Below are 124,261 nucleotides of genomic sequence, written 5' to 3' on the forward strand. Positions count from 1 at the left end.
ATGTACGTTTGCAAGCTTGAAGAAAACATTGGAATATATGAGGAAAGTAACTGTCCTTTGTATTTCTCGCCACAAAAAGAACAAACAGAACAGAAATGCTGACTGGTGTTGAAGCATGCTTGTACATAGTAGAGATGAGCGGGCTCGGATATCTGAAATCCGAGCCCACCCGAACGTTGTCGATCCGAGACAGATCCGGGCATTGCCGCCAATTGCAAAACTGAAACCGAGGCTCTGAGTCATAATCCCGCTGTCGGATCTCGCGATACTCGTATTCTATAAATTCCCGGTTAGGTTAGGTGCCAAGCCAAGCCCTTAAATCCGAACCAAACCCTTTCGTCAGGTGTTTTGCGAAACAAATCCGAGCCCAATACCTCAAGCAAATCGGAATCCAAAACACGAGACACCAAAAGTGGCCGGTGCACATCCCTAGTACATAGACACATGTAGGTGCTGGCCTAGTTTTACAAGCTATAAGGCATCGTTTTGAAATTAAAACAATATCGTACATGTTTAGCCGCATTTGTGGAAGCTTATTTACATGTTGCAGTTTGGCAGCAGATCAGGATATCTCAAAGATGACCTGTAATAAAGTCTGTACGTTCTAGTTGCTCCATTGACAGTTATTCATAGGAGCTGTATAGGGGAGTGCTGGTAAATTTTAGGCCAGGGACAAGACTCAATGCAGCAGCCTATGCAGGTGGCCCAGCCCAAGGTAGGGACAGACACCCGCCTGCACCTGGGGATGTATCCAAGTACTGTTAGGGGCCAGATAGGAGGTAAATATATTTATCTAAGACTAGAAACCCCTTTAGGCCATAGAAAAGCATGCACTGCAACTCTGCGATGTGTTCCTGCTCAAACAGGACTTTACCCAGATATCATGTGGCAGAGACACTAGGTACAAGGCAGCCACCGTGTTCCACAGAGAATAAATGGGAAATACAGCAAGCGATGGCCTGTGCTCCATCCAGCATTCACTGTGCATTATCCAGGGTCCTTGTAATCACCATAAAGACCTATGGCCCCTTTTTAGAGTTCTGTTTTACTTGCAACACAGCCGTTTGAAGGGCACCACAGAGTGAATGCATGTACTTTACTTTTTCACCAACACAAGCTTGATTTTTACTTTAACACAGCGGCTCCCAGTGAAACGTCTTCATTCAGTTACCACTGCATTCACTATGCGGTTATACTGACACCTACTGGCTGTGAATAATCCACACATCTTGCCCATAAAACAAGTTTGGAGTGCATTTAATTGAAATAAAAGGCATGATTGAGATCATGACACTTAAAAATGTGATGCATCAAGTTGGCTACACCCACTCACACACCAACGCACATGTCTGTATTTGTCTAGAACCAATAATTATTATCATTTATTTGTTAGGCGCCACAAGATTTCTGCAGCACCGTACAAACAGTAGACTATACAGGGCGAAACAGTACAGAATAAACAAAAAATACCAATACTTCAGAAACTCCAGGCATGCTAATACAGTAAAGACGGAGAAGAAGAACAGGTATGGAGACGAGCTTACATCCTAAGGGAGGGCAAACAAAAATCAGGCACAAATGGAGCCAGTTGAGGCATGGGGGAGAGAAGAGGGGGGCCAGGAGGAGAGAGGGAAGAACGAGTGGAGGAGATGAAGGGGTTAAGTGGATGGTTGGTAGGCTTTGAGGAAGAGGTGAGTTTTGAGTGCACATTTGAAGGAGCACAGAGTAGGAGAGAGACGGGTGAAACGAGGGAGGTTGTTCCAGTGAAGGGGGGGCTGCACGGCAAAAGTCTTAGATTCTGGAGTGGGAAGAGGTGATAAGAGTGGAGGAGAGGCGGCGATCATTCGCCGAGCGCAGGGAGCAGGCAGGAGTGTGAACGGAGAGGAGGTTAGAGATATAAGGAGCAATAGAGTGGGAGAGAGCCTTGTAAGTGGTGGTAAGGAGTTTGAAAAGGATTCTGTAGGGGAGGGGGAGCCAGTGTAAGGCAAGACAGAGGGGAGGCGGAGGAGGAGCGGCGTGAAAGGAAAATGAGTCTTGCGGCCGCATTGAGTATAGAGCGTAGGGGGAGAGATGGGAGTGGGGGAGGCCAGTAAGAAGGAGTTTGCAATAATTGAGGCGGGAGATGAGTGCGTGGATGATAGTTTTGATGGCATCCTGAGATAAAGGGATGGATGCGGGCGATGTTGCGTAGTTGGAAGCGACAGGCTTGGGCAAGGAAATGAATGTGGGGGGCAAAAGAGAGAGGAGTTGAGGGTGACACCCAGGCAGCAGAGTTGAGTGACAGAGATGGTGGTGTTGTTGACGATAATAGAGAGGTCATGGTGGGATGGGAGTATGGGCGGAGGAAAGACAATGAGTTCAGTTTTAGAGATATTGATTTTGAGAAAGCGTGAGGACATCCAGGAGGAGATGGCAGAGAGGCAGTCAGATACCAGAGAGAGGAGGTTGAAAGAAAGATCAGGAGAAGAGATGTAGAGTTGAATGTGGTCAGCATAAAGGTGATACTGAAGACCGAAGGAGGAGATGAGAGCACCAAGGGAGGAAGTATAGAGCGAAAAAAGTAGAGGGTCGAGAACAGAGCCCTGAGGGACTCCTACAGGGAGAGGGGAGGGGGTAGAGGAAGAACCAGACGTGGATACAGAGAAGGAGCAGTTAGCGAGGTATGAGGTGAACCAAGCGTGGACAGATCCAGAGAGGCCAAGAGAGAGTTTGCAGCAGGAGGAGTTGGTCCACGGTATTTGATGGCCGCGGAGAGGTCAAGGAGAATGAGGAGTGAGAAGTGACCCTTGGATTTTCTGATAGATCATTAGCAACCTTGGCAAGGGCAGTTTCGGTGGAGTGGAGGGGGCGGTAGACGGATTGGAGAGGGTCAAGGAGGGAGTTGTCAGAGAGGTGTCTGGTGAGGCGGCTGCAGAAAATCCGCTCAAGTAATTTGGAGGCATAGGGGAGAAGTGAGATAGGGCGATAGTTAGCAAGAGAGGTGGGGGTCGAGATTGGGTTTTTTGAGGATAGGAGAGATAAGAGCTTGTTTAAAAGAGGAGGGGACTACGCCAGAGGAGAGTGATCGGTTGAAAAGGTGTGCGAGGTAAGAGCAGGCAGTGGGAGAGAGCCCGAAGGAGGTGGGAGGGGATGGGATCGTGAGGACAGGTAGAGGGTGGAGAGGAAAGAATAAGGGAGCGAACCAATTAAATTATGCTAAATTATGTTTGGTAATATTTATTATTCTGGTTTAAAATCATGAGTAAGTATATGGGTTCTACTTGACTTAAGCCTTGTACTCACTACAGAAAATTTCTCCCGATGCTCTATCTTTAACGAATTTACCAACGACTGAAAGTCACGATCTGCATGCTGATTCATGTGTACACATTATACATGTTTTACAAGATTTACCTTCAGATCTGTGCTCTTCATCTGTCACAACCATCGGCCGAAAAGATTGTGACTCTGTACACTATGGACACTGCTGGTCTGCAGAATTTGCCCAACATCGTTCATAGATTCTTAGTTAGTTTGTGTACACACAAATGTGATATCAGACCGATCATCATTTATTTATATATCGCCAACATATTCCGTAGCACTTTACAATTGGGGACAAACATAGTAAACCAATAAACAAACTGGGTAAAACAGACAAAGAGGTGAGAAGGCCCTGCTCGCAAGCTTACAATCTATTGGACAATGGGAGTTTGACACGAGGTTAAGTCTACATTTGCAGTCGGCCCAGCCAGACTGCAAAGGTAAAAGTGACTTATAAGCTAAATGATCCTGTCACACAACAATGGTGATCAAGGGGTAGTTGTATAACAGGCAGTAATAGGGTAATGTGTGAGGTCAAGAGGGTGGTTGAGGAATATTATAAGCTTGTCTGAAGAGGGGAGTTTTAGAGAACGCTTGAAAGCTTGTAGACTAGAGGAGTTATTGTGCCAGGGAGAGAATTCCATAGAGTAGGTGCAACCGTTTATTGTGCGATTGGCACAATAATCAGGTGAGAAACCTGTAGTGTGGACCCAGCTCGACTCCCCTCCTGTTTGAAGGATTCAATTCTCTTGAGCACAAGTCAGGAGAGGGTGTCGCTGAACTGAATCCTTTAACACTTCCCCCCAGCCGCTGTCTGTGGTATAATCAGAGTGAGTGTCAGAGAGGTACACCAGTATAATTAACAAATACCTTTTTAAATTAGGAGGAAATAACTAAGCTACATGACAGGGACACGTCCCGGCCACAACCTCCAAAATGTGGCCAATTGGTTGGCAGGAGCCCAAAAATACTTTCCTTTTATATATTTTTAGTGTAACTTTTCCACAATTATGCCATATAATTATTGTTAATATAAAATATGTTCAGGAAACTTTCATCTATACTTTTACTATATGATTTTCCTTGGTAATTCATGGTTATATGTTTAAGCATTACATGGTTGTGCTGTATTCAAACATAGACAAAGTGATGTAACAGTGGGTTTTGCAGTTGTTGTCCATGGAAGCCAAGTATGTGACCAGTGGGATGTTTTTGGGGGTGGGGGTGGGGGTGGGGGGGGGGGGGGAGATTCAATTGACAGCGTTACTCTCGAGAATAACGCGGCCCACGCACTATTACTGTACTAACGGTAATAGTGCGTGGACTGTGTCTCACAAGTAACGCTGTCAATTGAATTTCCTTAGCATTTGTTCGCACTGGTATCACCCTTTTTATTGTAAACACATGTGTTTAAATATATAAGTATACACCACGTGGAGCCTATTGAAGATACATCTGCATATATTCAAGCTCATCATCAACAATCCATGCGATTGATATGCACAGTAGTTAATTTAGGAATCCACTAGATCCCACATGAGCAACACACCAGTGTACACAAAACCTGACAGTTACTGACGCATAAGATGACGTTTGTGCAAAAATCGCCCTCCCCCTTCTATAACGGTCTTTTAGGGTGTTTTCAGCATTAGGAAAAAGGGTACAACACCCACCCTTACATCTTCAAATGAAAGCAGTTTCTTGTTCAGGACAACGCAAAGCTGCTGACCACATGGAGGGTGGAGAGCATTTCCCCATACATCCGGTGAACATTAGATACAGTCTACTAGTGTATCCAACTAACAAAACTAGCATAGGTATTTCAATTTGTATAAAAAAATGGGTGGTATTGTATTTAAATATGAAAAAAATAAATATATATATATATATATATTTTAAAAAAGTTGCTCACATAAGGTATATACATATCCGTTAAATTACCCAGCAGAAGGTATCTGACAGTGTAAGCATTCCTACACACTGGAAAACATCCATAGGATACAGACAGGGTTTAATATAAAGCGTAAACAGAAGGAACAGACAGGCTCTACACCTGGCCGTAAGTGATGCTGGGCCGTCCAACAGCCCGACTTCAGAATATGCCAGAACTATTACCAACAGTTCCCGGCCACTTGATCACCACTGTACAGCATTCAATAGAACACTGAGCATAAACAGAATGTAGTGTCTCCACATCCGGAACCCCAGTGATCATGGCGAACAAGATTAGCTCAAGAATTGTCTTTCATATATATTTATATTTTATGGGTTGTTACAGCGCGAACAGATATGTTGGTTTGAAAAAGAAACAAAAAGGTGGTGTAGTAAATGTATTTCACTGTCCCCTAACATCTCTATTGACCAATCGTAATATAGGGTGGGGAGGGGGGGGGGGTATAGAGGGACCACAACTTGCATTAGGGTTAAGAAAGTGTTTACAGATGCTCCCATAAAAAAAAGAAAAGAAAGCCCAGTAACAAAAATGACATTACCTTTCATACCCCATCAAATTATTCTTGTTTTACCAGAACAGCACAAATGCTAAACTGTGCCACAAAGCTACAGATTACCCTCTGGGCTAGAGAATGTGATTGTAAAACAGCAGGGACGAATTTCAGAGGACATTTTGAAAAACATCTTTATTAAATATCTTTGAAGGTATCGCGATCTTCTTGGTACTTAAGCGACACGTGCGCACTATCTACATAAAGACAGGGGTGTTGGAGAAGTGTCATATCAGGCTAGGAGTCTAATGGTGTCCCGAGGACTCTGAAAAAGAAGAAAGGGACGAGTGAGCAAATCACTGGATCAATAACCTCTTCTTCCCTGTCAAACTCTCTCCCTCTCTGCGAAAATATTTATATCCTGACTTAACTTAAGTACTCCCACCAACCACTTTACTCAGTATCTAAGCGTTTGGTTGAGCGTATACATGTAATTTTATAGAAGTGTGTGAGAGAATTAATGGATGGAAACCTACCATTCCAAAACGATATAATCAGTTTTTTTAATTTCTGATTTTTTAATTTAAGGGACATTGAGTGCTGCAGTTATTTCAGTTTCCATCTGCACAGTCTATTTGGTGAGCAACCACATGTTCCAATAAATCAATATATAAATAATTTATATCCACCTATTTAACACCAAAGGTCCATTGTTCTTCCTTTAGCTGCTATTTCACTAGGAACTGGTGAACAGTTAGACCAGGCCTGTCCAACCTGTGGCCCCCCAGGTGTTGTGAAACTACAAGTCCCAGCATGCCCTTCCAGCTATCAACTGGTTGCCTACCGGCAAAGCATGCTGGGGCTTGTAGTTTCACAACACCTGGAGGGCCGCAGGTTGGACAGGCCTGAGTTAGACCATCGTTCTCCTTTAACGTTTCCTATCCTCCCTTTTAATATCCACTAGGAAACGAGCCATATAGAATTAAAAGTGGACCGGTCACCTCTCTGTCTAACTTATATTCATGAACTATGGGTTCCTAGAGCATGGATAGGCTACAGGCACAGGAATAGTAAGAAATACAGCCAAGAAAATGACAGCCTCTAGGTTACTACATTGCATGGCCTCAATGCAAAGGATTTGTTATAGCAATATATGTATATATTTGCCCATATGGAGGATAGTTTCACAGCTGTCACCTGAGCGGTTAAAAATGGCACCTGTCACATAATCATGAAATTACATTACCAATGCATCAGCCCAGCCAGAATTAAAACATTTTAGAATCTACTACAATGCTCCACTTTCTCTAAAATTGCTTTTGAGAGCCTGTGATTTCTATAACATCCTACACATGTTGCTTTAAAAATGTGAGGTTCATACAATACTTACTGCTGTCTTTTACAGCCTTCTTGCCTGTAAAGAAAACAAAAATGCAAAACTATTAGCATCTACTAATGGACTACAGTTTTTATCTACAGAATGTGTGGCTTCCACATGACAGATACTGAGGCTTGTGTCTTATTGGCAATTTAAAAAGCTACTGTAGTCACAACACAGCAGTGCTTGAGAAACACAGTTTCCCCGTTACATAAGTGCTAGAAAGCAAGTGTGACAACACGAGGGTGGAAGTATTTAATCACAGCTCAAAGCTTGTTGCAGTGAGAGTCAGAACTATCCACGGTTTTTCATGGAAAGAGCTGCATATATAAGTAATCACATTAGTTGTCAGAATCATGTCATATAATATAGTCCATGAAATCTCAAGCAAGCTGAACACAAAAAAACCAGAAGAAAAAAAACAAAAAAAAAACAAAACAAAAGCTGTAACCAGAATACCGACCACTGGACTCGACAGTGCTGACACACAGGACCCAGCATTTTGTCAAGTATTGAAAATGAGATATAACATCAACTTACCTCCATATGATAATTTATAGTACATGTAACCTGTCAGGGCGAAACCAACCCAAACTTCTTGATAAGCGTGGGCGTAGTATGGTTTTGCCAAGGACCACACTGCAGCTAAACCTTTTCCTGACATCTGAAAAACAAATCAAACACTGTTTTACATTGAAAAATAAGTTTCCATCAAGTCCGAAGATAAAACAATATAAATCCTATAAAATTGTATAGTGACATTCACACATTTGGGCAAAATTAAATACATTTCCTCAAACATTCAAGAGTTACTTAAGCTGTAGGCACTGGTGACATCAGTGTATGATGCTACTTAAAGATACAATAAGTGAGGGTCTGTAAGTATTCCTTTTTTTGATCAATGTATGCGTTATCCGCGCATTGCTCATTCTTGTGGAATATGTTGGTAATTTACAAATAACTACGGCTGTGACTTTTGTTCAAATGTAAGAAGAGAAATGATAACAAGGGTGAACTAGCAGTATACGTGAAAGCTTGAAAAGTCTTCCTAAACTTAGGTGGCATTAGGAAGCAGTCGGGTGGGGGCAGTTGTGTAATACTTTGCAATAATAATGAAAATGTTAGAGGTTATTGTCAACAACCTGCCAGGACTGGTCTAACACACACACACACACACTGCTAACTGTAGTGCTCACATGGGGTTATATTTACTAAACTGCGAGTTTGAAAAAAACGGAGATGTTGCCTATAGCAACCAATCAGATTCTGTCTGTCATTTTGTAGAATGTACTAAATAAATGACAGCTAGAATCTGATTGGTTGCTATAGGCAACATCTCCACTTTTCCAAATCCGCAGTTTAGTAAATATACCCCATAGTGTGTTATACTGGAGAAACAATGGTTTATTCTATTACAATAGGTTATTTTTGGGCTCCAAGAGCCAGGTGGCAAGTAATAACAGCCAGGTGGTGCACCCAGGAAATAGGTGCTGGGGACAACACTGGAAACTATTCTGGCACATTTCTAAGCACACTTGGAGCAATGCACTAAAGAGCTTCATGCACACAATGTCCCTTTCACGTGATTAATTGATGAGTTGAATATTGCTGAACTGAGCAGTAAATGGGGGGGGGGGAAAGAGAGAAGAAAAGTTTAGAGTAATGATAGGAGTGTCTGTATAGTGGAAGAAGGTTGGAGTTTGTAAAATTGTAAATGTCATATCAGTGCGGTTCTTCAGCTTATTCCGCACGGGCCGGCAAATCAAGATGTAGCCGTACAAATTCAAGGCGTTTTGTGTTGCGCATCAAATGCTTTGTAATATAGGTCCTATGTTTTTCTAGTGTCAGAAATAGAGTAACTGACAAGCAGTTTATTAATTGGTGGTTAAGCAACTATGATAAGTCAGAACAAGGCACCTGACTTCCATCAGGCATTTGTACTCCTCAAAACTATCAAGGATCAACATAAATTACATTTTTTAGGTTTAGTTTTCAATTATGATATACACACCATATTTGGATACCCCCCCCCCCAATATGTCTCACACCCCTCATACAACAGGGACACATACAGGTAGCAGATAGCAGTTTGCAACAATTTACAGAGCAGGTAAGAAATTCATTTAATCTAATTCAATGGAGACGTGGAATTGGCATGGATAGATTCCAACTCTGTAAACTGGAGCTGCTGCCTTCTCACATGTGGCACCTAACTGATGGGCACAGAACAAAGGGGAGATGTCTAAAAGCAAATTGCCTTTTTAATGGCCACCACTTACTCCAGCCAGCATGATCTTCTGAAGCCAGAATAGTGAAATGTACAATACAATAAGAAACATGGTAGTTTATATCTGAAGAGCTCTGGTGTTCTAGAATTAACATTCAAGTTACACCAGCCTTAAACTACCACTAAACGATAGGACTAGTTTTTTTAAATGCTGATTCTGTAATGTCTGTCAGGCCCATATGAAAAGCCACTGGTAGTTTCATAGCAGTGAACATAGTGGCAAATTCACAGCCATATGCCAGAGCAGATTTCTTCCAACAATCATCACTCCAGTAGCAGTTGCAGCTGCACAATTTGTGGCAGTTCAGAACTTACAAGGCTCAATCTGCTTTCACACACTCTATTAAATAACATTGTAGTTCTGCAAAGGTAAAAAAGCTTTGGGACACCTTCATTAAATACAACTGATCCAAGGATGTGGACATAAAAAAATAAAAATGGACATGGCTGAAGACTGACCAGAGGTACTAAATAACCAATTGCCCCTCCAAGGCCATGTCAGTGTCACACAGCAGTGTGTGTGTGTGTGTGTGTGTGTGTGTGTGTGTGTGTGTGTGTGTATATATATATATATATATATATATATATATATATATATATATATATATATATATATATATATATATATATATATATATACACATACAAGAGGCTGCATTAGTAGAGGTTTGCAAACATGTGGGTAAATACAATAATCAGCACTGTCTCCCCAGGCTCTGTACCCTGCACCCACCTTGAGATCCGGGCACCGAGTCTGCAGATCCAGAAGGTCACTCCCCGCACTGGGCCCTGATCAGGAAGCGAAACCAGCGATAATCCGGGGCCAGAGCGGTGCTCACCGAGCAGCGCTCAGTGTTTCTTACATCGCCACCTGCTGTTGGAGGAGCGCATCTATTCATAGACATCTATATACATACATTCAGGTTATTGTGATAATATGTCCACATAAAACAGAGGGGAGTAAGCTGTGGCTTTCCTCTCCAGTGGAACTACAAGTGCCAGCGTGGCTTTGGCAGCATCTGTAATTCACAACACAGGTTGAGATCACAGGTTGCCATAAAAAGAAGTTAGGTTTGAGAGTATTTTATAGATATTGGGTATTCAATGCTTTCTGATAAGACTTAGCCCTTTGTTTCATTTGCTATAGAGGAATAAGGGTTGAGTGTTATTAAACTGTAACAAATAACTGATCACTAATCTGTGGTGAGATATATTAAATGTTGGGGCCCGAATTCAGAGAATGTGAATAACTGGACCTGGCCAATAGGCGGAAAAACTAATTTTGGAGGGGTCAACCTTGAGTTTAGAGATGTGAGCTGTTTGTACACAGTAACACTTTTTGGAATACACACTCGGTCAGTGGTTAAACACAATGCTTTTCTTTCAAATGATTGAATGACACGTGTTTATTCTTTTATTTTTTAGCTATAGCTGAGAAAAGTGACATCACTATGTACAGAACTAAGGCACAATTCGAGGATGCACTTATTGCTCCTACTCAGGGCTGCAGAGAGGAATCCCCTTAGGGCAGGACCAGCACTATCATTAGGCGAACCTATTTGGTTTCCTAGGGCTCCAATATTTAGTGGGCACCAAAAATACTGAATGAGGTGCATAATGTGACTCACCCAGTGTTTAAATGCCCTTCATGCCAGCTCCTGTGCGGACATGAAGGAGAATATACTTGGCAACTTTGGAGACCACCCCTCCGGGAGATCTCCAAAGCTTGCTGTGTCTTGGGGGCATGGTCACACTAATAGCGTCATTAGGGCAGACCAGGATGATATGATTAGCCCCACCCCCACCCACTTCGCCAAAGAAGTGGGCAGGATTCGGGAGGCTGCCCTGCTCTCCCGGGAGTCCAGGAGAGCTCCCACAAATTCAGGAGTCTCCCGGACATTTCGGGAGAGTAGGCAACTATGAGGAGGCGCGGTCAATTGCGTTATTTTGGCCCCGCCCCCACAACTAAAATGCCATTTTGTCACGGGGAGCGGGACCAAAATGACGCGATTAACAGCAAATCAGGTTATTTTGCCCAGGGAATTGCGGGATGAAGTAGACTTGCCTGCTCTCCCGGGAGTCCAGGAGACTGACCCGGATTTCTGGTGTCTCCCGGACATTCCGGGAGAGTTGGCAAGTATGGGTAGAATTCTACTTTAACATAATTCAATACATGTAAAATAATGAGTTTTAAAAGGTATTCAATCCAACATTAAACTAAATATATATACTTAAAACTGGTTTTAAATCTGACAAAGTAATCGCTACAGAAAATAGGAAGCATAAATAAATGTTGCACTGTGTTAAAATAACTATGAGACTGTTGGGGCAGATTCAATTAGCTACAAGGTCCCAAAGGAACCTTGCTGATGTGTTCCTGCACACAATACCAGGTATTGCAGTACAGTAAACATTGCACATTATGTGAGGTTCTTATGGGACCTTGCAACTAATTGACTCCGCCCCTTAGATACAATTTATCAAATTACATCATAATAAAAAAAGACACTGCTTACTCCCCTGGTCATATGGTGGGAATTCCAATAAAATAAAGGATTACAGCGAAGTGTATAGTGGAACATATTATTGGAGACAGCAGAGTAATGGAGCAAGAGCACACCCTGGTGGTATAATAAGTTATCACAAGACACCATATGAAGTTACACTTCATCTTCAAACATCCTAAGCACTTACATAGCATTTTATGGCAACATAAACAAGCATATAATTGTACAATAGCGCATGGTAGGATGTTATATATGGTAGCACAAGTAGGGGAGGGCTGGCAAATTTTAGCCCGGGGGGCAAGCACCTAGCACTGGCCCATAAGTGGCAGCCCATATATATATATATATATATATACATATATATATATATATATATATATATATATATCTCTCTCTATATATATATAGATATATACATATATATATATTTTATTTTTTTTCATTTATATTAATGATTTATTCATTTAGATATTTATATATACATTCATATATTTATTTATTTATTTTTACTTACTTCATGGGAGCCTCCTAGTGAGACTGAGGCTCCCACGTAAATCATTGATTGGTGCTGCCCCAATCATATCTAAAGGGCTGTACTAGGGGGAGGGGGGAAGAGGCAGGGCACAGGATGTCATTCTGACACCCTGGCCCTCAGTGATTTGCTGCTACAGGGCTCCCATAGGCTATGGGAGGAGCCCTGTAGTACTGTTCTTAATCAATAAATGTAAAAGATAAGGAACGCAAAAATGTGATAGGTGCAAATCAGATGTAAAATTATACTACTACTGAAACATAGAATCGGACATAACTGTACATACAGTGAAATGTTTATAGCCTTTTGCTGAAAACCTTTCCGCGGCTCGCAGGAATCCTATACAGAGGGGTCTCGCCCTATGGCTAACTATCTGCTCTTACCCTATTTTCCGGAACTGCAGTAGATCTAGGGCGATGCTTCTCCAAATTTGTTCTTGCTGTAATCCGCTAATACGCACTTTTTCTGTGCATCCGCAGCTTCTCTCAGTCAGGATGTTTTTAATCGAGTTTGTTACTGTATATGCGGTGCCGGTCCGCATATACAGAACAGTACCCAGCGCACAGGCGGCCGCATTAGATGACGCTCGACGCGGCCGCATCGAGTGTCATGTGTCACTTGATGCGGCCACATCACGACACTTGATGCAGCTGTGACGCGGCCACATCGAGTGTCATGTGATGCAACTGCCTGTGCGCTGGGTACTGTTCTGTATATGCGGACCGGCACCGCATATACAGAATTGATCATCAGGCAGGGTGGCGGCCCAAATAGGTACGAAACCGAGCGGCCCGGGGGGCAGACCGCCCCTGAGCACAAGCAAATATATTCATGAAAACAAGTCAAAACAGCAGAATATATTACATCAAGGGCTAGATTTACTAAACTGCGGGTTTGAAAAAGTGGAGATGTTGCCTATAGCAACCAATCATATTCAAGTTATCATTTAGTTAGTACATTCTACAAAATGACAGCTAGAATCTGATTGGTTGTTATAGGCAACATCTCCACTTTTTCAAACCCGCAGTTTAGTAAATATACCTCTACGTCTCTCCTCCACTCTCATCACATCCTCCCATTCTCGGTTACAGGATTTTTTACGGGCTGTACCTACTTAGTGGAATTCCCTCCCTCGCACAGTAAAACTTTCCTCTAGTCTTCAAACCTTCAAGTGTTCACTGAAAACCCACCTCTTCAGACAAGGTTATGATATTCCTCAACCATCATCTTAATTTCCCTATATTACCCTATTACCACCCTCTACACAGCTAACACAAGACAACAACCTTCTGACCAACATTGCAACACACACAGCCCACTCAGTACTTTTACCTTTGCAGTCTGGCTGGTCCATTGTGCAATATGATGTAGCACATGCCCTTGTGTTTCTAACTCCCATTGTCTTATAGATTGTGTGCTTTCGAGCAGGGTTCTCTTACCTCTCTGTCTGTATGTATTACCCAGTATTGTCTTATTAATGTTTGTTCCCAATTGTAAAGCGCTACGGAATTTGCTGGCGCTATATAAATAAATGTTGATGATGATGATATACCCCCAAGTCTTTATATGGCATGATCACAGACAATTGTAGTTATATAGCATAAAAGATAAGGGATTTTATCAATAATCCACTTAACAACAAATACAGACAAGTTCCAGGATTTCTAGTTTAGATCCAGTTGCTGTGAGTCCCGGGTTTTTATTTAAATTTTTCCCTTGCCTAACCCACATTTAGGTCAGGACATGTGTGACAGTGAATGCCGCCATGGCAGTGCTGACTGGAATGAATGAACACACAGAGTCTTGATCCTGGAGTACATACTTCCATCCACTTTTGCCCCACTGCTGACATTTTTCCTTGGCGTTCCATGCTAATATGTCTGCCTGTTTATCCCTATAAAATGCCCCAGAAATGCATATTCTCCAGGAGATGAGGAGGCAATTATTAAAAGAAGATATGAGTGTGACTCGATGACACTATTTGCATCATGAAGTGGTGGGACAATGTAGTTGCATTATCACACCCCTGCAAAATGAGTGTTAATTGAAGTGGACAGTGCTTGATGCTGCAATATGCTTCATCGCACTACGTTGTGCTCACCTTGCAAGCAATTAAGCGCCCTGGTGGCAAATAAGTGCTGATGTTGCACCAAATCGCAATTGCATTAAAATTTATGTCATACTTGCCAACCTTTGAATAGTGAATTCCGGAAGATCACGGGCAGTGGGCGTGGTTGGAGGGTTAAGGGCGCAGTCAATCGCATCATTTTGACCCCACCCTGAGACAAAATTACATTTTTTGTAGCAGGGGCGGGGTCAAAATGACACGATTGATGGCGAATCGCGTAATTTTGGCGAGTAAATTGCAGTATGCGGTTTGCTTGCCTGCTCTCCCGGTAGTCTGGGAGTCTTACCCAGATTTCGGGAGTCTCCCGGACATTCCGGGAGAGTTGGCAAGTATATGTACTGCAACAAAATGGGTAGCATTCTAATTTAAGGAATCTGCTTTAAGGCAGACTTGCCAACTCTCCCGAAATATCCGGGAGACTCCCGCATTTTGCGAGAGTCTCCCGGGCTCCCGGGCGAGTGTGGCAATCCCCCGCATCTGGATAATTCTGCCCACTTCCTAGTGAAGTGGGCAGAATTAAGTCCCAAACGCCGCGATTCCCGGTGAATCGCGGTGTTTGGCCCCGCCCCCGCTGTCAAATGACGCATTTTGCGTCATCACGTCATGGGGGCAGGTCCAAAATGACGCCACTTGGAGCCCCGCCCCCTGTTACGCCCACCTCCTCTGCAGGCTCCCGGATTTCACCAACAGAAAGTTGGTAAGTATGCTTTAAGGGCCGGTAGGACTCGAATAAGCAGCCTATTAGGAACATTGTAAAAGAAAAAAAAGCAGGTAACCCATTGACCCAGCTCAAGGTAGCCCACTATGGGACTGGCAGAGGGGGCAGATACCTCCCTTCCTGCCAATAGCTCAACATGCCTATGCTCTTAATTTGCTGTTTTACCACTTTCATAAATCTCCTTGTCTCTTCTGACACTGTAGGTGGAATATGAGCATCTATATCAGGCCTGTCCAACCTGCGGCCCTCCAGGTGTTGTGAAACTACAAGCCCCAGCATGCTTTGCTGGTAGACAACCAGTTGATAGCTGTAAGGGCATGCTGGGACTTGTAGTTTCACAACACCTGGAGGGCCGCAGGTTGGACAGGCCTGATCTATATTGTTGCATAATGGAGGACTATATGCCATACAGCGCAGGAACATAGATTAAAATTGTATTTTTTATTGTATGTCAGCACTATGATCCCTGTCAAATGACAATTATCAGGCATTTGTCACCTATAATATGTGTTCCCCATTGGTTACTACGAGAGGTAAGTGTGTCTGACACAGCCACAGTGAGTAACCTGATAGTGATTGTCCACAGCACAGGGGAAGTCCTTAGCACCTGGTTTCCATAGTAACCCCGGGGAATTGGCGCCAGGTCCCGCGTCACGTGACAGCCAGGCAGCGGGTCACGTGTCTGGCCGGCTCCGAGCGGGAGGGACGCGGTGCCGCCATGCTGAAGAAACTGACCGTGGAACAGATCGCCGACTGGTTTACCATCGGGAAGGAGGTGGCCGATGTCAAGCTACTGGGCACCTGGTCTGACCCCAAACCTCGGGGGTCTGCAGATCATGGAGGACAGGAGACGTCCAAGCGGTACGTACTGTGTTCTGGATACTCCCAACATTATCCAGATACTGAGGATAACATTAATATTCAGTGTCCACGGGGCTGGGATACCCTGTAGCACTGGAATAATGTCTCATGGGATATACTGCTGCTTACTTACCTAAAAGTAATATTATAGGGTGTGGTATAAATTAAGTTCATTTATCATCTGTTTAAATAGATAAGAATTAAATCTAGTTGGGAACTAGGATCCGAACTGATTTGGTTTTTGGTGCAAATGCGCTTTATAATCTGCTAAATGTGTCTCCAGGACCATGTTCCCTCTCTGATCTTTGGAACCACCCTAGTAAAAATGGTGTGTGCCACGTCCGCGGAGCCATCTGAGAACGCGCACGGGGGTGTCGAATCTAAATCGGATTGTTCACCTGTAAGTGTCTGTTTATCAGTTTATGAGCTCATCAGCTGGAGAGGATTAAATACACTGCATGGTTTTTATGTACAATTAGCTCTGCTTTATTAGTTACAAGTCCATATCTATATAGCACAAAATCACGCGTTACAGAAAACCGCCCCAAAAGGTTTTAACCAATCGTGCTTCCTGTTACACAGATCTTGCTACATATTCACACAGGAATACTCCCCAGGGGGGAGTTGGTTTATCTCCTGTTTTGCCATTTTCAAGGTCATGGGCATAGTTTCTTGCAAACAATGAATAACTCAGACAAACTAGCTGTATGTAATCTGTCTTTAAGCTATAAGAGAACAAAATGGCTATAAGGCAACAAGATGGCATCAGCTTAGCAAAATCACATTTCTCAGTGGAAAGGGTATAATGTCTCTACAAAGGCCAACTTCATACTGCCATAGGCACTAATATAAATTTTTTTTTTTTTCTTCCAGTGATACCACTTGTTTTAGCCTTAAGCTAGCCATGGTGGTATGGAGACAAAATAAATATTTCTGTTTGTGTTTCAGTTCATTTATCAGTGTGGGCCTAGAAATGTGCTTTTATGCATTTGTTCAAATGTACTGTGCAAAATGAGTCCTGTTAAGGGTATAGGATAAAGTTTGGTTCCTGGCACCTCTGTCAATTAGGACATAACCTAAAAAATATATAGCTATTTTGCAGGGAGAAAAATTATGTGGGCCCACCTATAATAAAGGAACCTTTGACTAAATGCACTTTGTGCATCCGTGCCTAATCCCCACTGGCAAAGAGCACAAAAGTTTGTTTTCATTTTGCAACTACATGCACTTGCTCATTTTTTGTACAAAAATGGGTGCTATTTCATAAGGGGCTTACTTTATGTTGTATCAGGGAGCAGGCAGTGCATGTTTTTTATTGGGGTTAGGCCAGTGGATTCCAAACTTTTTCAGTTCAAGGCACCCTTAGGGTCGCCAAAGTTTTTTCAAGGCACCCCTAAGCCAAAATAATTACCAAGTAGTCCCCCGACTTGCTTACCACTGGCCCTGGCCGAGGCACCCCTGTGAGATCTCCAGGGCACCCCAGGGAGCCTAGGCGCACAGTTTGGGAACCACTGGGGTAGGCTCTTATTTTTTCATCAAGACACACTAGTGTGTTTTACATGTGGCCAGCGGTGAAGCTAGAGGCAGCATCATCTGCTGCCACAGCTATGTATTGTGCGGCAGTACAGTTACTGCGTTAGACAGTGTCATGCCCAATAGCACACTGGCCATTCGCCTATCGCAGTGATGGGAGGTCTCCACACTCTGGTGAATAGCTACAACTATCCACCAATTGGAGTGCAAGTTACTCTGGAGTTTGATTTTTACACTAGGGAGGGGCTCTGTATTATGATGCCGCTAGTGAGCAGGTCGTCACTTATTTATATAGCGCCACCAATTCTGCAGCACTGTAAAGAGAATATTTGTCATTCACATCAGTCCCTGCACATAAACTATGGTTAGTTTGGTCAGTAGCCAATTAACCTACCAGTATGTTTTTGGAGTGTGGGAAGAAACCAGAGATTCCAGAGGAAACCCATGCAGACAGGGGGAGAACATAAAAACTCCACACAGATAAGGCACTGATCCGGAATCAATCTTTTGATCCCTCTGCTGTGAGACAGAAGTGCTAACCACTAAGCCACCGTGCTGCTTCGTGGTCTGTGGTCATCTCTCTCTCTGTGTTAGGGAATTTAGACTGTAAGCTCCAATGGCGCAGGGACTGATGTGAATGACAAATATTCTCTTATAAAAAAATTTATGATGATAACGCCTGCTCCCTAGTGGCATTCTAATACAGATCCCCTCCCTATTATCCATTTGTGTAAAAATCAGACTCCAGATTTGTGGGGTGACCCAATTAATTTGCTTGTGACAGCATCCTGCACTCCGATTGGTGAATAGTCAGTGTGCAATTGGGCATAACACTGTCTAATCCAGTAACTGCACGGCCAATGATGGTGACCTGGGATCTGATTTTGTAGTATTACAAAGATTAAGAGGAGGGACTCTATATTAGGGTTATTTCACATCAAATCAACACTTTATAATTGAGCTTTTATTTAAGCTGCATATTAAAGCAGCAGTCAGTTTTTTTTCCTCCCATTAAATTGCAAATAAAGTATTGTGAACATGCACTTACTGTACTCAGCCTACACTTACATGCTCCCAGTGGTGGTTTCAGGGGGAGGGGGGCAATCGACCCCCAGCAACACAAGCCTACCTTTAAATTGTGTCCCAGACGGCAATCAAATCGGGGAAGGGGCGTGGACAAAAATAGTCTAGGTCAGCCCCTGTTTTGCATCTGCAGGCATACGGAGTTGCCAAACAGCAATATAAACATATGTGTACGCTTTATATGTGCAAAACAGAAATGCATTTCATGCGAAAATATATATGCCTACCTCCAAATATATATGCTCCCCAAGATCTGCATCTTAAAGCAGCAATCCCACATAGTTTTTTTTTGTTGTTTTTTTTTCTTAAAAATAGCAAGTACACTTAAACATGAAATCTCCTGCTTCTCAGTTGACCTACAAATCATTTTTAACTTTTAAAATCTCTCTGGATGTTACAAAATATGGCTGCTAGTTACACACATGGGGTCACGGCTTTCAGCAGGTCATGTGAAGCTAGAGGGGGGGGGGGATTTCACATTATACTAAGCAGACACAGCTGAGAGGCATCATCATGTGACTTGTTGCCATGGTAGTTGATGACAGTGCGCAGAACTCTAAAACCTTAGTTTGTTTCTTCAGGCTGCTACTAAGGCTAAACAGTACATTCTTATAGCTTGATTTCTGTTTTTTTTTTTTGTTTTTTTTTAAATAACTTTTTTTTTTCATGGGTTAGTTGTTTTAATATTCTTTCTTAATTTTGTTGTTGTTTTAAAACTGACAGATTAGCTTTAAGAGACATTTCCAATTTTGTTTCTATGTTTATGTACAAAGTGTAGTACATAGTCACTATTTAACCTTCAATACTGCATCAATTGTTGAGCTCTTATACATAGATGAAATACCCCTTAAAAAGGAGTAATTGACTCCCAAGAATAACATGCAATGCAACCATTGCAGCCCACAAAATTGCTGCCTCCACTTTGTGTAGGCGGCTGACATATAAGTGGAACAAGATAGTTGTTTTCAAGGAACTCAATAGCAAACTATTATGTATAGTGTATATATAGTTTTTTTTTATTTTATCTTGCAGAAATCTGTATTATGCAATGCTTTTTCTAAAAATATGTTAATTTATAAACTTATCTAAAAACAAAGAATCTATTTTTGGGTAAAGTGGTCATGAAACCTGCAGATGTCAGTGTTGTTCTGCACACTGTGAGCTTTACCTACATAGTAATAGTAGGAATAATGCATAGAGATTATAACAACTCAAAGCTTCAATATTATTTCAAAATTACACACTAATGTGTATGAAACAGCTTATTTTAGGTGCATGTTTAACTTTTCCTTTGATTCTTTACCTGTAAGGTATGGTAACTATATAATGTACTGCGTCTAAGATTTAAGGGACTACATGGAGTGACCTATTTCAGGGATTGTAAAAATTAAATTGTTGCGTTTCCCAATGTAACTGTTCATTGGTCGGCGACCCTCTTGAACATTCATATTTACCAGTGCAGAGAAATGTTACACATAGTGAAACCATGAGAACACAATATATTTTATTGACCAGAACAAGTTCTGCTATAAGAGGAATCACTTTATGGACAATCCGTTTTTATCAACTGTGGTCTAATGATTAGGGAGAAAGTCCTGCAGTGTTTTCTGGCATGTCTGCGTAACCATTCACAGACTATCGCAAACAAATGCAATTTCTGGTGAATGGAATTTTTAGAACATTTTATAGGAAGATGTTATAAAATATCTGACATAAAGCTATGATGTTGGGGTACACACCTGGCTCCTCTAAGTCTACGCCGAGCGGAGACTTTCTGATGGGAGATTATATACCATTATCTAGTAACGTTTTACTTTCTTTATGTTAAAATAATGTAGGAGGGGCCTAAATGCTGAAATCTTTGTAATTAAGTTCCTAGGTGAGAACTGTCCTGTGCACTAAAATTCAGAAATGTGGTTGGGTTAGATAGATGTTAAGAACAGCTTAAAGAACAGGATGTGTTTGGTCTCCAAAGATTGATGCTCTTAACAGGATCGTTCAAATGTTGATCAATTTAGCTGGTAATTTGTCGTAGTAATATAACCACATCTGACAAGGTATGTTGTGGTCTCCCGACCACCTGGTGTCCTTTATAATCCAGCATTGGGATATTTCAGACTTAGCCCCACGTATGTGTGTGGTATAATTTGATGGATACAACCATTAGGGGTTTAGGCAAGGTGACCACATTGGGCACCTTTTAGGACTAATTCTAAAGCCAGAAGTCTCATTTAGTAAATGCTAAAAGCTGCATTTCTCTGCCTTGAAAAACGTAGCATTCGCTCGCTCTTATGTGCCACCACTATTTGATGCTTTTTTTCTTTTATCTTTTGTTGCGTACAAAAAGCCAGAAATACCAATACTATGTACAGAACACTGGTTCGACTTACTAGTTACAAAAAATAATTTCTCTATAGGACCATACAATGTATATAATCTATCTTGCATAAAAATAGCTACAATACCTGACTAAAAATATGATTGCTTTAAGGTATTTGTTTTTCTTTCCTATATTTATAAAATATGCATAGACGTCTTAGATGCATATGACACTGTTTTATCAAAAATCTACACTAATGTGGTTCTTCTTATTTGGAAGCAATGGGTCAAGTAACCCCTGTGATTTTGTGTAATGTAGGAGAAACCTCACTCTAACTTGATGGGTAGTAGTATGGCAGATTCCAAATTCGGTGTGAGAACGTTGGAAACAAACTCTGAGTGTTCCTGTCGACGTAACTGGAGACCGTTGGGATTTCTTCCTTGTGCGAGTTTGTGTCGCCGGGCACGGTAAAGTTGACAGGACAGTTTGCATTCCACATGTCCAACAGCGTCACCTGTTGGTGCTCCCTTTCTATGGAGCTCAGGAAATCCTTCAGGACCTGCTTGAATATATAGACAATTTCCCAAGGTAGAACATCATTTTCTGCCAAAACCTCTCGGAACCTGTCATCAGAAAGAAAATGCTTTGTTTTAGGAATTTTTATTTTAGGAAATGTTATTTAATATATATATATATATATATATATATATATATATATATATATATATATATATAATATATATATCCCAGAAACAGGGAGGACAAAACAGACAGGAAAGAGGTAAATGGATAGAGGGAGGGAAAGAAAATGGGGGGAGAAAGTAGACTGTATCCTGGAAAATGATTGACAGCCATTTACACGTTGGTCACTTTCACCCTCAGCAGACAAGTATCGTGTGGCTCAAAACTTACAGTGCTGAGCAAATGAATAGGTTCTTATAACAGGATATCTACCTATGACCCCTACAGTAACATTTTGTCTGGGAATTCCCTGGATAAAGGCTTGTACATCAGCAGGGAATCAGCCAATGGTCGCATTGCCACTGATAGATTAACTTTTTTTTTTTGTGCAATATCTTTTTTTTCATTGGAGAAGGGTAAACGAATGGAAGGGCATCATGTTATACAAAGTCATACAGTTAAAAGTACAAGTAAAGTACGAACACATATAAAGTTCTAATGACAGCCATATCAAGCAAGCTTTGCTAGTAAAAAAAATAAACAGATAGTAGCCGAGAAAGTCAGACAAAAAAAAGTCCCTTTCTCATTCATACGATGAGCATCTTTGTTAGGTATAAACATGGCAAAAACACAACTTAGGAAAGGAAGAAGGGGTTGGTAAAAGGGGGAGATAAGAGATCTCGGTCTCTGGGATGGTGTAACTTCTGACAGCTTTCTTTCTTATCCAGAATCCTTTGCATTTCTAACTGTTGCTCTTTGAATCCCAGGACTGATTCCAGCTATAACTGAGCAGGCCTGGTATTTATAAATATCTGTGCCAGCCTACCAAAGGCAAAGCGGGCAGCGAGAAATCAATGCACCCTCTTGAAAGTCATTAAAATAATCCATTTTGTATACGAATGTGCTCAAGAGCATAAATACATTTTTTTTTTCCCCCTGTACTTCCCAGTCATTTACTTATATTATGGTTATACATTTTGACACAAAGCTGCCCTGAAAACTGATAACAAGTGCAGAGTGCACGCTAACATCAAATGGCAAAAAAAAAATAAAGCTCTCTGCCTGGTTACATAAGTACTATGGCTTGAAAGGTAAAGCAGTGAGTATAATAATAGTTGCCGTTAGGCAAGCCAATACATGAGTCATCTGGACATGGAAAATCTCTTTCAGCCTCGTTGCAGTTTGATTTACACAAGTAATGTCTATAGGAATGAACCAACTGGACTTTGGGGTGGAAAATGCTTTTTAATTTGTGTTCTTTCTATAGGCAAGGGCTAAACACTCCAGCTTTGTACATGCATTTACTGGATGAACACAATGATGGAAAGATTTCAAAGTTGCAAGGTTACTCTTAGGAAATGATGCGTTGTACAGATTTTGTTTTGTTACAGCTAGTTATAATCTTTGCGTACCTGCTGAGAACGGTCCCGGTGTGACACGGCTGAATCTGGGAGCACAGGACCTCCAGCTGCTTCTGTTCTGTAACGGGAATGCTAGGCTTCAAGCTGTAGTCATTCCTCAGCCAGTTATAATCCACTCCTGTCTTCTGGACCTTCTGCTCATTCTCAATCTCGTGCAGTAGCCTTTCACGTTCGCCCAGGTGCCACTGCAGTTCCCTCAACAAAGTCTTGGTAACCACTTCGGAGCTGGAGTATTGCGTGGACTTGTCCGATTCATTTCTTGACCATTTCATCCAACCAAAGAATGGCATTTTTTTTACTGCGTGAGCTGAAATTGAATTTTTTTTGGGGGGGAAAAATATTTTCAGTGCATAACAATTTTTACAATACAAAGCAACATGATTGTATAGTATGTAAAACTTTAAGTGATAAGTGTTTTTTTTTATTTAAAAAATAAACTGAAAATAAAGGTTAGTGTCTGATTTACCTGCTAATAATTTATTTTGACTGTTGAATATATTTGTGTATTCTGTTGTTCCGATATGACAAGGTTCTTCGTACAAGTCTTGAAAGAATGCCTGTAAAAATATATTGCATTGATTTTTCATCCGAGTCCAATGGATATCTTCTCCTTCACACTATCACTGCCTTCCTGGCGCCATGCAATGATGGAAGTAATATTGGAAGCCCTATAAAGGCATCTGACAAGATTGTGGCTGGCTGTGTACTAACTGCATCTGCTAATGTGGCTGCACTTAAAGTTCAGCATGGCACGTGATATTGGTGTGTCATGTTTTTCGTCACTGAAGGTAACCTAAAATGGAGCCTATCCATAACCCCTCCCCCCAAAAAATACTTGTGCAAACTACTGTTAATTTTAAAATGAAATGACTTTTATGTTTGCAATAGATGAGTTATGTGTCCCACATTTGCATTTCATTTCAGGCTGCTGTTGTATGGATGAGATGTGGCTGCAAAATTTGACAAGTCTGATGCCTAAACACAGTGCAGGAAATGCATCTCATATTGGAGTGACATGACCTACATCTCAGCGTGTAAATGATGACACAAAGACGTTATTTTGAGACATGCATTTAAACAAAACCAGAGTTGTGGGAAAAAAAAATAACATACCATTAAAATGTTGGAAATCGATCCAATGGTTCCTCTTTGTCCCATTTAGGATTGCATGTAGACATAGGCACTCGTTCATGTTCTGCCGATAATCTGTGCACTAAAGGTTGTTGAAGCATTTTCCCCCCTCCCTTTTTTTTTTTCTTTTTCCCTTCCGTTTCAGTTATCTAGTCTCTCTTTATTAGTCTGAACCCCAGGCATGAGGAGACAGCTCTTCTTGCTTCCTTCTGAGATTACTGGTTTTTACAGCTCGAAATTCTCAGCATTGTTGCCTGGCTTTTTTGTTTTGTGTCCCCCGTCCCCCTCCGAGATGCCAAATTGTTGGCTAACAGAGGCTGCGTTAATGTGCCCTAGATGTCATACAACATAACACATGACGGGCATAGCCCGTTATTAAAGCAGATATTATACACTGGAAAAATTCAGATGTCAACATTAATAATGCTCAGCTGGAAGCTTTTCACATTGCATTGTATATGGTACCGTGAAAGTCTGAGGGAGCCGGGCGCTTAATGACAGAACTGTCTTTGTAAATTTTAAGACAAATTCAAAGCATGACTTCTTGCCACCTATTTTTCGTTTCTTTTGTCTTTCTTATAGAATGGTAAATCCTACAGACTGTGTAAAGGGGGGGGGGGGGTTGTAATATTTATTGCAAAATTTTGATATGTAGAATTTCTATAAGAGAAGACAGCACAATCTTACTGAATTTACATACAGCAGTAAAAACGTTGTGTTGTTTCCAGTAGACTGTCCATTCTTCAGATCTTGTCTTGCAAACATAAAGCTTTGTTTTCTTATGTGATCAGATGAGTTAGAATGTTTTTATTGTCTAGTCAACCAATGGATTTACAATGAGTAATGAATGGGTCATTAACATATGTTTTGTAATTGGAAATAACAATTCCGAACATGTGGGGTAAAAAGGCATCCACTATCTGCTCCTAAGTGGCAATGTGCAGTCTAGCATGGTATTTCATAGTGGATTTGAATAATTGCTTTAATCATTGCAAGGATACTTCTGTTTTGTGGAAGAGATGAACTTATAGCAAAGCTTATAGCTAAAATGCCTAATAACCTCTGTTCCACATCTATAAGTGCAAGCATTTATTTTCGCTTCATGATTTGTTATTTAAACATCTAAAGTAGATGGCTGTAGGCCTTCTGTGGATCCTCTGTGGCTCCTTTGTCATGATGGCAGCCAATGGGCTTTCTATTTGATATTTAGCCAACTTGTGGAGCCCTGCTTGTAGTTAACGACTCTTCATGGTCAGGTTAGTGTTGTCCAGAGACCGATGTTTGTTGATGAGTGATGGAGTGGGGTCGATTTGCCAGGAGTGTGTAGACTGTTGGGTGTGATAATCTATACATGCCTAGTGCACTAGGAGAACTGCAGTAATGCTGCACATCAAACATGATCATTAATAAGGGGTTTACGTGGTCAGTAAATATAGAGAAGGCAGTGTCCAGAAGACACTATTGCACAATAGCTCCCAAACTTTTATATTATAGCCAGATCTGTTCCAGCTGGAGGTAAATGCAGATGAAGGTTTACACCTGCTACCGGAGCGGAGCTGGATTCAAAGCTGTAGTTTGCATGTACCCAAGCGTTCTATTTCACAGCAGTTGTGGATCCAAGATTTGCCCTGTGCAATGACTGTTCAATCTAAATGATTCTTTTTAAATTGGTCACAAAACATGAATGGGCAAAAAGTAGAATTTCAACTTAAATGTTTTGTAAACATATTTTGTTTTTGTTAAATTGATATAATGCGTGTGTATGTATGTTAGGGAATTTAGACTGTAAGCTCCAATGGGGCAGGGACTGATGTGAGTGAGTTCTCTGTACAGCGCTGCGGAATTAGTGGCGCTATATAAATAACTGATGACGATAATGCACAGTGCTTTTGTTCCTTTATTCTGGGGGCAGTTGGGCTGGTAATGTTCACCGGCCACTCCAGGGATCCCAATGGTACTAATTACTCACAGCACGTTGGGATGAGTCTCTGTGCTTATCTGCATGGAGCTAGTAACCTCAGGAGGTGAGAGATTGCTACTTCACATACAGACCCAATATCCTCTCACACTCCTGATTAATTTAATAGATGAAGCTAATCCAACCATATTCAGTTGACAGTGGTGGTATTGTAGTGGGAGAGGCTGTACTTTTATGGGTAGGGAGAGTACTGCTGATGAAAACTTAGAATCTTATGGGATAAAGACACAGCTGGGCCAAGAGGAACGACTGTGGCTCAGAGGAGATAGGGACAGTTGAGGGCACATTTGTGTGGGTAGTATAGGTGGGACTAGGGTAAGATCTAATAAAGACATGGGATGTTAGAGAGCTTTTAAATATTTTAAAGCTGTGGGAGAGTCTGATTGGGCATGGTAGGGATTTCATAAGTGAGCAGCAGCTCAGGAGAAGCCTTGTAGGTGGGACTGAGATGGTTCCGAAGGATGAGGTGCTGGGAAGAGGTTGCACTAAGAGAGTGGTAGGGAGAGTATTTTTAATATGTACGAAGAGTGGTTGCTGGTGAGGGTACTTTAAAATGGATTCTGGATGATATAGGGAACCGTTTGAGGGATTTGTTTGGTAGTTGATAATCCCATGAAATGCGTACACCCAATATAGCATAAATGTTTGCACCAAGTTATTTCATCATTCTCTACCCGCCACAATTTTAGTCTCCTCCCCCTTAAATAAGTGCATCTATGTAGATCACATCAGTGTACCGTCTAGACATACATGTTACAGTATTATTTTAAATCCACTGAATAACACAAATGAATACATAACTCAATAAAGTTGCTCTGCAGTGCCTTTCATTGTGTGGTTTCCATTACACTGTTTAGTTTGTCACTTCCTTTTGGATGAAAACTGTTCACCTAATATTGGATTATCCATCCATTTGATTATCTATATTTGATCGTATTTGACTGTCACCTGCACACACATTGAATCTTTACCATCCAATCCTTTTTACTTTTTTGTTTAAATTCATTTCCTTGCGTTTTTAGAGTCTGGTCTATAATTTATTGATCCATTTCTGTAGATCAGGGATTAAGGTAACTCTCTTCATGTGTTCTCATTTTCTGTGTCATTGTTGCACACTGAGCAATTGTTGACTCTACATTCACTGACCACTTTGTTAGACACACCTCCTCTTTAATGCAAATACCTAATCAGCAAATCACGTGGCAATTTGATGCATAAAGGCATGCAGACACGGCCAAGAGGTTGTTATTCAAACCAAACACCAGAATGGCAAAGAAATGGGATGTAAGTGACTTTGACCGTTTAATAATTAAGTATTTCAGATACTGCTGATCTCCAGAGATTTTCATGCACAACAGTTTCTAGAATTTACAGAGAATGGTGCGCAAAACAAAAAGCAGCAGTTTTGTAGCGAAAACGCCTTGTTAACGAGTGATCAGGCGAATGGCCAGACTGGTCCAAGCTGACAGGAAGGTGACGGTAACTCAAATAACCATGTGTCGCAACAGTGATATACAGAAGAGCACAGTATGTCGGGCCTTGAAGTGGATGGGCTACAGCAGTAGAAGACTCCACCAGGTTCAGCTAAGAACAGGAAACTGGCTACTGTGAGCACAGGCTCGCTAAATCTGTACAGTTGAAAATGTAAATACCATTGCCTGGTCAGAATTTGATGTAAACATAGTTAATCCATGGAGTCATCCTGCCTGGTGTCCACAGTGCAGACTGGTGGGGGTGTAATGTTGTGGGGAATGTTTCCTTGGCACGTTCGGCCACTTAATACCAATTGAGCAATTGTTAAATGCCACAGACTACCTGAGTATTGTTGATGAGCATGTGCATTCCTTCAAGACCACAGTCTTCCCATCTTCTAATGGCGTATTATCCTGCTGGAAGCAGTCATGTCACAAAGCATTCTTTCATCTCAAGCTGGTTCTACAAACGGGGCAATGAGTTCAGTGTACCCCAATGGGCTCCACAGTCGCCAGATCTCAGTCCAATTAGGATGTGGTTTAACAAGAGATTCACAGCTGCTGGGTGTGTATGAGCACATTCCCAAAAAGATGTGACAGGAGTTAGTAAAGTAGCTCTGCTTGTGTATTGGCTTGTTCACATTGACACTTATTTATTTTAGCATTATTAGCGGCATCTCTCAAATGTTGTTAAAGTACATCTGAAACATTTCACTATAGACCTTATTAGGGACTTAGAAAAATATGGCAACACAATCGCATGCATTTTTATTTTTTTTTAAATCTCTTATACTGGTTTAAAATCTCAAAATGCTAATTTAGACCAGGCATAATTTGTCTAGATCCTAAAGTGTGGTGTTATTGTGGGGTGTCACGTACCTTTTTGTTAACATGTTTTCTCTTCTACAATTGGTAATGTAGATCTCACTATGTGCGTAAGGGCTCAGCGGAATATTCAGTGTCACAGTTGCTCTTTATCAATAAGTGTAATTAAACAAAATGCCTGGAAGCGATTCACTGACACTTTGACATGCACCGACTAGACAGTTTATTTCCACAGTAGAATGTAATCATCCCATGATGAAAAGGGAGAAAATCGTTAAATGACTTGCTCATCAGTTCAATTGGTTTGGTTTGTCCATTTAGTTATTTATAATTCTAACTGAATGTTTCATAAATCTCTGGTCTTCTCTGTGCATCTACCCCGTGTAACATGGGTTTTTTTTTGTTTTTTTTTTTTGTTTTTTTTTTTTGTTTTTTTTTTGTTTTACATTTTCAGGCAGCAATATCAAAACTCGTATGTTGAGGAGTTCAGGCATCTGGAAGAAGAGGAGCTACAGGTGTACAGTAAAAATGTAGTTAAAGAACCAGGTATTTAGAAGTGTTCTTAACTGTCTTTACATCACCAGTATTGAGAATTTTTCTAACAACTGTCTTTATGTAATTTCATAATATATTTCCAGAACTTTTTTTTTTTTTAAAAACTCCTTTCTGGAGACCTCACTTACATGCTCACATCTTGCTAGCCATTGCTTACGGGCAAGACATGGGTCCTTTGGCACATGTAGCAATTTCTTACAGGGGAAATTGCTTTGAAAAATTAGTATATCGTTTTCAGGTGGTCCCATATTACCCTCTATCTTTTTAAGGACACATGAATATTTTGTACCATTATAATATAGCACTTTGAGCAGCACAATGGTTAGCATTGCTGCCTCACAGCACTTGGGTCATGGGTTTAATTAAGACCAGATCCCTATCTGTGGAGTTCGTATGTTCCCCCTGTGGTTGCGAGGGTTTCCTTTGTGTTCTCAATTTCCTCCCACATTCCGCAAACATTCTAGTAGGTTAATTGGCTTCTGGGCAATGGCCCCTAATGTTTGTAGTATATAACTTGGACTGTAAGCTCCAACGGAGCAGAAACTGATGTGAAAGATCACATGTTGTCTGTACAGTACTGTGCAATGTGGTTGGCACTATATAAATTAAAATAAATACATTGTACTGAACAGGCATTGCCTTTCTCCTACACCACATATGACCACTGTTGTCATACGCTGCAATAAGCCTTCATTGCATCCAGCAAACTGCCACCATAGTACTGTGTATAACTTGCTCTCTGAACACCTTTATTAGATATTGCCCATAGAACATGGGTGTTTAGCTGTGTTCCAAGTCAAGGAATGTGATGCTGCTGAATGACGCTCCATTTCCTAATTTATTCAATGGGAAGGACAGAGACGTATATCGCCATACCTATTACAAAGGAGATTATAAGAAACATATCTAGAGATTAACGACCTATAAATAAAATAAAAAGTAGACGGCAAGATATATGGATCTCTTACCTATGGCGCACGACGACCAGTGTATTGCTGTTTTTAATGTTTTAGTGAACTAATCCTTTTAATGTAACAAAATGTATTGCAGTTCCCACCTTTATTTTTACTTATGTAAATGTCATGAGTAATATGTTGGATGTGTATAGAACATACCTTTCTGCTGAACATTGTCAAGTCATGTGGAAAAACATCATGACATGTTGGAGTTTGCCAGAAGGAATGGTAGATTTATCCTGTACATCATGCCCTTTTGCCACAATGTGTGTTTGTTCATGCATAACGTATCTTCACTATTGTTATATTGAATTGGATGGATGTTTTTCAAAGTAACTGGTGGGTGCATATTTACCAGACATTTACTCAAAATGTAAAATATGCAGCATGTCCTTTGGAGCATACTCCTCATGGTAAACCCCAAATCTAAAGGTCTCTTGTCTCCCGAGTACATAGATGGATTAAATGTTTCTGAACTCCATAAAATGCTATCACTGGAAACAAACTGATGTGAACATTCAGTTTCCAAATAAACTGAACCCTTTAGGGGGATACACTGAGCACTAAGTCACACTAATGCTTGGTAAAATTTCATCATCATCATCAACATTTATTTATATAGCGCCAGCAAATTCCGTAGCGCTTTACAATTGGGAACAAACATGAATAAGACAATACTGGGTAATACATACAGACAGAGAGGTAAGAGAACCCTGCTCGCAAGCTTACAATCTATAGGATAATGGGAGTTTGAAACACAAGGGCATGTGCTACATCATATTGCACAATGGACCAGCTAGAATGCAAAGGTAAAAGTATTGAGTTGGCTGTGTGTATAGCAATGTTGGTCAGAGGGTTGTTGTCTTGTGTTAGCTGTGTAGAGGGTGGTAATAGGGTAATCTAGGGAGATTAAGATGGTGGTTGAGGAATATTATAAACTTGTCTGAAGAGGTGGGTTTTCAGAGAACGCTTGAAGACTAGAGGAAAGTATTATTGTGCGAGGGAGGGAATTCCTCAAAATGGGTACAGCCCAAAAAAGTCCTGTAACCGAGAATGGGAGGATGTGATGAGAGTGGAAGAGAGACGCAGATCTTGTGCGGAACAGAGGTGTCGAGTTGGGAGATAGTTTGAGACCAGTGAGGAAATGTATGTCGGTGCAATTTTGTTGACGGCTTTGTATGTTAGTAGAAGAATTTTATATTGGATTCGTTGAAATACAGGCAGCCAATGTAGAGACTGACAGAGTGGCTCAGCAGAGGAAGAATGGTTTGCAAGGAAAATCAATCTAGCCGCTGCGTGCAAAATAGATTGTAGGGGTTCAAGTCTGATTTTACACTGGTCACCATGACCTGTCCAAGGTGACTTCTAGTAATTTACAGTAAGGGTGACTTATTCCCAGTTATACACATGGAGCAAATGAACACTGTTGAACCACAGCTGCTCTAGTCGAAACCTTCTGTCGTCACTTGCTGCAGAGTCATCTAGCTGCATTGCCCTGGCAGCCATGTCCGTGATGCAGTCCTCAACCTGCTTCCTTCCAAAGTTATGTAAGAGGGAATCCTCCAGTGGGAATATGTCTACATATATTCCCACACATATTATCTGCCCCCCACATTGCAGATATAATTCAGATGACCTCACCTGCTGGTTCCTTGCTAACAGTTCAGCCTCCTGTTGCTGGTGACATAAGGTTTATGTATCTCAGCACTGCTGACTGTTGGCCCTTGTGCCGCTAGTAGGGATGGAGGAAGTCATGTGAGGACCAGTCTTTTAAATATTTTGTTTTGTAATCTTTTAAAGGGAAACTGGTCAATAAATACAATTTTTATTATTGTATATAATCATATCTAAATATATTAAAAGTTTATTACTAAATATAATGCAATTCACTCTTTTCAGACTCTTCTAGGACTATGGCACACAACTTTTTGTCTCTGTCTCCAAGTGCCTGTCTGCCATTATCTGGGACTCCACAAGGGGCAGTTCTATGTACAATTTATTGTATATGTGGCAATCAAGGAATGTTAGAAAGTGATTCTCGGTCCTAAATGTTTTGCGAACCTCCGATATAGAGAGAGAGATATTTGTAGTTAATTACATTGTTACTATGTTTATTTCAACACAAAATAGTTAATCAACTTTTATTTTTTCCCCCCTCTTAAATTCTTTATCAGATCATTTTCGCAAGGAGGATCTGGAACGAATGCCTGCACCAGAACCAGATTTCAAGTACCCATTATTACCAATATTAAAGAGCAGAGAAGAGGTAAGTGACTTTTCATGCAGTGTAGGGGGGAGAAATTAACTGTACATAAGCATGTACAGTGCTAGGGCTGGTCCAGAATTTCAGTTGCCCCACCCCCAGCTGTCCTGTATTTATTCCAGTGCTTTGAGTCAATGCTCTGCATTCTGCACTCAGAGAATGCAGTCGGGAGGAACCTGCCACAGCCACCAGCAGAGATGCGGCACCAGCGACACACTGCGCCATATTAGAAGGTTACTGATTTTTAAAGGAACCCCATGATGTTTGGTAAACTGATAGCAGTAGGACAAGTAGTATTGCTAAAAATGATGATTCGCACAAGTACATTAACATAACTCATCTGATACAATGGGGCCGATTCAATTCTGCAGCGAATAACACTGTGTTAACAGTATTGCCGTTGTTACGATAAAACTGTGCATAATTACCCTTAATATGTTAGTTTCAACGTTGGTTAAGATTACCGTGTTAACGGTAATACTGTTAACACCGTGTTATTCGTGGCCCCAATGTGTGTAGCCAGTTTTCCTGAATCCCATGCTAATCTATCCATGATGCGCAACAAGCTTGCAGAGCAGATAATTCAAGGAAATAAAAGCTTAACAAATCCTTTGATCTCAGGCATGAAAATGTTCAACTGCACACACAAGTGTATTCTGTGCTACTTCACTACATGGGCGGCCATCTTTCATATATATAAAAAAAATGTTTGTCAATGGTAAAGATTGGTAATGCAACGCTTGGGAGGAATGGGCGTGTTGGCACTGAAACCTAGTCCTTTCCAAATGTTTTAGGTGTGACTTTTTTGTAAACTTGATAGTGAACACTTCTCTGCTGGATTAGGTTCATGTGTCTCATGTTTGCCTGGGAATTATATAGTCAGGTAAACTAAAACGTTGTTTATGCAGTATTTAAAAATTGTTTCTTTTGTGTTAACAGTTGATTACTTTAATTGAGAACAATTCAGTTGTGATTATACATGGCGCAACGGGCAGCGGCAAAAGCACACAACTGCCGCAGTACATCCTGGACTACCACATGCAGCGTTCCGCGTATTGTAACATTGTGGTGACACAGCCTAGGAAAATCGCTGCCTGCAGCATCGCCACATGGATAAGTAAGGAGAGGAAGTGGCCACTGACCGGTTTAGTGGGCTATCAGGTAGGACATTTTTGTTTGAGAGAGTTTTTTGGCAAGGTTTTAATATTAAGTCATGCTGTTAATGGGACATGAATCTCAAAATGTGTTCTATTTGCTGAAGTCACTAGTTTTTAAAGGTCCCATCTCAGTCTGAGTTTTTGAGAAGCGGTGGAGGCTTTCAAAATTGGATATGAAAATAAAACATGGACATTAATGTTTCTAAAATCTTGTCTCTTGCTTAAAGGTGGGTCTGGAGAAAAAAGCAACAACTGACACTCATTTGATTTACGTGACAACAGGAGTTCTTTTGCAGAAAATAGTAGGCGCTAAGAGCTTAGCGGAGTTCACACACATTTTTATTGATGAGGTAAGTACTTTATTTATTTTATAAACACTTCTGGAGGTAGTACAGTTTAGTGGATGCCATTGTGGATCTCCTTGGTGTATATTTCCGGACACTATCCCCTCCTCCCCTCTGTCTCTTTATTTTGTGCGTAGTGTTATTTACTAGTTCAAAACCGTTTGGTGGTAAAGAAGTACAGGTATTGTCCTAATAAAACTTTGCTTTTCTAGGTCGGTGGTAATGTCTTTGTTGTCTCTGTGTGTACTTGGAACACAAGAAAGCAAAGAGCAAATTTCACGCTAGTCATTCTAACACTTCCACAGAACCCCTATACTGCTGGTAGAGTGTTCTCTTCAACCCATATTCTACCATTTTTTTAAATGTACACAGTAAATAGAAGGGGGTCTGTCTGCTAATGCTAGCCTTTTAAATGTTACATTGCATGGCTTTCCAAAGTTATTAAAAACAATAATTTTTCCTAAATAAAATTAACCCACTGTAATTCAATTATGTTTTTAGTATTAACTACAATCTCTCTACAAGTTTCTCCTGCCGTATGAGTCGCCTCTCAGATTACAGTGCAATTTATCTTCTCTAGGGTACTGCTTTCAGAGCATTACTCTAATGCTGGGTACACACTGCAGATTCTTTCATCCAATTATCGCCCCGATCACACGATAAACAACCGTTTGCTAAGATATCGCATTAGTGTGTATGCTATCACGATCATGTTTTATCGTACCATTGCACATTGTATCGTGTTTGGTTTTATAATTTATTTTTATAAATGTGAAATATTGTGTGGAAGTGTATATGCACTCACAAACAGCAGTTTAGGCAGATCTTTATGGAGTGTGCAGAGTCATTTCAGCAGATGGTAATGACAGATGAAGAGCACAGATCTGAAGGTAAATCGTGTAGGTGCGTGCCCATAAATCCGTATGCTCATTGGGACTTTCAATCGTTAATGAAATCTCATCTGCAGTAATTTTCTGTAATGTGTAGTCGGCTTAACTTTACATACTTTGGACTCTGATATTTGTGATCAAATACCCAGTTTGGCTCCTTTGACATTTTAAACTGCTTGTTACATTTCACTGTTTTTGCAAGCTCCATTTCAAAATGCTGTCAATTTCACAGACAAACTGACTGAAGTCTGATACTGGTTGTTTTATACACAGAGTTGCAGGTGAATAATTCTGCACTTAAATGAGCTTTGGTAAACTCTGTTGTGGATCGAATTCGCTCATATTTGTATTTGGTATAATGGCAAGTTGTTTGTTTTTTTCTTTTTTCTACTGAATACATGGAACAGCCATGGGCACCCAGCTTTGGCCACGTGGAAGGAAGGCAACATATGGAGCCAAAACCCATTAACGAGAAGTCTCTTATATTTTTTTAGTTTAATTATATAGAAAATAAATATAACATTTCTTGCAGTCCATAAATTTGTTGATGTGCTCCCTTTACAAAACGGTCACCAACACTTCCCCGTCATACATTTGGCCTCATCACAAGATGCATCACTGCATGTCCTTTCTGCCCCTGACCTGTGCCTTTCCTCGGCTCTGACAACTGTACCTCTCCCACTTGCCTCCAAGACTTCTCCAGCGCTGCCCCCACCCCCCACACTAGAACTACCTGACTTGCCAAATCAAACTCTCCACCAAAATTCCAATATTTCAAGATCTTTCTTAAAACCCACCCCTCAGCTACTGCTTACCCTGCTCCTTTTACTTGAAGGTCTGTATCTACGCTTTTCCTTGGTTTTTGGCCTGGAAAAATTAAATAAGTTTCTTGAGATCCCTATGCCTCATCCATCCACTTCAAGGGTTCAGAGAGTGGAGGATTTGGTCCTAGCGGTCTGTCAAGCCTTGGACTTATAGGGCTTGGACTAAAGCATCTGAACCCAGACTATTGAAGCCGCAGAAGAAGAGAGTGATCTCCTTCTCTCCTTCCGCTGAAATGACCAATCTTGTTGAGTCGGCATGAAAACGACTGGACAGAAAATTTGTGATACAGTTCCGGGTTCCTAGCCTCTCCGTTTACAGGTGGATGAGATGGCCCGGTGGGAACAAGTGCCTAGGGTGGATACATCAGTAGCATGTTTGCCTTGACATACCACTCTCCTTTTACCTGGCTTAGCTGCAATTAAGGAAGGCACCTACCATAAGGTGGAGAGCTTTTTGAAGTCAATTTACATGGAGGCAGGCACTTGGCTTAGGCCTATGCTATCTTTCGCTTGGGTGGCTAGAGCAACAGAAAGCTGATAACATCAGCTCAAGGATATGTTTGGCTATGAGAGGTAAGATCACCTTCCTCCCCAATAATTCTCCTAAACCGCAAGGACCTCTGTTTGGATCCTTTGGCCAGTCATTTGGAGGTGACTATTCTGTCTGTGGGCAGCCTTTTAGCAGTAATCCCCTTTTGTCTAGAGGTCACTCTTGGTGGAGAAGGTCTTCCTATTCCACATGGCGTCTAGAGCCTAAAAACCTGCAGCCGCTGGAGTGGAGGATGGCTGCTGCTTTTCCTTTACCAATGGGCGGCTTCCTCTCAAGATCAGTTAATCACGGGGATCAAGCAGCAGGGTTATATGATGGGCCTTTTGGCTCGGCCCCATCACTGTTTCTACACCACCACAGCTCCACATGACGAAGTGAAAAGATCGGTTATACCCTAGTGAATTGTTTCCCTTCTTTCCGCTGCTATCTACCAGGTACTGGCAGGGCCGAGGTTTCTGTTTAAACTGCTTTCTCTGGTTCCCAATCCTGATTGCTCCTTTCACCCCATTTTCAACCTGAAGACCCTAAATATGCTGGTTTCGAATGGAGTCCTTGAAGTCAGTGATCAACGAGTTCCTGGCTTCCATTATTATCTGCAATGCTCATAACCACGTCCCTATCTGCGAGGAGCATCAGTCCCTGCTCAGATTTGCAGTGATGACTTCCATTTTCAATTCAGGGCACTTCCGTTCAGCCTTTCTACCGCGACACGGATCTTTATAAAGATCATGGCGGTAATGGCAGCACGGTTGGGCTCCTTGGATGTATGCATTGTTCCCTATCTGGACGATTTTCTCATAAAAGCGGACTGTGATCACAGCCTTCAGCTCCATCTCTCTCTGACCGTCAAAGTGCAGGAATAGCACGCTGGATCTTGAACTTCCAGAAGTCCCAGTTGGTTCCTTGTCAGCGGATGGTGTTTTTCAGCCTCATCTTGGAGACCAGAGCGCTGAAGTTCTTTCTTCTAGACAGCGGGGTGTGCGCTCTTAAGCCCGTGGTGAGAGGGAGGGATCATGGACATGAGTCGCCCTTCAATCTGTGTGAAACTGATTGGGAAGATAGTCTTCCTCCACAGGGTTCTGCACATCCAACCTCCTTACTTGCCAACCATGGCACCTAAACTTGGTTCTTGAGGTCCTTCAGTCTTCTCCCTTTGAACCTTTTGGAGGCCGTTGAACGTTGAAATCTTTCCTGATTTGGAAAATGATGTTTCTCCTCAGCATTGCTAAGGAGTCTCTGAACTTTCTTGCCATTCACCTTAACTAGTTTTCCATGATTTGGCCCATAGCGTTTTGCATGCTACAGGTTAATAGTTTTCCTTTGAATTGCTTTGCTGAGCCCTGTAAGGCAAGTGTAGCACCTTGTCTAATATGGCACTTCCCACACTGCCCTGTCATTGCTGCATTGTAAGGAGAAATTTAAGATCAAGTGTAGTATTCTTATGGGGTGTGGGAGAGCAAGTGATCCTAAGCAGACTGTTTATCCATTTGGGCAGAAGCCAGCAGCAATGTGCTTTCATGGTGGCTTCTCATCGTGCGGTGAACCTGTATTCACTTGTTTTGACTTTTTTTTTCATATTCTATTAAGAGGCTTAGACCTCTTGGCATATGGCACTTTTTAAATGTATTTAATTTATTTTACGATGTGTACACCTTTTTTTTATTTTATTTTATTATTCCCCCCCCCCCCCCCCCCCTTCCTTTAGAGACTCCACTTTTAGGTGAGTTGAAGATAGTCCAAGGAAAGGCACTCCATCCATGTCTTGATATCCTAAATTTTGTTTTCTTTTGAGGTAAATAGTACACTGCTTGGGGGGGAGCTCCTAATTATTTGTTTGTTGTGGATTTTGGGCTACACACCTAAAGAACATTCTGTTTTATAAAAAAAATTAGACTGCTGTTTTGATCTTTGTTCTGGGGTATTTATTGTGGTGAGTTTTGATTTCCGGGTTGGATTGATACATAGACAAGTTTTGGGAGTACAGTTTGATTTCTGGATTGGACATATCTAATACACTTTGAACTGGGACAAGTCCATTTTGTTGACCGTATCACATTCAGCCTGATATTAACACATTCATCCAAGTATCCCCCATTTCTGATAAAAGTTCTGAGAGGCTATCGACAACTAACACTTCTCTGTTCATACCTATTGGGGACAATGAGGGCAGTTTATATCCTCAAAATACTACAGCTGCCTATTTAAAATTATAAATATATTAAATTATATTTAAAGTATAAGGAATTTGCATGCTCTCTCTTCAGTTAATGTGTACTTTTGCCTCACAAAACCAGACACTAAAAATAATCCGTGCTTAGAGTGAAAGGAAAGCCATTATTTAACATATTTCAAAGGCTGTGTTACATGAAATAACTGAAATGTTTATATTTGGCTAAATGTCCACTTTGCGTGCTCTTTTCTCTGCTGCAGGTTGCCTAGTTAGCAGTAAGGTGCTTTTTTAAGCAGACTGTGACTGATTTGCTCTTACAAGAAAATAATATCCTAGTTTAAAATGTATGCTCTTCGCTCTCATATTGCAGTTTGTGATCTTCACCCCTGTGTGATTTGGAATTATCCTTTTCTATAATTTTAAAATCCTGAGCTTGTGATTTTAAAGTTGGTTGGTTCTGATATGAGTGATAACATAAGCAGGGGATTTACTTACTAGATGAGGATAAACTGGAGAAGGGATTTTGTTAGTGAAATTTAAAGAGCCCCATTCACATTTATTAGAGTAGTATGTGAGTGTGTTTAAAGTGTATCTGTCGCACTCATTTAGGCTAGGTACAAACTGAAGAATTTTCCGACCGACGTGTTATCTGAAACAATTGTACCTATGACTAAAGGTCCGATCAGCCTGGAGATTCATGCGTACACACTGACACGATTTGCTTTCAGATCTGTGCTCTTCATCTGGTCCTCTAGTTTTCAGAGCACAATATTCATTCATTCTTGTCACACTGATTAAAACCGCCTTGTTATAGCTATCCACATGTCCTAACCAATTATGTTAGCTTCTGTGACTCTGAAACGAAACATTGTTTTTCAGAACAAACAAATTAATTATTCCTTCTACAGCACTTTCTACATTTATTCACAGAGACATTCATTGCTAGCATTGGCTGAAAAGAGCACGACTCTGTAAACTCTATGGAGATTGTGAGCATGAGTGCATACACACTGCATGATCGGTGGTTGGTTGGAAAATATTAAGCAGTACGACCAACCAAATGAGCCGACAATCAACACTTTGGAGCGACTTTCGCCGGTCATGTCACTATACACACTAATCCGTCTTCCGACCGAACGGTCGTATGGTGGCTGATTTGCCAGATTATTGGACGAAAATGCTCCAGTGTGTGCTTAACCTTATATAGTTAGACCAGCGGCACTTAAAGGCCCTTCAGACTTATTTGGCTTTGTCTTTCTGAAAACTTTACTGGGATTATTTTTTATCTTTCTGGCATTTTGGTGCATCAACAAGCAGCAAGACTGCGTGGCCATTTAACAAATAGTATAGATTTGGAATGGGCTCATATATATCCATGTCGAGGTGATGTTCACAAATAGTAGAATACTGGTATATCGATCAGGTGGGAAGTCTATTCTCGGTGCATCCAGCAGCGAGTGCTGACAACTCACAATAGAAAGCTATAGATGGTAGTAATACACTGTCATGGCCTGTTTTTTTTTTGCTCCTCTGAATCAATAATACCTCAAGTTGGAGTATGTGTCCGGCATTAGAGACAACAGGATAGTGTGGTATCCAAAAGCTCAAGTTTCTGATAGTAATCACACAGCGCTGGTTTGTACAAATGAATAGTCATCAGATCCCAAATGTAATACCACTTGTCACAGTCTGTACATGAAGACCACAATCTCATGCGGGGCAGCACGATGAACACTTCAAGATCAATTAAATGAAGAAATATCAAACAATCCTAACGCGTTTCATTACCCTTAGGGAATTTCATCAGAGGAAGAATAGTCAATGACCATAATCCAAGAGCAACATAGTTATTCACACGGCCAGTAGAACCTGCAGATGTTTTAAGAGCTTAACTAATTTTGGTTGTAGATCTGTACGCATGCTGGCATTATGATGTTGTTTTTTTTTTAAAAAACCTTTTCTTTAAAAAAAAAAAAAAAAAACAGGGAAAATACAAAAAATTGTATTAAACAAAAAAAGTTAATAAACCAGTGAAGTGGGTCAACTGCGCTCCTAAATGGTGCAGCCACATAGAGAGGGGGTGAATAGGATTCCTAAATTTCCAGTAGGTTACAAGATAAACAGTATACTCCCTAGGCACAAGTAGTGTTAAGTTTAAAGGTCCTTATATAGAATCTTAAAATAGTCAAATATAAAATAGATATTTATTCACAATTCATTCAATTCAAAGTTCTGGCCAGAACAAGTAGTGCATAGTTCATATAGCATATATTTTCATGCAGGCTCTGTAAAGCCAATGGCAATTTGATAATAGTATACATGTCATAATAAATAGATAGTTTCTCAAAAAACATCCCTTTATAGGGCTCGAGTGTTCAATTGTGACATCCTATCCAATCAGTTCTTGGTGAAATCGAGAGACCTTGCATCTGATTGCATTGGAGTGTACCCAGCTTTATAGAGGAGTCGTTGATAGAAGGCTATTCTGAAGAGCCTATAACATTGAATGGCACTTTGTAAACAGTCATTAAAGACAGCAAACTGGATCTAATAGTATCTTACTTGTGAGTTACAATTACAGTCCACACATCTAAATGCTGGCAATAAATGAGTCTTTTGCAACTTCCAAAGATCACCTGGCCAGGAAAGAAAAAAAAAAACCAACCAACTCAATTTGCCTTTTTTTTTTTCCCCCTTTTTTAACTTAAAGGGGGGTATTCAATTGTTAGCGTTAACGCTCTCAAACGAGCGCTCAAAAAATCTTAGCGTTAATACGGTAATTACTCGCGGAATTTTTCTGCTCCCTGAGCAGCAAGCTGAAATTCCGCGAGTAAACTACCGTATTAACGCTTTTCGCGCACAATATTACCGTATAAACGGTAATATTTTTTGAGCGCTCGTTTTTTTTCGTTAACGCCAACAATTGAATACCCCCCAAAAGGTCCCATTTTCCCTTTTAATTCTATAACAAATATATATAATTATACATATTTTGGGCACTTTAAGAAATAACAAAAAATTCACTTGGTGGAGTCAAAAAATTAAGTTATTCCCAGTAATGAAATGCAGATATCTTTTAAACTGCTCTAGTCCTTGTGTATAAATCGGTTATGGGGTTAATATTACACAATATTTAGAAAACAGAAAAGTATGGAAAAGCAAAGGTTCTATAATGCTGGAGTCCATTGAACACGAAGTACAACATAGCAGTAGGGACTGTTTAACTACTGATTTCACCAAGTGTGGTTGGGTTGGACAATTAATACTTGCCAATGGATAAATACATTATTTTACTGTTGACCATGTTTTCACAGTTTGGTAAAGTAGGGTTTGATTTGGTTTCTAGCACAAAAACAAACCAAAAATGAAGTATCCTAATGGTTTATTCTTTAAAATGTTTTTATATTGGTGGCCTAGATCTTTTGGTTTCAAAACTTGCCTTGAAGTAATAGAGGCATATGTTGGAAGAAGCCATTTAACTATCCTCTCCGCACTACACATAAATCTCCAATATCTTCCGTCACCTCAGGGAGAATCTGAAACACTCACTGGACACTTTCTGCCCAGATATAAATCCTCCTAATCTACCATACTGGTTTCAAAAACACCAGGATCCATGTTCATAAAAATAACTGGACCAAGAAGACCTTCAAGAAGCCACCAAAGCCTCTCAAACTGTTGTTCATACATCCATTTTCTAGCATATATCTTCATCATGAACAAGCCAAATCACATGTGCATCAGTTTCACCAGAAATAGCGGTGTACTAACTTAATTATTATATATATTTTTTCATGTCACAGGGTTCTGCTGTGCGGCATTCCCTGTAAACTGCTTTGCAATTGTGATGTGAAACCTTTAAATGCTAGGTGCTGCGATTGGGCGCAGAGAACTATGCAGTCACTGTTTATAACCAGGCAGTTTAAAATAACATTGCAAAAGGAATAGTTGTATAGCGCCAAGTGTTTTTCTAATCCAGTTCACACATAGAAAACAAACACCGATTTCAAAAGATTAATACAAAAATCTAGAAGTTTTATTAATAGTTTTTGTTGCGATCTAACATTACAACAGTACAAACTGCCCTAGACGGATCATGTTTACGGTCTTAGACTAATATTAAAATAACATAATAATGCTTTGAGGGCGTACGGCTTCTCAGCTGAATTCCTGACTGGGGTATGTGCCCTCTATAATTTCCCTACAGCTAGGGTTTTGATTATCTGCTCTATTCAACCTACTCTCCCTTTCCAGCGGGACGCGGCAGGGCTGCCTTCCTATCGCCCTTACTCTTTGCGCTAGTTATAGAACCCTTGGCGGCTATGATAAGGGGTGTGGACGTGGGACCCCAGAAATTCAAGGTCTCCCTCTTTTCTGACATACTCCTCTCCCTGGCGAATCCCCAGACATCTCTGCCCGCCCTGTACAGACTCATAGATGAGTATAGCCTTCTCTCAGGCTATAAAATTACCAAATCGAAGGTCATGCTCCTCCATGACCCCCCGTTTCCTCAGAAACCGCCTACAGGCTAATTTTGCCTTGCGCTGGCAGGCAAATAAGATAAAGTATCTTGGAATCTACATCACCTCTTCATATGTCAATCAAACAAGACCTAGAATGTGGAGGAGCTATATCATATCGTGGCTGGGGAGGATCATCGCTTGTCAAGAAGAACCTGATCCCTAAACTTCTATACCTTTTCTAAACTATTCCTTTTAAAGTACCTGACTGTGTTTCGGGATTTGCACTCCTCTTTTCTAAAGTCCTGTTGAGCATGCCGTTTCATGTGTACACCTACACAATTTACCTTCAGATCTGTGAACTTCATCTGTCATAACCATCTGTTGATACGACCATGACTCTACACACACTACAGATATCTGCCTGCACTGCTTGTCGTGCGTGTGTACACACTTCCACATTTGCCCAACATTGTTGATTGTGATTTTTAGGTTTATAAAACCAAATCAACAGATGCCATGTGTTTTTGGTGAGATAAAACGTGATTGTGGGAGTGTGCACACTAGTGTGATATCTGAGCAAACGGTCGTGATTTGTGTGACCTGCGTGATGATAGCTGTGCACCCAGCTTAACACAGGGTTAATCTCATGACCATTTAACATCAAATGGTATTCTGTAACCGAAAGTTCATAGGGAACACAACAAGCATGTTACTTCAAGTACATTCCTTATTACTCATGAATTGATGCTCAGAAGATGGCTAAATTCAAGCAGTTATGTAAAACTGTAACTGTAACCTGCTTTATATTGTCTGCTCAGATATGTTTACAATGTAGATGACAGGTCTGTCTTAAAGGTTAAGTTGTCAACCTTGTTTTACTAATTAAAAAGTGAGTCAACTGAGAGTAGCTCATTTGAGTGTATTCTTCCATGTTCCTTTAATGCATTTAGCTATATTAGATGTGATATTCAATATTGTAATATTGTTCAGTAATTGCAAAGATTGTTAAAAACAATTTTAAGAATATCCAAATACAGATTTCCTCCTCTCTTTTGCATGGAGTTCCCCTCCCCGTGCATCCTTCCGGCAGTTCTTATTGTCTTTACTGAAATGTCAGAGTGGTGACCTTTTGATGGCACTAAAACAGGTCTTTTTTCCAGTGCTCAGATACCCTTGGAGAATAAACTGACTTTCCTAATTTGTCCAAGCTTCTATATTTTTGTATGGAACAAAACTTTTTCCGTCACCTACACGTATTGTAGGATTGTAGCACGCTTCCTTTCCATGTGGTTTGGTTTGTTGTAACGAATTCAGACTTCTTAATTTCTTGAAACCAAAATAATTTCTGCAATGATGATGTATAGTTTTATAAGTGTTCTATGTAGATTAAGTTCATCATGTAATATATGTGCGATATTTGTACACTGTCTATGTTCTGTTATGTATTATTGTTTTCGGTCTAGTTTATGTTGATGTTTTCATAGTTTTAAGCATATGATGCGTGTCACAGCTCAGTGACTGCACAAATGACACTATAATAAGATACTATATGTTGCGGTTTATGACGTTCTGAAATCAAATCAATTAGAATTGCAGAAATAAAGTAGTTTAATTTTATATAAAACGGAACAATGCAAAACATCTTTTTTTAAAAGTAATACGGTGTGATCTCTCGCCCATATTAAGTAGCTTTGCTGAAGACTGATTAGCGAGCAGACACCTTTTCCTTGGTGATACTTGCCCTATGTACTGAACCTGTTCTCCACATTAGATACTGGCAGCTGTCTCTCCCTTGAGGGTGGTACTTATTGGCCGCTGTGTTCTATTCTGTTCACTATTCCTACTTCTGAAACGGAATGGAAGCTGCAATCCTCTGTCCTCGCACGGGGTGTCTACATGTAATCTGAAGTGTCCTATGGCGATTCATGTCCTACAAAAGGACTTGAGCATGAGGCCTTGATGTTTTGCTTTCTTCAGACCTACCACTTTGAGCCCATGCACAGTGTTTTCTTGGAAGTGGCTTCAAGTGTGAATGTTTGGGGTGTTTTTATTTTCAATCTAGTCTACCAAGCAAGCGTCTGACCTATGACAACTTTGTAGGAAGTCTTCATGACTTGTCTTGGAGCAGCACTCCAGCAGCGCTGGATCTCTGATCTTTCATATTTTGTTCTGTCTCCATCGATGACACCTACATATACTGCTTATGATCTATTTGATACTGACAGTTTGGCACTTGGAAAATAAGCAGGAAGAATAATCTTGTCACTTGTGGTGTTTACAATTGTAACTATATGGTGACCATTTTTGAATGTTACTATTTTAATTTACCAATGTGGTTACTATTTGTTTTGTGCAATTTTACCATTAGCATTGTTTTACCATTTTTCTTTTAATCTTACTATTTCGTATCTGTTTGTTTTTCTTTTGTTAATAGGTCCATGAACGCACAGAAGAAATGGACTTTTTGTTGATGATTGTACGCAAACTCTTACGTACCAATTCACGAATGGTGAAGGTCAGTGTTCTCTGCAGCCTTTGGGGGAGGGTAGGTGGTGTATAAGTTTTCCATGCATACAATTAAAGTGAGTGTGTTCTTTGCTTGGTTAGAAATTTGGTCAACTGCAGCTTAATTGGTGGAAGATGGAGTTACTGTCTTGGGGATACTGTTAGGTTATAATTCAGGTTGCAAATCTGATGGGTGGCTGTGAAAAAGCATGCCAAAGAAGTTACACTAATACAAATGCATAAATTGGGTAACATGTACAAAACAATATCAAAGTGCCAGATATATTTAAAGAAAAAATCTAAAGCTTGGGTGAAATGTTCATCTTTCAGCGCAGGCCGAGCTACTGTTGGAATGGCTCAAGAACAAAAGGGGATTGTCATACAATGACCCAACCAATGGCCTGATCTCCAATCAATTGAGATTCTGTGTCACTATTTGAACATTGGGGTGCACAAATGTAATGTAACTAACCAGCAAAACCTGCAGCCAATCTGCATTGAGAAATGTGTCAAAATCACCCCTGAAAGTGAGCAAAGCTGGTAGAACCTCACCCTTTTGGCATTAATATTAATATGACTCTCACCATCAGACAATGTTTCACCTTCAGCCCTTTAGCACGGTTGTCTCCACTTCACCAACCCCTCCAGGCCTGTAAGCAGACACGGAGGTGGGATTGAACGTCTCCTTTTGCACTTTCGCAGTTCTACCAAATACCCCCTCACTCATGTTCCCATCTTTTGAAGTTCATGCCATCTAGCTTTTAAACCCATACTCCCATGTGCAACTGTGTTTTATCGCTTGGACCTGCACCAACGATTTGTCTACTTATCGAGAAGGCCTCTGCCCTGATTTGGTTACTTCAGACTTTGTTCAGTTTCTGATTACTTCAATACCACTCGCCATCTCTGACCATCTTTTTATCTGCCGGCTTTCCACCACAACTTTAACCCCTATATCGAACTCTCCAAAGCCTCCTTACATATCCAGGATCCTCAGTTCTATTATTGGTCAACAACTTTCCACCTCTCTGCAACAAGTTTCTCCCCAGTTCTAAATTCTCCTTTCATGATCTGGCAGTGCCACATTTTAACCAAAGTCGAGTAGCAACCCTTGATCGGGTATCCCCAACGACTCTTTACACTCGGCATTGACCATAATCTCAGCCGTGGCACACTAAAATAAAAAATGTCTTTAAATAACTTTTTCGCAAAGTTAAACATTGATGACAGTCTTGTACTACTTATTTCTTAAAATATACTGCTTTCTACCACGCTATTGAAATGCTCTGGACGCTGTCAAACAAACATGGTCATCTCTGGTTAAGCTTCTAACCCCAAACACCTCTTTAATACATTTATATCTCTTGTTGACCCTCCCAAACCATCCCCTCTGCATCAATGCCCAAGATCTTGTTTAATCCTCATCATCAGCTATTTATATAGCGTCACTTATTCCGCAGCGCTGTACAGAGAACTCGCTTACATCAATCCCTGCCCCATCGGAGCTTAGTCTAATTTCCCTAAATCACGCACTACACCCGCCAATTTTAATAGTAGCCAATTAACCTACTATTATGTGTTTGGAGTGTGGGAGGGAACCAACGCAAATACTGTGAGAACATACAAACTCCACACAGATAAGGCCATGGTCGGGAATTGAACTCATGACCTCATAACCACTAAGCCACTGTGTTTACTTCAGATACAAGATTGACCAGACCCAATAACCTGCTCAATTCTTTTCCCCACCCTCTGGCACCTTCTCATTTATCCCAAGAATAAAGATGTATCTACTATATTCTCCTCTCACTCTTCTGCCCTACACCCTCATCAAATGCTGTCTCTTGTACTCATCCTATTTAGGAAACCTCAGTCCTCGGCTACATATAGCGGTATTTTCCATATCTCCTTGCTGGAGCACCGCTGTGCTCGTTACTGACTGACACATTGCAGCAGATCCACAAGTGGTATAATTATGTCTGGTGACCTGGAAAACCTGCACTGTTAGGGGTCCCTGAGGACTGGATTTGGGAGACAGAGCCCTAGGCTATTCTATCCGATTTATCACCCCTCTACACAGAACACTGTGCAAAGAGGGAGAATAAAGGTACTTTTCAAACACTTTTGGCTTCAATCCAATATTGCTGTGTAACTGGATCACATAGCCCCACTCAACTTTTTTCGCTACAATCTGCACAATGTGTATCAAACCTCTATAGATTATAAGCTTGCGAGCAAGAACCCATTATCTCTCAGCTTATTCACAGTTTTATGTTACTATTGTGCGTGTGGACAATTGTAAAGTGCTGATGAGTGTACAGGTGCTATTTAATTACTGGTTAATAAAATGCATTATTACCCAAAAGCTGTTATTGCTGCGAAAGACTTTACAAAATCTCAGTGTGGGGATAAAAAGAAATTCTAAAAGTAACTAACCCTGTGTTTTGAGAGCCTTTCAGTACGAGATAATTCACAGGTCTGGAAGTGTATCAGTCATTCCATCTGGTATCATGTGCACAGTACCTGCCAATTCATTACCATCCACTCAGTCATGGCGTTCACACCTATTTGTAGTAATCCTTAATATCTTGCTATGTAATGCACCTATTACGATTTATATGCCTTTCAAGCACAGGCTTTTCTATTAGATATGTCATGTATCACATTCATATATTCTCTACTACATGCTTCAATAAAGTGTTTAATAGGCAAGGAAATAACGCAGCAGGGTCAATGACGATATTCTGCTATTACTTTTGTTTGGATGAAAGCACCTTGGATAGATGAAATTAACATAAACTGGCCCCCTCCTCTAGATGAACAGAGACATCCGTATATGTACAGGGCAGATGATCTCTGCATTCCAGAGTCAATGGTATAAGTGTGTGGGCGTCCATCCAGGGTGGGCATGCTGTAAATACGGTGTCTGTGGCCACAGTGGGACGGTCACCAATGTTTCCATCATTTGGAACCAAATGATTTCACCTTCGCAACTGGGGAGTTATTCTCTAGCAATTGGTGTTGACCTTCCTAGAATCAACGTGTTACATTGTTATCTTTATAAACCGCCATATGCTATGTTGGCTAAAGCTGGGTTAAAATGATTCTAGTTAGTCTTTGTAAATAAAACTTCTGTTCCCTCGGGCTATATGGCATTCATCTGTGACCAGTGTAATGTGTTGTGATTAAGAGGTTTCTCATGTTCAGTTAAATTAATTTCTAAACTTCGCCTCAGGCTATTAGAAATATAAATTCGTTTGCATTGAGTTATAGCTGAAACTACATTCAAACCCTGAATTCCACTTCTTACCGATATCTCATAAAATGCTTTTTAGGCATTTCTAGCAACGAGAAGGTTTGTGTGTTTGTCTGCAAATTGATGAATAAAATCTCAATTCTTGTCGACACTTGCGCTTATTTTCTGGTTAGAAATAGGAGCATGTTTGTCTGGTTATGTTATATTACCCAAATGTTTACTATCTTCCTGCATCACTTTTCGTTTGTTGACCTTTCCTTTTGATTTCAGCTATAGTTCTCTATCCACATCGTATTATCCTGTTTTTTGTTTCCCTAAATCCTCTTCCTTACCATGTCGCTGGTCAAGTAAACAGCCTCAGTGTCCGATAATTCAGTAACTTGGGTATGAAAATCTTTGAGTGTTCCTCAGAGGTTGGTGCACAAGCCAGAATGTGGTGAGCCTGTTACTCTGTGTATTTTCCTGTACATCTGGGCCACAGATAAGCACCACCCTGTCGGCTCAGTGCACACACTGTTGGCGGATTCCTCTCTGGATGGAAAGGGCTTTGGGTGGTTCCTTAGTGGAGCACAGTGGTGCGCTGTGACTGCAGGCTTTCCTAAACACACTCCTTATGCAGAGCTTTGTCCTCTGCTTAAGTAAAATATCTTGGTCGCCTGCATACACCTTCTGCTATTGTACTGTTCTTTAGATATACTCACTATTGCCAAATATTATCATTCTGCATTTTCTCTAATTGTTGTTACTTTCTGCCGTTTATTGTACTAGTTTGGCAAGTCATTATTATTTATACAGCATCTATATATTACAAAGAATACTTACATCAGTCCCTGCCCAGTGGCGCATACAATCTATGTTCCCTATCACATGCTTAATTGGTTCCTCAGAAAATGAACTCTATCAGTATGTATTTGGGGTGTGGGTGGAACCCAGAGATCTTTGAGAAAACCCACCCAAACATGGGGAAAGCAATCGGCTACACACGTTCTGAATTAACCCATGACCCCAGCGCTATGAAGCAACAATGCTAACCACCATGCTACATGTATACGTTATGGGCATTTATAAAATGCACATGTTGGGCTGTAATTTTGTGGCTGTATCTTTGAGTGTGTTCAGGATGCAAATTTGCAGTCTACCCTGAGCTGGGTCCTCAGTGAAGAAGTGTTCTCTCTTCCACAGTATAGCAATGTATATGAGCACACAAGCTAGAGAACGTGTATATTGGATTTTCTTATCTCGTTGCTTTGTTTTATTTATATTATTGTGAGTGTTCACTTGTGTACTATTATTTAAGTAAGTTTTTTGCCAATTCACACTCGAGGTAGAAACTTTAAGAATTATAATGAGAACACTTTATGCATAATTTATTCTTTTTTTTATTTTTTTGTGACAGGTTATTTTGATGTCTGCTACTATAAACTGCAGAGAGTTTGCAGATTATTTTGCAGTGCCAATTCATAATAAACTGGTTCCAGCATATGTCTTCAAGGTTGAAGGCAAACCCTATGATGTGGAGGTGTCTTATCTGGATGACTTGAAGCATATTCCCAGAATTAAGGTAGGCCTGGCATAACTTACCATCCAATTACTATCCTATACAGTGTGTGTAGGTTTAAAAGGTTTAAAACCTCAATAAGTATGGTCGTCGTACAATAAAATCTGTTTAGTTGACTAAAATAATTCTTCTTCCATCGTGTGGTATACTGTTGTGACGTTTGTAAATCCTATACAAAAACTTGCCTCAAGACGCCTAGCCCATGTTATCACATTCGCCTTTATGGATAATCAACCACTCTTAGTTGTGGCAGCAATGTGCTTTGGGATTGTTAACATGTAGTTTGATCCTAAATAAAGTACGTCATCTCAACCAAATCGGGCTTTGATAATTACTGCAGCCCAAGTCTTGTTAGATATCGCTGTCTGCCAGTGACGCTTTCCAGTGAAATGTGGAATATTTTATCAGAATTCTCTTTTTTTCTATTTCACCTTTTAAAAGTCTAAAGTTTTACCCAACACATTTGTGCATCCCCCATAATAGCTCTATGAATACGCACAGCGGTAGTGATCAATCCTCTGCAGATGAGCGAGACTGCACTGTTTTGTTTTGTTTTTGTTTCTTTTTTGTCCACTTATTTCTATAGTTCCCTCCCTATTAGTATTTACAGTGGGTTCCCCTTCTATTTGCAGCTACAGTTTCCAGGAGAGGGAGCAAATTCCTCTCCTTGCAGCAGCCAAGTCTGAATAATTCCAACTTTCCCAGGCTAAGATGTGTAACTAATGCTGAATGAATCGAATCCTCGGCCAGTCCTGTCACGTGTGGCATTAGTTACACACCTGCTATCCGTAGCACAGAAGCTGTGTCCTCCTATGACCGATGCTCTATACGAGAAGTCAGGCACGGTGGTGGGAGTGTGGGAGGGGCAGTTGTATGATGTGTCCGTAATGGGAAAAATTGTGTTTGCGTGGGTTTCCACCGGGTGCTTCCTTCCTCACTCCAAAAACATACTGGTAGGTTAATTGGCTGCTATCAAAATTGACCCGTGTGTATGTTAGGGAATTTAGACTGTAAGCCCTAATGGGGCAGGGACTGATATGAGTGAGTTCTCTGTACAGCGCTGCGGAATCAGTGGCACTATATAAATAAATGGGGATGATGGTTGTCCATCGTTGGGATCCTTGATCTCACTATGAGTATTACATGGCTTTACTGCTTGGTCATTGCAGCAATACAAAGACATGCACCTACATTTAAAAAATAAATAAAATAATTGTGAATGATTATTAATGAGTGAGCACCTTTTGAGAATATGAATCATTCAAAAATTGATCCTCCTGGGTTTATTTTGGTACATTATGTGATTGAGAAATGTATTTGAGCTGGAACTAATTAGTCTTGGATGCAGAAGATCATGGACCCTACATGTTCATGTATAGAACTTGCTCTGTCTTTAAAACTCCCTAAGGTTGGTTAGTTAATTACAATGCTCCCTGTTTATAACACCAGCTTATATACAAACACATTGTGGTTTAGGGAAGATGTCATAAAGCGTTTGAACTATAATGGGATCTATACATTTTAATGCACTTTTGTACAGAAAACACACAGTGGTAAGAGAGTGGTGTAAAGAGGGAGCACTGGATAATATATTAAATATTAATATATGAGTTTAAGAAGAAGAAAAAAATTGAAATGAGTTGTGAATGAAGTATGAAATAAACTTTATCATAAGAATTGCCCACATTGAAACAAGAATAAAAACAAAATTTTAACTTTTTGAATAATTATGAATAGAAAAGTTGATCAGTATTGTTAAATCTAATTATTCACATAAAGAATAGTTACGCTGAACTGCATAAGAAGTCAATGACCGCAAATGGTTAATATCTTCCTAAAACTCAATTTTTATATATTTGTTTTTCTGAAGTTACCAAAATTAATTTAAGGATGATGCCTATATGAATTAAGAAAATCCCTAAAAATGTTTTTGGTACCTGTAGATAGCCATCCTACATGTAATGTTATATTGCAAGCGTTCTCCAGCCTGCTCTGGGTGCAATTTAGTTAGACCGTTGATTTAGGTCCTGTTAGACTGCAAAGGATTCTATTAGGATGTGCCTATGACCTTAGCTATTGGTAAGCAATGATCAAATCCAGTATCTAGCAGCACATCCATGATGGAGAATGTGCCTTTACTTGCAGTATACAGATGTAGCATGTGTCATACGGTCTCCTAAAATTGGGAGATCTAATTTTTTCATGTGCTGCTTTAAGCACAAACCTTGCATTGAGTGTTTCTCAAAGCATAATCTATAATTTCCCTGCAATTTTCAGTTCTACAAGGGGGAAATTAAGTTGTCCTAAGAACATTAGACTCGCATTTTTGCTGACATTACGGTAAAATAATGCAGATTATTGCTCTCATCTCTATGGGGCGGAGGGAGATAGCAACATTACATCAGTTAAAGAAAATATCCACGCGAGGTGTCTGGTGGCCGTTCCGGAGGGACATCACTTGGATATTTAGGGAATTGAATTTGCCCCCTAATGTCAAATGAATAAAAGTGTGTAGTGCATGCATTCTGTTTGTAAATCAAATGAACATATATTTTACTGCTGTATGCTATAGGTACATAGTTTGGTAGTAAGGGAACATAAAATATATGCACTTTTCATATGTACATTTGAGAGAACTGTGTCTTTAATGAATGATGTTAGTTGCAGACGGCAGCCCAGTACTTTGATGAACCGATGATCTGTAAAGAAATGTATGAAGTTGCAACATACTTAATTGAGTTATTTGATAACATGGAGAGGGAGGAACAGAGGTAAGGAGTAAACAAAGTTGTTTTTTTTGTTTTTTTAATTAAATGCAAATGCTCCATTCTTGTGTGTGTGTGTGTGTGTGTGTGTGTATGTGTATGTATATGTATATATATGTATATGTGTATATATATATATATATATATGTGTATATATATATATATATATATATATATATATATATATATATATATATATATATATATATATATATATATGTATATATATATATGTAATTGGTTTCCCATCCAGAACAGTATTTAGATTCTGTGTTTATTAAAGCTTCAGAATAAAGGCGAAACATTACTTCTCATAGGAGAAGCATTTCAGCGGCTTAGGATGTGAGAACGGCATTCTATAAGTGGGCTTCTCCTGGTGTGATGGGGAAACAGGTTTTTTGCTCCTTTACTGTCTCCAAGAGCAAAAATGTTTTGACTTTGATATTTGCACCAAAGGGTTTTATTCTTGAAACAAATATGCAGAATCGTATTGAATCATAAAAGCTAAATGCATAATCATATTGGGAGCAAAATCAAAATAGAAAATATTGGAAGGGTAATGTAGGAAATAAAACGAGAACCATAACCACAGTATGTTACCACAGTCCTTATTCCATGTCTCTGCATGTTATAAATCCCTCTCTTCCGCCGCAGTAAATCCTCTTGCGCTGCACTTAATTTATTCTACTAAACAACCTATTTTCGATATTTGTATTTCTTTTTCTACTTTCAGTATTAATATCACAGATGTACACATTAAGCTGTGAGCGTTGGGAGGTTGTAGGTCACAGAGCAGCAGCTGTATGCTGAGCAGCAGATAGGCTGCTTCAGTTTGAAAGCCTGTTATATCCAATGCTAGAAAACCCCTCTTTCCATAAAGCCTTCTGTGCCTATCTCCAACGTTACATAACAGACACGTGTCTGCTGGGCACACTGGCTGGCGTTCAATGCCCTTTACTGATTGCTGAAATACTAACCAAATGTATATTCCCTCTTGGAAAATATGGCATTTGTGTTAGGAATGATAGCAAATGTGGTATTTATGTGCGATAGACAATTATATGTTTAAACATCTTGCTATATTCTGCAGCCTATGATTAATGCATTGGAAACATAATGACTCCTGGCGTTACACGTGTAAGGTTTGTGTAGGATCTGTTTCCTTACAGATGGGTGCTTATGGTAAAGCCCGTATATGCTGTACATGTAGTAATGACAGCTGACAATTTTCATGTTTTTATACTTGTTTTCTTCAGGCAAAGTAAGAGCTTATCTAGGTCAGTCATTGAACCAAACAGCGTGCTGGTGTTTCTGCCAGGTAAGTTTCTGTTCTCAGCTCCTTCAGAAAAGTATCTAAGAAAAAGAGAAACAAAAATAACTTGTATGAAAGACATTATTATATAAGTAATAGAAATGTGAATTGGAGCACAGCAATTTTTATTATTATTAATATTTATTTATAAGGCGCTACAAGGCATCCGCAGCGCCGTACAGAGACAAACAAAATCACAATACAATGGGAGACAGCACAGTACAGTAAACACAGCAACTCAGTACGCTCAATGCACAGCTAGAGAGGGCGGGGAAGGGGGAGGGAGGATCCGAAAATGACGGGGCCCAAGAAGGGGGGCGCGGAAGACAGGGAGACCCCCAGGGGGAAGGAGGGAGCGAAAGTGAACGTGGGGCGGAGGACCTTTGAGGAGGAGGGCTAAGTAGCTGGAGAGCAGAGTTAGAAGTGGTGGAAACAGGAGGAGAGATGGCCCTGCTTAGAGGAGCGTACAATCTAAGGGGAGGGGTGGACAGACAGAGAGACGCGGGGGAGAGAGGGAGAGTAGGGGGACAGAGGCAGAAGATAAGGTAGGAAGTTAAGTGGGAGACAGAAAGGCCTTAAGAAAAAGGTGGGTTTTTAGGGCCCGTTTGAAGCTGGACAGATTAGGGGAAGTTCTGATGGAGGGAGGGAGCTTGTTCCAGTGGAGGGGGAGAACCCCTCCACTCAATTTGGGTGAGAACCCCTCAGCCACTAGTAAGAGAGCACCATAGCACTTGTTCTTGTTGAAGAACAGTGTCTTCATTTTTATATAGCCGCCCAATCACAGTGTGCATAGTAACTGCAACTTGAGTGTCCCTATTTTTATCAAGCGTTAGGTTTTATTAGCTTGTGTGTGACTCAAGCGGAACCAGGTCCTGAATTGTGGGCCATAACACTTAGATTTGTAGTCGTACCTCTGATCTACCGGACGTGGTCACCATTTGTGGAACATAGTCTCTCTGCTGTGACAACCTATAAAATGTTGTTGTCTTTGCTGGCTGGAAAAAGACCACGTACATGGGAATTGTGTATATTTAGTTATGTAGTTAATACATGGTACAAAAAACAAACGTAAGCCCACTTTCATCTCTGTTAACCCATTTTACCATCCAGGAAATCTTAATTGAAAGCAATGAAAAATGTAGTAGAATTACAGACTCCTCACTCTCCAGTTTAATACGATTTGTTTACTTTGTCCATAGTCTTCCAGCTTTGGACAAGTTTCTCCAGAGGTTGTGAGTCTGCAATCTTGTAGCAGACCATGGAAATGCCCCCACTTCACTGCCACTTTTCAGAGACCAAATTAAAATCTGAGCATTCATGGGTTACGCAAATGAACTTAGGAGCACAGATGGGGGACACTACAGAAGTTTTACCAAACTTGTGGTTTAAAAAAAAAAAAATAAAAATCCTTGTACTATTATAGGTCTGTCAATGTTTTTAGTGCACTGTTGATAGGATTAGATGGCGAAGGGGACAGACCGCAGGTGTGAAGTTCCGTGTGTGGGCTCCAGGGTATTAAAGGCCCTGTCGCACTTGCCTACAAAGCAAATTTTGTGTTTCTCTTGTGGGTAGTCCTGTGGTAATTGTGGGTTTGCGAATGAGTGAAAAGTTGTTGAAGAAAAAATTAAAATCTTTCCCTTTTAGTATAATAAAGACACACACCTGTCTTTTGTTGCTCTAGCTTGGCAGTATGTAGTCTCCAAAGCGATCACCTTAAACTATGGAAATGTGACCTAGTCAAAGTTTATCTGACAGTGTGAAATATCAGCACATTTATCTGGGTTTGTGGCAATTGGCTGATTGGTCCTTCTGCTGTTCATATGTGTGCCCAAATTGGGCACAGACCTGTGGCTTGACTGGCATTCCAGCGGTATGAGTAATAAGAGCAGAGCACTTTGTTATAACCATTATTATGTAGGTCCTTCTCGCCTTTTGATTCATTGTTCTGTAAGGGTGGTGTTAAGATATATGCACATTGCTAACCACTATGTTGGCAATTTATATATAAAGTTAAATAATACCTGGCTAGAAGCCTTTTGCTCAAGTTGCTCTATTGAATCCTTTATGTTGTGTACAAACGTCAGCTCCTAAGAGCAAAAAAAAAAAAGGATTCTCCCCTGGGAAAATATCTACAGTGCAGAAACAATGTCTTCAAATGTCAGACATAAAGTAACCACGGATCCTACACCTTTTATAGCTGGTGTAACCCTTTGTAATTGTACCTTCTCACATGGTCATCAAAATGATGTCCTGGATCATAAATTCTGCATTGTTCTTTTATTCCTGCCAAAGAGGAGCAAATGTGATAAGACTGATGGGTTACAAAAGAAATGTAACTCTCACAAGCTTCCCCCCTAACAGATGCTTTTCCCCATAACTATTAAAACCGATCTGATTGAAAGCCGTACATGTGTTTTTAGTGGGATTAAAAAAATGACCAACGCTTCGTCACAGTGTAAATCTGACAATTTGCCTTGGTGCGCCACTCATCAGCTACAAAGCCTGAGAGAAAGAACAAGACTCCTGACCAGTTCTATTGGGCGTGATTCTGGGTGCGTTGAGTCGTACTATAATTAGACATTATTCAGGACACTGAGCAGGCTTTTAGGTGAAGTTGTTGAGGGTAATGATTTTGCTGATGCAAGAAGCACATAAACTAGGAGGCAGTACTGTACGTTCAGAGATGTATGCATAGCCTGCAGTGCATTGCAAAATGTCCTTCCTGTCAGTCATTTAATTTATCTGGGCCTCTCCGCCTTAGGTTTATAAATGTCACAATTCATTTGTTGTAGATAATGTAAATAACAGGCAATTATTCCCTTTCCTGCTCTATTGTTCATTGCCGTTACCACAAGGCTCTTTTATGCCATATTCTTGCAGACACTACCTCTTCTTTTATCTTTCTTTTTTTTTTTATAAAGACTTTCAAGTCTGAACTTTTACAGGTTCTTGTAATAATATGTACATCTAACATTAACCTCTGGCAGTGGATATTAAATCTAGCCTGCATATTGTTTGTTACTAGCAGTTTTCTTAATTGAATAAACAGGTGCTTCGATACATTAAAGGATTAGGAGCCCATTTATCAAGCCCTAAACCATGTGGGGAAAAAAAACTATTTGACAGAGGCTAACACAGGAGATATTGGCCATATTTCTTTCATTAGGCAACTTGCCACGTGATACCGCAGTCATCATACTACTCGTTGTGGACTGCGGAGTGGGCAAATGTATCAAGCTCTGAAAAGGTAATCTTTATGGAGCGTGACCCGGATGGCGATCTCCTTCTGAAGATGGCGTTAGCCATTTAATCCTAGGGTAGAGCATTGCAGTAGAGGGATAGTCGGATCCCTCTCTGTAGCCATCCTGCTCTCCCCTTGCGTTAATTTATGTAAATGACGTATGTACATGCGCGTTTCTAGTTCGTGCATTCACAGTAAAGACTCTGGGCTAGATTTACTAAGCTGCGGGTTTGAAAAAGTGGGGATGTTGCCTATAGCAACCAATCAGATTCTAGCTTTCATTTATTTCGTACCTTCTACAAAATGACAGCTAGAATCTGATTGGTTGCTATAGGCAACATCCCCACTTTTTCAAACCCACAGCTTAGTAAATCTAGCCCTCTGGGTCAGATCCCGGAGTTTACTTTAGAATGAAGTGATCGCAGGGGCAGCTTTCTTGTCCCTACATGTCTTCAGTAGTAAGTATCCATGTTAATTCATCTGTCATAAGTGCAAGGACAGATGATAATGGGCCAAAAGTGTGATGCATATTAAATAGGGCCTTGTAGTATATAGGTTTGAGGGGAAACTCCTCTCTCTGGTGGCCATTTGTGTAGATTGAGGTTTCTTAAGTTTGTTCTTTGCAAATATCTCCTCATTTTCATTCATTCAGTGATATGTCAGAAACGCCTCAAATTTTCTATGATCCCTTGATATCAATCAGGCATTGGCTTTAATCATATTACAGCAAATGGCTGTTTGCTACATGTGCATTTTGATTGTTTTTTTTATATTATTGGGGGATAGAAGGAGGTTCTCAAAATCCCCATAAGTTATATGAAAAGAAACTTGAAAGTGAGAATTGCTGTGTTTAAAGTTACCTCTTATTAAGCTCTGGATTTGCTACGATACAGTAGTAGGTCTCAGTTGTCAACACGGTGGTAATTATCTTACAGTATTATTTGGATCTTGTACATAATATTATGTTTTTTTGACAATGGTAGAAAAATAAATTGAGACCCCGAAAGGAAAAATTGTAAAAATGTCAGTAGAACCTGCTGTGAACCTACCAACAATTGGTGACGTTGCACCTTTTTCTTTTGTATGCGAGATCTGAGATTGTTGGGCTTCCATGCTGTAAAATATAAGGTTATCAGTGTGAACCTTCATTGTTTAGAATTCTAAATGACCATACAGATAGTTAGCTTATGTTTTGTTGTCTTTAAGTTGGCAAACAATTTTTTTTTTTTAATTATTTACACATTTTTAAACTATTAAATAGAAATGTTTTGTTTTTTTTCTACAGGCTTGTTTGAAATTAACTATATGCATGAGCTATTTACGAACATGGTTCATAAAAGGTAAACATGGATTTTATTTTATTTACCTTTGACAAGGAACATCTCAGACCTAAATGTAAATTATGAATATGGATTCAAGTTTTTGTTTTTCACTGGCAAGCCTAGAGCGTCAGCACTGAGGGATTTCCTGGTGTTTTGGTTAAAATGGACAAGAATTCCTCCCCCCCGAGTGAAAATATAATACAAAAAAACTAAAATAAACCATGAAAGCCGGAACCCGCAATTACAGATATCAGATGACTGTTGTATCTGTGTTCTTCTCCCTGATATATAAGGGCTAATCTACTTTGTTTGCCCCCCTTCTGTTTTTCTCTCTCAATACTTTTAGTTTTCTTGTACAGAAATTATCCAAATCCTAATGATTTAACAATGGTTGCTTTGTATTATAGATTACATGTGTACCCATTGCATTCAAGCATCACCCTTGATGAGCAGAACATGGTGTTCATGACCCCAGTGTTGGGGTACAGGAAGGTATTTCCATCTGATTGACAAAACACACATGAGGATACTGTTTAATGTGAAAACCAGAGAAATGAGAACTTTAAATACGCATTCTGTTTCTGCCTTCTATTAGGTTATTTTATCCACAAACATTGCTGAGAGCTCTATAACCGTACCCGATGTGAAATATGGTAGGTGCTTTCTGATTGGTCAATTTCTCAGTGCTCTTGTAACTCTGAATGTAGCATATGATGATGATGATTACCCAAGTATCCCTAGGAGCTGCCGATTAATTACCCTAACTGTTACTGGCACTGAAGTAGCTAGAAAGAGCATTTCAGCTCCTGCGCGGTGGTGTAGAGCAGCGGGGTGACTGTGATTACATCATATCTCATGCAGTGGTCTTTTAAATGCATTGCACAGTGCAATGCACCAAATGAAGCGCTGTGTCCACTTTAAAGCTGTATAAATTATGTAGATGCATATACAAGTATGTATTAATAGATCATTTTTGTGGACTTTTAAAAAAACAAAACAAAAAAAAATTGTTTCAGCTATACTGCAAGGATGCAAACTAGTGTAAAGATGTTTGCTATTGCGGCATTAGTGTATTAAGTGCTTGGCCATCCTGTAGTCATAGTTTATGAATCCAATCAGAATGACAAATATTGTGCCTTGAACACACTGTTTATACGTTCTGTATGTTTAGTGGAAAATGTCCAGGTACTATGAAAGGGTTGTGCAATATTTATTTATAGTGTAATGAAAAGTTGAACAATTTTCTTTTGAATAATGTCTATGCTCACTTTATAGTTTAGTTTTATTTGTTTGATTCGCAGTTATAGATTTTTGTTTGACAAAAACGCTTGTTTGTGATGAAGAGACAAACTATCAGAGTTTGAGACTCAGCTGGGCGTCCAAGACCAATTGTGATCAGAGAAAAGGTACGGTAATGCCATATTAATGGCTCTAGTCCTGGGACTTGTCACGGCTGGAAGTGACAACACCTTACTGGGGATGATAGTTTCTCCTGGTAAAGCATGAACATAATGGAATCGCTTGGTCAGCCTGGCAATGGTTTAGATTTTCAGATTTTTTTTGCTTACAATAAGACAGTTTATTTACAAAAATATTGGAGCCTGTTAGAATGTTCTGTCAATAGTAGCCTGAGGGCAGTCCTAGTGCTAGACACACAGCCATGATTCCAGCTTGCGGTAAGATTGTTTCGGATAGAGGATTGCTTGTAACAAATAAATTCTTCATTAATTCATGACACTTTGGATTCTAGTTTGCTAAAGTGAAAAGTAAGCACATGGATACATTGAATTTCGCCTCCATGTTTAACTATATTAAAATCTATTTGACTTGCTGTGCTTTAAAATTAGTTCCACCAGTACATGTGTGAGGACTAGACAAGTTTATATAACTCAATAGAAGGTACTACTGTAGTATATCGTATGGGATACTTTGTTTTGCTTACTCCATAAAATACATTGCCAAATGTGACATTTTTAAACTTCCTTTAAGGACGAGCTGGACGTGTTTCAAAAGGCTATTGCTACAGACTCATACTGAAAGACTTTTGGTGTAACTTCATACCTGAAAACGTTGTACCGGAGATGCTGGTATGATGGAAAATCTTTCTTACTACATTTTTGCCCAAAAAAAATCTTTAAGTGCAAAATATATCTTTGTTTTAAGTGTTTGGTGAATGTTTGTTCGCCCTGTGTTTACTTGTGTATGTGTGTGTCCCTGCGGGGTTTGGAATATAGATTATAAGCTGCAGTGGGGCAGTAATCTGTAAAGCACTGTGAGAGGTAGGTAGCTATAGAGTGGTAGGTAGATTGTTAATAGTACTAAATAAGTGTAAACTCTGTCAAAGAAGTTGTGAGTTTTATGCAAGTATACCAGTTGGAAAAACATAATTAGTGTGTTTTTTTTTTTTTTTTTTTTTTTTTTTTTATAACCCCATTATTTAGTTTAAAGCACTTACATGACCGTTTCTTCTCATTGTGTCCTCAGCGAAGCCCTTTGGGAAGCATAATCTTGAAGGTGAAAGTCCTTGACATGGGTGAGCCTAGAGCATTGCTTGCTACAGCCCTGTCCCCTCCGAACGTTTCTGACATTGAGCGCACAATTCTTTTGCTCAAGGAGGTAAGTGTCCATTTATGTTAAGAGCAAAGCGTGAACCTCGCTCTTGTTCATGTTCTTCAGAAGCCTTGAGTATGTGATATATTTTATTACTATCCATCATTGTAATAAACATGGACATAAATTATGGAAATAAAGGCATGTTACCTGACTAAAGAGGGGCTTACAGTTAACAAATAAAGGATGATGATGATAATAATAATGGATCAATCAACATCTGTTACAAATCCTCCACTAGTGTTCAGTCTCATTGTCTCTTGGCTTTATAATGGCGGTGTATTAGAAAAACAAAAAAAGTCTGCATGACCCGTCCCAATTTCCTCCTGCCAACTGTCTAGTGCCACCTTCAATGGAGAATCATCAAAGGGATCCACCTTAAAGATGCCTTTCATCATCAAAGTGCTAAATTATCTAATTTAAAGCCTATGCCCACCTGGCTTGTGTTACCCTTCCTAACTGAAAGGGTTGTGCCCCACCTCTGAACTGAATAATATACATGAAATAACTGGTGTGCATATATCTAACTACATGTCTACCATACTCACTCCTCTGCAGTAGGTTGCCATCTTTGGAGGAAAGGTGTTTCTCTAACAGAGGAGGCAGAGAGTAACTGACAGACTTGCAGTCTTTGTTTGCAGAAATACTTTGCGTGGGCTGGTTTATTCTCATATGGGCAGGAACAGTGATGTCACAACAGCTAAAATTTACTGTATTTGATTCATATCCAATCCCTTTTGGACACTTAAAGATGAGGGGACCTATAGTATTATGGAGAGGTAATATTTTACATTAACAGACTTTCTGGGGAGTGTTCAGGTAACTGTATATTACCTTCTTGGTTTATAACAGAAAAGGTAAGTTCTGCTTTAAGTTATGTTATTAATATATCAAATACTCTTTTTGCTTCATACCTTCATAATGACATGATCAGGAGAGATCAGCCAGCCCACTTGAAAAGGTTAAATACCCCCCACCCTTCTCCACCCTTACTGGTGTACTCTTGTCCCTTCTGATTGGACAGAGTTGGAAAATTGTAAGTTGTAGGGTGGGGTGTCTTTGAGGAGACCCAGGCCAGAACCTCCCATAGGAATACCTGTTGGCTATTAATCCTCAGTCTTCTGTACCGTGTCAGAAGACGAGAATCAGAGGAGGGGAGTCTGATGGTGGCAGGTGCAGTGTTCACTGTCTCCCGGCTTCTGTCTCACAGAAGTGAGCGGCTTCTGGACTTGTGAGGTTGAGAGCTGTTAACAGTTTGGTGGCAGGCTGTCGTGCAGACCTGTACCTCGCACAACAATGAGTCCTGGCCTACTTACCGATAGTGTCAGCCCTTCAGCATCATAGCTTGGATTGGGACTAGGTAAGAAGACCTACAAATATGTTAGGTTTAGTCAAGATCCTGCTTATGATGGCGTTTGCTGCTGAAGCCCTCTCCTGTTCGGAATTTGTGGTGCCCAGTTAGTCGTTTAAAAGAAAAGACTCCTAGAGAACAAATGTTCTCTTCCTTACCAGTTCTAAAAAAGACCCCAAACCCCGATACCTGTTTATTATATTTCAGATGCTTCAGTAATGTTAATAAGAATAGTGATTAAGGCACGTTGGCTGAAATTCAGGACAGGGGACAACAGGGTTCAAATCCAGGCTTCAGGTGTTTTTTTTTTTTACTTGATTAGAAAATAGAAATACAATCTGTGAGATGGCAATAAACTGTTTTAATGAGTACAAATCTATGTTCTCATAAGTGCTATTGGACTTCGACACATCCAAGCAGCTGGTTCTTTCTTATTTTATTTTTTTTACTAATCACAAATCGCAGAACGCAAAAACTTTTCATGTTGCATTATCTGTTATCTTCAGTTTGATTTTTTTTTTGGGCTGCTCTGAGAATCTTCACAAAAATAATGGCAGTAAGACATCTACAGAAATGATCATCTTCAACTAATATCTGGACACCTTTCTGGTGACACAACAGTCTGATGGGTTCTCTCCAGTGAGGCCCAGGCTGTTCCCTGAAAAGAGTCCTGGTACCGGCAGCCTGGCAGAATCAGCAGGAAACCTCAATCAACTGGTCTGCATAATATGTTCAACATTTTCCGAATTAGGGGGGAAATTGAGCCTTTAAAAAAAAAAAAAAAAAAAAAAAAAGGATATCAGATATCCACTTAAACAAACAAACTGGGTATTTTGGTGAAGCTGTGAAAGTGCTTAGCACGATGACTACTTGCAAATTGCTACTGAAGTGGCCAGAAGCAGTCGCCTTACAAGAGTAAATTTATAGATTTCTGTGAAGCAGGACACTTGACATGGTCATAATTCTGCCTATTCACACTTCATAGTCTATAATGGTGTAAATGTCCAGAGAGAACCTAGACAAGGGAATCCCTTGGACTTTTAAATCCCATTGTAATTACCATATGTGCAAGCAGGGATTGGGAACGCATTTGGAAGTTGTGCTTTAATATACATCAGTTTTTTCTCCTCTGTCCATATATATGGGCAGAGGAGCAGAGGTCTCTGTCCTCAAAGTACAGGGAATTGCTAGTGGTCTGGAAGGCCCACCATAGGACTAACGAAAATATCTACAGAGTTGTTCATTCTTTTAGACAACGCGTCTCATCTGGACCAACTATGAGGCATCAGAAGCTCTCTTGCGGAGTCTCCTAGCAAAAATATTCCGTTGAGCTGAAGAGAATTTCTTTTTGTTGTTTACAGCTCATTAGAAAAGGGAGGCGAATACGGTTGTGTGTTTGCCCACAACTAAAGCCAGGGTAAATGGTCTCTGAGTGAAGACATATTTATATGGCTTATTGATTTCGCCTTTCTGGTCCGTAAGAGCTTGGTTTACTTTTCTAATGTCATTCGCAGTGAGAACCGCTAAACCTCCAAACTAACAAGATTCTCCCGTTTTGAGGGACCTGTGTTGCATCCGGAAAGTAAAAATGAAAGATAGAAAAACCTCCATCTGTCGGCCTGGATGTTTAACAGAATATTTCATTAACAAAAAGGGACTTGGAGTTTCATATCCCCATCAATGTGTTTGAACTAGCCCTTGCTCTGTGGGCAGAATATATCCAGGGCTTACTGGTATGCATTTAGTTGGCCAATACAAAGACTGTCGCTTACATAAACTATTGTATAAAACGCTGAAGATTATGCTGTTTATGTTCTATATTTCAGCTGTCTTTATCTGGAATGGAAAATAATGAACCAGACATCCTTCACCTCTACATCCTGGACCTGCAATAGTGGTTGCTTCACAGCATGATCTTTTTCATGGAGCTGGTGTCATTAAGGTCTGACGGGCATTGACCTCATAACATCGTGAGCCTATGGCATAATAACAGTCTACTGCGCTCAAACATGTGACCCTCTGGCAACATTTATTAATGCTTTAGGTTTTCTTTAACCGTTTCTACTGATCTATTTTTGTCCACATCAGTGCTGCTTCTGCAGGTTTTTTTGGAAACTCAAACAGGACACCATTCAAGCTATTGTTGCACCAGAGAGACCCAGATGTGTGTGTGTGTTTGGTACTCTGATCACATCAACCTGTTAGTCGGTGGTTTTCGGAACTTTTCAGTTCAGCCAGAGTCAGTTAGCCTGCCACAAAATGCTCTTTTTTTTTTTTCTTCACCTGATGGTCCTTATTCGATCTTTCAGGCTAGCGTATGTCTGTAGTATACCATTTATTTTTGCCCAATGTGTTTGTCTGCTCATTGTGTTGTTTATTCCTGATTTTAGGAATAGACAACATAATTTTAGCAGGGGTGTCTAGATTTAGGAGGAGAATTGTTCAAGTTTCAGTTTATGTTTAAAATTCCTACCTTCCATTGGTCATCATTTTATTTCGGACATCTAAGAAAATGATTTAATGGAAAGTGGAAAAAAATTCTTGTTTTCTCCACTAGCCAATAATTTGCATGGTCCAATTTCCCACTGCACAATACCCCACGTCCGTGGATATCCAAAGTTTACTGTGAAATTAATTGATGCTACAAAGAAGATGGGTACAGCCTTTTCATCATTCACAGACTAATTGGTTGTAACCTTTCCAACCTGAACAATCCTGAAATCCTGGAAAAAGGCTCAGTGAGGGACTGTTCTTCAGGAGTTGTGATGGCTCTGGCTATATTGTGGTGGTGCTAGGAGGGGAATCTTGAGTAAACTGACAGAAGCAGGGCTGCTAAAAGTAAAAATGGACCCATGAATTTTCATTGGAATGTAATTCCCTTTTAAAAGTGAATTCATAACAGAAACTCTTATAGCATTCGTGTGGCTTGCGGTTTTACTATTGTTGGTGTGACAAAACGAGTTTGATAACACCCTAACCGGCCTGTCCCTCGTTTTTCACAAAATTTGCATTCTAGCATGTACTTTATAGTCCTTGCTTTTGTTCCCCAGCTCGACAGAATACAACTGCAGTGTCTAATTACATGTGGATAAGGGGACATTGTAGCTCATTGTTAATATGTATATTGTTGCTGTGGCAGTGAGGTGGTTGTTCATTGTCCTGAAAGTGAAGCCAGGTGGGTTATGAGTAGGGATCAGGTTGTAAGATACTGGTAGGGGAAGGCTAATTAGTATCCATTGTACTCACAAGACGACTACAGACGTTTGGTCTACAGTTTGGCAGGAGAATTTTGGTTGAAGTACAGCTCATCTTCACTCCCCTCTCCAACCCCCTAGTCCAGGACTCGCCAATATTTCTCAAGGAGAGACTCTGGTTTGCCCAGGGAGGGGAAAGCACACTGGAAATTTGACCCTAGATATAAGGAGCCACTCCAGGAGAGGAGGTGATGTTCATGCTGGGAATTGATGGCTGGAAGCTGCAGGGTGGTTGATCTTTGCATTGCCTTTCTCTACCAGTGAAATACATCGGCAGATCCATGGGTCATTAAGTCCGGACAGCCAGGTGACTGTAACTTCGTAAACGAGTGGGGTTAGGGACATATGTGGTGAACCTGTCTGGCATTTATTTACTGTGTGTACATAATATTCTACTGATTGTTTTTGTTACTATAAATGTACTGTTGTACTTTTCTAACTGCATATGCCTGAGTGACAAATAAGAACCTTAGAAAGGTACTGGTTAGGCTTCCCTGGCCTCTAAAGGGACCTGTGGGCGGCCAGCAAGAGTGAAGTGGGTAGAATTGGGCCAGAAAACCCGGTATCTTCACAGTTGAGAAAAGACAAGTTCCATGAAATAACACAGTACCTATTTCGATACTTTCAAACCATAAAAGTATGTTCATGCCTGAAGTGTAAGTATTGTTGATATGCAGAGCATGTTCTTGCTTCTTACAGGTAGGTGCTCTTGCAGTGAGCAGAAAGCAGGAGGACAATCCATACGATGGGGAGCTCACATTCTTGGGTAGAGTTATAGCGCAGTTACCTGTTGACCTACAGCTCGGAAAACTCATTGTTCTTGGACATGTGTTTGGCTGTCTGGACGAATGTCTTATTATTGGTACGAGTCTTATGTGCAGTGTTTTTAAATGCCTTTTATCTTCCATTAAATCTGTTAATCATCTTTTTGTTTTTTTGCACAGCTGCAGCTCTATCACTCAGGAACTTTTTTGCGATGCCCTTTAGACAGCACCTCGACGGATATAGGTACATTTTTTTTCATCATTATTTTAGCATCGTTAATCTTTGTGTTGCTAATGTAATCTTTATTATCTTCTATATTCCAGGAGCAAGCTGAGTTATGCTGGCCACAGCAGAAGTGACTGCATTGCACTTGTTGATGCCTTCCGGGTACATTTAATATGTTATATTTTTAATTAAAGTCATTGTTTGTAATAGTTGTACAGTAAAATGTTTTTTTGTTCTGTCTTTCCAGTTTTGGAAAGATTGCAAGGAGAGAGGTGATCTTAGACTACCCAAGGTGTGTAAACCGAGGACTGCATGACATGTTTATCTACCACCCTTTAATGTGTCTGGTTACCCACCTACATTTTATTCCAAGTACCCCCTGATATGTACAAACGGATTCCAGACAACTGTTTTAAAAAATATTTTGTATAAACTTTATGAATCATTAATAAAGTTTACGGATTCAAGCTCTTCCTCCATTGACAGCCTGGAAACTTCTGCTTTTTTGATGCCTGCTGTAGCTGTGAGGTTTTTCTATGGCTGTGAATGCCAGCCACTTTGCTGTACTGTACTTTTATTTTTTCCTTTACTGAAATCAGCATCCCTTGGCCACAGCTGGGGATGTCCTGACGACAGCCAACTTACAGCGTGGTAGCGCCTCTTGGGTGGGGGAACCCTCTCCCTGCTACCCATAGTTAGTGACTGAGAGTCACATACCTCCTGGACCATTGGGTCAGTAGGTCAGGCTGGAGTATTGTCATTAGATAAGTGACTCCTGAGTCTTTCAGCTCCAGCGCCAGCTAGGGAGGAGAGGGTTGGAGATCAGGGGGGGGGGGGCTCTTGGTCCTGGTAGCCCCACACTATGCACAGGGTAGTGTTGAAGGGGTCCGGTTACAGCGGCTGTATTAGTGCTGGGCTTGCGGGGAGGGATCAGGGGTGCTGTTCCTATCCAGCAACTCCTCCCTGGCAGGACTTCCCCTTTGCATTAGGATCCTGGGAAATATGGGCTTTACTTTATAGACAGTTTAATTTGCACAATGCCATTCAAGCATGTTTCAGAACAAGCTAGTTTCAAAATGGAACAAGTCTCACAATCTGTTCACCAGCCGGTCTCGGACTGTCTGCAACGGTGCGTCTATTGCTTTGCTGATGGCTGAGAGGTGCAGACCTCAACAGGTGTCACCCGTTCACCATCTGGCACTTGACGATGGGGACAACAGATGTCAGACTTTGATATGGTGGGCCACTGTGGTTCAATGGTACCAGGCTCTCTAAACCATGGAAGAGTCAAATCTCCCTGTTAAAGGTGCTGAAACTCAGGGTGGTTATAGTCTGAGGGCGCCAGTTCTTCTGAGAAAGGGGCCATTAAGATTGTCCGAAGATAACGTGGCCATAGCATAGCTGAATCACCAGGGTGGCACCATGAATGCCTCAGTCATGAGAGTAACCAGTGGGTTATGCAATGGGCAGAACAAAATATTCCTCCCATGTCTGTGGTTTTCGTCTCGGGGTAGAAATCTGGGAAGCAGATTTCACAGCAGACAAATTCTTCACCCTGAGGAGCTGTCCTTTAATCTGGATATCTTCCAGCAGATTGTGGACAGGTGTTGACATGACAGCATCACAGTTGAACTTGTCCACAAGAGATGCTGTCTAGTGTCTAATTAGACCATTTACAAGTAGACTCTGTAATTTGCCAGGGTTGCATTTTTTTGCAGGACATACTGTTCCTGTAAATGTGAGGGTGCATTTCACTAGATTGGCGAGTGCTTCTTGGGCGGTACAGGGCCTTGGATGAACAATTGTTCCAGGCAGCTAACTGATCTTTGGTGCACACCTTCACAAAGCTCTGCGGATTGAGTGCTTTTGCATCTGAAGAGGCCAGTTTTGTATGCAAGGTGCTGCGCACTACTACTTCTACAGGTACCCTACCTTTGATGACCACTTTGGGTTGTCTCATTGTTCTAGTTTCCTCAATTAGGATGAATGAGAAAATTTAGATTTTTGTACTTAAGTTAATTCCTTTTCTCTGAATCAAATGAATGACACTAGACGCCCTAACTTTACATTATTTTCTTATTTCTCTGCTTTTTCGCTATTATCCTTGTTTGGATTCTTTTTGTCGTTGAATGTTTCCCCCCCCCCCCCCCCCCCCCTTTCTCTCCCTCACAGTTTCACTATTGTAGAGAACAATAAACATAAACATGTTAGTCACGACCAAAAGAAATTTAGGTTGATTACCAAAGCCTTTGTCTCGGTTTGGTTATTGACCGACCACATTGATTGTTCCCCAATCATCTCTGCTCTTCACTTGACTGCCAGATTCCTTGATCACTCCAATGTAGGCAAATTAAACATTCATTCAGTTTTGAACAATCAAACTCAAAACCAGACTATTATGTGTGGTGAGCTGAAGTTAAACATGTGCCCATGTCTCTGTTTTAGCGTTGAGGGAAAAAAGTCCCTTTTTTGAAACAATGAAGATTGTTATAACTCACGTGGTGTTATTCATTTATCAGGTTACATTGTATTAACCACTTGAAACATAGATTTAGGCTATTGTATCAAAATGCAATAACTAAACCGGATGATTTTTTGGTGCATGTTCTTTAGGAGGAAATGGAATGGGGCAAAGCGAATTACTTTCAGATAAAACGAATACGAGAGGTGAGTGTGAATCTACAATTATGTAAAACAATGCATGTGGTGACTGTTTCACTGTGCTCCTGTGTGTAACGTGGTCCTTTCCGGTGGTCTGGGCTGGAAGCCAACGACCTGGCTTGTGACAAAGACAAAATGGTAGAAAATCAGAAGAGACTGAAATAGATTACCCCTAGCTATTAAGATGATTTACAAATTAAATAATAGTCATCAAGATAGAAATAAGCAACATATAATATGTATAATTTGTGTATCCACAGAAATATCAGCGTATGCTAGATCTATCAGAGTGCTGGTATGGTCTTAGGCTTTTTGCAAACTTGCAATGTAGAGGGGGTACTTTTCCTTACATGGCTGTGCCCGCAATAATGTGTTGTACGAGAGGATTACCATACCTGAAGATGATTTCCAGGAGGGCTCTGGGAAGGGATAATGTGATTATAGGGAAGGGAAGCCATCCAAAAGCGACTGTACGAAATGGGGAAATGTGGGCTTCTGTGTGTTATTTTTGTGCTACAGACAATATGCCAAAAGATTATTATATTTATTATTCACATGTATTTATATAGCTCCAGTATACTCATTAGCTCTATGCAGTTGAGGTCAAACAGTAATAAAATAAGACTGGGTATATACACAGATTTAGGAAAACTAATGCACAGTAAAAAGATGCTGTCGCCTTTAGTAAGAAATCAGATGTTTGACTTAATTTTAAAGTGCTTTAGAAAGAATACAGGATCTGATTGACAGCATGGGGTAAATGTATCATACACCGGTTTTGGGGTATGATACATTTACTCCCATATCTTCCTAAGCACCGGTTTTCGTAAATGCACCTTTATCAGCTACTTTGTGTCATGCAGCCCTGACCTCGCGTATAGTCACATAAGTGGAGAGATCACTGCTTTCATGCTATGAGCATTCCAATGATCTGATTGGCTATGATGTGACATTCTGATCTGAATACATTGGAACGAACTGGAGATGAAATACAATAAGGTGGTCAGACCCTCATCAAATCTACATTACAAATGACTGGTCACATGGGCATTTAAACAATGTTTTTATGCTCAAGGGCCATCTTTTATTAGGAATTCCTAAAATCTTGCTTTATCATTTTATTTAAGGGGAGATGTTTTTGATTTATTTTTGTTCTCTTTAGGTGGCTGCTTTATATGATGAGCTTAGGAAGCGCATTACCCATTTCAACATGCATGTTACTCAGCAGCCACCGATTGATGACGTGTACAGACACCAGCAGCGTTTCATCCTGCAGGTATACAGTTATACACTTACATCGATGAAATGTTGACTTATTTAGCACTTGCATTTGTTGGTACATTAAAGCTATTAAGCAAGCACCCAGTATCTGTTTCTAGTAAATTATTGACCTTTGTATAACAAAACAGATCACTTGGTTCATAGCTTTATACTGTTTTTGTTTTTTTGTTTGTTTTTTTTTTGAATGTTGACTGATAAATGTACAATTCATAGTAGTCATTAGCCCACTGACAACTTGGTATGTAAAGTTCCATCAAGTTGATTGTATTTTAAAGTGTTACTTTTTCACAAATCAATACACATGTATAACCACCCGTTCCTTTTTTTGGCAGCATATTAGAATAAATATCCTATTTTTAGGGGCTTTATTAAGCTGAAAGGGGAAAAGTATTAAAACTACCTTTTCATTTTTTCTTTACCCCTTTTTACCTTGTTTATTTCCTGCCATTTAGATAGCTAGTTTACACATTTATAGGAATACCAGATACGGTCTAATGCAGCTGTAGGTCCCCGAAACAAAGATCTAGATTTTACTTTTCAAACCAATTTATTTTACCTTGTAGATATACGGTGTAGTTGCCTACTCTCCCGGAATGCCTGGGAGACTCCCAAGTTTTTGGGGTCATTCTCTCGGAAGAGCAGGGCAACTACCCGAATCCTGCCCGCTTCATTGGTGAAGTGGGAGGGGGCAGGGTTAATTGTCGTCCTGCATCGGCCCCTGCTGTAATAGGCCGAAATTTGTATTCTATAGCATGGTGCTTGGCCTAATGTTGCTATTAGTGTAGCGCCACACCCAAGACATGGCCAACTTTGGAGATCTCCCAGAGGGGTGAGCTCTAAAGTTGACAAGGGCCAAGAGTGGGAAAATAAAAATGGGGGATTTTGGACCACTTGCAAAATGTGTCAATGTTACACAGGATTAAGGGGCCTGGAGAAAAGACGGGTTGTGTTTTTTTTGTTTTTTTTCCTTGACCTGGAGGCAGTCACTAACACTTCTTCCATCAGTAGAAGGAGAGGCCCCCTGATGGTGGTCTGAAAGCATATCGCACTGTTTGTAGTAACATCTTGTAGTGCACTATGGGGGGTATTCAATTGTCAGCGTTAACGGGAAAAAACGAGCGCTCAAAAAATATTACCGTTTATACGGTAATATTGCGCGAGAAAAGCGTTAATACGGTAGTTTACTCACGGAATTTCAGCTCGCCACTCGGAGCGGCGAGCTGAAATTGAGCGGGTAATTACCGTATTAACGCTAAGATTTTTTGAGCGCTCGTTTTTCCCCGTTAACGCTAACAATTGAATACCCCCCTTTGTGCTTCATTTATGATCTTTGAGCAGAGCTTACACGGTTTATAATGATCATTCTCTTCGAATAATGTGTTTTGTGTGTGTCTGATATTTGTCAGGTTGTAATGGCTGGAGCTTTCTACCCAAATTATTTCACTTTTGGACAATCAGATGAAAATACTGCTATACGTGAGCTGGGAGGCAAAGATCCCAAAGCTACGGTTGTGGTATGTACATTACTCAGCGTAAGTGTAGTTATATCTTGGAGGTCTGTTTTTCTGTGCATGTGACATCTAATTCCAAACTACGTTTTCAATTTAATGTTAATTTTTTTGACACGTTAAATTAGTCTCATTTCTTTTTCTTGACTCTATAAATAACTGGGAATTTATTTATGCTCAACTTCTTCAGAGTGAAGAATGAAGGGGATTTGTCCTGCACATGCAGATAAAATGCCAAGAACGAGTCCCAGTCTTTCTTAGCACATAGGGTGGGGGGACAGGGGAAGAGTCGGCACCAAATGACATCCTCATGTCGGTATGTGAAAGATATGGGGAAGGGGTAAGATCTCCCCCATCCTGGATTCAATAAACACAGGGTGCCCCCATTTGTGGTAGATTTGTCGATTTGTAAAAAATGGACTAAACATATTATTCCTACACATTATACACATCTCATTTAAGACCGTGCAACCTAGCAAAAAGGTCTTTGCATTTTCAAGTACAGGTTTTATAATGTGTTGTAGAATCCTTTTTTATTTGCTGTTTTTTTAATGGTGGATTGACACCAAAGCCAGAACCACAAACTGTTTCTTGGTGTTCCGGAATTTTTTTTTAGTTTATTCTCTTTCAATTCCATTTTTTTTGTGTGGCTATTTTGGGTACATTTTCTCTTCTGTTTCAGGAAGGCATAGACAAACTTATGGTATTTTCTAAACTTTCAAAATCCTAAAATATGTGTGTAAGTACTGCACAAACATTATTGATATTGGATTGTGATCAGCCCCAACAGTGCCAAAATAGGCTCCGCACCAGGGATGTGAAAAGCTTGGGTGGGGAAGGTATTAAAGAGGGCTGTCATTTCTGAGAGTACTTTTCACATAGAGCCACGTGCATTGGGTGTGACCTACAGAGAGCTAGTCTCCTCTGCTCCCTCCGCTCAAAAGAGTGCACCGCTGTGGAGATACCGTGCACACACATGGGAGCCTTCATCGTACATCACAGCTTATTCTGCAATTGTTTAGAATAAACATGTAATAGCTTAGTTTAATGAATGGAAATATTTTCTCTAGGTTTGTCTATTTTTATTTACTCAGTCTACATTTAATTTTACTATATACACAATGTAACCCCACAGAACATGTGTTGGCTCCAGGAGAAATACATCATAAACATCATTAGACCTGTTTATTGTGCTGTATTCCACAGCTCTCAGTACGATATTATCTGTGAGCAGTATAGTACAAAGACCAGTGAAAGCAAAGTCTGGTTGCGATGGATGATGGCAACTATGTGTTGTATACAACTTGGTATAGAAAAACAATTTGGTACAGTGAGAAACAAGGCAGAATAGAAATGAAAAAATACTGTTTATTAATTTGCCTAATTTATTTTAATTTTATGTTTAGCTGAAGAATGTTCCACCCTATGGATTTCTGTACCACAAGCAGATACAGTCTCTCTTCAGGCAGTGTGGTCAAGTGAAGTCTATATTATTTGATGGGTCAAGGTGAGTACTGCAGTATGGAAACACAATTTTTTCCCCCCTCCTTCAATGCATTTGCTACAAAAATAATATTCAGTTTTTTTAAGGAAACTGTTGTCAAGGTTATTCTTCTAATGCGTTCCTAAATATATACCATGACTAAATAGGTTCTGGAATCTGTATGATGGCTCTTATGATTGCTGTTGAACCTGCAATTTGGCCCCAAAGTGTTGATTGCCATTGTCATGGGGCCCAATGAGAGGTGTTTTACAATTGAATGTATTTATTGCATATGTCACTATTGGCACCCACAGACAGGTTGCACAAACATGCTAAACATTTATTCACTCACAAACTGCTCTTTTCCAGTAGGGCAGGTAAAGTTTCTGAATACACTTGTTAAAGGTAAATATTTAGGCAGTTAGCCTAAAACAGTTGAAATAGTGTACATACTTTTATAAACGGCTATAACATTCCTAAGGGAAGCAGAAGAACCAGACCAATTTGGGAATAACTTTTTTTTTTTTTCTTCTATTTTTATTTTTTTAATGTATGTAGGCAAATATTTTAGATTTTGTTTTTCCAAGATCGTTAGGGTTTTATATAAAAGTGGATTGATTCTTTGCATTGTTTTCTTGCCAGAGCTTTTGTAGAGTTTTCTCGGAACCCCACGGAAAGGTTTAAGACTCTTACAGCCGTTCACCTGGCACTTAAGACTGCACAGCTGAAAGTTCCACTTGCCCTTAATGTCCATTCTGTTGAGACCATTGAAGAGAATTCTAAAGAAGATGTTAATATTGTAAAATTAACCAGGTAATATGCATTTCTGTTCCCACCCCCCACTTTTACGTGGTGTTTCTTGCAGTATTGGCATCTACAATTAAAAATCTATTTTGCAAGTTTGTTTGTGTTTGTTATCCTGGTAAGATGCAGTCATTACCGTAGGTTTATATAGATGAGCATCAGGAGAGCTCATAATATCTGTTTCAAGGATTCGCTCATCAATTATTTTGTTTGCCCCGCAAGCCTGTTTGCTGCTACTGTTCAGATGTTAAAAAAGGTATGAAATGATTATCCCAATTACTGCTGCAGAATTTTATTTTACTGTTATAAAATGTACAGTAATTCCTAATTTAATCTGAATCAGTTATTCTTTTACACCTTAAATTAGACTTATACATCCATTTTTATAAACCTATGTGTTGTATACAGTGTAGTAATGTATAGAAAGTAACTAATATTTTCCTCTGTTGCAGAGTTATTGTTGACTTTCACAAGCAGACTGTAGAACCAGTACATGTTTCCCAGACTATTAAAGAACAGTCAGAAACCATATCAGGACTCATTTTGTCTGTTAGCGTTACAGAGGTACGTCCTGACATCCATTTAATGCATGTTGTACATAAAAATGAAAGCAGGAGGACACAGTAGACGAGCTAGCTGGATCATCTGGGAGGGAGAGTGAATTGGTCCCTTGCCCTGATTGGCTGGGCAACCTGTCTGTCAGACTACTGTCTCCATTCAGTAATAGTTGGTTGTTAAACTTGCCTTTTTTCCCTCCTCTATTTAAGGTGGTTGAAGTTGGCCATTTCTGGGGTTACCGGATTGATAAAAGAAACTTGGATGTTCTAGGACACTTAGCCACAGAAATCAATCGCGATGTTCTGATGCCATTGTCAAGGCGTCCTCATCCAGATCTAGTCTGCCTGGCACCGTTTAACAATATCGACACTCCACAGTACTACCGAGCCCAAATACTGTACATTTCTGGAGAAAAGGCTGTGGTAAGTTTGACGCAACAGCCAGTGAGACATTGTACATATATTGGATCTTCAGATTCAACATGTTTATGTGCATTATATATAACCGCTCTTAAGGAACAGAAATATCTCTGTGGCCCTTTACAGTAGTCTGCCTTTCTTGAAAAGGGCCACTTGTAAGATAATGTGCTGGTTGTCTGATCTGTTAAGTGAATGAACTTGGGGAGAATGGATTTATATTGGACCACCTACTATACCGCGACACCTCTGCCCCCCCACCTTAATGGCAGGTAAGAGAAATATGTGATGCTATGCTCCATTGTTTAAAAGTGTTTTTTTATTAATGAGAAGCTTTAATTAAAAGCAACTAGAATCGTACCAGAAAAACAAATGTATATGTACAGCAGCCCTTGGTAGTTGTCACCTTGTCTGTTTATCTTTGTGTTTGGTCCTTGGGAGAATACATTTATCTGATGAGTAAGTGCATTCATTTTTTTGGTACAAGTCTAGTTTTATTTGAAGATGCTCATGAATACGGTGGCTCAGTGGTTAGCACTTCTGTCTTACAGCACTGGGGTCATAAGTTCGATTCCCGACCATGGCCTTATCTGTGTGGCGTTTGTATGTTCTCCCCGTTTTTGTGTGGGTTTCTTCTGGGTGCTCCGGTTTCCTCCCACAATCCAAAAACATACTGGTAGGTTAATTAGCTGCTATCAAAAATTGACCCTAGTGTGTATGTTAGGTAATATAGACTGTAAGCCCCAATGGGGCAGGGACTGATCTGAGTGAGTTCTCTGTACAGCTCTGCAGAATTAGTGGTGCTATATAAATGATGATTAAAAACATTTCTCTTTCATCCAGTCTGGGGGACACTGATTACCATGGGTTGTGGAGGGAGCTTGGGGAATTGGCACCTTACTAGTTAATTTTTAGTACTGCCGACAGACCCCTCCCCTCTACAATCCCCCTGCCCCCTCTTGTTCAGTTTTTTTTAAGTGCCCACGGAGTTGGGCAGCTTTTTAGTATTTAATGTAATTTTTTTATTTTTATTTTATTTTATTCTTTGAACTTTTTTTACAAGTGGCAGTGCTGGGGTGTGATCTACTATAGAGAACACACTCACAGCTGAGCAGCGCAGGGACTCCCCTGTCAGATGAGAGCCAGCGGCTCTCACTGACAGGGACAGGAGAGAATGGGTGCCTGAATTAGGAGTGACAAGCGGTCTCACGGACCGCTGTCACTCCTGGAGCCTCCCCGATAACCGGCGCTGCCACTGCAGGCATAGAGCGCCGGTTATCGATTATTTAATATGCCGGCGGCCATCTTGGATCGGGACAGAGCGGTGTTACGGAGGAGAGGAGAAGGGGGCTATACCAGGATCCCCCCTCATACATAGGAAGGGGCATTGGGTATCATCCGCTGCGGAGACCTCAACCCTGGAGGTCTCCACTACTCTGCCACATAACCATTTTTATTTTATTTTTTATATTTTATACGGACCACAGAATCAGCTGCAGAGACAGCATTACTGAAGGGGGGAGCTAAGACATAGAGCTCCCCCTTCCCTCCAGAGAGAGATGGTTTATCCCAGTCTTCTGGCGCCAAGGAGAAGCCCGGGAAGAGAGAACAGATCTGAGGGAGCAGGCACCAGGATACTGCTGTTGGACTTCTCCCCTGTTTGGCCTATGGGCTATGTATCTGATTTACTTAAAAACATATTCTGTATTGCTGTGTACAAAGTGGGCTAGTAGGGGTTATACTATAGTTCACCTACTTGCTTAAGTATTATTTGTGTTTAAGATAATTACAAGTACAACTTTTATATCTAGATTAGTTGATTACTTGTAGTTTACACTTTTCTCTCCACACATTTATACCTCTCTCTCTACTCGGCTAAATGTAACAATTTAAGTCTGTGTTTGGTGTGCCTTCCTTTATTAAGAAATGACAAATAAGAAAAAGGGCCCTATTGCTAAATATTTTACATGTTCTAAATGTAGTGTAAAATTACCTTGTGGGCAGAAGGACCCGTTGGCGCTCTGCTCTGTCTGCGAGGCAGGGGTCCCCCCTGCGCAAACCCAGCATATTTCAGCCCCACTGACGGAGGAACCGGCTTGGGTGACCTCCCTGACACAGTCGGTTTCCTCTTTAGCACAGATGGTTTTTCAATCCAATCAATTGCTATCTAGTGTGGCAACTTCGGTGGCTAATAATACTAGTACTCAGTTGGGCCTCCCTGTTACCACAGGTTCTATTGGAACGTCTATACCAGGACCTTCCTCTTTTCATACAGACCAAGCCCCTGTTCCCACAGAACCGGCATGGTCTGCAGCATTTATAAAGGGTTTGGATAAACTAAACCAGTTACTTGAATCCCCAAACATTCCGCCTGCTAAAAGAAGGAGGCCTAGATCTGATAATCCCCTTATGGTCCTTTCAGACTCTGAGGAGTTTTCAGAGGAAGAGGGGGAAATTAATTCTGATTCTGACCAGGTTCAAACTTTGGGACAGGAAGAGGGCTCTAAAAGCCAATTTATTAATGATTTGGTTTTAGCAGTGAGACAAGCGTTGGACCTCCCAGAACCGGAGCATCCTACTCCTAGAGACAGAAGTCTCTTTAAGAAGGCCAAAAGAAAGGCTATTCGTTTTCCCCCTTCAAAGAGCTTAAGGATATTGCAGAAGGAGCCTGGAAACAGCCTGATAAAAGGTTCTCTGTTCCCAAAAGGTTCTCTTCCTTGTATCCATTGCAGGAGGAAGATGTGGTTCGCTGGGAGAGTATTCCAAAAGTGGATATTCCAATAGCCCGATTGGCCAAGCACACTTTACTCCCAGCTCCAGGTTCTGCATCTCTGCAGGACGTCAATTACCGCAGAGTGGAATCCCAGCTGAAATCTATATTTGCGGCTGCGGGTTCTTCCTTTAGGCCCACATTTGCTTCAGCTTGGGTTGCTAGAGCTATGGAAGCATGGGCAGACCAGCTGGCAGAGGCCTTACAGGACTCTGATTTACTTCCCCTGGCTTTGCATTTGAAGGAGGCATCGGGGTACCTTTTATGAGGCGGCCCAGAACATTCAGGCTGCATCTATTTCAGCAAGAAGAACGTTATGGCTGAAATCCTGGGAAGGAGATGCGGAATCAAAAAAGTCAGTGGAAACCATTCCTTTTTCTGCAGCAGGTTTGTTCGGCCCGGAATTGGATACCTTGATCTCACAGGCAACGGGGGGCAAAAGCACTTCCTTGCCGGTATTCCCTAGCAGGAGCCGAAACCCTCGGGTCAGCTCCTTTCGTCAGCCCTTTCGGGGACCTCCTTGCCTAGAGGACAGTCCTTTAGAGGCAGACAGCCCAATTCTCGAGGCTCCTCTGCCAGGGGGAGATCCTCGTTTGCAGCTAGGCGCCAGGCCTCCAAGAGCCAGGAGAAGCATGCGTCCTGACGACCACTCTGTTCTCCTGGAGGGGGCGCCAGTGGGGGGACGTCTCTCTTTGTTTCAAGAACAGTGGGCAGCGTCCTCCCAAGATCCTTGGATTCGGGGCATTATATCAGAGCGGTACAGGATAGACCTGCTGGGCCCGGTTCCACATCGCTTCTTCATGACTCCGCTCCCCCAAGATCCATCAAGAAGGCAGGCGATACAGGATTGTGTCGCCTCTCATCTTTCTCAAAAAGTTATCTGCAGGGTCCCAGATTACCAGAAGGGACAGGGGTTTTATTCAAACCTGTTTCTGGTCAAGAAGCCGGACGGCTCCTTTCGTCCCATTCTAAACTTAAAGGGCCTCAATGTGCACTTACGGGTGGACAAATTTCGGATGGAATCCCTAAGGTCGGTGATAAACGGCTTAGAGAAGGATCAGTTTATGGCGTCCATAGACATAAGACGCATACCTCCACATTCCCATTTGGATCCACCATCAGTCCCTCCTAAGATTCTTGGTGGGATCCTTCCACTATCAGTTTCGGACCCTCTCCTTCGGCCTCTCAACAGCGCCGAGGGTTTTCACAAAGATCATGTTAGTAATGGCAGCATGTCTTCACCTTCAGGGAGTTCAGGTCGTACCTTATTTGGACGACTTGCTCATCAAATCCTCCACAGAAAATTGCTTACGTCATCACTTATCCCTCACCTTGGCGGTTCTCGAGGGCCATGGATGGCTAATAAATTTAAAGAAATCCCCGATGGTTCTGTGTCAACGCATGGTTTTCCTAGGGCTCATTATGGACACCAGCCAGCAAAGGGTGTTCCCCCTGTCGAGAAGATCAGTTCAATTCAGAGTATAACAACTCAGGTCTTGTCTTCTCCCAGCCCCTCAATTCACTTGTGCATGCGGCTGCTGGGAAAGATGGTGGCCTCCTTCGAGACTATCCCCTTCGGTCGAGCCCATTCTTGATGTTTTCAGTGGGATCTATTGACAAAATGGTCAGGATCCCACCTACGCTTGGATCTTCAGAGGATCTCTCTATCTCCGAGGACGAGAGAATCGCTTCAGTGGTGGCTGATTCAGGATCACATGACAGTGGGCAGGTCCTTCGCTCCATGGCCATGGATCATAGCTACGACGGACGCCAGCCTGAATGGTTGGGGGGCGGTAATCCTGCACCTCCGGCTCCAGGGGCTTTGGTTGGTTCAGGAATCAGCCCTGTCAATAAACGTGCTGGAGTTGAAGGCTATTCTTTTGGCCCTCCGGGGGGCCCAGTCTCTCCTCCAGGGCTACCCAGTCAGAGTTCAGTCCGACAATGCCACGGCTGTGGCATATGTCAACAGGCAAGGAGGAACCAGGAGTGCTGCAGCTCGAATTTTGGTTTGGGCAGAACAATATGTTCCAGCAATATCGGCAGTATACATTCCAGGAATAATAAATTGGGAGGCGGACTACCTAAGTCGAAACCAGATGATGGCGGGGGGAGTGGTCACTCCATCCGGAAGTTTTCCAGTCTCTGGTTCAGAGGTGGGGTCTTCCGGACATAGATCTCATGGCCTCCAGACACAACAGAAAGGTTCACAGGTTTTGCGCAAGGGCAAGAGACCACTTAGCGGTGGCAGTGGTTATGACAATGTCATGGGAGTTCAGGTTGGGATACCTGTTTACTCCGATTCCCATGCTTCCTCGCGTACTCAGACGAGTAAGGCAAGGCGGTGTGCCAGTAATTCTCATAGCTCCCTCATGACCGCGCCGAGTCTGGTATGCGGACATAATCTCTATGGCGGAAGGACAGGGTTTCCGTCTTTCGTCTAGAGACGACCTTCTTCTGCAAGGTCCCTTCCGTCACCAGAATTTACCTCCGCTCAGTTTAACGGCATGGCTGTTGAAGCCAGCCTCTGGAGGGCTAGAGGTTTTTCCTCCAGCGTAGTGAACACTATGACGCGAGCCAGAAAGCCAGTTTCAGCTCACATCTATCACCCGATTTTGGAGAGCCTACATCAGATGGTGCGAAAATAGGACATGTCACTCGTCCTCCTTTCGTCTCCCTCGCTTGTTGCCGTTCCTTCAGGATGGCCTAGAAGCAGGGCTTCGGTTAGGTTCCCTAAAAGTCCAGGTATCGGCACTTTCAGTATTTTTTCACCTGAAATTAGCGGATTTACCAGATATTAGGACTTTCCTCCAGGGAGTCTTGCATATTCAGCCTCCCTATGTTCCGCCTACAGCACCGTGGGATCTCAACCTGGTACTGGATATGCTTAAAGGGCCTCCTTTTGAGCCATTACTTGTGGCAGATTTGAAGTGGTTGACCTGGAAGGTCCTTTTTCTTTTGGCTATTGCATCTGCACGTAGGGTTTCAGAATTAGGAGCTCTGTCCTGTAGGGAACCATATTTGGTTTTCCACGAGGACAGAGCGGTGTTAAGAACCCTCCCTTCCTTCGTTCCAAAAGTAGTTTCGGCTTTCCATCTTAACCAGGAAATTGTAGTTCCGGTCTTCTCATCTACTTCCTATTCGAATCATCAGTCTATGGAAAAGTTAGATGTGGTTAGGGCTCTCCGCATTTATGTCAAAAGAACTTCTCAGATTAGGCGTACTGATTCTCTGTTTGTCCTTTATGATGCTAATAAGAGAGGCTGGCCAGCCTCAAAACAGTCCATTGCAAGATGGATTACGTCAAGCATCAAGCAAGCTTACATGAAGACTAACCGTCCTGTGCCGGAGATACTTACGGCCCATTCCACCAGATCGGTAGGGGCGTCGTGGGCAGCGAGAAATGGGGCTTCTGCAGACCAGCTTTGCAGGGCAGCCACCTGGTCCTCTGTCCACACCTTTACAAAATGTTACCAGTTTAATGTATTTGCATCTGCGGATGCAAATTTCGCTCGTAGTGCTTTACTAGTGGGGCTTTCAGAGTAGTCCCACCCTTAGGGGGCTGCTTTAGAACGTCCCCATGGTAAGCAGTGTCCCCCAGACTGGATGAAAGAGAAAAGAGGATTTATGTACTTACGTTAAATCCGTTTCTCTGATTACGTCTGGGGGACACTGCGATCCCTCCCTTCTGCTTTTCTTCTGTGTGCTCTTGTTTGACTGGCCTTTTCTCCTTGGGCTTTTTAATTAACTGAACAAGAGGGGGCAGGGGGATTGTAGAGGGGAAGGGTCTGTTGGCAGTACTAGAAGTTAACTAGTTAGGTGCCAACTTCCCCAAGCTCCCTCCATAACCCATGGTAAGCAGTGTCCCCCAGACGGAATCGGAGAAACGGATTTAACGTAGGTACATAAATCCTCTTTTACAATATGGAGCGGCCCCTTTCCAGTTTATTTCATATCATCCCTAGCCCATGAGGATTTGGGGAGGCAGCAGACGACTAGTCTTGATGTGGAGAACAGAAGTATATGTGCTGATTTGTGCATGGAGACTGTATGTCTTAAAGGAGTGTGTGCATGTAGGTGGATATTGAAATATAGACTTGTATTTCTAGCTCCATAGTTATTGAAGATGTCTGTCCTCATTTTGTTGAAACAGTGGATGTAAGTGAAGTCTCCCCCAATTAATCAAATCTTATATTCACTAAATAAACCCACCTTGTCACTAAAGCGGGCTGAGGATGAGAGAGGGTGACTGGATTATTATTTTATTTGACCTCACTTGTAGGAGTTTAAGCAAGATTCAGTTGCTGTCACTTCAACGTCATGTGTGTTTGAAAATTGATTATAAGCACCGGCCAATAGGGCCATCTGCACTCATCTTCCGATATTCACTTTTATATAACATACCTTGTAATCCTAGATCATTATCAAACACCAGAGTCATTTTCTGGACATGTTACAGTATCAGGCCAATTGCCTGGTATTGGCTGATATCCCAGCTTGTGTAACCAGCGTAATGTGACCGGTCCTCTTACAATCTCTGCAGTAGAGGAATTCGCTGTAAATGTATCATCTGTATAATCTATAATAATGTTTATCTGATAAATATCTAACATTTTCCATTCTCACGGGAACATACAGTACACATTTCTGTAAAAATATTTGTATGTCATTTTTGTTTTCAAGGTTTTCTTTGTGGATTATGGTAACCAGATAAAAGTTGAACTGAATCTTTTAAGGGAAATTCCCAGTCATCTTCTGGATCTTCCGTTTCAGGTACAAAAAAAACCAAACACTTTGGGGCATTTTCAATTGACGGCGGGATCGCGGAAAATCCCGTGCTCCAAAAATATTACCGTTAAAAAGGTAATATCTCGCAGAATATCAGGGAGCTGCGAGCTGAAATCCAGCGAGTAAATTACCGTATTAACGGTATTCTCGTGCAGGATTACCGTATTAACGGTAATATTTTTGGAGCGTGGTATTTTCGGCGATCCCGTCGTCATTTGAATATGCCCCTTTATATCTTTATTTTTATTTTATTTTTTTTATTTTTATTTTCTGATGCATGACATGTATAGATCATTTCTGTTGAACAGTTAAAAAAAAATGCTATGAGTTATTCCTCAGGGAAACATGTTTTTCCAAACAGACCTTAGTATGTGTGGCTTCTATAACAAATCTGAGTTTTTTCACTAATGTTTTATAACCTCATAGGTAGCTTTTGACGTATATGGTCTCTTTGCGGTGTCTTGTTTATACCATCTCTATTCCATGAATAGTCAGTGTTCATTTTATAGTATATTGGTTACCTTTACTGAGAATGTTGTGGATTCCATGACCGGAAACCGTTGCTGTCCCTGTGATGCAAACTCTTGTACATTGAAATTAGTAGCATTCTGAAGAATTCTGACGTCCCCTTCTGTGTAATTAGATACTGTTCTCGGCAGCTACCTATTATGGCCCCCCCCCCATTAATTTTAATCGTCATTTTCCAACTGATGATTAAGTTACTACTGCTGCTGGAGCCCTGATAACCTGTGAGACTCTTTCAACTCTCTGGCTATAAAGGTTCAGCTGCAACGTGCTCAGGCTTTGTACTATGAACGTTCAGATTATCTTCTGAGCAGCAAGTGTCTGGACATTCCTGTGGTCATACTAGTTGGGAAGAAGACCGCTTTCTGTGTTTTTTTGTTTTTTCTTAAGAAATCCATAAGTATTGGTCTCCTGTGGCTACTTGAGCATTTGGTTTAAAAATAACCTTTTCAAACATGTTGGCATTATTTTCTGATTTCCATTTCCTACTTTTGACGTTTTGTTACCCTCAGAATGAGTCGTCTTGATTTGCAATCTAGGTTCATTCTAGAAGTTACATAAATTGGTCATACAGTATAGACACAGACAAGATTTGCCGGTTCCCTTAATCAACTCTTCTCTACGCCAGGTACTGTTACACACTGACAAGGGAAGAGTTCACCATTCAGTTATGCTTCTTTCTCTTTCATCCTATCTGGGGGACACTGCTACCATGGGTTGTGAGAGTGTGTTGGCACTTAACAGGTTAACTTGTTAATGTATCAAAGATGACAATCCCCTCACCTATTCAACTCCCTGTAGCCTCTTCAGTCTTGGTTAAGTGCCCAAGGGAGTTGGGCTTACTTTATTGCTAGGAAGAATTTTTTTCCCTTATTTTTACTTTATCTTAAGTTTTTCTTCTTTGCAGCAGTGTGCTCTGTTTTGCTAATACAGAGCACACTTATTCAGCCAGAGAGAGCTGACGGCTCTCACTAAACAATATCGGAAAGTTATTACTGTCACTTAAATCTCAGCGCTGACAAGCAGCTTATAGCCGCTGTCATGCTGACACAGGGCCACTATCTGTGCTGCCGAAAATGGCAAAGAGCGCTTCTAATGGGATCGCCTGGGGCCGTCATCTTGGAATGTACCAAGTCCCCTCCTCAGCAAAGGAGGGGTAAGGCACTTGTTCAGCAACATAACTAGGAGTTTATTTAGAAGCGACTGCTGCATATTATAGATGGAAAACTGCTAAACAGGCTATCTCAGCCGGCATGCGATACTGGTCCTACGATGAGGGATCCCGGATCGGGACTTAATGGCATCTCGCCACAGCAGGAAAGTACCACCGTTCTGCTCAAGGGCAAGAGACCGCTTGGCAGTGGAAATCGAGTTAATGACGATGCCATGGGACTTCAGGTTGGGGTACCTTTTTTCTCTCATTCCTGTGTATTCCTGCATCCTTCGAAGAGTAAAGAAAGGGGTGTTCCCAGTCATACTAGTGGCTCCCGCTTGGCCATGGTGCGTTTGGTACTCGGAAATTCTGTGGCTAGCGGTAGGTCCGGGTCTGAAGTTACCTGTTTGAGAAGACCTTCAGCAAGGTCCATTCAGACATCATGACTTTCCTCTGCTCACCTTAGCGGCATGGCTGTTGACGCCAACCTGTGGAGGTCCAGAGGTTTCTCTCCACGAATAGTGAACACCCTCCTTCGGGCTAGAAAACCAGTTTCGACTTGTATTTACCATCCCATCTGGTGAACCTACATTAGATTGTGTGAGAGCCGACCATGCCACACGGTTGCCTTTCGTTTTCCACGTTTTCTCGCTTTTCTCCTGGATGGCCGGGATTCAGGATTTCAGGACCTTCTTCCAAGGAGTCCTGCATATCCAACCTCCATATGTTCCACCCACTGCATCCTGGGATCCTAACCTGGTGCTTAATATGCTTCAAGGGCCTCCTTTTTTTTTTTTTTTTTTTTTTTAACTCTTTATTTAAAGAGGAACCAACAGAAAAAGATACAATCAACACCAATGACATGAAAATATTAACATTCAAAATGTCTCCTCTATGTTTTATATTTTTATATGGGGAGGGGGAGAAAGAAAGAGTGGGGGGTAGGAAGGCACAAATTATGTTAACAATATAGCTAATAAATAAATAAGCAAACAAACTTGGAACATTGCTAGAGAAAGCTAAACCACACACTTATATAGACTACCAAAGAGAAAACTGGTATACAAACATTTCTCACCAGCAGCGCACCATATCGAGCCCAGGGGATCCGGAGGCGGCCCAAGAGCTACATTCCGTCTGCAAGAGGGGGAGCCGTATTGGATAGGCAGCTACGGCTTTCTAATAAATACCACGGGGCCCACACCCTGTCGAAATTATGTGATTTATCATGAAGGTAGCACGTTATACTCTCCATGCTTGCGACATGTCTTATGTAAGACCGTAACTCCTGCATAGAGGAAGCCCTAGGGTCTTTCCAGTGCTTTGCTATTAAGGATTTAGCAGCTGCCAAGATATGGGATATAAGCTTATTTGAAGGCCCGCTCTCATCAGGTATAGGGCGAGAGAGAAGGAATGACCAGGGGTCCAAACTTATCTGTTGTTCTGACACAGAGTTTGAGTGTGAGAACCATGTTCCAGAAAGGAACTATGCGAGGGCAGGTCCACCATATGTGTAACATCGTACCTCTCTGGCCACATTCCCGCCAGCAGCTCGGAGTGGTCGTAGGAAACATTCGAGATAGCCTATCAGGAGTATAGTACCACCTATAGTACACTTTATAGGCTGTTTCCTTAATTTAGTGTAGAGATCGAGCTCTTGGCAATCCTCTCCTTTGACCTCCTCCCAGCATAAGTCGTTTGGAGGAGGACCCAGGTCCCTCTCCCATTCCCGATCATGTCGGCCTGGAGCATCGAAAGTGTAGTCTATGAGCCAGTTGTATATCTGGGAGATCATCCCTTTAGTCAGAGGTGAATGTAGACACATATATTCAAAGGAGGTTTGGGGCCCGGAGAGCCTCCCGGGGGGGGCAAAGACATAGCGAAGTGTCGGACCTGTAAGTACTCAAAAAAAAAGCGGACGAAACGGTTCAAAACTATGGTGAAGTTCCGACATAGAAGCCCAAGTTTGATTGACCACCAGGTCCGAGACCACTTGTATTCCCGCCTTTATCCAATGTTTAAATTGCTGCATGGAATTGCCAGGTGGAAAGTGTGGGTTGCCCCAGAGAGGAGTCAGAGGTGAGATAGGGGAGGACAATTTATATTTGACCCGACACGAGTCCCAAAGGGATAAGCAGAATTTAAGGGATTGAAGAGAGGAGGCCGCTGGTGGCCTATCTGTATTGGTCAAGCCCCAGAGTGATGCCATGGAGGGGACCCCAAAATAGTGCGTCTCCAGGTCCACCCACGCTATAGACTTGTAAGGGGCATAGCTTACCGTCACCTGGGACAGATGGGATGCCAAGTAATAAAATTTAATATCTGGGAAGCCCCTGCCTCCCCGAGCCCTAGGCTTTTTAAGCACTGCTATTGAGATTCTAGGGGGCTTGGCACGCCATATAAACTTTAAGAAGGAGGAATGTAAATCTTTGAACACGGATTCGGGAACCCTCACAGGGAGGGTTTGAAAAAGATATAGGAGTTTCGGGACCAAGTTCATCTTAATAGCAATAATCCTCCCCAGCCACAATATAATATAGCTCTTCCAAGTCTCCAAGTCCTGTTTGATTTTTGACAGAAGGGGGGGAAAATTTTCCCGATACAATCTATCATAGGTCAAGGTGATATAGACTCCAAGATATTTGATCTTACTCGCCTGCCAGCGTAGTGCAAAGTTAGTCTGTAAACTGTTCCTGAGGGATGGGGAAGCATGATGGAGCATGGCCTCTGACTTAACAAAATTAATTTTGTAGCCAGATAGGAGGCCATATTCATCTATAAGTTTATATAAGGCGGGTAAAGACTCCTGAGGATTTGTCAGAGAGAGAAGTATGTCGTCCGCGAAGAGAGAGACCTTAAATTCCCGCGGCCCCACTGTCACACCTGAGATCGACGCCGACTGTCTGATCATCGCCGCCAGGGGTTCTATCACTAGTGCAAAAATTAAGGGCGATAGGGGGCAGCCCTGTCTCGTCCCGTTGGAGAGCGAGAGAGGGTTAGATAAAGATCCGTTAACCAAGACCCTAGCTGAGGGGGAGTTATATAGGGCGGAGACCCCGGTCAGAAATTCAGCCGAGAAGCCGTACGCCTTCAGAGCAAGGGTCATAAAACCCAAGAAATTCGGTCGAACGCCTTCTCGGCATCCAGTGAGAGCATCATGGCCGGGAGACGTCTTTGGTTAATGATTTGAACCAGGTCTATCGCGCGGCGAGTATTATCCCTAGCCTGGCGACCCGGGATGAACCCCACCTGATCATAATGGACCAGACCCGGAAGGACTTCGTTCAAGTGGGTGGCCAGGATCTTTGCATGGGACAAGATGGGACAATAGCTTGCGCAGTCGCTGGGGTCCTACCCCTCTTTATGAATGACTACAATACGCACCTCTAACATCGATTTAGGGAAGGGATCGCCATGTAAGATAGCATTGAACATGGTGCGTAGATGGGGGACCAAAGTCTGGGAAAATCTTTTGGAATATGCTGCGGAGAAGCCATCAGGTCCCGGAGCCTTAGAGGTTTTTTGGGCCTTGATGACTGCTAGTATCTCTTCCGACGTGATTTCCTCATTTAGTTGTTGAGATAGGTTACTAGAAAGGGTAGGGAGATTTGCTTGTCTCAGAAAGGCTGCTATAGTGTCTGCAGGGGGAGCACTCCCGGGATTTTGAGCATCTAAGTTATGAGGAATAAAAATTTTGAAACTCGCGTCCTATTTGGTCAGGACGGTATATGGGTGAGCCTGAAGGAGACTTTAGGGCCATGACATTGTTTTGAGATATCTGAGCCCTCAGACGGGCGGCTAATATTCTATCGGCTTTGTCTCCCTTCTCGTAGAATGTCTGCCTCAGCCGTTTCAGGGCCGTAGCAGTGGATTCAGAGAGAAGGAGGTTCAGATCAGATCTCACCTTTAGAAGTTTGGACAACACTTCTTCATCCGGGGATAGTTTATGCTGTCTCTCCAGAGTCTGGAGTTGAATGGTTAATGATGCACGTTTGTAAATGGCCAACTTCTTACGGTGTGAGGCCATGCTAATAAGATGGCCCCGCACTACTGCCTTATGGGCTTCCCAGAGGGTCATGGGGGAAGTGTCAGGGAGGTCATTAAAGAGAAAATACTCCTCAAGAAGGGTCCGGAGCTCTAGGGTAAGTGGCTGATCGTGGAGAATGGAATCATTAATACGCCATGTAGCGGGGCGAGGGCGAGATGCTATTTCTGAGAGGTCGGCAGATATGGGAGAATGATCGGACCTGACCATCGGATGTATATGGGCCGCCCTGAGCTTCAATGACAGATTGTGGCTAAGGAAGACCATGTCTATTCGTGAATAGGTACCATGGACCGGGTAGTAAAATGTATAATCACGGGATGAGGGTTCCCTAAGCCTCCAGGAATCAAAGAGGAGGTGGTGGGAAAGAAGGGACACCAAGGCCTTAGATTTACGGAACTCCGAGCCACTGGCGGGGGGGAGCAAAGTGGACGATCTATCTATGGTATCATCTACTACAACATTAAAGTCCCCTACCAAAATCACTTCTCCCTGGCGCACCTAAGAAAGCAAGGAGTCTAGTGCAACAAGAAATGAGCTCTGGTTTTGATTTGGGCCATACACATTGACTAGGGTGCATAGGGTATTATTAAGTTTACCCACGAGGATTAGAAAACGGCCTTCGGGGTCAGGATGAGATGTCAAAAGTCACGTGGGATGCAAAGAGTGTAGCTACCCCCCATTTTTTCTGTCTGGGGTCACAAGCATGAAAAGCAGAAGGGTACTGCTAAGACATCAGCTCTGGTTGTGAATGTCGGGTAAAGTGTGTTTCTTGCAGAAAGACTATATCTGCTCTATGTTGTTTCAGTGTAAGATAAAGTGTTGTGCGCTTTTGTGGGCTGTTCAAACCTTTGACATTCAATGAGAAGATCCTAAGAGCCATCGGGAGGTGAAGACAGGGCCAACGGCCTCCTTTTGAACCCTTTACACACTGCAGAATTACTGTTCTTGACTATGAAGGTTGTATTTCTACTAGCAATTGCATCAGCTCGTAGAGTTTCCGAATTGGGTGCTCTCATGTCGTGAACCATATCTTATCTTTCGCGATGATAGGGCGGTTCTCAGAACAATTCCGCTTTCCTGCCAAAGGTTGTTTCCACTTTCATTTGAACCAAGAAATAGTGGTTCTGGTATTCACAGGTGGCCCACAGTTTTCAGGGACAGGTTTCATGGAGTTTATGGATGTGGTTAGGGCTCTGAGAATTTGTCAGGAGGACATCAAAGATTCGCCGAATGGACTCCTTATTTATTGTTTGACTCCTTGAAACGAGGATGGCCATTCTCTAAGCAATTGATCGCTAGGTGGTTTTCGTCTACTATTAAGCAGGCTTATGTCAATGCTAACCTACCTGTGCCAGATGGTATTGTGTAGCCCATTCTATCCGATCAGTGGGGGCGTCCTGGGCTGCACGAATTGGGGTCTCTGCAGACCAGTTGTTCAGAGTAGCCACTTGGTCCTCGGTCCATACTTTTACCAAATTTTATCAGTTCAATGTATTTTCATCGTCAGACGCTGCTCTTGGCAGTAGTGCTCTACGTGCCGGGCATTCAGAGTAGTCCCTCCCTTAAGGGGGTAGCTTTAGATAGTCCCCATGGTAGCAGTGTTCCCCAGATGGGATGAAAGAGAAAAGAGGATTTTTATACTTATGATAAATCCGTTTCTCTGATTCTATCTGGGGGACATCTCCCTTCTGCTGTGTGGTCTCTGGTTGGTTTACTCCCCTTCCTTGGGGCTTTATACTTGGGCTAAAGAGGCTACAAGGGGTTGCAGAGGGGAGGGGTTTGTCAGCTTGATACATTAACAAGTTAACCTGTTAAGTGCCAACTTCACCTCCACTTTCACAACCCATGATAGCAGTGTCCCCCAGATGGAATCAGAGGAGCGGATTTATAGTTTTTTGGTTTGTTTTTTTTTTTGTTTTTTTTTTTCTGTTTTTACAAAGAAACTGTTCCCGAATGCAAATATTTTGGAATTTACACCAACTTTGTTTTGTGTAATATTTTTTTTTGTTAGATTTATTTTTGGAATTATGTAACTAGTCTTATTTTCTAGGCCCTGGAGTTCAAGATCTGCAAAATGCGTCCATCTGCGAGATCAATCATTTGTGGAGAACAGTGGAGTCGCGCAGCCAGCATGAGGTTTAACTCCTTGGTTAGTGGGTGCACGCTTGTGGTTAAAGTGTTCTCCGTCGTACACAGCATTCTGCACGTCGATGTCTATCGTTACTATGAAAACATTGAGGAAATCGGCATAAGAGATTTGCTGATTGCAGATGGTCATGCAGAGTCTGCTGAGGAGTCTTATGAATCAAAAGTATGTATATCTTTTATTGTGATCTAAATTCTTGGCTGTACAGAGAGCAGAAATGTAAAGACCATTTGTTTATTTTTTGAGTGCAATGACCTTGGTCTGAAACTTCAAATTCTTAGGGGGGTATTCAATTGACGGTTTGATCGCAGAAAATCCCGCGCTCAAAGAATATTACTGTTAATACGGTAATCACTCGCTGGATTTCAGCTCGCAGCTCCCTGAGCTGCGAGCTGAAATCCAGCGAGTAAATTACCGTATTAACGGTATTTACACGCAGGATTACCGTATTAGCGGTAATATTCTTTGAGTGCGGGATTTTCGGTGATCCCGCCGTCAATTGAATACCCCCCATAGTGGTATTCAGATTTTGGGGTTACCCGAGGACATGACAAACCTGTATTAATGTGATTTGTTTAGATGACAGATTTCTCTTTTTTGGTTTTATTTGCCCCCCCACCCTGTGTTTAAATTCAAACATGCCTATTTATTAACACAGACAGATTGGCAACTGTAAAGCGGAAGTAATATTCCTGTGGGATTGCTAAAATTACCCCGGCAAGACATCTGTTCCCTATATTTGCTTCTAAAAGAAGCAAAAGTAATTTAATAATGATACATCTAACTAAATGGGACATTTTTGCAGGCTTTAAAGGTGACACTTTGCCTGTCAAACTACAATTTTTGCAAAATTGTGTCCCCCCGACCTTTCCTTGCCAGATGTTTTGTTTATTCAGAAAATTTAGTTTAGAAATTAAGTCCGCATAGCAAATCAGCATGTATTATCATAAAAATGTTCTCCCGTTTTGTTTCAACATTTCGTTTTTAATCCTCAGGTGTTTTGGTAAACCGTTTTGCCTATGACAAAAACCGCATGCCTTTATTTAATACCTAGACTGCAGTGTCTAGGCGTTTATAGTGGTACAGAGCTAGCTAAACTTTTGCTCATATTTAAACCCCTACTTGTAGCTCCAGTGCCAGGGTTTCCGTCATAGACTTTCATCACTCATGTTAGGTTCATACTTATCTGTTCCAAGTCTGTCCCCAAACTACATAGACTTTGGGAGTCTGTACCATAATTTGTGAGTAAATGTTTCCGTGAAGTCAGATGGGAACACCCTCTGATTTGCAGCTTGGCCTCTTACCATTTGGCTACTGCTATTGCAACACAAATACTGTCCAATTCCCCCCCTCACACCAAGCACCGTGCACATTTGTGTTTGTTCTGAGTTTTGTTTGTGATACATCTGCTATTTTAGTTGTCAGTTTATATCTTAGTTGTCAGTTTATATCTTAGTTGTCAGACATCCCCATCGCTTGCTTTACTGTGTTTCACACTCCAATAAGCTTTCTGCATACTTGTGTGACTGCTTTCATGCCTAATGTAAATATTGGTCAGGAGAAATGTCTTCATATAGAAACCATGACATGATATGCCTTTGAAAACGTCTGGAAGCAGGATATGTTTGTCATATGTCATGTATCTCTAGGGAGTTCGGTTTATATCTTAGGAATGTTTTTTTTCCAAATTTCTTGAAAGCTGAATGAAAGGCCCTGGGGCAGAGTGGAGGACGTGAAGCATAGGCTCCTACTCTGAGGAGTCAGCCCTGAGTTTTAGGGTTGTTTAGACAATAGGCTGCCGCTATCTAATAGAAAGGTGTTCAAGTGGCCATCTCTGACCTAAGCTCTGGGTGTGTCTGGTGTAGCTGCGGAGAGCAGTGGCTGACAACAAGTCCGGGTCTTATAGTAACAGTGCTAAAAAGTGCAGGAAAACCTTTTAGCAGTTCTTATAGTAGAGTATTGTGGTGCGTAAGAAGATGCTCTGATAAATAGTGGTTATTAGTTGCGGGTGTGCGTATTTAACAGTCTCCGGATTTTAAGTAACAAATGCATACATTCCAGATAAACCGCTAATACGTTATTTAGTACAGGAACAGGTTACAGAATAACAGATCTGTTTTTAAATGCTGTATCCGGTGTGCAGCATTATAACATGGACCCTGTGATCCTTACATTGTGTTATGAAAGCTTTATAAAGCATTATATGTTGTATGGGGAAGATGTGATATATTTAAAATGGGCTCTGAGTTGAAATGTACATTTTAGCTGTCATTAGGTGGCAGTAGCAGCCCACCCCGCGTCCTTAGTGAGGACAGGAAGTGTTTAAAAACTGAGCGCTAAAGGAGACATGAAGTCTAATATTTCAGAAGCACACTTTTGTTACATCTGTACATGGAAATTGGTAAAAATGTAATATAATAGTAAAATTATTGGCATATAGGTTTTATTTCTCCTTTTATTTTGGTTTTGTTACATATGTGTTAGTAGTATATATGTAAACATTGTACGTTTAGATAAGGAAGAGGTTAACAATGGGTAATTCATCAGTAACCCACAGCTAGGATGGATCTATCATAATAACACTCTTTAACACCTTAATATCCTAAACAAATGAACAAGTGTTTCTTAGAGAAGAATTGTTACATTTTGGTAAGTCAGAGATTGAGTGCTGGAATGGGGACATCTCCATTTTGTGCCTCTTGTGGCCCCTTTTCTCATTCATCTGTACTTGGGGCACTGTAATAGCTTACTAAGTGACTGCTGTATGTGACTGTATATCAGGGGCACAGAGTACACATTCCACATTTTAGAAACAGACTTGCTATGGGCCTGGATTTTTTTATACATGCACTCTGCATGTGGACATTTATCATACTAAATAGCGGTGGATTCCTAATTGAATATGTAGATCAGACAATGGGCACCCTCTGTCTAATGTGTTTCCCTGCCAGATGTTTTGCTCACGTCACGTTTGTCTTTCTCTGCTCAGACTTGTATTTCACATGGTCTGTGCCCTGAGCTCTTTGCACTTATGACATCTCCTGTTAGCTTCATTTTCATCTGCCAGAACCATTATGCTGCTTATACACTATGCAAAATCACAATATCCTGGTGTGTGTAGTACCAAATCCGTGTCTGATACATTAATGATCAGCGTTAATCAATGGGATTGTTAGAAGATGCATTGGTGAGCAATGCTATTTGCCTGTATGCTATCATGGTCTGACTGCATTAAGACACCCCGATATGTTCCAGCAGTGATCTGTGCCTTGGGTTTAGCCAAGGATGCCTCTCAAGGAGATTGATGATGCAAAATGACCTTTTGAATGGCAGATGGCATCTTATTGTTCTTCTCTTGCCATCTGAGGAGCTCTAACTTTATGCTGGTCACCTTTGTGGTATAAAATACAGGGTTATTCATATTGTCTGTGTAAGCCTATTTGTTGTTTTTTTTCTTTTAAATATACAGAAACATTTTATCATTTTACTGACTGCCTCTTAGAATTTCCCATCCTCCTTGCAGGCTTTTATCGCACGTCGGCCACCTTTTTTTCGTACAGGTGTTCTTACCCTGTAACAACAGATCATCTCTGTTACATTAGAATTCACAGAGGATAAATGGTAGTATTGCATAAGGATCATTGATTGTGCCAATATAATCCTCTTTTTTTTTTTAAAAAAAAAAAAAAAATTGTAACTTTTTCATGAACGGTCCAATGGACAACAAGCTCATGTTGCAGTTCTGACTGTGACAGCCTGTGCAGGCAGTGTGCTGCATGGGTAACGCACCAAAGGTGCATGATCTCAGGGTGTACAGTAACGCAGTGCAGCTGCGGCACAGACTGTGCAAAGGGGACGGCTGGCTTGCAATACTGACTAATTCTGAGCCCACTTGCAGAATTTGTTTCCCTAAATCTAGAGCGGTGTTGGCTAACCTATGACACTCCAGGTGTTGTGAAACTACAAGTCCCAGCATACCCTTCCAGCAATAAGCTGCTATATATTGGCAAAGCATGCTGGGGCTTGTAGTTTCGCAACACCTGGAGTGTCACAGGTTAGCCAACAGTGACCTAGAGTGTAAAATGTCTCTGGCAAATGTGATCTCTCAAAATGTTTAACAGATAATGTTCTAATAATAAGTAATAAATTAAAAGATCATTAAAGTTCTTTACCATTTTGTTGTATTTTTTTTTATTTATTTTTTTTGAAACCCAGTCTTGTTTTTCTGCCTTTGTTTCCAGTTATACAGCACTGCAGAGTACGCTGGCGCTATATGAATAAATGTTAAAATATAGTTTTATTTCCCTTTTTTTCGACCAACGTAATGTTATAAGCTGCCTGCCAATGCTCACTTGGCTGACCAACACAAGAGGAGTCCCATGTTAATGTGTTGGGAGCTCCCTCAGCATAATGGAGGGAAGGTGTTGAGGAGGGGATTGTAATTTAGATTTTTGATTTAGATTTGAATTTTAAATACCAGTGACATTATTAGGTTAGTGTGAACTGTGGAGGTGAGCTCCCAATGTGATCAGCAGTCCTAGAGCCTGCTCTATTTATACAGCACACTTCTGTTTTGATATAAGAATATAGCCTTTCAATAAGTATGGGTGGGGGTATTACAGTTATGATCATGTACTAAAATAAATCCTGTTCCATGAGGATATTTACATCTTATAATCATTGATCAGAAAATACTTTCTTTCCCAGCAAAGCAACTATGTACTGACAGAGCTCTTCTCAGCCAGTAACAGCGGTGACATGCTACAGATGCATGGCTTTGAGAAGAAGGAGGAGAAAGAACTGATAGACAGCCTGCTGGAAATTTATCAGAATAATCAGTTTGGAAATCCAAATAGTAAGGTACAAAATAGGGATATTGATATAACTGCATGTGCTATCCCACTTCCATTACTACGGTGATAGAACAATGTAAGGCTCTCTTTGGACCCATTAAGACTGTTATACTCAACTTTTTTCATCAGATTCCCTGATTATAGTATACGGTGTACATTGTTCTATGACCCAAAAAGAGTTGCTCCCCAACACAATGGCACACTGGCGCCAGGGGCTCCCGGAACAATGGCACACTGGCGGACTCAGTTTATTGTTTTTTCTTAAATGGCTAGACGTTGCATTAAAGTGTTTATGAAAAGGAACGTGCAAAGTGTATTTTGTAGAATACCAGCTGTGGGACTGTCCAGAAGAAGACTTAAATTCAGCCAGATGTTTCTCTTTAGACACTAACATCATTATCAAATTTTGTACATTTAAACACTTAGTTGGTCATTGAGCTGGGAGTGTCACATGGCTTATAGGGCAGGGTCAGCACTATGGTGCTTGTTCCGCTCAGTGTTTCTTAATGCTGCAAGCAGCCCCCAGACATCTATACCGTCATTTCAGGCTTGGAGAAGAACATTTAACTGTTTGCAAACATCCTCTCACTAAACAGTTTGCTGATGTATAAAATGATTGCACAATAGAGATTCTGCGTACATGATACAAGTTTGTTTGGAAATAGAAAGTCCTTAAACGTTTTAAGTTATTAATTGCAGTTAATTATCACACATTAGTTACTTTGCAATCTACTTTCATCTTCAGATTGTATTTGTTTGTTTACATTTTTTTGCCCCCATCCTGTTTCCCACATTCTGCCTTGTTTCCCTGTTTCAGGTTGTTCTTCACGGACCTTTCCACCCCTATGAAGTCCATTTTCATAGTATGATGAAAGTTGCCAAATTCAGGTAGGCAAGAATCAGTTGTTTTCTCCATCACTCTCCAGGTCATATCGGGTGGAATGTTCGGTTTCCTGTCTGATACTTTACTTCAAATCCTCAAGAGATCAAGGATGGTGTTTAAAATCTTTTTCCTTGAGGTATCGCCAAAGGAAAAAGTCACATGGGCTTAAATCTGGTGACCGTGCCGGCCACTCCACTTCTCCCCTTAGAGATCAAACACCCTGAACATTTCCCTCAACACTCGGAGTGAATGTCATGCTGTGTGAGCTGTGATCCCGTCCTGTTGAAACCACACATGTTCTATATCCACATAATCCAATGTGGGACGCAGAAAGGTCTCATCATACCGGTCAGAGGTTACTGTTGCACCACCTTCCTCAAAAAAATACGGGCCGATCACACCAAAGTCAGCAACTGCACACCAAACAGTTATGTGAGGAGAGTGGAGTGGTCGTTCGTGGCGTTCACAAGGGTTATGTTCAGCCCAATAGCAAAAATTCTGCTTGTTTACTGCTCCGCTGATATGGAAGTGAAGCCTCATCGCTACTCAGAACGGCTGCAGCAGTAACCTGTTCAAGACTTTTCTCACATAAAATAAGGCTCTGCGTTTGGCATAATCTCCCTCACTTAATTCTTGAACCAACATCATTTTGCAAGGATGTAATTTCAAATTGGCATGTAAAATTCTGCTCGAACTCTGACTTGATATTCCCAGTGCCATGACATGGAGGCATGGTGATATCCCCAGTGCCATGGCATGGAGGCATGGTGATATCCCCAGTGCCATGGCATGGAGGCATGGTGATATCCCCAGTGCCATGGCATGGTGGCATCCCCAGTGCCATGGCATGGTGGCATCCCCAGTGCCATGGCATGGTGGCATCCCCAGTGCCATGGCATGGTGGCATCCCCAGTGCCATGGCATGGTGGCATCCCCAGTGCCATGGCATGGAGGCATCCCCAGTGCCATGGCATGGAGGCATCCCCAGTGCCATGGCATGGAGGCATCCCCAGTGCCATGGTATGCTTATGAGTGGAACGCCTTGGTAATTGCTGAATGGATGCTCTCACTCCTTACACATTCTCTGGTGTTCTAACAGTTCTAGGTCTGTCAGGTGATTTTCTTTTCAGTGTGGATCCAGTTGCCCAAAGATTGGAAATCCATAGCAAAATCATTTTTCGATCTGCTACAGATGCATTTCGACGTACCGCAAAGCGTGTACGGAACGCGCTCTGCACCATTGTGACAGATCGGTTGTTCTCATGATACGCTTCAACAACAAGCCCCAATGTTCACCAGTCCAATTCATGATGAGTACTAAAAACGGCAGAGCCTATCCTACCAAATTAAATCTACCCCACTTTTTTACCCCCACTACAGCTCACACAGTGCCCCCTCGAAATATGGGAGATCTTTATATGCCCCACCGTGTGTGTATATATATATATGTATGTCTATATCTGTCAATAACTCCTTTTGTAGCTTTGCTGAAAAAATAAATGGCACTTCCATTTGAGGCATGTTTCCGAAGCAAGCGCTCTATAATAATTTGGCCACTGGGGGCAGTGTTCCATTGTCATCTGTGAAGGATTTTATTCATAGACATATGATTTTAAAATTAATTTTTATTATATTTGGTCATTGTTTAAAATTGTCAGCCGTTTGTTCCTAAACAACCTCCCACATGTTTTACCCTGGTTTGGGGTTTTCCCCCCATCATACAGATTTAGGGATATTTCTTTGACCCATGGTACCTCTTCATGTATGGCCAGGAGATGCCTCACATATATATCTGCAGCATGAAAGTACAGAGCCTGTTTTCAGGAATTATAAGAAGTGTATATTTTTATTGAGGTAGACTGGAAATGTGACAAGGACTCTATGTAAACCATGCCTATATGGTGTAGTATTTGTCGTCTTCTCCCTTAGATCCGTTTGGATTGAGAAAGAAAGCATCAATTCTGTAGTAGTGCATGATGCTCCAGAGGCAACTCATCAGAGAATGTTTGTAGCTGCGTCACTGTCTGTAAACTCAACCGGTATGTGTGTAGATGTAATGCCTTGTTGTCTGTGTAATCGCATCGATTACTGTTCTACACTGAGCTATTAGGAACATGACTTTGAGTAGTTCTCCTTTTGGACAGTTCTAATCGTCTTTAGTCCATAACAAAGCCGCTCACACTGTGTATTATACGTTTTAGGCAATGTAAATGATCAGTCTGTAGTTTTCATCTTCCACTCACAGGCTGGTTGGCTTTTTAGTAATAAAAAACTTTGAAAGAGAACGGGCTAATGAAAGGTGGAAGACCATAACAACGATCCTTAAAGGGGTTGAATATCTGGGTTTACAATACTGCAAAAATGAGTCAAAAACTCTCAATACTGCAAAAACTAGTCTTTAATGCTGTCTGTATGCATGGTGGTTTATTTCACAATGCTGGGAGAGAGAGCGTCTCTGGTCTCGAGAGACCTGTTCATGCAATGACTTTCTCTTTCCATCCTCGGCCACACATATGCTCACTGACTACTTTGTGCATGTAATCTGCTTAAATGTGTATTAGTGATAGTTCAATATCAGTCTGTGCTGCCTTCACTGCATGCGTGTAAGTAACACCTGTTTATAATCCCTTAGATGTCTTCATGTGAGACTGTTACACTGCAGTTAGGTCGGAAATGGGTCCAATTTTGCGATCTAACCAAACGTTTTGGGTTTTTTTAAGCTTCATTTTTCTTAGTATAGTTCTTTTAGACTTTTTACATTGCCATTATCTGATATAATCCTCATTGCTGTAGCCTAGATGTAGCATAATTTTACATCCATGTCATCAAGTCCAATAGATGTTGCTGGAAGAAACACCATAGGAGAGAGTTTAGGATTTAGATATTCTTGAAAACTTTTGGATTGAGATATGTAGGACACACATCATGGAAATTACAGGACTTTCTTTTTATTTTATCTTTTTAAGCCGTTTTACTTTTTGCTGACTTGTTTATCCTGATTTTGTACTTAGGTTCTCTACTAATCTTGCGAGAAACATCACTGCTTCCATCCATTCCAGGTTTACCTGCACTCATCAGTATGTTGTTTGCTCCTGTGATAGAGCTGAGGTAATCTGTGTGGATGGTATGTACTGACTAGCAGTAGCAGCATGGACTAATGCCCATTGTAGCTGTACTAGTAGCAGATGTCTACATCGTGCTTTTCAACAAATGATCTGATAAAAATTTACAAACATATATTTACTTGTTAACAACTGAACTTTCCTGTGAGATGGTTCTTAGAGAGGGTTAGAGAGTGGAGGACGGGAGCTGGATCAAATTTTCAGCTACACAGAAAAATTGGAGCTCTATAGACGAAAGACAATGGAAGCAGATTTGTAGGAGCGGGGCACAGAGGAGAATGGAGGGGGGAGGGGAGTTGCAGAGGTACTTGGCATGGAGGACAATGTGGGAGCAGAGTGAGAGGTGCGGGGGACAGGAGGACTTGGCATGGGGGAAGGAAACGGGAGTACGGAGGACATTCTCTGAGGTGCTGGGCGCAGGGGAGAATGGAGGGTGTGGGGACCTGGCATGGGGGAGGTATATTGGACACGGAGGACAATGTTGGAGCAGATTGAGAGGTTCTGGGTGCAGAGGAGAATGGGGGGAGGGGTGGCGGACACGAAGGACAATGTGGGAGCAGATTGAGAGGTTCTGGGTACAGAGGAGAATGGGGGAGGGAGACTTAGTATGGGGGAGGGGTGGCGGACACGGAGGACATTGTGGGAGCAGTCTGCAGGGGTCAGGGGGACTTTGCATGGGGGGGGAACGGTGGCGGGTATGGATGACCTTGTGGGAGCAGTAAGGAGAGGTCAGGGGGAGGATGGGCAGCTGGTATGGAGGACAATGTGGGAGCTCAGGAGAATGAGGGGCAGAGGGACTTGGCATTGGGGAAGGGTGCTGGACCCGGAGGACAATGTGGGAAGCATAGGGTAGTATGAGATGAAATTCAACTCAACGCCTGCAACTCAAAAGTCACAGTTAGAATTAAACCTTGTACAGCAATTCCTGTATATATGTACAAAAAATAACTGCCGTTGTCCCACTCTTACTGTGGGTGTTGTCATTCTCAGAGTTGACGACCAGAGAAGAGCGTATACAGGGGTCCTTTGTGGTTTGGGCTGGCAATACATCAATCTGGCAGTATGGCCTGAACATGACATAGAACTAGCTTTCGATGTTCACTTTAAAGTTGATGACCTAATTAAGGTAAATCAATGGAAAATGGTTATTCTACTTCTAAACTCTGGAAATCCCACATTGAACTTAGTCATTTTCATATAACCCTTTGCAGATCAATCTGATTCGATCCGCTATTAACAAGATAGTTTGCCACAGTCATGATGGTTCCATTAGTGTCGGGCGTGAGAGGGCTGCGTGGCTTCAGGAAGATGTCCGCGAGCGGCTGATAAAGTAAGACTTTTGTCCCCCCATTCGATAGTGTTTTTTTGCCCTTAAATGTTTTTATATTTATCAGAGAGGAAAGAAGTTGATTCTTGGCTCCACTAATTAGTATGTGACCAGTCTACTTCACTTTGCCTGCAAGGGTAAATTGTACTGAACTGCCACTGAGACAGTTTACCAGTAATGGACCATTCAGAGAGACTGTAATATTGACTACATGCAGTCACTACAGGGATAAAACAAATCCTTCTATAGTAAAGTTGGAACAAATCTTTTCAACTAATTTTGAGGTTAACTGTTCATATTTGTGTTTGCCACTTTTTTTTTATTCTGCCAACCATATATAATGCACATGTATAATGCACCAAACCAAATTAAATTCTTTTATAGTTGCACTATCGAGCTTTAGGACATTTCATCAATCTGTTGTTATTAATGGACTGTTGCTTCCCAGAGACGAGGTTATCGAGTAGCTTGCTGCTTAATTTAGAGCAATGTTACATAATATGTATTCTGTACTTGGGAAGGCTTTTGTGATCCTCTGCTATAAACTCTGGTCAATGTTTACCCCTTACCCTTGTAGTTTGCACCAAGCTCAGCCTATTCACACTGCCCAAGTGACAAGAATGTCTTCTGTCTGTTTCATTATGAATATAGCCAGTGGGAACTAGGCCTGGCTGATCATAAGAAATAATCTTGTAAAGAAATATGTCCACCTTGATGATAACTGCAAATCAGGAACTCTGTCTTCTGAAGTTACTTTGTCCCTGACTATTACCAATAAAGAGCGCTGGGATGCGGGCACTAAATTAGCATTAGTCTGTTGGTACGACCACTGGGCCATTTCTTTCCTTTCTAAAGTAGACATCACTGGATGTCCATGACACTGAAGAAAATATATGCAGCTCTGCCTAGGTTAGTAAAATCTTAGTTTTATTGAAAATAATATCATTGTAGTGACTTTTTTATTACCTTTTTGTATTATCAGTGATTTGTTAATCCCTAATTGCAAGTAAAAATCTCCCTTGTCCTCAGTGTTGATCTGTCACATCTCCTCCCTGACCTTGGTTCAAACAGACTGGATCTGCCTGGCTGGGGTTGAAAGTAGTCTCTGCTGCCCATTACATGACTGGGTAGTGTGTTTCATTGTGTGAGAAGTAAATGTGCCCGTCACTGACACATACCTTTTCTATTCTTAAGTTTATTTCAAACAGAGAAACCCAGAGAAGTCATACCTCCACAGTGGTATAGTAAGCAGTACCAATGGAACGAGGTAAGGCAAACTCTTGTTTCCTAGGGCCTATAAGATGCCATCCTTAAAATTGTTTTTATTTGATATCCATGTTTTATATATTTATTTTTTTTCATAATTTTTTTAATTTCGATGGTCAATCAAGAAAATACAAACGTAAAAACAATAATACCAGGTAACGAACATGGTAAAGCCAAAACAGTAATTACAAAGTATCGAATTCGAGGACAACATTAGGCAAAATAAAAATAAACAAAGAAAGAAAGTGACCAGTTTTTATATTTTTAGAGAGCGATATTAAAAGTAGGATACAATAACAAAAGGGATTGTTAGGGAAGGGCAGTGGAGGGGGAGGACCACAAAGTTAAACACTACGAGTTTTCAGAGGGTAGTTAGGGTATAACGAGCCAAAAGCTGAGAGGGAGGCGTCCATTGAGCGGACTGCGGTCATCGCACATGGGTCAGGTCAGAGAAAGATCAAGTGTGGGGGAAGGGAGGGGGGGGGGGGGAATGCGTTTTCCGTGTGTAGCCATGGAGCCCAGACCTGGTTGACGACATGGCCTCTATCATGGAGGTAGTACGTAATCTCCTCCATGGCAGCCACATGTCAGCCAAAAGGGACGGAGGTGAAATGTTTTTTTCCAGTTAAGCGCTATAAGTGATTTAGCTGCTGTCAGAATGTGGGCAGTTAGCTTCTTGGAGAATTTGTCCAAGTCTTGGGGAGGAGGGGTGTTTAGGAAACTATGGACTGAGTCCCAGAAGGAGGTGATCTTAGGGCAAGTCCACCAAATATAAAGCATTGTGCCCCTATGGCCACAACCTCGCCAACAAGAGGGTGAGGAAGAAGGGAACATTCTGTGGAGTCTTGTGGGAGTGTAATACCAACGGTAATAGATTTTGTAAGAGGTCTCCTTCAGTTTGGTTGAGATTGAGCATTTAGCTATCGCCAGTCTCATGTCCTCCCAGGCCTCCTCGTCCGGAGGGGGACCAAGGTCCTTTTCCCACTCTTCCTCATGAGGGTTTGGAGATGGAAGGGCCGAGGTGAGAAGAATACCATATATTTGAGAGATCATGCCCTTGTCCAAGGGGTGACTCCTACAGAAAAGCTCAAAGGGAGTAAGGTCTCTAAGGACATATGTTGGCGGAAGGGATCGTAAAAAGTGGTTAATTTGGAAAAATTCAAAAGGCCTGAGGGTTTGGGACAGGAATTGGAGTTGGAGATCTGCAAGCGAAAGCCATCGGCCTTGTTTGGAGAAGTCTACAGGGAATTTGAAGCCTGCACAAGTCCACCTGCCATGCATCGTGGTGGCGCAACCAGGAGAAAACACCGGATTGTGCCAGATGGGGGTTAAAGGGGATATCGCAGTTGAGAGTTTGTTTAACGGAGTGGGAGTCCCAGAGCATGGTATCAAATTTAATAGAGGGGAGCAGTTTAACAGCAGGGGGACGACAAGGAGGTGACAATCACCAAAGAGGGGCGAGCTCAGGAAGGGTTAGGTAGGCCGACTCTATGTCGAGCCATGAGATGGAACCTGAGGGGGCGTATGTAGCTACAATTTGCGAGAGATGGGAAGCCAGATAATATAGTTTAAGGTCGGGGAGGCCTCTACCACCTCCAAGAATTGGACGCTTTAAAATGTTGGCCGAGATTCTTGGGGGGTCTATGTTTCCAGATAAAGCGGGTGTGGGCCTTTTGGGTGTTAGCAAGGAAAGAAGCAGGGACAGCTACTGGTAGGGTTTGGAAAAGGTATAACCATTTAGGGAGAATATTCATTTTGACAGCTATGATCCTGCCCAGCCATGAGACAATGAGGCGGTTCCAAGAAGATAGATCCGCCCGCATCCTGGAGATAAGAGGTAGGAAGTTCTCACGAAAAAGGAGGTCATAGCGGGATGTGAGGAAAACACCCAGGTACTTGATCTTCCTGTGCTGCCATTTGAAATTAAAATTAGATCTGAGAAGGTCGGCATCCCAAGGGGGGACATGGAGCAGCATAGCCTCAGATTTAGCATAGTTTATCTTATATCCTGAAATTTCACTGTAGTTTTGGAGGGAGGCAAATAAGTTGGGTAAAGAGATCCCTGGCTGGGTAAGCGACAGAAGTATATAATTTGCAAAGAGTGAGATCTTGGAATCCGTGTTACCTAATCTAATCCCCTGTATGCTAGGGTTGGATCTGATTTGAGAGGCCAGGGATTCAATTATTAGAGCAAATATTAAAGGGGAAAGGGTGCAACCTTGTCGTGTACCATTACGAATGGTGACAGGCTCTGAGGGAGTACCATTAATCAGGACTTTGGCAGTGGGGGTAGTGTATAATGCTAGGACGCCAGTGAGGAAATCGCCAGCGAAGCCAAAGGATTCAAGAACTGTCTTCATAAAATCCCAGGAGATCCTATCAAATGCTTTTTCGGCATCTAGAGAGAGAATGATAGATGGGGATCCCCTGGCACTTGCAATATGGATGATGTCGATGGCACGTCTGGTATTGTCCCTCGCCTGGCGTCTCGGGATAAATCCTACCTGATCATAATGGATTAGAGAGGGGAGGAAAGTATTCAAACGGTTTGCTAGGATTTTGGCATAGATTTTCAGTCTCGAATAGCTATAATATTTCTATGGGTTCTAGTTGCACGTAGGCGGGATGCAAGAATTTTATCAGCTTTATCTCCCTTTTCATAGAAGGTCTGGCGGAGCCATTTAAGGCGTTTGGCTGCTTGTTTAGAGAGGAGGAGATTTAGCTTGGCTCTAGTTTTACGGACGGCAGTAAGGTTTGCAGGGCCCGGGCATGCTTTATGTTGTGCTTCTAGGGTTTGGAGTTGGATAGAGAGCTCATTGGTTTGGGCGAGGTATTCTTTTTTCTGAGTGGATGCCATGCTGATCAAGTGTCCCCTCAGGACCGCCTTGTGCGCTGTCCACAGAGTGGCTTTGGAGACTTCTGGAAGATCGTTTAGCTCGAAGTAGTCCTCCAGTCTTGTCTTAATCTGAGATACTATATTTGCATTGTGAAGAAGGGTGTCATTAAGATGCCAGGTCATTGGTCGGGGTAGTAGGCCTGAGATATCAATTGAAAAGGGGGCATGAAACGACCAGGTCAATGGGTGGATCTGGGCCGTTTGGAGGTTTAAGGCCAGGTCATGGCTGAGCAGGATCATATCAATGCGGGAATACGATTGATGGGGTGGAGAGTAGAATGTGTAGTCACGTGTGGATGGCTCCTTCACTCTCCAGGAGTCATAGAGAAGCTGGGATTTCATGAGACTGAGGAGAGCTTTGGTGGATTGTGGGTCACCTGGGTTTTATATATTTTTGTGTGGATAAAACTGCTTTTTTTAAAAAAAAAAAATTCTCAATTGTCCTGTTTTGTTGCTGGAGCTACAGCTGTTTTTTGTTTTTTATATTATTTCTCATCTGTAGACTCATTTGGGGGATTTCAGTTTCCTGCGGTATGCCGCGGAGTGCCTCATAGGTTGTAACAGAAATACGCGGCACTGTGTAGTCACTGATTTTTTTTTATTTTTTTTTCTCGCACCCTATAGAGTTAAAAAGAAAAATCGGTGATGTTTGGGTACCCGGAAATGAGCGCCTCCTTACATCACCGTAATGTTCATTAGAGCATGCCTGAATTTAATTCCTACCATTGGCTAGTTACTTTTCACTATACTGCAATAGACACTTTAATATTAACCTTTACTTGTGAGGTTGCCTGCATAGCGCAGATAGGCTGAGCACAGATACTTGAATAAAAATTTAAGATTAAAATCTTTCTCCTGCTGAGAAAGAGGTAGGAAGCTGAAAATTGTGGACAATGTTGGTAATGTCATCCTAGACAAGAATTATGTAAAAGTCGAATTTAGAGACTTATCCCCTACCATACAAACATGGAGATTAAGAGACACAATAAATAATTTGATTTCAGCTGCTAGTAATTGGCTTATTAATGATCTTTAATCCTTAAAATCAGAAATCAATTGGAGTGATCTGGGCCTCTTAAGAGATGATGATTTGGGTGGATGTGTTTTATAGATATCTTTGAAGTTAGCAATAAGTGCAAGAAACCAATTAATACAGTTTTTATTATACAACAAAAGGAATTTTAAAAAGTGTTCCAATACAAACATACTGGAGGGAGGTAATACACACCGCACAGCCTTTTACTCTTAAAATGTGCACTTTTGACGTTTGTAAATATCAAGCTGACGACGGCTGATGTTGTAGGCTTTATTCTATGTTCAACTTTGTGTCTCTACAATGGAAGTCCCCACGGATCCCATCATCTTACAGTGGAAAACATTAACATGGAATCATGATTCCACAAAATGACATATTTATGTAGAGGTTGTCAAAGTCCACACACAATATACTACTAGGTTAATGATTCTAAAAAAACGGTAAATGGTTAACAAACGATTCTTGGGATTTGTGATTTTATATTGTATATATTACTTTCCATTACTGCTCTAGTGTGAAGTGATACCTATGACCGAGATGGGTGTAATTAGTTCTGTCTCAAACCCTCTCTGTTCCCTAATTCTGGCTGACTTTGACCGGTGCTTATTCCTCATTTAGCTGTGCTTAATTATGGACAGTAATCGCTTTGAAATGATTTCAATAATTCCGTTCTAATAAATTGTCCTCCGTTTCCCACATCTGGATAGATTCAGATAGTGGATATCATTTGTCTATAGTGTGGGTGATAGAGCAGTTTGATTTGCTATGTTTTACATTTGTGTTATGAAGCTCTTTTTTTTTTATTTTGAAATGGAGACATTTCATGAGGCTAAACCAGGTCATCAGACTGGATTATATGTGTGACACTTGGATTTGGCATTTTGTATTTTAATCTTCAGCATTGCCAGGAGATGCGGTTATCAGAATTCATTCAATTTCATACAGTAATCCTCTTTGCTGGGTTAGCATGTCCTTCCAATTCCCTGTAAATCAGGATTAATCCAATGCACAGGAAGACCTGCACTTTCATACGCAGCATTTGGAATATGTATTTTGTATATTCTCGTTCATACAACTCTTTATATCGCGCACACGTGTGTCTAGCTGGCACTATCCCGACATATGACCTTTGCCCCCAACTGTTAGGAAGTGTTTCCAGGTCACACCACAAGACCTTCATATGAGGTCTTTAAATTTCATAAGGTAACTGTAAAATTGGTCTGATCATAGAGGGATGAAAATTCTCTGGTCATTAAGTGGTTAAAAACGGCAGGATAATCCTTAAATACATAAGAATTGCCCCTCACCCTGTCCTCTTGTGATTTCCTCCATCCTGTCAGCTCTTCTACCCCCCACCCTAAAGAAAGAAAGAAATACTTTTTTTATTATTATTATTATTATTATTATTATTATTATACAGAGCTTAGATTTTGTGACACCTTTGTGTGTGTAACATGAAGGGAGAAACAGATATTTTGGCCCAATAAAGACGTACTTATATTAACAAATAAATGTAATATTTATTTGCAAGTGCTGCTTTATTAACTGAAGTTTTGAAGTTATGAAAAATGGTTTTAGGAAAACTCCACAACGATGCCATTTTTTTTTCTTTTTTTTTTTTCTTTTTAGGTGGATCCGGGACTACTCATTGACCAGTCGGAGAGAACAGAGGAAGAGACAAATTCGTATATCTACCAGTTACACAAGTTTGTAATGTTAAACCCTTAAACATACCTCCTGTCGGGAATACTTTACATTCATAAAAAATGTGATCATTTAGCCCATGAATCTTAAGTTAAAAAAAAAATAGTAAGATTAACGTGAGATATCAATGTGGCATTGGATTTGATTTTTGTTTTTCTCCTGATCTAGTTGTAAACATTTTCTTTAGTTATGAGAAATTGCCAATAAACCATGACAAAGCGTGTTAATAAATGCTTGTTTTTTTGTTTTTTTTTAATTGAGAACTTTTTTTTTCATAGATCTTGCTTAAGCCCACAAAATAGTGTCGTCAGCAGATGCAACAAGAATTAGGTTTTTAAATGGTTAAAAACTTTGTCATGTATTTCAAAAAGGGAAACACAATAAATATTTTGTGTTTAAAAAGAGCAACACAAATACTTTCATTATTTAGCATTTATTATAGTATTCTCTCCTCTTGATGGATTTTTAGCTGGGCTCATTTTTAAAATCTGCAGATTGCACGCTAAATAGACTGGCGGGTGCATCGAAACACCAATTGTATAGAGAAAAATGACTACTCTAATAGTAAGTTTAATAAAAAAAAAAAACAATTGTATATTCACATTTTAAAGAAGAATACTTTTTTTTTTTTAGTTGTGTTTAAAATATACATGGCCACTCTCCCAGAATGTCCAGGGGACTCCCAAATTCCAGGAGAGCAGGTCGTTCTCCACATCCAACCCCCAACCCCCTCACCTCTTCTTTTAATTCACACTGTATATTGTATGATTGCCCCTGTGATAGTCCTCATATATCATCATAATCACAATTTATTTATATAGCGCCACTAATTCCGCAGTGCCGTACAGAGAACTCACTCACATCAGTCCCTGCCCCATTGGAGCTTACAGTCTAAATGTCCTAACACAGACAGACAGACAGACTCATACAGAGAGGGAGAGACTATGGTCAATTTAATAGCATCCAATTAACCTATTATGTTTTTTGGAGTGTGGAAGGAAACTGGAGCACGGGGAGAACATACAAACTCCACACAGATGAGGCCATGGTCGGGAATTGAACTCATGACCCCAGTGCTGTGAGGCAGAGGTGCTAACCACTAAGCCACCGTGCTGCCCATAATATACGTATTTTACTATACCTCTTTCACTTGAAATTCCATCTATTCCAAAATGTGCCCCTATAAGCATCTACAGTGAGTACTAATTAAGTACGTACTAATTTACACTCATTTCAAAGAAATTTCTACCGTAATTGTTGGCAATGACCGCGCGCCACATTGCTGGTAATTGAATCCCCGCCCCCCATAGACTAAGCCGTTCACTTACAAACAAGGCAAAGGACTGCCAGGCAAACAGTAATGTGTTCATTGTTCAGTACCCTTACAGAAAAGGCATACACTCTTCTTGTCTGTAGTAACTTATACCATAACCTGAGCCAGTAAATCAGACATTTACTTTAATCGCAGAAGACTGATGAAAGCTCGTTACTGTTCTGTTGCCATGGGTAACATCTAGTTGCACTGGTGCATCTAATCGCTATAGAAGCCTGTTTGTGCTGGAGTTATTGAGCCATACGAAATAACATTCTTGGCAGCAGCAATGTGAATTTAGCCTCTCTGGTATGTCAGAAAATTGGGCACAACATATGGTAAATGTATCATGATATAACAGCTTGGTTTTGCTGCCACCTGCTGGTAAAGGATCGCATTGAAATGTATATATTATACTAACGTTCATGCTAGATCGCTTTCAAAATTGAACTTAAACCTTCAAGCATTCATTGTTTTGGTTAAAAAGAGTGCTTCCCACAGTGGTCAGTCAGCCATATTTGGTTCCTCAGCTTTTTAATTATATATATTTAGATTTTAAGTTGTTGGACATCAGACATGTAGCCCTCTTCCCTCCTGTCTCCTTGCCTGTTCTTCTGCTGCGTGTTTATTGCATTAGCCTGCCTGGAGTTTCTGAAGTATTGGTATTTTTTGTTTATTGTTCTGTACTGTTTCACCCTGTATAGTCTACTGTTTGTACTGTGTACGGCGCTGCGGAAATCTTGTGGTGCCTAACAAAGGATGATGATGATAGTCAAATTCTTCTTTAAGCTTCTCTCTCTAGCTGTAAAATTATTGTATTTATCATTATCAAAAGATCTAAATATGATTAATTTGCCCAGTCACACACATACCATGCTTAGAAGATGCTCTACCCCCTAGGAAAATAACTTCCCACAATAGCCCCATAGAATTGGCACTTTAATTTTGTCAACCAACATCACTGGTCAGTGAAGAGGAGGAGTGAGTCTGAGGACCAACCAGTTGATTTTAAGGGGGGTTCTTGAAGACCATTTCCCTTGTTTATGGCTTCTTTTTGGTCCTCATGTTCACCCATTCCCCTGGATTTTGGCCAGGACTGCGAGAAACCAAGGAGTGTGAGGAAAATTAATTGGGCCTCTGACAGAGTAAGAGGCCACCGTTTGGGAAAAATATGGGCAGCACGGTGGCTTAGTGGTTAGCACGGCCTCACAGCACTGGGGTCATGAGTTCGATTCCCGACCATGGCCTTATCTGTGTGGAGTTTGTATGTTTCCGTGGGTTTCCTCCAGGTGCTCTGATTTCCTCCTGCACGTCATAGGTTAATTGGCTGCTATTGACTTAACCTTGGTCTCTCTCGGTGTCTGTGTGTGTTAGGGAATTTAGACTGTAAGTTCCAGTGGGGCAGGGACTGATGTGAGTGAGTTCTCTGTACATCGCTGCGGAATTAGTGGTGCTATATAAATGTTGGGATCACAATGCATGACTACTTAGTATTATCATCATACTTCAATAACATTTTCTGTGTTATAATTGCGTAATCACACAGAATATGATTCACAATGAAATTATGTATTTTGACTCCAGTTTTGCATGTAAACACATCTTATTCCCTACATCAGGGCAGGGCTATTAAAGATTTTCATGGACAGGCCACTTGAGAGCGGACAGCTGAGGTACCCTGCTAACATAAATGGCCACTAGTGTGTGGAAGCTTAGAAATGGCAAGACCTGAGTAACGCCTCAGAATTCTCCTCTATTCTTGTGGAAGTAGGTCTAATTAAGCCAGGATTAATGAGTTAGAGGGATTCCTCGAAGTGTAATTAGAACATTGTCTCGGGGGTTATGCTTAATCAGATATGTGTAGAGAGCGAGGCTATTATATTAAAGATGCTCAACTCCTGCTATCTCTGTCCCTCTATCCTCTAGTAATTACCGAGAAGAAAGGAATGTGTACCAATAACAGAACACTTTTCTCTTTCATCCTATCTGGGGGACACTGCTACCATGGGTTGTATGAGGGGAGCGTGGAGTTGGCACTTAACTAGTTAACTTGTTTAATGTGACAATGCTGACAGACCCCTCCCCTCTGCAACCCTCTGTAGCTTCTTAGTTTAGATTAAGTGCCCAAGGGAGTTGGGCTTAATTTTTTGTGCTAGATAGCTTTTTACATTAATTTACTCTCTTTTTTAGGAAGGTTTTTTTCTGTATCTACAATGTCCAGGGAGTGTGTTCTAGAGATGGAGAACACACTCCTGTTATGCTGCTACACTGTCTTGTGAGAGCCGGATGGCTCCCGCTGGTAGTGTTAACAGTGTTGCAGGCGGCTTAATGAAGCCGGTGTCACACTGACAGCCTCCCGAAATACCGATGCTACCTTGACAGACATAGAGCGGCGGTACTCGGAGCGATGGCGGCCGCCATCTTGCTGGGTCATGGCAAGTTTTCCCCTCAGAGATGGGAGCGGGGGAATCATTGATAAGCTGCAGGAAATTGTCTGGGAAGAAAACGAGAAGACACAAGCGGTGGGCTATTTAAAATAATAGTAAAATGATCACTGATTTTATAAGCAGCAAAAGGAAACCTCGGAGGAGGGAGGAGGGGGGGCGGCGGAGCTGAGGTATATAGAGCTCCCCCACCTCGATTGGCACACTTGGATCCTCCTATCTGCGCGCCAAGAGATTGCCCGGGAACAGCAGACTCTCCTCAGCTGTCACATTGGGGACACTGCTGACTGGCTCCTCTCCTGCATGTCTGATTTAGCTGGAAGGCTAAGTACCAATATTATATACCTGTATACTATATATAGATATACATTGTTTGTGTTGCAAGTAGTTTTAAAAGTATATTAAATTCTATTTAGCCAACTTATATCTGCTGAGATTGGCTTGTTGCAAGATAGAACTTTGTTTGTCATAGCTTAGTTCACATACTTGTATTTATTTCAAACTATATCTTGTGTGACTGATTCTATTGCTTCAGTGTTTTCTTTTTAAAAATGTCTGATAAGGGGAAAGCACCAATTACAAAATATTTCACTTGTTCAAAGTGTAAGGTTAAGTTGCCAATTGGACAAAAGGACCCGGGGGCATACGCTACGCAATCCCAATCTAATGTACTACTACTACCAGAGGAACCGGCGTGGGCATCTTCTCTGGCGCAGTCGGTTACTACACTGGTCCAATTACTTACGTGGCGAACAGTGGTTTCTGCTGTTCTTCCTGTTGCTTCAGTATAACTGCCCTTTCTGTGACTGTAGGGATTCCAGTGACCGCCGGGACATCTTAAGTGGGTGTGGCAGGTCCGTCATCCTCTCTCATGAACCCAGGCCCTTACTCTGGATATCCAAATATGTCCTCATCCTTGGTCAGAGGCCTGGATAAATTAAACTGTTTTCTAGAGGCTCCAAGATCGGGTCTTTCTAGAAATAAGAGACTTCGCTCTACAAATCCTCTTCCAGCCCTCTCTGATTCTGAGAGGTCTTCAGAAGAGTAGAGCGAGGCCATTTTTGACTCATATTCTGCGCAGGTCACAGACCTGGAAGAATCTCCTAGATATCAGGCATTGACGATCCGGTCTTTGCAGTAAGGCAGGCCATGGACCTTATGGATTTGAATGTACCCAAATTTTCGAATCGGGGTTTTTTCAAAAATAGGAGAAGACGCGCTATTCGTTCTCCACAGTCAGTGGAATTAACAGACATCACAGAAGCAGCTTGGAAACAACTGGACCGTAAGCTTACTATTCCAAGGAGATTCATAGTGACCACAGATGCCAGCTTGAGGGGCTGGAAATTCCTCCAAGGAGTATAATAAAAGGTGTCCTAGCATCAGATATAAATCCTATTTTGCAAATTTCGTTACAGGTTTTAATTTGTTCAAAACTTAAGCTGGGTTCTCACTACAGAGAATTTCCCCCGATGCGATATCTTGATTTTACCCACGACAAAGTCCCAATCCGCATACCGATTCATGTGTACACACTATTGACGTTTTACACAATTGACCATTAGCTTTGTGCGCTTCATCTTTCTTAACCATCAGCTGAAAAGTTCATGACTCTGTAAACTCTATGGAGATCTGCCTACACTGCTGGTCCTGAGTGTGTACACACTGCAGAATTTGCCCAACATCGTTTTATCGTTCATAGAGAATTTTAGACCGTTTATAAAAAATCAAATGACATTATATGATGTGCTTTGGTACGATAAAACATAAACATGGGGGAGAATACACTAATTCAATATTGGACCTACTAGTCCTTTATTGTGTGAAAAAATGTTTTTTTGTCTGGGAGCAAATACACTGAGAACTGAAACCTGAATCTTTATTATATGTTCAGTTTAAACTCTTTAGATGCCAGCTTATAAAGCTTATACATTTACAGTAAATGACATCAACCAATCGAACATTTGCTTTGTATAGCCTACACTAGACAGATTAGATCTGATTGGTTTCTTTTGATCGGTGCACATTTTGCACCTATATAAAATGTTAGTAATTCAGCCCTTGTGTGAACCCTTAGATAAGTAATCTGGCATTGTCTGGCTCAGTGAATTATTTATAAAGGGCATTGTTTATCAGTACTGAAGGCCGATTGTCTAGTCATTGGGGTAAGTGTGCTGAGCTGTATTGTATAGACCAAGTTTCTATTGCTATAAAACAGCAAATCAGTATGTGACTTTATTCGTGGGTGCAAGGAAAAGGTTCTTTGTTCCTTAATATCTACAGCAATATGATGTCTCTTTTCCTGAGGAAGCCATACAGCAGAACAGTTTTGCTGATACTTAAAATGCTTTAATCACTCAAGGTTGCTTCAGATGTAATATCTTATGTTTGGGTCTTGCATGTATGTGATGAGGTCAGGGTGCCTATTGTAGTCATTCTTTCATATGACAAGTGAGCTGATCCTGGTGTTGTGGGAGGCAATGATGTGTATTTATGTGAGTGACTAATGAGGACAGGGATGCATGTGATGGAGCGGTGTTATGATGCTGGGGATGGAAGTAGCCAGGAAGTCACATACTGGTGGTTAGTGGATGCAGCAATGGCTGACCGGTTGCAAAACATTGGCTTTTGGATCCTACAGCACTTGTGCTGATGCAGATACATTAAGTGTGCGTGAAGGAGTTTACCTGCCCTTGATGGATCACCAGGCCCAGGAATACCACACGCTTGCACTATTAATACCCAAATTGCATATCTGAGACCTCTTATTCGCGATGGATGTAAATTATACCGCCCAGTTGGCTCTATGCAAGAGTTTATTTTTTAGTCTGTGGGGATCAGAGGAAAGATAAGTCAGCTGTAAATACCACAAAATGAGCTTCACATGAAAACAGAGCACAACTGTAGTTTAAAATATCTCAAGTGTATTTTTGTTGGACCTTAAGGGGCCCATTTAGAGTTGCATGCAAGTGTTACACATGTACACCACACATGCGTATACCTACGTCTACATCAAGAGATGTAATTCCCTGACCTGCACCTCCTTACACCTGGAGAGGCGGCACGGTGAGGGACAGAGCATAGACCAAGTACAGTAATGACGTGTTAATGTGTGATACAGTTACAGGTGGATGCCTCTGCTTCATAAGTTATTTTATGAAAGTTACAGTACAATAAAGGATATAGTTATATCGTATAAATGAAGCGAAGTTAATAAAGTGCTAAATATTATTGAAAAGACATTCTATTGCACATCTGGGATAATACATTTAGTGACATACATGTACAAACTGATTTACTAGCATAAATGCTGAAGGTCCCTGCTTATCAATGCTCATAATTTGAAAGAATAGGCACGCTTGATAATTTGGTCTGGTTGTGGCGGGTAGGCTATTAATATTTGTTCCATAGGAGATGTGCGAAGTCCAGAGATGAGGATGAAAAGGATTCAGTTAATTTCTAACGAGGCGGGAGAAGTCTAAGTTGTGAGAGGTGGGGAGGTGCAGCGCGGAAGAAGTCTAGGTTGTGTGAGGTGGGGAGGTGCAGCGCGGGAGAAGTCTAGGTTGTGTGAGGTGGGGAGGTGTAGCACGGGTGAAGTCTAGGTTGTGTGAGGTGGGGAGGTGCAGCGCGGGTGAAGTCTAGGGAGGGAGAGGTGCAGCGCGGGAGAAGTCTAGGTTGTGTGAGGTGGGAGAGGTGCAGCGCGGGTGAAGTCTAGGTTGTGAGGTGGGAGAGGTGCAGCGCGGGTGAAGTCTAGGTTGTGTGAGGTGGGAGAGGTGCAGCGCGGGTGAAGTCTAGGTTGTGTGAGGTGGGAGAGGTGCAGCGCGGGAGAAGTCTAGGTTGTGTGAGGTGGGAGAGGTGCAGTGCGGGAGAAGTCTAGGTTGTGGGAGGTGGGAGAGGTGCAGCGCGGGTGAAGTCTAGGTTGTGTGAGGTGGGAGAGGTGCAGCGCGGGAGAAGACTAGGTTGTGTGAGGTGGGAGAGGTGCAGCGCGGGAGAAGTCTAGGTTGTGGGAGGTGGGAGAGGTGCAGCGCGGGTGAAGTCTAGGTTGTGGGAGGTGGGAGAGGTGCAGCGCGGGTGAAGTCTAGGTTGTGGGAGGTGGGAGAGGTGCAGCGCGGGTGAAGTCTAGGTTGTGTGAGGTGGGAGAGGTGCAGCGCGGGTGAAGTCTAGGTTGTGTGAGGTGGGAGAGGTGCAGCGCGGGTGAAGTCTAGGTTGTGTGAGGTGGGAGAGGTGCAGCGCGGGTGAAGTCTAGGTTGTGTGAGGTGGGAGAGGTGCAGCGCGGGAGAAGTCTAGGTTGTGTGAGGTGGGAGAGGTGCAGTGCGGGAGAAGTCTAGGTTGTGGGAGGTGGGAGAGGTGCAGCGCGGGTGAAGTCTAGGTTGTGTGAGGTGGGAGAGGTGCAGCGCGGGAGAAGACTAGGTTGTGTGAGGTGGGAGAGGTGCAGCGCGGGAGAAGTCTAGGTTGTGGGAGGTGGGAGAGGTGCAGCGCGGGTGAAGTCTAGGTTGTGGGAGGTGGGAGAGGTGCAGCGCGGGTGAAGTCTAGGTTGTGGGAGGTGGGAGAGGTGCAGCGCGGGTGAAGTCTAGGTTGTGTGAGGTGGGAGAGGTGCAGCGCGGGTGAAGTCTAGGTTGTGTGAGGTGGGAGAGGTGCAGCGCGGGTGAAGTCTAGGTTGTGTGAGGTGGGAGAGGTGCAGCGCGGGAGAAGTCTAGGTTGTGTGAGGTGGGAGAGGTGCAGTGCGGGAGAAGTCTAGGTTGTGGGAAAGGTGCAGCGCGGGTGAAGTCTAGGTTGTGGGAGGTGGGAGAGGTGCAGCGCGGGTGAAGTCTAGGTTGTGTGAGGTGGGAGAGGTGCAGCGCGGGTGAAGTCTAGGTTGTGTGAGGTGGGAGAGGTGCAGCGCGGGTGAAGTCTAGGTTGTGTGAGGTGGGAGAGGTGCAGCGCGGGTGAAGTCTAGGTTGTGTGAGGTGGGAGAGGTGCAGCGCGGGAGAAGACTAGGTTGTGTGAGGTGGGAGAGGTGCAGCGCGGGAGAAGTCTAGGTTGTGGGAGAGGTGCAGCGCGGGTGAAGTCTAGGTTGTGTGAGGTGGGAGAGGTGCAGCGCGGGTGAAGTCTAGGTTGTGTGAGGTGGGAGAGGTGCAGCGCGGGAGAAGGCTAGGTTGTGTGAGGTGGGGAGATGCAGCACGGGAGAAGTCTAGGTTGTGTGAATAGAAGTTGGAAAAAGGAGGTCATTATTGCCACACAGAAGTCCAGCACAGGTATAGTTTTTCAGAATCAGCGGTGTAAAAGTGCTGGAGGGCTGGATTAAAACGTATAGCTAAATAAATCTGACCAAGATGCTTTAAAGAAACAGATCAACTAATAAAACAACTCCTTTAAAGAAGCTGAAATGAAGGTCAGTCAGGAACTCCAGGTTGGTCACAGAAATATATTACGGTGTAACTCACAACACTTGACCCCAACTATCAACACTTCACCTTTCCTTCTGGCCTGCAGAAGTCTGTGGGTGGAGTTCTCATCATGCAACTCTTGTCTGAGCCCATCACATGTTATTGCATTGTCTAAAGAAACACGCTAAAATTTAGAGGTATATGAGTTTATTTCTCCAATTAGCATCTTGTCATAACTTTTGCCTCTGAGGCAACATAGTTCTTTTGCCAATGAATATGTACTGGTAATTATGCATGCTGATTTCAAAATGAAAACCATTCAAGCGAGAGGTATAGACAAATAAAATGTGTCACTCTTTAAATAGGGTTGAGTGGAGGGGCATCGCTACCTTAGGCGGTGTCGGCTAATAAAGAACACAAGTCATACAGAAAGGATTTGGCTCATAAAAGCTGGAAACTTCAGGTTTGTTGAGGTGAGAGCTCTTTAGTTCACATTTCACACACAAAGTCAAGAGAAACATGAGGGCAAAATGCTGCAGGGTGGGGGACCTTTGATCTCTAAAGCAAAATAAATGTGATGTTTGCATAAATAGCAATTATACACACAAAACACTGGGGAAAAAAAAATACTGGAAAAATAATACTCTGTCTAAGCCCTTTCATTTGCCATAGAATGTCAAACGTGTTTAAAAACAATATATAACAATAATTGACACCTCGGAACCAGAGGTGTTCCTATGATGAGGGAACCTGAGGCTGTTGTCTCACGCAGCAAAATGATGGTAATTTAATGTCAGTTTACTTTATGCAAAAGTCTAAAATAGTGGTGTTTACCTTGTTGGTAGCTGTAATAATGCTTAAAATGTTTAGTTCTTAAATTATACACCACTCATTGTCGGGGCTGTCGTGGGGTTATGGCTCCTGCTAGACTGATTTAAGATCGGAGAGTTGCAGAAGGACTGCAAGGGTAAGCGAGTTCTTTCCCTCCTTCTGGACTCTCTGCGGGTCTTATGGATCTGTGTGTCCGCCAATATCGGAGTAACAGTGAAGCAGGAGCACTGCCTCCTACATGTCAGCGGCCTCCGCAGAGCTGATATAAGCTCGGATTGGACGCCCCAGAGCTGCTAATAGTACATCCACCGGCGTAGTGTTTTATATATACACCTTGTGTGATGTATGTCCTTTCTGCGGTACTGTGACTTTGCTAACCATTTCTTGAAAGTGCTATAATTGCTGATTGTGTTTGTTGCATTAATAATCCTAATGCATATTTTAATCCAGATTTTTACCTGGGTGTGAATGTATGGTCCCACGGTACTGAGGCTAAATGGCTTGTGGGTACCCCAGTATCATGACATTTGTATAAAAAGGTAATTTGCATAAGAAGGGCACCATTCAGTTCGCATCTCTGACAGTAGAGTCCCTAAAGTCAGTAATTATACCCAAGAGGGACGGGTATATAGCAATGCAGCAGTGTCCACAATGTGTCAGGACCATATTGCACAGAGACCCCCAGACACATCTCGCCACACTGCACAGGTCTCCAGCCTCATTATATAGACATCCCCCCCCCCCCCCCCCCCCAACCTTCATGGGGACAGTCACTGCTATTTGTGCTTCTTAAAATCATTAAAAATGATCCTCATAGCAGCATTTGTCCATGTAACCTCCAGACAGTCGGTGTGCATGAATTTCTGTACAGTCACAAGGCACACTACTGCTTCCTTGCCAAGAAGGGGGCTGTTACCACTTTATTGGGCAGAGATTGTAGAGAATTTACTGCATTGACTCTTATGTAATATATCTATATATCACCAACATCTTCCATAACGGACAGCAAGGTAAGAGGACCCAGCGCACAAGCATACAATCTGTAGGATAATAAGAGTTTGATACTGGTCCAGCTAGATTGCAGGGTGAAGAGGTGCTTAGTGGGGTGAAGCTGTGATGGTCTCGGGGTCAGAGGGTTTGAGCAGAGAATAATAGTAATTGTGAGTACAAAATATAATAAAAATAGCTCTTCTGGAAGTGGTCCAAGGTGGCACTCTGGGTCCCCATCGCATCCCAATTCCTGTGTACACACTAAACGCATTTTACCTTCAGATCTGCCATAACTATCAGCTGAAAAGACGGTGACTCTGCACACTCCATAGAGATCTATGGACACTGCCGGTCCTGAGTACATACGCACTGCAGAATTGGAACGACATTGTTCCATTGTTGAGCAAGATTTTATGTCAGTTTAAACATCAAATGATACAATGAGCTTTGGAACAATAATTCATCACTGCGGTGTACACACTAATACGATATCAGGCTGAACAGTCGTTTATCGTGTGATTGGCCCGATAAACGGCTGAAAACTCTGTAGTGTGTCCCCAGCCTTAGAACACATTTTGCATCTAACAGTTGCACAAAGTTCAGTTCTTTTTTTTTTAAGTTTTATTTTGCAAGGTCAGTATAACAATAAGAGACGTTTGACAAAAAAGAATACAGTTGAAAGAAACAGACAAAAAGTAATCAAATCATTGCTCAGCAAAGATCCAGTGAGACACTTAGTCATACGAACCTTTAAATATAGTAGCAGGGAATGACCCCAAGTTTTTAATGAGAGAGGAGAGAAAGGAAGAGAAGGTATAGAGAAAGAAAGGAGTGAGAGAAGAAGAAAAGGAAGGAAGATAAGAGGTCACTAGAGCCACTGTAAAAGGAGAGAAGTCCAAAAAAAGAGGTGAGGTATTAGAGCTGGGTTATGTAAAGGGTGGGCACGCCTGAAAGAAGGCTAACCATGGATCCCAAACCTTGGTGAAAGCTCTCGAAGTGTTCCGAATAATGCTGGTCATATACTACATCCGATGAGTCTGCCAGACTCTATTGATTATGGACTGCATGGAGGGAGGGGATTGCATACGCCAGTCTGCCGCTATTTGGCAAGTAGCTGCCGAAACGATGTGCCTAATCAGTTTGTTCTGGTGTCGGGATGCCGAGGGAGCCCCCAAAGGGAGTAAAAAGAATTTGGGTTCCAGGGGAATGTCCACCTGAAGAATTGCACTAACCAGGCCTCTAATCTCAACCCAGAAGCCTGATAATTTTGGACACGACCACCATATGTGGAGGAATGTACCTTTTTGGGAGCACCCTCGTCAACACCGATCGGATGAGTCATGGAGAATTCTGCATAGACGCGAAGGCACATAGTACCATCGGTATAGCACTTTGTAGACGTTCTCCTTGATTCTAACGCAGATGGAACTAGAGGCGGCATTTTCGCAAATATCAGACCATACCTCCTCCGAGAGCTCCTCACCAAGGTCCTGCTCCCATGCCAGTTAGTGAGAGGCCCTAGAGGTTGAAGAGGAAGGGGCAAGTTCGAAGTAGAGTTTTGAAATGAGCCCTTTGGTTGAAGATTGGCGTAAACAGAGGGCTTCAAATGTGGAGAGGGGTCAGGATAGAAGACGATCTTTCACAACACTGTGAAAGTGGCGGAGTTGCAAGAACTGATAGAAGTGTTTTGAGGGAATATGGATATGCGATTGAATTTCAGAAAACTGGGGAAAAGTAGCCGATGTAGATAAATGATTAAGGTAAGTGACTCCCCGCGAATACCATGGCTGAAATGCGCTATGATGGAGACATGGAGGAAATTCTGGAGAGCTAAATAGCGGAATAACCGGGGAGGGATGGGGAGACAAGGCAAATTTCTGAGATGACAAGTCCCAGATGGATAGAGAGTGTGCAACTATGAAGCAAAAGTCGTTTAGTGCGACGTGATCTTGGGAGCCATAGGAGAGAGGATAAAGAGAGCAATCCCAGACCTTCAGCCTCGATTTTGGACCAAACTCTGGCTTTCGTCGGACCAGACCACAAGACACATTGAGCGAGCTGGGCAGAGAGATAATATCTTCGGAAGTCAGGAATCCCCAGGCCTCCTCCCTGCGGGGACCTCTGTAGCACCTTGAGTCGGGGTCGTCTACCCGACCAGACAAATCTAGATATGTGGAATTGCAGAAATTTAAAAACCTATGGAGGGATGCGGATGGGAAGAGTCTGGAAAAAATATAGCAACCTTGGGAGGATATTCATTTTGACGGCATTAATACGACCAATCCAGGAAAAGTTCAGTTCTAAATGCACTTTGAACAATGTAATAAAACTTCAAATACACAGAAGTGACACATTATAAAGACACTGACTTGATTAATATAAGCTATATGAAGCTGAACAAAATCCTACACTGACAATAACGGGATAGGTAGAGAAGTTGCCTGGATAATGCGAGTATGCGAAACGCGCTTCGGCGTTTGCCTCACTGTGTTTCAATAAGGAGTCCATATATATATGCTGTTCTAATTATTAACCTGCTACTAATCGCACTGGGTTCTGACAATCCTTTATTATAAAAGAGGGTTAGATTTGCATTTATAAGATTCAATCTAATACAATGAATGAATGCTACCAATTATTGTCAGCTATAAGTAGCTAGATTGAGAACCTGTCACTATTATATGGAGGCTATCTCTAGCATAGGCAGAATCAGCTGAATCAATACCGGTTTCTCTATCAATCCCCAGTTATTGTCGGCGTGTTAAAGCTGGGTACACACTGCCTAATTTTCCACCAACTTTTTATGCTGATCAATGTAACATTCGATCATTGGTCCGATCGCTCGGTTTATAGGCTGCATACACACTAGCCTAGTTTTAGACGATAAAGAGAAGAGCGACTGTCCCAGTAGCGACTATTTACAGCCACGATGTCGTAAACAATGATTTTAATTTCATACACACTGAAGTGACATTTGCGGGTCATGTAACGATATACCAAAGACTTTAGCATAATAGGGCAGAGCTTTCACTATAGTAACACCAACAAACACATAAAAACAGAAGACAACACTGTCTCTTTAGTCATTCATTTTTTCCCCCCCTACAATGGATACAGTAGAAGAACAACAAGCAATGGCCCTTTTCATGCCATTTAGACATACACATATTTTGCTCTACAAAAGAATGTGTATTGCATGGACAATAAGGTGGTACAGGGACCTAATTAAGAAGGCAGACATAAGCAATACACACAAAAACGTTGTTTTGGTATAACACTACACTTTATTAAACTGTCTGACATATGCTAGACACATCAATGCAATAGACTACTTCTATTCAGTTACAATCATCTATTTAATATGTCAGTGATGGGCATAGACCGCACCACATGGGACAGGTACAGGCATCTAAAATTTCCTGGTGTAAATCTGAAACAAAAGCTATTTTTGCAATTTGATTTTTTTTTTATACCAGAAATTATTATGTGTATTGTCAGCTATAAGTAGCCAGATTGAGAGCCTGTTACTATTATATGGAGGCTATCTCTAGCATAGGCAGAATCCGCTGAATCAATATTGGTTATTATTATTATTATTATCGTTTATTTATAAGGAGCCACAAGGTTTCCGCAGTGCCGTACACAATACAAACAATGGACAGTAAAGGGAATAACAGTACAATACAATAAACGAGTAGTACCAAGACTTCAGAGGCTCCAGGCAAGGCAAGTGTATGGAGGTTGGAGCAGGAGAGAAGGTAGCGAGACAGGAGGGAGGAGGTCCCTGCTAATACGAGCTTACATCCTATAGGGAGGGTAGACAGACGACAGGCACAGAGGATGTCTACTGAGGAGTGGAGTGAGGAGAGTGAGCATGGAGAGAGGGTTAGGTGGAAGGCTGGTAGGCAATGCGGAAGAGATGAGTTTTGAGTGCCCGTTTGAAGGAGCACAGGTTAGGGGACAACGGATGGACTGTGGGAGGTCATTCCAGTGCAGGGGGGCAGCTCGGGAGAAGTCTTGAATTCTGGAGTGGGATGAGGTGATCAGAGTGGACGAGAGGCGATGGTCATTGGCTGAACGCAGGGGTTGTCTAGACCCCTATTGGTTCATCTAGACAAGCTTCAAAAGGATTATTTCTGCATAATAGACCACTCCACCTACTAAAGCTTCATTTGCAAGTCCCATGACAAATAATACATGTACTTCCGAGAGGTCCGGACTAAGTTATGCAAAGAATACTAAAATAAATTCTGATAAATTAGGGTTTGACTAGCCGCTCATACTCTGATTTTTGCCACTCTCCTTTAGACATATTAAAATGTCACAGCTGGAGGTGGGGAAGACTATATAGGAGATGGAGCGGTTTACCAGGAAATGTTGAATGACTTTTTGGAGTTTTGGATATAGTGGTCAAACAGTGAAAGTCTAGCAAAGCACCAGGGAGTAAAGGCACATGATTCAAGATCTTAGGGTAACGGATAGATTGATGTTAGGCTGGGTACACACTACAGGATTTTCACCTGGCTATCGGGCCAATTAAACAATAAATGACCGTTCGGTCTGATATCACATTAGTGTGTACACTGCAGCGATGAATGATTATTGTTTCAAACCACATCGGATAGTTTGAATTGGTTTTAGAAATGGACTAAAAATCTCATTCAACGATGGATCGATGTCGTTCCAATTCTGCAGTGTGTATGCACTCGGGACCGGCAGTGTCCATAGATCTCTATGGAGTGTGCAGAGTCACCATCTTTTCAGCCGATGGTTATAACAGATGAAGAGCACAGATCTGACGGTAAATCCTGTATAGTGTGTACACATGAATCGGCTGCTGATCAGGACTTTCAGTCATTGTTAAAGTTGTTAACAATATCGCATTGGGAGAAATCTTCTGTAGTGTGTACCCAGCCTTAGAAGAGTACTCTGACAATGAGCATACATGTCCCAAATATGTAGTTTCGGATTGTCTTTGTAGTGGTCAGGACCAGAACATAGAAGGGAGTGGTAATGTGGTGGATAGCTTTTCTGTCATCTCCATCCATGGCATCCAGTTGGATGAGGTGTATGGGACTGTACTATTTGCACAAACAGTGCAGACAGATAATAACATTGTAAATTGGAGTTTGGTTCTAGATAGAAGATCAGCAGA

General features: G+C 41.6%; 2 protein-coding genes across 3 annotated transcripts; one reads left to right on the forward strand and one right to left on the reverse strand.

Moving 5' to 3' along the window:
• The first annotated feature begins 15,956 nt into the window (after positions 1-15,956).
• On the forward strand, positions 15,957-108,567 carry TDRD9 (tudor domain containing 9). Of its 2 annotated transcripts, none has more exons than XM_075192676.1 (36): positions 15,957-16,158; positions 29,057-29,148; positions 32,288-32,379; positions 33,316-33,537; positions 33,761-33,883; positions 45,209-45,289; positions 49,932-50,096; positions 52,755-52,864; positions 54,115-54,176; positions 58,697-58,751; positions 59,141-59,225; positions 59,329-59,386; positions 60,035-60,139; positions 60,723-60,820; positions 61,218-61,349; positions 66,648-66,810; positions 66,893-66,956; positions 67,037-67,100; positions 67,186-67,230; positions 69,552-69,605; positions 70,762-70,875; positions 72,287-72,394; positions 73,795-73,895; positions 74,514-74,684; positions 75,128-75,239; positions 75,443-75,655; positions 83,100-83,189; positions 90,981-91,241; positions 95,784-95,936; positions 96,747-96,817; positions 98,742-98,851; positions 99,824-99,920; positions 100,925-101,060; positions 101,146-101,264; positions 102,456-102,528; positions 108,089-108,567. In XM_075192676.1, the coding sequence occupies exons 1-36, from the start codon at positions 16,016-16,018 to the stop codon at positions 108,185-108,187; spliced, it is 4,041 nt and encodes a 1,346-aa protein (XP_075048777.1). In that variant the 5' UTR covers positions 15,957-16,015; the 3' UTR covers positions 108,188-108,567. The 2 variants fall into 2 exon arrangements, with proteins under 2 accessions (XP_075048777.1, XP_075048778.1); XM_075192677.1 differs by having other exon boundaries at positions 52,761-52,864.
• RD3L (RD3 like) lies at positions 20,254-24,575 on the reverse strand. Its single transcript, XM_075192678.1, has 4 exons — positions 24,310-24,575; positions 23,663-23,753; positions 23,188-23,503; positions 20,254-21,717 (listed from the first exon to the last, which is right to left on the reverse strand). The coding sequence occupies exons 1-4, from the start codon at positions 24,352-24,354 to the stop codon at positions 21,426-21,428; spliced, it is 744 nt and encodes a 247-aa protein (XP_075048779.1). The 5' UTR covers positions 24,355-24,575; the 3' UTR covers positions 20,254-21,425.
• Positions 108,568-124,261: the final 15,694 nt, after the last annotated feature.

This window comes from Mixophyes fleayi, chromosome 12 (assembly GCF_038048845.1).
Source record: "Mixophyes fleayi isolate aMixFle1 chromosome 12, aMixFle1.hap1, whole genome shotgun sequence".
In the NCBI taxonomy this organism is placed as follows: domain Eukaryota; kingdom Metazoa; phylum Chordata; class Amphibia; order Anura; family Limnodynastidae; genus Mixophyes; species Mixophyes fleayi.

Coding starts and splice junctions, on each gene's coding strand:
- TDRD9 (XM_075192676.1), top strand. CDS start 16,016: ATGCTGAAGAAACTGACCGTGGAACAGATCGCCGACTGGTTTACCATC. Junction 54,177..58,696: donor CGTGCTGGTGTTTCTGCCAG/GTAAGTTTCTGT, acceptor TTTTTTCTACAG/GCTTGTTTGAAATTAACTAT. Junction 60,140..60,722: donor CAATTGTGATCAGAGAAAAG/GTACGGTAATGC, acceptor ACTTCCTTTAAG/GACGAGCTGGACGTGTTTCA.
- RD3L (XM_075192678.1), bottom strand. CDS start 24,354: ATGGGACAAAGAGGAACCATTGGATCGATTTCCAACATTTTAATG. Junction 23,754..24,309: donor CGATTTCCAACATTTTAATG/GTATGTTATTTT, acceptor ATATTTTTACAG/GCATTCTTTCAAGACTTGTA. Junction 23,504..23,662: donor TCAAAATAAATTATTAGCAG/GTAAATCAGACA, acceptor ATTCAATTTCAG/CTCACGCAGTAAAAAAAATG.